Here is a 144,179-nt window from a genome sequence, read left to right on the forward strand (position 1 = left end):
AGGTAAATAATGAAAAGAACAATGAAGGAAAAAGATATAAAAGGGGTGAAAGTACTTAACCTTATCAAGGAAGAGGGAGAAAAAGAAGGAGTTAATTACTGTCTAAGTATAAAAGGGATATTGCGTAAATAATCATGAGCATGTATTCTGTATTCACAGGGTAGATACATTAGCTGGAGGGAAGATTTATCTGAGTAGTAGAATCTCTTCCTCTGGAGGCCTTTAGAGCAGAAAAGATGCTCTTTTTCTCATATAGCTTAGTTGCAACACCCAAAACTCATTGGTGCTCTCGTGCCCATCCATCACTAGGGTATAGTAAATGGATTCAGTCAGCCACCTACCTAAACACGCTTCTCACCATTCTCTGTCTGGTGTGGAGGAAAGAGAACTTCAAAATATGCAAGGCTTGGGTTTGTGTCCCAGCTCCGCTGCTTGCTCCTCATGTGCTCTTATGAGTCATGAATGACTAGTCACCATTTACTTTGTTCTCCTTAGACTTTCAAATTAATATAGTTATACATCTACAGTTGTAAGCTTTGCGGAAGTGAAAAGAAAATAGGAGTCATGGTCTGTCATTTCCAGGGCCTGAAAATCCCTTGAACTCTCTGGGCCTGAGTGTACTTATCTATAAAAGGAGGATCACACTACTGAGCTCATAGGTTTCTTCATTTTTTTCTTTTTTTTTCCTTTCTCTCTCTTTCTCCTTCCTTCCCTTCCTCTTGCCATTTCTTCTTTTCTTTTTTCTCTTTCTTCTTATTTTTCTTGGGGGAGGGGGATGATTAAGTAAGTAGATAAGATAATGTATGTAAAGCACCTAGCATAGTGTTTGGCAAGTAGTTGTTGTTGTTATTAGGTGCCATCCAGTCAGTTCTGACTCATAGCAATCCTATCTACAACAGAATGACACACTACCTGGTCCTGTGCCATCTTCAGAATTGTTGCTATGTCTGAGCCCATTGTTGGCAGCTACTGTGTGATCTCATTGAGGGTTTTCCTCTTTTTCACTCACCCTCTACTTTACCGAGCATGATGTCGTTCTCCAGGGACTAGTCCCTCCTGATAACATGTCCAAAGTACATGAGTCAAAGTCTCAGCATCCTCACTTCTGAGGAGCACTCTAGCTGTATTTCTTCCAAGACAGACTTGTTCATTCTTTTGGCAGTCTGTGGTATATTCAATATTCTTTGACAACACCATAGTTTAAATACATCAATTCTTTGATCTTCCTTATTCATTGTCCAGCTTTCACAAGCATATGAGGCAATGGAAAATATCATGACGTGGGTCAGGCACACCTTAGTCCTCAGAGTGATATCTTTGTTTTTTTAACACTTTAAAGAGATCTCATGCAGCAGATTTGGCCAAAGTGTCATTTGATTTCTTGACTGCTTCTTCCATGGGCATTGACTGTGGATCCAAGTAAAGTGAAATCCTTAACAACTCCAATCTTTTCTCCGTTTATCATGATGTTGTTTATTGGTCCAGTTGTGGGATTTTTGTTATCTTTATGTTGAGGTGCAATCTGTACTGAAGACTGTAGCCTTTGATCTCCATCAGCAAGAACTTCAAGTCATCTCCTCTTTCAATAAGCAAGGTTGTGTCATCTGCATAACGCAAGTTGCTAATGAGTCTTCCTCCAATCCTGATGCCTGTTCTTCTTCATATAGTCCAGCTTCTCAGAGTATTTGCTCAGCATTCAGATTGAATAAGTATGATGAAAGGATACAACCCTGATGCACACCTCTCCTGATCTTAAGCCATGCAGTATCCCCTGGTTCTGTTCGAAAGACTGCCTCTTGGTCTATGTACAGGTTGAGCATGAGGACAATTTAAGTGTTCTGGAGTTTCCATGCTTCCCAATGTTACCTATAATTTGTTATGATACACACAGATAAGTGCCTTTGCATAGTCAATAAAATGCAGGTAAACTTTCTAGGGTTCTCTGCTTTCAGCCAAGATCCATCTGACATTAGCAATGATATCCCTTGTTCCACGTAACTTTTTAAACCCAGTTTGAATTTCTGGCAGTTCCTAGAAATTCAAAGACTGCAGCCGCTTTTGAATGGTTTTCAGCCAGATTTTACTTGTGTGTGATATTAATGATATTGTTTGATAATTTTTGCATTCTGTTGGATCACCTTTCTTGGGATGGGCATGTATATGGCACATAATAGGCACTCAAAAATATTTGTGGCACATAGTAGGTACTCAAAAATATTCATGGAATAAATAGACGAGATAACATTTGCGTCTTAATTTCTTAAGTTTTGCTATAACAAAAATGCCACAAGTGGGTGTCTTTAATGAACAGAAATGAATTTCCCTCACAGTTTACAAAGCTAGAAGTCTAAATTCAGGGCACTGGCTCTGGAGAGAGGCTTTCTCTCTCTGTCTGCTGTGGTGGAAAGTCCTTGTCTCTTTCCAGGTTCTTTTTCTTGGTTCCTTGGCTGCCTTCATGTGGCACGTATCTTCCCCTTTACTTGCGCTTCCTTCTCTGTGCCTAATCTGCTCTTTTTATGTCTCAGAGCTGGTTAGCTTAAGGCACACCCTACACTGATATGATCTCATTAGTGTAACAAAGAAAATCTTATTCCCAAATGAGATCACATTCACAGGCATAGGGGTTTAGGATTTGCAACACATTTTGGGGTGATGCAATTCAATCCATAATGGTATGTAAAGTGTTTATATATAATTTGGCATACAGTAGGTGCTTAATAAATATTTGCCCCCTTTACCTTACTCTCTTCTAACCCTAAAATGTTCCGAGACTTTTATTACCCTTGGCCTCTCCTGCAAAGTCTTCAATTATATTCCTACAAAGTCTTCAATTATATTCCTACAAAGTCTTCAATTATATGACAATCAGAGTCTCAGTGTGAAAGTTAGTGGCTACTGGATCATGTATTAGTTGTCTATAGATGCATAACAAATTATACGAAACTTAGTCTTTAAAACAAAACTTAGTCCCTTAAAACAAAACTTAGTTTTTTATTATTTCACACTCTTGAATTCTGAAAGTGATTTAGCTGGTGGATTCTGGCTCAAGGGTCTCAAATAAGGTGGCAGTCAATGTGTTGTCAGGGCTGCATCATCTGAAGGCTTGACTAGGGCTGGAGGATCTACTTCCAAGACAGCTTACTAACTTAGCTGTAAGCTAGAGGCCTCAGTTCCTAACTGGCTGTTGGCAGGAGGCTGTAGTCCTTGCCACATGGACCTCTTCATAGAGCTGCTTGAATGTCTTTATGGTATGGCAGCTGGTTTCCCTCAGAGCAAGTGTCTAAAAAAGAGCAAGGAGGAAACTGCAAAGCCTTTTATGACATAGTTTCTTATATCACACGGGGTCACTTTTTGCCACATTTTATTTGTCCCACACTCAAAGGGAGAAGGATTAGACCCTACCTCTTTAAGGGAAGACTATCATATAATTTGTGGACATATTTTAAAGCCATGACAGATTATTATGTAATGTTGGGCAGATTACCAAAAATCTATCGTAGTGGCTTGCCTGTAACATAAAGCTGTAGTTCTTCTTTCTTTTGATATCAGGCTTGAGGAGATAGTGAGTAGGTCCTTGGTGGTGTCCTATGAGGATGTAGAGATGAGAATCAAGTTGTTGGTTTTTTCCTGTTGTCAAGATTCCTGCTTGATGCTTCATAAAAACCAGTACCAGTTGCCATCAAGTTGAGTCCAACTCATGGTGACCCTGTGTGTGTCCAAGTAGAACTGTGCTCCATAGGGTTTTCAAAGACTGATTTTTCCAAAGTAGATCACCAGGTCTTTCTTCCAAGATGCCTCTGGGTGGACTTGGACTTCCAAATTTTCCATTAGCAGCTGAGTGCAATAACTGTTTGTACCACCCAGGGACCCCTCTAATCTCATTTCATCCCTCCTTGCTATGTAGGCTTTTTGCCTAATTTCCTAACCCTGCTTGCTTATTGATGTCCACTACTTATTTAAAAATATAATAATGACATATGGTATATTTTTAAAATACTTCAAACAGTACAGAAAGGTATAAGGTAAATACTACAGGCTGGTTTCCCCAGGAAGCCAACTTTGAGACAGAGATTAGATTTCTGTCTCCATCATGAAGATGCACCATCCAGACTCTCCTTCAAAGAATGACTTGCTGCCCTACTGCTATAAGTGCTTTCCACAGAAGGCCTTCAGCAATCACCCCCTCAGAGATTGTTGCAGCTACAGAGAGCAGCTTCTCAAAAAGTCATACTTCCTGAGCAGCCTATATATAATGACTGATGGAGGCATGTATATAAACACCCAGCCTTTTCCATCCAACATAGGACAGCTTGGAAGGGCCTTTCTAACTCCAGAGCTCCCCATGGGATGGTTGAAGTTGCCAGTCTGCATCATGCTTTGAAGTTTACCTCTCTCTAATTCTGCTTCCTCCCTTCCCTTCCACAAATGTTGATTTCAAGAGCATTCAGTAATAAACATCCTACAACCTAAACTTTCTCTCAGAGTCAGCTTCGTAAAGAATCCAAACTGTGACAAGCTTGAAGGTTTATTAGGGGATTAAATACTTGTGATATCCAGTATCCAAGATAGCCCTCAATGTTTCTTCCTTCCTGGGATTCATGCTCTTGTACAGTCCCCTTCCATATTGAATATAGGGGTGAACTATGTGACCAGTAGCATACTGAAGAAGTGATAGAGTTTGTCTTCAAGGTTAGGTCATGAAAGACATTGCAGATTCCACCTCGTCTTTCTTGGATCACTTGTCCTAAGGGAAGCCAGCGTCCATGTCATGAGTCTCAAGAAGCTCTATGGAAAGGTCCATATGGCAAGGAACTGAGGCCTCCTGCCAATACCCAGCATCAACCTACCAGTCATGTGAGTGAGCCGTCTTGGAAGCAGGTTCTCCAGCCCCAGTCAAGCCTTCAGATGACTGCAGCCCCAGATGACGTCTTTACTGTAACCTCATGAGACTATAAGCCAGAACAGCCAATCTAAGTTGCTGCTAAATTCCTGACTGGCAGGATAATAATGCTAATTGATGTTTAAAGCTGCTAAGTTTTGGAGTAATTTGTTATATCATAGTGAATAACTAATACAATACCTGTGGAAGAGACGGGAAGGTTTAGGCAGATGTAAAAGTTAAGCTATGATACAGTCTCAATGAAAGCCTCAGCCAACATGATGAAAACTTTATGTATGTATTTTTTTAACCTATAACAATTTTTTTCTTACTCTTCTGGAGATTCTAACATATCAGTATTGTACTATGTGGCAGTAACTGCCAGAAATTAAAGCCAGATTCAGAAGAGGGCATGGAACCAGGGATATCATTGCTGATATCAGGTGGATCCTAGCTGAAATCAGGGAACACCAGAAAGATGTTTACTTATGTTTTATTGACTATGCAAAGGCAAGAAATCAAACAATATATTATATTGGGCAAATCTGCTGCAAAAGACCCCTTTAAAGTATCAAAAAGTGCAGATATCACTTTGAGAACTGTCTTCATTATCTAGTGCTTCTATAACAGAAATACTACAAGTGGATGGCTCTAACAAAGAAATTTATTCTCTCACAATTCAGGAGGCTAGAAGTCCAAACTCAGAGTATCAGCTCCATGGGAAGATTTTCTCTCCTCGTCAGTTTTGGAGGAAGGTCCTTGTCATCAGTTTTAGCTCTGGGGGAAGATCCTTGTCATCATTCTTCTCCTGGTCTAGGAGCTTCTCAGTGCAGGGGCCCCCGGGTCCAAAGGACACACACTGTTCCTGGCACTTCTTTCTACTATCTCTCTGCTTACTTCTCTCTCCTTTTTCTTGTAAAATAAAAGGTGATGTAGGCCATACCTCAGGGAAACTCCCCTTACATCCAATCAGGGCTGAGACTTGAGTAAGGGTGTTGCATCCCACCCTAATCCCCTTTAGCATAGCCAAATTTTGCCTCTTTAACCAAAGGCAGAGATCAGGATTTACAACACATAGGAAAATTACATCAGATCACAAAATGGTGGACAACCACATAATACTGGGAATCATGGCCTAGACAAGTTGACACATATTTTTTAAATCCATGACAAGGACTAAGGTGTGAGTGACTTAAGCCATGATATTTTCAATTGCCTCACATGCATGTGAAAGCAGGACAATGAATAAGGAAGACCAAAGACAAACTGATGCCTTTGAATTATGGCGTTGATGAAGAATATTGACTATACCATGGACTTACAGAAGAATGAACAAGTCCGTCTTGGAAAAAGTACAGCCAGAGTGATCCTTGGAAGCAAGGATGGCGAGACTTTGCCTCTCATACTTTGGACATGTTATCAGGAGGGACAAGTCCCTAGAGAAGGAGATGATGCTTGATAAGTTAGAGGGTCAGCAAAAAAGAGGAAGACCCTCAAGGAGAAGGATTGACACATTGGCTGCAACAATGTGATCAAACAGAGCAATGACTGTGAGGATGACATAGGCCCAGGCAGTGTTTTGTTCTGTTGTACATAGGGTCACTATCAGTTGGAACCGACTTGATGGCACCTAACAATAACAACAATAATGTCGAAGTAGGTATCATAATTTATTTAGATAATCCCTGTTGATGGTCATCTAGACAGTTTTGTTATTTTAAAATATCCCTCGAGGTACATATGTGTACAATCATCTTGGTGCACAAGTACATGTAAAAGCATGGAACAAATCCCTAAAATTAGAATTGCTGCAACCCAGGCTGCTGACTCATTATCTAGCTCTGATCTCTAGGAGTTGCCTAGCTGTTTATGCATTGTCCGCGTATGCCTGGCTCTCTCCTAAGTACTGGAAACTCTTTCTACTGCGAACTGCCTGAAGACCGTTATAATCATCAAACAAGGTGTGCTTTACGTAAACTGAGAAAACATATGTAAAAACTCCGTAAGTGAGTTACATACAGACATCAAAAGAAGACTGTCTCAACAAGTCCATCGCTGTGTCCTTCTCAAACAGCCACAACACCTACTGTGATAAGACACTGTGAGAGAGACAAGAGATTTGGTCTCTGTTCTTCATGAGCTAAAAGTCAAGTTTACCCAGCACTCGAGTCCCAGAAGAGCTGAATCCAGTCAGCTGGCTTATTTCCCTCACTGGCCCACCTCCAGTGACTAGGGGAGAAACTTCCCTGATGTCTCTGAGGATGTGAACACACTCTTTGGTGGTCTTCGTCTCTGTCTTTCTGTTTCTTTCTCTCTGGCTCACTGTATGTCTCTTTCTTCTTCTCACTTTTTGTGGTGAAGCAAAATTATAACATTGTGAATAGAAGGTATGGGCTGAATGACTTGGGTTTCCCTTTACTTTCACATAATTATTTAATTCTTCAACCAGAGTAGGTGTTTTCATTTGTTTTGACAATATGTATATATTTCTATATATCTAGTATATCAGTGGCATTCAAACTCTTCTTACCATGACCAGAATTAAGAAAAACATTTATATTGCAATCCATCCATCCATCCACCCACCCACCCACCCACCCATCCATCCATCCATCCATCCATCCCTAAAAAATGTACCACCAAAGTCACTTAGTCTTATTATACATAATGCTCTCTGATATTTCCTATTCTGTCCTAGTCCATCTTGTAAACATGCTGGTCTCAACCAACTTGATTTAATGATCCACCGATCGGCCATGACCTGTTGGTTGAAAAACACTGCTGCCTATGACACACTACAGGCCTATGGTAAAGCTCAGGTGTGTGCCTTATGCAGTAAAAGCCTTAAAAGCCTGTGCTGTCTGCGTGCTAAATTGTTCTTCCTTTCAAAGTTAAAAGTTATCCCTGCTAAATATACTGGAAGCAACATAAATCTGAGACTTCCTCAGAAGTCGGCATCAATGTGCTGTAATTTAGGGCTAGCGCTGGGGATATCAGTTAGTGCACCTGGCTCTGTCATGCTGCTCGATTGTCTGTCACAGTTGGAGAGGTACTTTCCCTCCAGATGCTCTTTAAGGCGGCTCACGTGAAGAGAATGCAAATGCTGGTCCAGCCCTGGCTGAGGATACCTCGCCCTGCAGCAGATTGGGTTACGTGGCAGGGAGGCATGCTTTTGTCACTCAGAAGAGCCATCTGGTGTAGGGGAAGCCTGGGAACGCAGTAAACCAAGAAGGCAAGAAACGGGGGAAAAATTCCCCCAAACTTTTTGTCCATAGGGTTGCAATGAGTTGGAATTGACTTGACACCTGTGGGTTTGCCTTTTTTTGGTGGGGATGGGGTTGTCATCACCCTAAAAGCAGTATTAATGATCTCATATTTGTGGTCAGGTCAGTGCAAGGATGGGGGGGAGGGGAGGCAGGAACTGACATGGTTTGGAAGTCATCTGTGTGCCAGGCCCTGCTCTGGGCATGTCCCCATATGGTCACTTAGTGACTATACTAAGAGCTAATATGTACCGGGTGCTTACTTTGCTATAGGCATTTACAAGCATTATCCTTGTCCTTTGAGGGACAGGAAGAACAAAACAGCAGCAAGACAACAGGAATAAACCCACATAAATGGCTGTAGCATGGAGTTTCTATTCACGAGGAAAAAGCTCCAATCCATCTTTTAATTTTTTTTTTAATCCTGACATTTCAGAATTAAGCTGAAACGTTTTAATATCCCACTCTTAATTTTCAAGATAAACAAAAAGAAAAAATATTAATGAAAGAAAAGAACAGGAAGAAGCTTATAAAAGTAAATATGAACCTCGGCACAACGGCTGAAGAGATGAAGCAATTAAAATGCTTTTAATTAAAAAAAAATCACAAGTGGATGATAAAATATGTAGAAAGTGAAAATTTACAAACAGTCAAAACCTGGAATTGCTGACTGTTCAGAAACTTCGCAGATGGATCTTGGGTGACGGTGCATGCAGAAGGGGATTATAGGTGAATCTGCATTGTCCTGGCTGCTTCCCGTGCTACCCTTCTCTGAGGAGAGCCTGATGTTGATTAGACATGGAGCCAGGCTAATGCAGCAGATCCAGCGCAGGGAACCAGCCTGTCAGTTATTCCTTTCACTAGGTTTGCAATTTTGATCGGTGCCTGAGACATCTAATGAATTTCATTGGTTTTGGAAACTTGATGACCAATCATGCAGCCAATTAAATCGTTTAGAACGGTGAGCCATGAGAAGTAGTCTGAGCAGATACATTCAAACCCCAATAGCCTTTCACTTCTGGAGAGCTGGATTCAATGCCACTGAATCCAGTGTTATCACATGTCGTTGGAAAATGACACTGTTGCATTGCCAGTTGATGAATCACAGTCAAATCTGGCTGTGGAATAGCATACTGTTCTTTCTTTTAAAAGATTTTAATCTATTTATTTTGTAACAGCTTTGTTAAGACATAATTCATACACCATACAATTCATCCATTACGGTATGCAATTCAAATTTCAGTGAGACCACAGTCAATTTTAGAACATTTTTATGATCCAAAAAAGAAAATCTGTACCCTTTAACAGGATCATACCAAACTGTTAGCCTCCGCTGATTGCTACATGCGTGCTGTATTGTTTTTGACAACACTCTATAGAAATAAATTGCTGCACACACGGCCCGACCCAAATAAAGTCAGGGTCTTCAGGCAGGACCCGGGTGTTGCCAAGCTTTGAAGCGTGCTCCAAGTCCCATTCTTCCATGCAGATCGTCTGCACTCTGGACCAGGACCTGGGGGAGGATGGAGAGGACTTGCTTTTCTTTCCTAGGTTCTTCCTATGGAGCTGGGAGAGGGTGGTGGGGGGAGGAGCAGGGCTGGTGCTGCTGCAGGGCTGCCACCACCGCCCCAGTACACAACTTCCATAGCACAAAGCTGGGAGAATTGGATTCTGCCGATGTTCACCAGCTGCCAAGCTGGCCGTATCAGGAAGCTGGAGAAGCTAGCAGCTGTCACTCAGCTGCTGAGTCTGCCAGAACAGCCCTTCCACAGCACAGAGCTGTGGGGAAACGAGGGACTGACTCATTTTTTACCAGCTGCCCCACTCAGATCCTTCCTGCTGACCAGGGGTGAGAGAACCATCTCTGCTACCCTGCTGACACCACCCACCCAGCACAGGGCTTGGGGGACAGGATCTGCTGATGTTCACTGGCTACCCAATCCACCCAGAATAGCCTTCCCATTCCAGGAAGCTAAGGGAGATAGGGGCTTCCACTTGGCTGCTCAGTCCACTGGAATAGTCTTCTGCAATATGGAGTTGGGTGGAGGGGATGAGAGCCCCTAGCTCAATTGTCACAGTCTCCCACTGTTTGTACTGGGTTTCTGTAGATTTCATTGAATAAACACTTTTTAGTATGTTGTAAACCCTTTGGTCAATCTCCAATCTCCAGAGACTTTGAACGATCGCCTTGGCTAATTTTTACCAGCCTGATAGGTGTCTCTCTGGGGGAGTTGCTTCACTGAGACACTCGCCTTATTGTTCTGGAAGTTTTCTCCTTCTCCACAGAGTTGTGATTGGCCATAGTGGAATGATGCCTATTTTTGAACAGCAGCAATTTTGTATCGGCCTCCTTGAAAGTACTCCCGGTAAGTCCATGTATCAGTCTTATATACTTCTTATAGTATCCCAAGCAGAGATAGTGGCTGAATCCAATTTTAAAAAGTTTTGGGAGATGGCATAGCGTTGGCTAAGCCCTTTGGTCAGAGAGCTAACTGTCCAAACAAAGCAAAGCATCTGAGGAGATAAACCTGAGATCAAACATCAAGTATCCCTGCACAAAGGTAAGGGGATTAACTCCGTGGAGGCATTCAGAGCTTTTGGAAATACAAACCCTTTGAAATCCACAGAATCATCTGTGTCCTCAGATAGGGGCTTAGTGTGAATTCTAAGGGAATTTGACCCTGTCAATAGTGCTTGCTTCACAGAGATGCGTCCTTACACCCTATTAATGTTTATCGAATGTCCCCTGGAAGGTTGACATTGTAATTATGTTTCTAAGGCTCTGCATAACCTGCTTTGATTTTTGCTCTTTCTTTCTATAAAGGCTTTACCATTGCTGGGGATTTCATATTTCTCTTATTTTCACTTGCTTTTTAAGAAGTGAGAAGAAGCAATTGACTTAATACTGTATGTATACAGTCTTGCAAAAGCACAGCTGAGGATTTTAAATATTATTCTGACATGGGTAACCTGCCACTATAAGTGAAGCACTTTGCTTCACAAGACCTGGTACCAGGTGGAAAGGACACTATTCCTCAACAATGACAAATGGCACAGCTATCTTCTCTGCAAGTTCAGAATGATTAATAGATTTTACCTCATCCATCCCCTCATCTGACACAAGGTTGGAAACCAGTGTCATTATTGCTATTTTCTAGAGGAAGAAGCAAAATTATTTGCCAGCAAGTTTAGAATGATGAATTGCTACACTGAAAGAAGTATCTTTGTAATCCTTTTAGATGTCTCTTAATGTATCTATCCATTTTCCATCCAAAGGCCATTTGTTTATTAAGATTCACCCACGAAAAGACTTACATTGCATATTTCACATGTCAGCTGAAAACGATTCTTCAGGTCTTATGCCAGGAACGTTCGTACTCCGCCCCACCCCCAGCCCTTCACCCCGGCACTGTGACCGAAGGCATTTCTTTCTGAGTGCCCCCACCCTCTCATCCTCCTTGTCCAAGTGCGTATTGAACAGCAAGGACTTCTGGCTGGACTCGTTGTTTGTGTCGAGTTCAGAGGGTGTACTTGTGTTTCTTTCATCATTTTATAAAGATGGGGTGGGGCCAGGGGAAGCTGGTCTTAAGAGATGAAGGGCAAATTGAGATCTTTGATTGGAAGACTGTGGCTCCATCATTTTCTCTTACATAAAAATTGTATTCATCCCACTCTTCTTAGTGCGAATCACTCCAGTACAACGCGACAATGCAGCAGAGACACAAGAACTTTTCTCACATTGCACTACAAACACAGCCACCCTCTCTGGGGAACCTAAGAGAAACTTTTTGGCTTCCACTTCCTCTCCATTTGTTTGAAGGATCAAGAGAACACAGTTCCATTTTCAACAAATATTAAAAAGGAAAATCATGAAAAGAGCCAACGTTCTCTTTTTTTTTTCTCTCTTAATATATTGTTGCATCCAAAGAAGAGGAAACAGTGAGCGCCACTGATACTGGGCCCCCAGGGACCCCATAAGGGTCACTCCCCAGCTATCAAATGGGCATGTCTTCCTTCACTTGCAGAAAGAGTTTGTAATGGGACTGGAAGTTACTCTTGGCTCAGCTCTACTGTGCAAAAAAAATGAAATACCAGAGTGCTTCGGGGAGCCAGACCGTGCTCACACCTGGGTTTTCACAGGGAAGAGAGTTTTTAGCTTCAAGGCTTTAGAGACTTGGAGAAAGAAGATTTGAAAATCATTAGCCGTGTTCCTGCCAGTATCCACAGGCCTGCTAAGAACTGTGCGTTCCTTAGGCCCAGGGACAAATTTCACACACGTTTTTGTTGTTTCTTCTTAAGATGCCATGGGACAAATGTCCTTGGGACTTAGAATATGAGAACATCTCATTTATTCTGCACTGTTGCAAAATAAGTGCAGACTGGGAAATATTTTTCAAATAACTGGACTGTTACCCTTTGAGAATTGAATGTTTTTAAATGGAAATGTATTTAGAGTGCATTTAGTTAATAAAGATGATAAAGTTGATTGACTCTTCTTTGACCATGCAAGTCCATTATCATGGACATGTATTATTTTGCCAGATGGGTCAGAGATATCCACAGGGGCTATGGAGATGGAAAAGGCTCTTTGCTGCCTCACCTTATGGCCTTGGAGTTTCAGCCTCTTTCCTTAATTTTCTGCTTTTCTAACTCTGCAGTCATTTGTCTTACTTTTGTCATTTCTTCCCAGGACCTGTGCCTGAGAAACTTTGCTTCCCTAGGTCTTGACTATTTACATCTTCACCAATTGCAACCCAGAACAACACTGTGAGAAACCAGATGGACTTAATTCTATGGATATCAATTAGTAAATATGCTCTCCTGCCAAAAGAACATGGTTTTATGATAGCTATAAAAAATCTAATTCATCCCTTTGGTCATTGAGTGAGGAAATGGACTTTATATCAAGCGATATTTTATTTTATAGATAGAAAAAAATGCATCTACCTTATTATTAAAACTTGCCTTGGGTAGAAGAAGTTGAATGGACCTCCAAAACAGATTTTAAACTACCCATTTCTAACCCCTCCACTGCTACTTTCTTTACCCAGACAATATTATGTTTCATGGACTATCACGATTACCTTGTAATGGCTTCCTAGCATCATCTTGGCTTCCTTTCAACTCATTCTCCACACTATAGCCAGAATGAGCTTTCAAAAATGCATATCTCATCATTTCTCCCCAATCCTCAATGCCTTTCCGAGTCAGCCTCACCTTGTGGTATTTCTGTTATAGCAGCACTAGATAACTAAGACAGAGATCAATCAACTACTTGATGGGAAGTTGACTACCCTAAGCCTTTTTCATCCTGGAAAGCCCAGAATTTCTTTCTCACAAGAATAGATACCTATTCTGGGCATAGTTTGCCTTTCCTGTTCATAAGACCTCAGCTAGCACCTCTATGAAATCTCACATAACATCACAGGAAATCACAAGGTTCATTTTACAGTAAATGAGGTGCAGAGATGGGCCCATGATTACACGAGCCACTGGTCATACCATATATACACCACTGAGAGATGGCTAGCTCCTGAGAGTGCTGGAATTGTCTACCGCAGATATAAATGAAGCACCAGTTTGGAGGCAGTCCTCTGCAAGAATAGGGGGCCATCATCCGATATACACATTGAATTAATAGCTTTTGTATGATGTGTCCCCAGCAGGAAGAATGCTTGTATCCAGGGACCATGGGTCTAAGTAGGAGTGGCCCCACTTTCCATCACTCCCAGTGGCGGAACTTTGTACTTCCCATCCCTGTAACAATGGGCTCTGCAGGATTAAAAGTTGTGGCCCTCAAAGTGGTCACTTTCACTGGGGGACACCGTAAGAGTTGCATTGAATTATAAGCTATGGCTACCACCTGGGAACTTTTTGTTCCTTGTTTCCAGAGACCGGCACCGAAGGAGAGGAGTCACCACCTTGGTGGAGGACATTGACTTGATCATCAGGAGAAGATAGGGCTATCATTACATTATTGGTCAGGAAGGAATACATGTAGAACCAGGTGACTCACTTGGGTTTCTTTTGGTACTCCTTTTCCCAATTGTGATGGTAAATAAATAGGTACAGCACCCCCAGCCTGAGAAAGGTATCCCATCTCCAGCTTCAGAAAGTCTCATCCTTGCTAGGGTCATTTCCTTCCCAGGGTAGGCCCTACCTGGTGACTGAGAGATCTGGGAATGTAAAGATCTGGACGTTTTGACCCAACGTGATACAAGGCATCCCCCTTAGGGATGAAGATCTGGGTCATACCACCAGGAAAGCCAGCTCTGAGTCTGGCAGAGGTGGTATCTAATGGTGATGTGTATCGGTTGTGGTTCCTAGATCAACCGCAGCAGTGGGGGATGAAGTTTGTCCCATTAATCTTCCTCTTTTATGTTTTCCCTCAGGCGGAGAGGCCAGTTGGAATCCTGAATTGGAATTTAGGATTCCATATTTGTGAAGAAGTGGGCTGGAGTGTTACAAGGGGTGATCAGTGGTAGACAGAGATGTGCTGCCCAGATCTCTCTTCTAGGAAGGACTTGTACCCAGCTGGGTGAGTGCAGTCAGCAGACTTCATCTACAGCTCCCACAGGGTCTTCCCCAGCTCCAGAGAGTCTCACTTTTGCTGGGGTGATGTCCTTCCCAGGGCAGGCCCTATCTGGTGACTGACAGATCTGGGGATGTAGAGATCTGGACATTTTGACCCAATACCGTACAACTCCAATAGACCTTTTCCCTAGAGCTTCTGAGCATGTGAACGAGGATTTGTCCAGCCTCCACTGCACTTTAGCTTCTGTCTCTTTTTTCCTGCCCTTTCTTTGCACTGGTGTTGATCTCTAATAACCACCTTGCATCCAAACTTTGTCTAAGCATCTGCTTCCGGAAAACCTAACCTTCTGCATGCTACAAGCTTTGGAGGCAAAGGAGGAGCTTGTTAACTAGGTAATTTTTTTTTTTTTTTCACTTTCCAGAGCTACCATTTCCTCATCAGTAAAACTGGGGTAGCAACAGTTGCTTCTCATGGCTGCGTGAAGCTTAAATGAGATAAAGTGTGTAAATCACTAGGCACAGTGCTTGACACACAACAGTGCTTAGTAAATGCTCCAGTTTCACTGTTGTTTTAAAGGGAATCTCCCTCAGAAATTGACAACTTCCTATGAACAGCTTTGTGAGTTCTCTAGTTTTCTGGCCACTATGTTGGCATTAATAATGGCTAATTCTTACAAAATATAAACTATGGACCAGGGACATTTTAAGTGTATTGCATATATTAATTCAACTCACACAACAATCTGATGAGGTTGGTACTGTCCCTAGCTCCATTTTACAGATGAGGAAACTGAGACACAGAGAGGTTCACTAGCTGGTCTAAGGACCCAAAGCTTGGAAGTGAGAGAGCTAGGCTATGAGCTCATGCAGCCTGGCACCAGAATCTGTGCTCTTACTCACTAGAATATACCGCCTTTTGGCAAACCTTTGTGTGGTTGAACTTTATCCTACAAGGAATTTGAGGCATAATGAGGCAATCCTTCCTCCAACCACCCACTTAATTCTTGCACGCTTCCAAAATTAATTTTTCTGAATAGGAAAAAGGAAGAGGATGACGAAGATGTCACCTGCCTGAAGATGGGCTGAGGGTCATTAATTCTGTCTGAAGCCTTGAGAGAGAGGAAGATTCCAGCAACCCTGTCTCCCTGGGGCTGAGGACCCAACCAACAGAATCATCCTGGCAGAGGGGGTGAGGGTGGGAGTAAGATGTTGACTTGCAAAATCTCAGGTCTTCGCAAATCATTAACTCAGCTTTTTAAACATGTTTTTATTTGCTTAAATTAACAAAAAATAGGCTACATGCTATTTTCAGGTAAACTGCTTTTTCACTGAAGCAGAAATCAATATTCACAACTTGGGTTGTTACACACTTGAAGTTTTAGTTTTTAAATAGCCAGCCAGAATTCTGTACAAAATCAACATTTGGTGTAATGTCCAAATACGTGAAGGACTTTAAATGTTAGCTTTGTATATACTTTGTTCCAAAAAAGCAGAAAATCATAATTCAAAACATGATGTTGGTATTTTATTAAATGCCTTTAGGGTTTAATAAATACAGTACGCACATTGAGTTTTCTCACGCACCTACTCATATACAGATATACTGGTTACCCTAGAGGGTTAATGAGAGGTCAGCCTCAGTCTCATAGCCAATGGGGAGTCAGTCATATTTTTAAAAGAGAGAATAAAAGAGGAATTGAAAGGCATCAAGAGGGGTAATCATAGACCTGAATAAAAAGGATAAAAGAAAAATACATCACTTGGCTGGTCAGTCGGTTAGTTCAAAGTGACAGTGGTCAAAAGCCTGGAAAGCATTGGGTAGTGACCCATTTTCAAATTGTCACAATATGATGTATGTCATGCTGTCCTGGCCCTTGAAGTATTGGTAACCTTTGATGGTTTCATCCTTTAATTCTCTGAAGCTGGCTCCGGTGGGCTCTTCTTCAGGTTTGTATGGGTTAATGAGCCCATCAGGCAAGTTTGGCCAACTCATCCCTAGCTCTGCATTCATGCACAGGTCACCCATAAAATTTGTCATCCAAACTGGTATACTTTCTAGGGTTAAGATGACACTGTTGGTAATTATCCTGGACAACAGGTATAAACTAAGTTTGTCTCAGGAAAACCAGGATATTGGTCAAGACTACAAGGTTGTAGTCTTGGTTCTCAGCAGGTCAGTGCAACCATCAGGTTAGATCTAATTAAGTTTCTCACACCCAGAGTCAAGAACTGAAAACAGACCTTGGGATACACTCCATAACACATTTTTATTACTTTCCCTAGACTTTTTTTCCTCCCTCCAAATTAAATTTTACTTGGAACTCTAACATAAAACAGATGAAATATGAGCTGCTCTGAGTGGAGTCAGTGTGGGGGCTGGTTTCTCCTTCTTCCCTCAGCAGCTCTGGAGGGGCCTGACAGGGACCTCTGGCTCCTCAAAACATAACTTGAAAACCACCATCATAGTCTATACTCTCTCCATCTCAACATTAACTGGTTCCTCAAATATTCTCACCTGATTTGTTTTGGTTGGGAAAGACTTGAGCCTGTTACTCTAGATTTTTTTTTTTTTATTCCAGCTAGGTGGGAAAAAGATGTGGTGGTCAGTTTCCGTAAAGATCACAGCCTTGCAAACCCTATGGCATAGTTCTACTCTGTCCTATAGGGTTTCTATGAGTCAGACTTGATTCAATGGCAGTGAGTTTGGTTTTCAGTTTTTTTCAATTCCGGCTAGGCATACCCAGAACAAACTAGAAGTCTGCAGCACTGCAGTTAGGTATGGTATCTATTAGGTCCTCAATACATGGCTGCTGAATGAATGGATGATGAGGACTAGAGGATGGGGAAACACCAGGCCTGCTGGACTGGCATCCAGCAGTCAAGCATGGACAGGTCTTTTAAAAGAATGTACTGGGAACTCAGGGAAGAAAGGGAGCAAAATAGCAAACAGTCCCGAGCACTACAAATAAGAGTTGAAACATCCAGCCAAGAGGCAGTTTTTACATAAACACAGATAGTACCAGAAGGGTCACTGCTTATGGTTGGTCATATCTGTGTAGCGCCATATCAATTCTGCTTTACTCAACATGCTGCCTAAGGAAGGCTCACCTGCTAGGCCCAAACCACCTAGTAAAGTCATCTTCATTCACTAGAATCATGGTTCAAACATTTGGAAAGAAATAGTTACTACAGGTCTACCTTGCATTTTTAAACATATTAAATGACCAGAAACATCACAGGCATCATCTTCTAGTACAAAAAAGCATGTTTCTATACAAAGTACGTGTGTGTGTTTGTGTGTGTGTGAGCTACATGTATGTCTAGTGGTTCTACAGAACCACTTAAAGAACAGGTAAGAAAGCCTAGGCCAGCAGTATGATTATGAGGTCTCCGTTCTCTGTCTTAAAGAGTCTGAAGCCAGGAACAGGAATATTTATAGAGTCCCTGGGAGAGGGTCCTGGAGTCCATAGGAGTGCGTGAGTGGTATCTTAGCCCAATCAGTCTTTCTCAACCCTGGCTGCATCTAAGAATCGCCTGGGACAATTTGGAAAATATCGATGCTGGGGATCCACACCAGACCAATTAAATCAGAACCCCTGGGTTTTTATAAGCCTCTTTTTACAAGCCTCCCCCCACCCGCCCCCCACCAAAAAAAAAAAAACCTCAGTTGCCATCTAGTCAAGTCTGACTTATGGCAGCACCATGTGTGCCAGAGTAGAACTGTGCTCTGCCAGGGTTTTCAGTGGGTAATTATTCAGAAATAGATCACCAGGCCTTTGTTTTAAAGGGCTCCCCAGGTGATTCTAATATGCAGCCAGGATTGCGAACACAGCCCAGTGTTTCACTTATTAGTAATAAGCTGGTGATTATTCTAAAATCCAAAATAAGTCAGAGTTTAGATTTCAGGGGGGACTTCCCTCCCAGCTCCAGCACTGAGGAGAAATCTGCTATTTACTTGGGGACACCTCTTCCTGATGTCATTTTACAGGATGTAAGGCCTTGGTGCAAGGCAGCAACAGTCTCCAGGACAGGGCTCTGCTGGGGCTGCCAGAAAGGAGTAAGGACGGAGGAACCAGAACCCCTGAGCACTTCCGGGTCATTCGAAAGTATGTTTCAAATGCCCCATCTGATGAAGGTAGTTGAAGCAAAACAAGACAGACACAGGCAAAAATCTAAATATTGCTGGTTTTTCCTTAGTCAAAATTGTTCATATTTTCCTGAAATTTTATCTTGTATCTATAGCAACTACTTGAGACCATCCTCCTCTGATAACTCACCCGCCTGTGTCATTTCTGGCACTTTTGATTTTTTAAAAAAGGTTATTTCTATATATACAGCTACTAATGTTTTCATCTATCTGAAAAAATAGCTTTCATGAACTCAACAACTGTCACTAAATAGTTATTTTTAAGGTAACACGTGAAGCACCATATTTTTGCAAGTAGTAAGAAATCTGCCATGTATTGCATATTAGTCAAAGGAAAAGAGAATTCCTAAAAGCACCTCAGAGTCAGCTTACAACTAGATATCTAGATGAATATGTATAGTTTATTATACTGAAGTGATAAGAGATGCATAAAATAACAAATAAAATACCAAAGAAGACCCAGCTTGTGTGTTACAAGTACTGGGGGCCCAGTGAATGACCTGAGAGGCACCTGCATTACCTTGGACTGTCCCTACTCGTTCAGTCTGAGCCATTTGTCAAGATTTACACCATCTGCCAGTCCCCAGCAAATTACAGTTCATGCAGAAAGCTATATTTGAACCGCCTAGTTCTCATTTTCCAAATGTAATTTTAAAACTGTCCACTTAGATGCTTAAAAGCACTGCTTGTTTCTCCATTTTCCTCTCCAGTAATTCTTTTAAGCTCTCATCTCTGTGCTTGAAGTATAAGTAATCAGAAAAAGAGGGGCCCCGCTGGGTGCTCTGAAAAGCCCTGAGGCTTAGGCGCTCATCTGGGAGGGCAGACTCTCTCTCCTGACCGCCCTCTGCACCAAGATTGTCTTTGCTCTTGTCCTCCAGCTCTTCTTTCTGCACTTCTTCCTTCTCCTCCTCACAGGGTTCTCTGAGAGCCCTCGTGGCCTGCTCAGGTTTTCTAGATAGATCCTGGGGCGAGCAGGGCTGCTTGTTCTGGGGGGCAAGGCCAGGGCTGTAGGGCTCCACCTCGTAGCAGTTCTCCTCCTCCTCCTCCTCCTCATGGCAGGAGCTTCCCCTGGCGCTCTCCCCATCAGAAAGAAATGCTGGCCTCTTCTCCCGGGGCTTCTGGGAAAGGTCAAAGGGCTCCTCCTGTTCCAGATTCCTCAGGACACCTGCCGTCTGAGCCAGGGCAAGTCTTCCCCTTCCAAAACCTACAAAACCAAAGGAGGAAAAACGATGAAAATAGGTCACTGGGTAGTTCGTACCCAGGGCCATTTAGTGTGTTTTGCTTTTACATTTTAAAAATAGATAACTCACAGTAAGGATGCAGAGCTGTGGGCATTGTCATAGATGGTGTCTAAATCGGCACAAACCCCATAAGGGGAATTTGGCAATGTGTGCCAAAAGTTTTTTTTTTTAATAAGCATACCTTTGGCTTAGTGATTGCACTTCTGAGAATTTACACTATGAAAATAAGCAGCTGCAAAAATTGCGTGCATAAGGTTGCTCATGGCTGTAGTGTTTATTATAGTGAAACACAGAAATCAACTGATGTACTTATTTAGATACCCAGAAAAAACCCAGTGCCCTTGAGTCGATTTTGGTTAAATAAATTATGGTACAGTCGTACAATGAACTATGTGTAGGTGATATAAATACCTACTAATGATCATAAAAAGGTAGTCTCTTCTTAAGTAAAACACCTGTACTTAAAATGCAGACTCAATTCTACCTACAAATTTTTTTATCTGTCTGTCTATCTATCTATCGATCTATCGATCTGATCTATCTATCTATCTATCTATCATCTGTCTGTCTGTCTACCTACCTACCTACCTAATCTATCTATCATCTACCTACCTATCTACCTAATTATCTCTTTAAAAAAAAACCTGGAAGGGTGTATGCCAAAATATCACAGATAATTAATCTGAGGTCATTTTTATACTTTTATTTTCACTTCTAATGTATTCCTTATTTTACATTAAAAAATATTTTACCATGAGAAAAATAAAGCAATAATAAAGATATTTTAGTCTTGAAAACAAGAGGTTAAACTTGGGGCTCAGAAGGCCACCCCGTGACCAGGGACCCCTATGTGTAGACACAGTAGACAGAGCACAAAGGCCCTGGGTCCAACCACAAGTGCCCTTGGTGTTACAAAGGGTGATACAAGAGGGTCCCACTCTTAGTTTCAGTTTGAAGGCCCTGTATTGTTGTTACCAGGTGCTGTCAAGTCAATTTTGACTCACAGCGACCCCATGTGACAGAGTAGAACTTCTCCATAGGGTTTTCTAGACTATAATCTTTACAGGAACAAATTGCCAGGTCTTTCTGCTGCAGAGTCAATGGATGGGTTCGAACCACCAAACTTTCGGTTAGCAGCTGAGCACTTACCCATAGCACCGTCAGGACTCCTTGAAGGCCCTATAGGGATGGGCTTTTTAGTGGCCAACAGATGTGTGGTAGCATTTCATCGCATCATTTGTTAAGGCCAGTGGTGAGCCAGTGGTCAGACCCTGAGGATGCGGCCCAGAACAGGAGTACTAAAGAGAAGAAATTGGAAGGAAGGGGCCCAAGGGGTGAGGCCAGACTCTGCTTCACCGCAGAAGAATCACGCTTCTAGGTTGGGGGTGAACAAAGGAAGAGTAGGGGGCCCCGATGTCCAACTCTGCCTACTTTATAATATTGTCAGGTAATGAAGCTATCTTTATCTTTAATCTTGTCGGGGCACAGGGACAATCTCTTTAATCTAGGTCACGAATTTTGAGACATTTCAAAAACTAAAGTGAAAGAACGTTAACACTCTTTGTAGATGAAAACATTAAAATTGTTGAAAGTCTGTTAAATGTTTTTTCAAAGTATCTCACTGATACATAGTGATGTTCTTGAATTTTCCAGAAGAATGACAGAGCCGTTAGGTGCCTTTTAAGGTCTGAGCATCAGAGTTGGGTAAATCATGGTGACCAGGTTAGGCTTTCAGATAGAGGTCTGTCCTCATGGCCTCGCATGTCTCCTGTCCCAGCAATTACACAAATTTGCCCTCTTCTGTAAAAATCCAGGATTAGCTTGGGAAGTGGCTCAGGCAACTCGAGACGAAATGAATAATTCAGGTGAAAAATGTTCTCAGGAAAAAAAAAAATTGCTTTTGTTTTCTAACCAGAAAATTTTCACAGCTTTTGCACAAACTCTAGGCCTTGTTTTGTGATGACCATGGTTCACTGGCACCCAGGAGTCACCATGAACTCAATGAGTCATGAAAAATCTGAAAGCTACAATCATTTTGTTTAACGGTATGTGTGCATGTGTGTATCTTATTTATGAAAATATGCCTCTATTTTACTACCTCTTTTGCGAGGTGGATGGAAGCAGCAGCGAACGAAACAAATCACCCCATGTTTTTACCTAGTGTCATGAACACTGGCTCAGATTCAGAAATGCTTGAGTTGGAATCCCAGCTGTGACTCCAGACTTGTTTTTGACCTTGAACAGTTTATATAACATCTCTGGGCCTTGGTCACCTCTTACATAAAATCCAAGTAACACCATCTATTTCATGGAATTGTAGAGAAGAGCAATAATGTCTCCGAAGGGCCTTCCGCTGTGCTTGACACAGTAGTGATCAATAAGCAGGGGCCAACTCACATTATTTTGTGACCTATATGTATAATTGTCTTCTGTCCCCCACACAGAAATATTGAAGTTGTCAAGGATTTAATCTTACTTGGATCCACAATCAGTGCCCATGGAAGCAGTGGTCAAGAAATCAAATGACACCAAGAGACAGAAAGGATCACATAAACCAGAGACTACATCAGCCTGAGACCAGAAGAACTAGATGGTGCCTGACTACAACTGATGACTGCCCTGACAGGAAACACAACAGAGAACCCCTGAGGGAGCAGGAGAGCAGCGGGATGCAGACCCCAAATTCTCATAAAAAGACCAGACTTAATGGTCTGACTGAGACTAGAAGAACCCCAGTGGTCATGATCCCCAGACCTTCTGTTAGCCCAAGAGAGGAACCATTCCCAAAGCCAACTCTTCAGACAGGGACCGGACTAGACTATGGGATAGAAAATGGTACTTGTGAAGAGTGAGCTTCTTGGATCAAGTAGACACACGAGACTATGTTGGCATCTCCTGTCTGGAAGGTAGATGAGAGGTCAGAGGGGGTCAGAGGCTGGCTGAATGGACACGAAAATATAAGGTAGAGGGAAGGAGCATACTGTTTCGTTAGGGGGAGAACAATTAGGAGTATATAGCAAGGTGTATATAAATTTTTGTATAAGAGACTGACTTGATTTGTAAACTTTCACTTAAAGTACAACAAAAATTAAAAGAAAAATCAAATGACATACTGCACTGGGCAAATCTGCTGCAAAAGACCTCTTTAAAGTGTTGAAAAGTGAAGATGTCACTTTGAGGACTAAGGTGCACCTGACCAAAGCCAGGGTATTTTCAATTACCTCATATGCATGCGAAAGGTGGAGAATGAATAAGGAAGACTGAAGAAGAACTGATATCTTTGAATTATGCTGCTGGTGACAAAGAATACTGAAAACGTCATGTCCTGCCAGGAGGACAAACATGTCTGTCTTGGAAGAAGTACAGGCAGAGTGCTCCTTGGAAGCAAGGATGGCGAGACTTTGTCTCAAATACTTTGGACACATCATCAGTAGGGACCAGTCCCTGGAGAAGGACATCATACTTGGTAAGATACAGGATCAGAGAAAAATAGGAAGACTCTCTATGAAACGGACTGACACAGTGGCTGCAATGATGGTCTCAAACATAACAATGATTGTGAGGATCTTGCAGGACTGGGCAGTGTTTCATTCTGTTGTACATAGGGTCGCTGTGAGTAGGAACTGACTCGATGGCACCCAACAACAACAACAACCCACACACGGGTTTCTCTTAGAAGACAAATATGGTTTCATTCCCTACGTAGCTCACTGCCTTGGACAGAGGTGCATTTATTGCCTGTTTATAGAAGGACTGGTTGTGACTAAGGAAAGACTCTGGTGAATTCAAATCTGCAACATCAATTCTTCACTGCTAAGGGTCCTGGGACTGAGAATGTAAAGAAGCTGAAAACTTTTCATTAGTTCAGTTAGGACTCAGTGGGGGAGACATAAGTCCCTACTTTGCATAGAGGCTGGTCAGCCCTAACCATGCAGGAAAAATTGTCCTTGGGTGTATCTAGTTGTGAACACGCAGAGGAGATCTAACCTGCTATAAACACACTTCTGCTTACAGCAGAGCTTGAAGACCTGGTTTTTAGAAAGCAAAGGAAAAATTATGTGCCCTTTAACAGCAGTGCAACAAAGCAGATACTATAAAGCCTTTAGAGTCAGAAAGGTCTGAGTTCAAATTCTGACACTCCCACTTTTCATTTGAGCAACTTTAGGCAACTTAATCTCTTGAGGCCTCAGTTTCCCCATCTGTAAAATAGGGGTAATAGAAGTTCCTATGCCCTTGACTTATGAAGATTGAAGGTGACAAGGTACCTGATGCAGTGTCTAGAACAAAGGAACCAAAAATGGTGCTGACTGTCATCATTATTATGTTCCACTTACTTTCTATATTTTATTTTTACTTACCATCTTCAGATATTGGAGCCCTGGTGGCATAGTAGTTAAGAGCTAAAGCTGCTAACCGAAAGGTCAGCAGTTCAAATCCACTAGCTGCTCCTTGGAAACCCTATGGGGCAGTTCTACTCTGTCCTATAGCGTTGCTATGAGTCGGAATTGACTCAATGGCAACGAGTATGGCTCTTTTGGCTTATCTTCAGACATTAGCATTATTTTTTTTTAAAAGTAACATGATAAGCCTACTCTCGCTTCTCGGCTTTGGTCTTAAAAATCAGTCTCCTTTCTGACAGGAAGGTATCTCCCCAAGCAACGCCTCTCCCACCCCCCCCCCCAAAAAAAAAAACTCAGCCCCCATTTGCTCTCCCACTGGGCTCTACAGCCTGGTGGCTTCTGGAAGAGTGCTCACCTTGTGAGTGAAGGCCTCGCTCCATGACGCCATGCTTGACTTTCATGTGGCGCGTCAGGTTCCCCTTCAGGGTGAATTTGCTCGGGCAATAGAGGCACTTGAAGGGCTTGCTGTCAGAGTGTAGATGCATGTGGCCCATGAGGTTGTGCATCCGGTTGAATTCCTTCCCACATAGCTGTCAGAGGCAGTGATGAGGAGAATACAGGTCATTCGAGAGTAGGGGACCCTGCCGAGGTGAACCCACATCCAGGCCTGCGTGAGGATAAATGGGCTGATTCACACTGCTTCTACTTTGTTTTGGATCTTGGTGTTTGTTATGGATTGAATTGTGTCCTCCAAAAAGTTATGTTGAAATCCTAATCCCTGTACCTGTCAATGTGACCTTGTTTGGAAATAGGATCTTTCTTTGAAGAGGTTATCACTTAAGGTAACAAGCTACACATGCTGGTGTAGACTGGGCCCTAATCTCTTCTGAGTGGTGTTTTTTAAAAGGGGAGGACAGACAGACAGATAGGGTCACACAGGAGAAAGACTTGCCTTGTAAAGATGCATCTAAAAGCCAAGGAATGCCAAGGAACACCCGGGGCTACCAGAAATTGGAAGGGACAGGGAAGGACCTTCCACTAGAGTGACAGATAGAGCATGGCCCTGCCCACGTCCTGAATTTGGACACCTAGCCTCTGGAACTGTGAGACAATAAATTTCTGTTAAGGCCACCCACTTTGCAATATTTTGTGACAGCCACCCTAGGCAATTTAGACAGTATTCTAAACTGCTTCCAAGGCAAATGTCCCCACAGAAGTCAGAGAGGAGCTGGACTCTGCTCAGTCTCAGAGGCGGAGCAGGTAGGGAGGAATACATGAGACTCATGTTCCTAGAGTACGGGGATTTTTTAAACCCAAGGTAAAAATCTTAAAGCCTTTAAAGTGTCTTCTGAATGCCACTTTTGGAAAAGGAAAAAAGATGATTTGAAAAGCAATTCCTCAAAGTGTACATCATTTTAAGTAATATTCAGTCAGCCGATATTAAGGATTTGATTACTTAATATTTGTGAAGGATTTACAATATGGAAAGCATAATACTAAGTCCATACATAGAGACTCATTTAATTCTTACTATGAGATAGATGCTGTCATCACCCCCATTTTACAGAAGGTAAACTGAAGGATTGAGTCACTTGGTCAAGGTATACAGATAGTGGGTGCTGCAGTGGGAATAAGGAACTCAGGCTATTGGACATCAGAGGTCACCTCTCCATACTGTGTCCCTCAAATATGTCTTCTGTTAGACTACATCAGGTAATGCTTCTCTCATTTCTAAATTGCTGTTTATTGGGATGAATGTCAAGGTTAAAAGGAACAAGGGGACATCTAGGGGAGGAGTGTATATTTTCTCAGGGTAGAGATTTGAAATACTGAAAATACAAAGGTATTTTCTGGTATACAAAAAAGTAAATTGCTTTATTTATTTCTTTTTCATCATTTCTCTCTATCTCCATCAAAATTCAAGTACATGATGGACCACAACGGTGGTTCTCAACTTCTTTCGGAAGATTACAACCCTTGTTTCCAAAGGCAATTTATGCAGATGATGAATGTATAAAACAGAAGCAGCTGCTCTGGGGTGTTTTTCTTCCTTTTGTTGTCTCCAAGCCTGACAACCAACCAACCCACTGCTGTCGAGTCGATTCGACTCATAGCGACCCTATAGGACAGGGTAGAACTGCCCCATAGAGTTTCCAAGGAGCACCTGGCGGATTCGAACTGCTGACCCTTTGGTTTGTAGCCATAGCACTTAACCACTACGCCACCATGGTTTCTCTCCAAGCCTTAGTAGAGTAAAATTTGGAAACCTCAGCCCCTGCTTGGTTGTGATGTAAGGAATGCAACAATGGATTTGGGTTTGTGCTTTGACCTGAGTGTTCAAGGAGGAAACAACCTCCTTCCTTTCCCTCCCTCAGAGGCCAGTGCAGTGGTGCAGTGATATATAGTGAGAGATGCCACGATGCAACAGCTCTTGGGGTATACCGTCCCCTCAGGCTCTCACCAGTTTTCCTTTTTCACTGGGACGTATTTTCAAGGCCAGTGTTGGATGTATCGGATTGAATTTTTATTAACGAAAGCAACATTTTCTTCAGGTGACTATGGTGGTGAGATTTGAGCTGGCCTTTGAAGAATGAGTAGACTTAATAAGTGAAAACCTTGGGGATTAGCCTAAAAGAGTGCTGGGTGGTAAGAGGAAGCAAGTCTGGGATTACAAATTTATCACAGATAAGCCATGTACAGAAAATGAATAGTTAGTTCTGTATTTTTTAATGATTCATATTTGGGGATTTTAAGAACTTTTTGCTTCCTTACTAAAAAAAAAATGAATTTGGTGTATAGAAATAGGATGTCCCAAGCTCAGTATTCAGAGACCTGAAATGGTTTCATTCATTTGAAAATGGTGACCCAAGAGGAGGAAAGGATAAGAAAGCTGGTCTCATTTCTACTTCCTCAGGAGAAGTCCTACGTATGGATACTTGCTTTCTTTTAGAGATCATTTATTAAGATACATCAACCTGTGGCTCAAAGTTCTGGTAGAGTTACATTTATTAGCTTAGTTTTTACCCAGTTCTCCATCAAGTCTAAGGAAAAAAGCTTTGAATTTGGGATTCTACTTAGGTATTTTCAGTTGCGGGTCATTTTAGAAAATGTATATCGTTGTTGATGGGATGGTTCCTGATGATTTGGAGTGAACTCGTTGGAATGCCTGAGTATGACCTTTGGTCAGTGTTCATTCCAGATATGCTCTCACTCAGTAGACTGTAACATCCATGAAGGCTCTTCCTGCCTTTTTTTATTTTAACATTTATTATGGTGAAATGCATATAACAAAAGATTTGCCATTTTGACCATTTTTACATGTTACTATTCAGAGACACTAAGTACATTCACCATGTTGTGCAACCTTTACCATTATCCTTTTCCAATTTTTTCATCACTCTTAACAGAAACACAGCACCCCTTTTCCCATCCCACTTGCCCTTGGTAACTACTAATAAACTTTGGTCTCTATGCATTTGCCTATTCTAGATATTTCATGTACGTGGGATCATATAATATTTGTCCTTCTGTGTCTAACTTACTTCACTCAGCCTAATGTTTTCAAGGTTCATTCATGTCATAACATGTATCAGAACTTCACTTCTCTTCATTTTGCCTGTTGTTTTATTGTATTTTCTGCCCAGTACCAACCTTGATACATGGGAGGCCCTCAGTAATTAAGTGTTGCCTTAGGGAAGGCTTGGGGCACATTCCAGCAGAAGACCTGATACAAGCAAAAGCCACAGGTGGTTAAGCATGTAGGGGGAGAGAAGCTGGAGGCTGAAAGGTCAACTAACTTATTGCACTAGTCCAGGCATTCATGGGAGTCTCACAGTCCTATAGACTAGAAAGAGAACTGAAAGAAAAGGATGGGCATCTTTTGCACTTGGCTTCCATGAGTGGAGAGGTTCCTCTTGTATAATGTTACCTGTGGCTACTGAGATATTAGAAGCTGGAGTGGTCTAAAGGGTTTAGCCTAACTTGAACAATGTGTAGTGTGCCCTTTGTTTAGATTGGACACAAGGATAAATTCTCTTCGTTAAATATTTTTAGGCAGGTCAACCAACCTCAAACTACAGGCGAGGTTAACTATCACTGCTGTAACAATCAACTGCTTGTTGCTGCCATAGCTGTGGGGACATTGGGGTCAGTGCAGATCCTTCAATTCACCTGCCCCAACCAAGCTCCTACCCCCCACTCAACACACACTGGTGTGCACACATCATAATGGCTACTGTTGGGCGTTTTTTGGAATCTTGTCAAGCACAGACAACCTACCTTTTAAGATCCTTTGCTGTAGTCTAGGGAGTATTCTTCTATTCTAAAGTTTTTCTGGTTCAATTCATTCAGTACTGGACTTTCCAGGACATTTTAGTGGTACATGGGAATATTAAGACATTAAAATATTGCCCCCTGAAGTCAGGGCGTATGGTTCCAGGGAAGGTTTACTACGGGACATGACTTGAGGGTGGCCAGCTATGATTATCTGATATGTGACTGGTAAAAGAGACTGTTATTTTTTTGTGGTGTTGGTAAAATTCAATTTTTATATGACGGAGTTATCCTTCATGGTTTATGGTAGCCTCTGAGCCAGCCAGTTGCTAGCTTTCCCAGGCTAAGTGGAGGTATGTCAACTCTAAAAGGTGTCTGAAGCAGAGAAAGGTGTCCCAGGCTGTCTCCAATATAAAGCCTACTACCTTCCCTTTCTTTGCAGCCAACCTTAGTATCCAACACAGGGCTATGCACTTGGTAACAATGAATACCTAAGTATTTGGATGGGTGAATAAATGAACAATTCAGGAAAATATCACTACCCTATGCAAAAATTCCAAAAAGTGGGCATCTCTACTTATCTTCCTTTCCCCCACTAAACCTGTGTATACTAGTCTGAAAACAAAGTCCTTAGTGGTAGAAGGTTAAAGCCAGTTAACTAAGGACCTGAGGTACTTGGGTACTATTCATATCTCCTTGATGGGTACCCCCTTACCTTCTTCCTTTTCTTAGCCTCTGAACCTTCCACAAATTCCACTGGTTCTTCTCCAGAACACCCTGTCCTCTTCATCTTTCTCAGAAGATTGTCCTCACGTGACAATATACAAATGTATGGAGGTATTTTATGATGTTGAAAATCAGAAAGAGACTGCTCAGTCACAGTTAACCAGGGTCAAAAAAAAAAAGGGGCCAGTTAGTGATGGAGTCATTTAATGATGGTGCCTTTGGGTAGGGATTGAGAAGTAGGCTCCAAATAGAATCATTATAGTAGGGGAGGTAATTAGGCTAGAAAAAAGAATAGTGGGGAAGGGACATCAAAGCACTAATTTCTTCTCCTGGGAAAAGCAGCTATCTAAATCAAACCCTCCCCTGCCAAAAAAAAAAAAAAAAAACTCACTGCCGTCCAGTGGATTCTGACTCATAGGGATCCTACACGACAGAGTAGAACTGCCCCATAGGGGTTCCAAGGCTGTAATCTTTATAGAAGCAGAGTGACACATCTTTCTGCTTTGGGGCAGCTGGTGGGCTCCAACCGCTGGCCTTTCAATTTGCAGCCAAGTGCATGCACCGCATCATCAGGGCTCCTTCATTTAAAGCAAGGCCCCCTTTATTCATGAGGTATGCACCTAAGAGTTTGCCCAAGTCAGGACCTGCCAAGGTCTGAAGAGATATTAAAAAGTTGAGGGGAGGGGGAAGGAGGGAGGAGGGCAGGAAGCTGCCTGAGAAGTTGAGGACTCTGATTTCATCTTGTGGGTGGTCATCTCAGCTGGGCCACTCCCTGGTTGAACCCTCAGTTGTCTTAATGAGCAGCATTAATCAGCCTCTGGTATTAAATCTCAGCTTCCCCACCTGTATCAGTTTTTAAGTGAACATCAAAATGCAACACAAATTTGGAACAAATGGTTGAACTGTTCTTTAAAAATGGGTTGCACAGATTGTTACTGTTTGAGGTGGCAGAGAACAGAGGTGAAGGTGAGGGCCCAGAGGGTTGCTAAGCTTCCATTTTCTGTAAAATGTCAATAATAACCCTACTTCCTAGGAAGGGTATTGTGAGGAACAAATGAGATAATTCATGTAAAGGGCTCAGCAAATTGTAAGAGCTCAATATTGGCTCTTATAACTATCATTGTCACCTACATAGTAGAATCTTCTACATTCCAGAAATAGAAAGGTCTTTGAAGATAAGATAGCAATCTTTTTAAACCAAATTATTTGGAGGGACTAATAAAGGAAGGACCAAGTGAAGAATCCTTGGAGTAAGTACCTACTAGGTGATTTGTGGAAACCCTGGTGGCGTAGTGGTTAAATGCTACAGCTGCTAACCAAAGGGTCAGCAGTTTGAATCCACCAGGTGCTCCTTGGAAACTCTACGGGGCAGTTCTACTCTGTCCTATAGGGTTGCTATGAATTGGAATCGACTCGAGGGCGCTGGGTTTGGTTTTTGTTGGTTAAGTGATTTGTGACATAATAGAAATGCAAGCAATTATGCTGGATTCAGCTCCAGGAAATGTGGCTGGGAACGGAAGATTCATTCATATTATGGGTTTTGAGGGAGCCCACTCTTTGGCTCCTCAGCCCTCATTCTCCCCGTCAAACAGCCAATAGTTGCCCTGTCCACTCTAGGCCTCCTCATTCCCTCATCTCCACAGGAACTCCAAATTCTGGTCTACGGGCACCTTTTCCCTCCCCAGTCCAGGGCCCAGAGGCACCTCAGGCAACTTCCCACAAGTCCTAGCGAGATGACATTGTCTGTTGTGTGCAGACACAAGGTGATGGCCCGTGTATAGCCTCTTGGCTGGGGCCAGAGGACAACAATGCCAAGAACAGGCATGCTACCTCGCTCAACCAGCCTGGTCTAAGCTTCAGGACAGAGATGCACCAGGAAACCTGTGTTTTCCTATTCTGAGAGGAAAGGTCAAAGGGTGTCAGCCTGCAGCCAAGGAGAAAGGCCTCTGCAAAAGGGCCCTTCCCTTACATTCTTCTCTCTCTCTCTTTTAATAAGAAGGGTGTTCCTTTCCTCAAAGGGAGAGAGAGGGAGGGAGGGAGAGAGAGACTGTAAACTTTCCAAAAGGACCGTGAGAAAACAGGAAGCTTTGAAAAGTACAAGAGAAAGCAAGATGAAATCTATTTGCAGGCGGGCCCCAGGGGACATGTGAGGCATTGTTAAGCAGGCAGTTCATGCAGCTATATCCTTCCTTCTGCTAAGGAGGGGTTTGCTGCCAAAGGGCTTCTATCTGGTCACTGCCTTAACCCCCTCTATGCCAGCTTGAAAGCCCTGACCCCTAGCAGCAGGCCTCTAAACACCCCCATCTGTTTTCTCCCCTTACGGAGCATCAAAGAGATTAAAGGAGAACTGGAGCCAGTTTGGCTGTGGCGGTAGGGGTACCCTTTGCAGGGAGACCTTCTCCCTCTTCTAACCGCTCTGCCCTTAGACCTTCAAACCTCTGCATCACACGAGGCTGCAGATGACCTGATGATTCATAATTTAGGCAGCTCCCGGCTTCACCCATCTCAAAGGAGAACTTGTCCCGGAAATTCTGGATGGCTGCTTTTCCTGGACAGGTTTCCCAAAGACAGCAGCTGGTTCTTTGCTATTATAGAGTGAGGCTGCCACAAGGATAGTAACCAAATCAACCCCTGCGTGCTTACGCAGAATCTGGGAAGCATATTTCTGAAACATGGCTTAAGTCTACAGGCACAGGCCTCTGGAAAAACTCCAGCTGGCTCCAAGAAATAAGGAGCCCAGAAATCAAGCCAATAGCAAATGGGCCTGGAGGGGCAGTAATTTTTTTACAAGAAAAAAAAAAAAAGAAGAAACAAAATTGAAACCTTTCCTCTCCTCCAATTTTCCATCCTATTGTTACTGCCTAATCCCACAGCGAGTTAACCTTTCTGCTTGCTATGGACAGCTGTTTCCACTGAGCTTGGGGCTGGAGAGAACCAATTCATATTGCAACAGGAGGAGGGGTTTTTTGTCAGGAAGAAACTGAGGTTTTTCTTAAGAAAAATTGGAGACAGTTAACTCTTTGAATGTGGCTGGAGCAAGGCCTACCTCTTTCTTCCAGCTATATTAATCATGTGAAGTCAGTAACTCTTCCCTGTTACCGCTATAAAGCTGGGGTTTCGTTGTCTGGGCTTGTTCTTCAACATCTCTCTGCTACCAGCCAGCCATTTATCTCTGATGGCTATGAACTACGTAACCCAAACCAGTGTCATCCAGTTGATTCCAACTCATGCTGACCCCATGTGTGTCAGAGTAGAACTGTGGTCTATAAGGCTTTTAATGGCTGATTTTTCAGAAGTAGATCACCAGGTCTTTCTTTTAAGACACCTCTGGGTAGACTCGAACCTCCAACCTTTTGGTTAGCAGTGGAATGCATGAACTGTTTGAACTACTCAGGGACTCCATGAATTACATGACAGTGAGCAAATGGTTCTCCCTTCCTCTTCCAACTCCCAAACTCCCCGCCATCTCCACCCAGGGCCAGATTTCCAAGAAACAACACAACATGGATGGGATGCAACATACAAGGGACCATCTTTAGATGGCCCATCCCATAGTGGGATTTGGAGATAATTTACCAACACAAACAGCCTCATGACATAACCTCTAAACTCAGTCAGGCTCTGAACGTCTGCTGAAACAAAGAAGGGTGATGGTGCAAAGAGGACAGCAAGCAGGGTGACACTTTGCAGGGAGATGGAGTTGGGAAGAACCTGGCAGTATGCTTCTGGCACTTTCCAGGAAACAGAAGGCTTTGGATTAAGGTGACTGACACCAGTTCTTATGTTTCAGAAATGTTTAAGAATGGCGATATGTCACCTAAGTTTGACAAAAATCTCTTTGAAGTCCAATTATTTTTGTTCTAATGATAGATACACTCTTCAGGCAGCTTCCTGACCTGTGATCTCCTGAGAGGTTCTGCCCACCAGGAGGAAAAGACCTGTACAGATGACCAGCCCAATTCCATGCCAGACCCACCTCCCACTGTAAAGTATAAACTGTGCCTTGTTTCAAAGATGGCATTCCAATGTCTAAACAACACTCTTACAGGATCTTATGGTGTAGATCAGACATCCAGGGCCTAATCAACCCTCAGCAAAAAGACGGATGATTAAAATTGAGTTTCTGAACTGTAAGCAGACACTCTGTGGTCTATGCATGGTGCATCGCCATTGGAGGTGGGGGAGGAGAAGACAGTCTTTCCTGAAGGGAGAGCTGAAACGTTAAGCTAGGCTGACTCACTGCATCACTGCGCCCAGGTTGTATTGTATTATGTAGCTTTCTGTACACTGGTACTAAAGAGAACCCTCTAGGTCCTCAGATACCACCTGATCCAAGAAATTCTCCAGGCCTCCCTGGGCTCTTGAGGGCAGAGAAGCAGAACTATCTCTGCGTCCTCCAAATCATATACAGCCTACCGAGTCTATTTCCTGTACTTAGCTCTGTCCCCAACATATTCTTCCATTTCAGGGAAGCTTTCTGCCTGGTTTTACCAAATGGATGAGGTGAAGGTGGGAAAGGGTTGTATTGGCCAAGCGTGGATTTTTAGGGGACTGTAAACTATGCCATGTTTCGTAAAGTACAGAGTCAGCAAAAACGAGGGAAACCCTCAGTGAGATGGAGTGACAAAATAGCCACAACAATGGACTCAAACATACTAATGATCATGAAGTTGGTGCAGGACTGGGCAACGTTTCATTCTGTTATACATATAAGGTTGCCATGGGTCGAAGCTGACTCGATGGCAGCTAACAACAACAAAACTGTTCCAATGACTCCCCCATATTTTAACAGCTTTATGTACCCCACCACCAGTTGAAAAGATAAAAAAATATAGTTCATGCTAGAAGCCTAAGAGTAAACTCAACCAAGGAATGAAGAGTGGCAAAGAGAGCCTGCTTGCACCTCCACTGTAGGAGGCAGTTAACCCCTGGCAGGAGAAAACAGCTCTGTTAAATGTAAGGGGCTCAGTGGAGCCAGAAGGAAATCAAAGAAATGCTAAAACAGAGAAAGGAGGTTGTCTGTGGAGTTCTTTGGCTCATGTACCCAGGCTGGCTTCATGGGTGTGTGGCCTGTGCAGTCACACAGGGCCAGACACTCAGAAGAGCCTCATGCTTGGTTTGATGCTCTGCTGCCGCCATCTTGAAATTCTTAATAATGTTTGGACAAACGGCCTCGCATTTTCATTTTGCACTGGGCTCTGCAAATTATGTAGCCAATCCTGCTTGCAGCTTCCTCCCACCTCAGCTTGGATGACCCAAGATGGACATAAACTGACTTTCAAACCACTGAGAACTTGAAGGAAAGGAGGGGAAACACAAGTGGGTGGCAGGAAAAGGGCTGGAGGGAGAAGCCTCCCTCCCCTACCTCCGGAGAATGCCCACACAGGTCTAGGGAAGCTCTGGTTCCTGACCCCTCTCACCCCGTCCCAGGAGGGGCCAGCACAGGAAAGTAGTCAGCTTCACAGGGGGTTCCTTTAAGTGAGGGGACAAGCTGCAGAGGGATTAAATCAGGAACAGCCCTTGAAAACAGTGAACCCCACTTTGGAAATAGGGATCAACAGAGAACATCATTTGGACCCCATCAGACACAGAATAACAGAGAAAATGAAAACTTCCATTTCAAACAGAAGGGCTCAAACACTGTCTGAACATGATAATTTCCCTCGTCTTTCCCTTCAGCCCTCTCTCTTCATGATCAGGATAACACTGGTCTGTACATTCCTTAAATTAAACTATGCAATCCTGAGCAAGATTCTAAGTTTAGAAGTGGAGAAGGGAACCAGTACTGGGGAGTCACAGACTTGGAAAGCTCGAGCATTTCTGAGAAACACATCAGTGCTTTGGGCTTTACAGGCCACCAGTTCCCACATTGCCTCAGGTGATGAAATACAAATCCATTCCACTTAATCTGACACATACATTTTAACAAAGATGCTCAATCCGTGTGGTGAGATTATTCCCTTTTATATGGCCTTTCTCGCTGTGATCTTGTAATTCCCACCAAATGACTGGGTGAGACTACGAAAATAAGGTGCTATGGCCCACCAAGGGGATTAGCTAGTTTGCTAACAACGCAAATAAGGCGCATAGAACTCTTGCTGGGGTGGAACCATGCAAGTAGGTACATGGAACCCTTATAAGGGGATTGGCCAGTTTTGCCATCCTGCTAGGCTGACAAAATGAGCCACCCGAGAGGTGGAAAGAGAGGATCTCACTACCACCGAGAAAGAAGAGATAAGAGTGGAGCACTTCCTTTGGACCCAGGGTCCCTGTGCTAAAAGGCCCCTAGCCCAGGACAGAATGAGACAGACAGCTGTAATACCAAAGACAGCAAGAGACAGCAAGAAGCAGTGGCAGAGAAATGGTGGTAGCAGAGGCAGCAGAACCAGGAGGCTGGCACGAGATCATGGTGGGCTAGAGACCATGGATCAAGGTAGCTACAGGGGGCATGCTGACCCACAGAGTGAGAGAGCCGAGTGCTTTCAGGCAGAGGTTTACTGGCAGAGTGGGGTGCCTCTGGGTACTTACTGGAGGAGCTAAAGAGCTTTGGAACACTTGCCTGGGCTAAGGGGCTGAAGGGCCGAGGAGACGAGAGAAAGAAAGAGAGAGAGAGAGAGGTCTGCCTGCGGGCATGGGTGAGAAGCTGTCCTGACCAAAGAACTGTATCCTGAGCCATTCCTGATCCTGCGCTGTAACATGTTACTTCCCTAATAAACCCCATAACTGTGAGTATGGTCTGTGAGTTCTGTGTAGCCACGGCAATGAATTATTAAACCCAGCAGAGAAGTAGAGAGTGCCATGGGCGGGACAGCTGGTGCCAGAATTGGTAAAAAGGTTGGAGGGTGGAAATATGTCTGACCTCCACCTTACAGCAATCAGCCTTGGGCTATTGATGCTGATAATGACTCTCCTCCCCCCTTGTGAAGTTAGATGATGAGGTCCAATGTCCCCACACCATTTTTTACAATCTCTGTACCGCACATTATTTAGGAGCAAATAGAAAACACTTCAAACAACTCTACTAATGGTTATTCCTTACCCTAACCAAGCATTTCTGAGATCATGTGAAGGGCTAGCCTTGAAATCCCATTTATCTTCTCTAGGAGGACTTCTCTCAGTTTACACCACTCAGCTCAAGCGCCAGGAAGGGAGGAGAGTGGGAAAGGAGAGGAGACAGTGCTAGAAGTTTTTGTGACTCCTTTCTACATTCTACTCATTGATTTGTAAAGGGGAGAAGGCTAGCCCTGATTTTTCCAGTCTAAAACAGGAGCTCTCTACATCGCCTTCTTCCTTTGGAAACCTCATTCTACAAATGAACCTTCCACCCTTCTCACCTTCTCCTACTGCCTGCCTCCACCCAGAAGCAGCCTATCCTCCTTCTCTCTCTAACATACTTGCTCTAGATATTGCTTCCACAGTTAGACAAACACAGCAGACTTCTCAGGGACCAACGAGGGCTAGCGCGAGCATAGGTGGGATGAAAAGAGGGTCAGAGCAGCAGATCGTACCCGGCATTGTTAAAGCACCTACTCTGGGCCCCTAGTGAAATGAAGCAGAAGGTTCTCTGGGGACCCTTCCTTGTGGATCATTTGCACAACCCTCTGAATCCACTTTTTCCACACTCCTTCCCAGACATGCTGCTCACCTTGCATTTAAAAGGCTTCACGTCAGAGTGGACAATCATGTGTGCCTTGAGGGTCTGTTTCTGCACGAAGCTCTTGTAGCAGAGGTGACACTGGTAGGCACGGATGTTGGTGTGGATCAGCACATGTCTCTTCATGTTGGCCAGCAGGGTGAACTCCCGTCCACAGATGCCACACTTGTGCTCCTTCACACCCTGGAGGGAGGCAAGGTTCAGGAAAACGGTGATAACAGGTAGCACGCTTTCATCGTAATTATAGTCCTCATTTCTCTCTCTGCCAGATAAATCCACAAAGAGCCTGGTGATAGATGTTGAGTTCCAAATGGTGTGGCTTCAACCTTGTTAAATTACTATGTTGTTGAAAAGGGTTGATTACATAATTTTTTTTTTTCTTCTGAAAACTATAAACCAGAGAGACCATTAGAGGAAAAGAAAGCTATTGCTTTTGGTGTTCCTGCTGCTGCCGGGGTGACTCCTACGGTAAGAGTTCTCAGGGATTAATAGGATTTTGGTAAGAACACTAGAGTGATCTGTGGAATTAGTCTATAATCCAGCTTTCATGATAATGAAAAAACAAAGCCTTCTAAACTGATGTTATCATTTCCCATAGGAAAACCAATATTCTATTGAGTTCTCATTAACGTACTTGAAAACCCCAGAAAAACAGCTTATACCCACACTTCAATAAATTACAACTCGATAATCACACTGTCGAGTTGGTCCCCTGGGTTCCCACAGGCTTCAGCCAGAGTGACCTCTGTGTGGCATAGCTATGGAGCCCCCAAGCTGGCTTCTGTCTTATAGAGAAATTTGACAGGGAACAGCTTTCTGAACTAGAAAATTATTTGTGGAGAAGTGTCTGAATATTTAAGCATCAGTGCTCTCCACTGAGAGCACTTGGGGGGTTCATGGCTAGAGCAGAGTATCAGTTACTCCTGACTAACTGCTGCTTCCCTGAAAAGGCCTTTCCTGGAAAGACTTTTGAGAAGGCAAAATTAGAGAACCATAGCATTGTAGGTTATTGTAGGACTAGGACAACTAACAAATATACCTTATAAAGTCCGTGTTACATGGTATCTGTAGTGATGTAAGGAGGAATGGGGTTCCAAGCCCAGCTCCGCCTCTCTCTACCTACATTTCTGTTTCTTTAATTTGTATCATGCCTCAGTGTTGGTGAGTCCATGGCATTACATGATGGCTTCAGGCCTCCACCTAGCCACTTACTGGCTGCATCATAACCCTGTCACGTGGCCTTTCCTAGTTGTCGCTTTCCTTATCTCAAGATGAAGTCGTGGGTCCTGAGAACCCTGTGGTTCTTTTCAGCTCGAACACTCTCCATCTAAATGACTGCTGCTGAGTATGGGTTTATGCTAATGAAAAACTCTAGAAATTGACCCCCTCTTTAGAATTAAATTTTAACACACTCTTAAGATAATTTAAAAAATTGTGTTGTATATTCAAACAGTGAGCTTACAATTATGAAAAATATTTTCTTTATGGGTTTCGAAATTTACTTCAGCATCTTTCTTCTCTCAACATTTTCTCTCAAGTTGGCTATGATCCAGTTGTCCTGGGATCTACTTAACACTGTTTTCAGAATTCTCTAAAGAGCATCGTGTGTCCCAGTAAAATGCACATGTCGGCTGGCTTGGAACTCACGTGAATGCAAGCCTGAACACAACTTTTCGGGAACAAAGGAGGCTGCTGTGTCTCCAGTGGGATCGATCAAAGCACAGGGGGGGAGGCTGTGGGGGTTTTCAAGGGCTCGGAAGGAAGCAGGGAACATGGCGAGGAATGATGGGAACGGAGCGAGAGAGGGGACAGTCTTTACAGTAGACTGTTCAAGAGCTTAAGAGCAGGAGTCAGAGAGCCCTAGGTGACCTCCCCATGCCTCAGTGTCCTCATCTGCAAATGGTTATAATAATAATTGTGGCTATCAGAGTTGTTGAAGAGGATTAAATGAGATATAAAGCACCTGGCATTAAAAAAAAAAATACAGTGTTAAATACTCGCAGTCAGTGTTGAGTCAGTTCCGCCTCATGGCCATCCCGCATGTGTTAGAATAGAACCATGCTGTATAGAATTTCCAGTAGCTGATTTTTCGGAAGTAGATCACCAGACCTTTCTCCCCAGAGGCCTCTGTGCGGACTAAGACCATCGACCTCTCAGTTAGCAACCAAGCACTTAACCACTTGTGCCAACTTTACTTCATTTTCTACTACTTTATAGAATTTTTATATATTGTAAAATGCAACTTTGAGTCCTTTTCAACATAGGCAGGCATCCCTAAAATAAGCTGCTGGTCCCCTTTGTGGCTGCATCTCAGTCTAGGTTCTTTGTTGATGGTTCCTGGATGTGGCATGGTAACTCCCCCTTGCATGGCATCTCCAGGTGCCTTTGGTAAATACAGGGCAGGAGCAGTTTGTGCAGAGCCTGTAAGGCAGCCACACATTTTGTCTCTGCTGCAGAGCCAGAAAATGCCCTGTGCTTTGTCCTGACTTAACAAATGAAACCCATTATCGCACAGCAGAAATGTTATCTCGGCTGGACAATGTCCTCCCCTGGCCTTTCAGAATTAGAGAATGTTTTAAAAACTCTGGCTTGCTAGAAGTCTCTACTGCCAAGAAAATCACTTGCGATCAAGGGTGTGAGGATAGAGGTGAGTAGGTCAAAACTCCCCTCTGGGAAGCTCAAAGCAGACCTAAGTCAGCTTAAAAAAACAAAAACAAAAACAAAACCAGTGCTGTCTAGTCGATTTCAACTCATAGTGACCCTACAGTACAGAGTAGAACTGCCCCATAGAGTTTCCAAGAAGCGCCTAGTGGATTCGAACTGCTGATCTTTTGGTTAGCAGCCATAGCACTTAATCACTGCTCTGCCAGGGTTCAGCTTAGGGAGGTAGAATTTCAGGGATACTACTAGGGCCTTGTTTCACCCTGAAAGACACCAGAGATTTGGTTCCAAACTAGTCAAATTTTAGGCCCTTGGACTTATATTTCTCCTTGAAGACCTGAGCCCAGGAAAGACAAAACCAAACCAACCAGAGAAGGATGCTTTCTTATGCCTCCTACAATACAAACCACAGGGTACTACACCCAACCAGGCTCAACTCAGGGAACCGCAGTTCCTGCTGCGCTTGGGCCAGGCTCTCCTTCCCTCAAGGCCACCTGCACATGAAGCAGGTCTCACAACTGACAGAGAAAACAAACCAAACGGTAGCCACTGCCTCAACAGCAAAAGGTGAAGAGAATTCTCTAGAAGAAGGCTCTGGCTGATGTAGCTAAGGACAGAATGGTCTTGGGTATATAGGGTCTGATGACACATTTTCCCAGCAGGGTCACCTAGATGAAGTTTCTAAAAACAGAATTATAGGGATTCTAGGAGGGGTGCTAGGAAGCAATGACACAACTACCAGCTGTTTTTCTTCATCCCTCTTCACACTCTTATACAAAATGTCTCATTATTTATCGGATGTCTGCACTATCCCCAGATCACGGGCTAACTCAGACTTTAGAAAGCTAGGTAAGGAAGCCAGTTGTCCTGGAGTAGATTCCGACTCATGGCAACCCCATGTGTGTATCAGAGTAGAACTGTGCTCCATAGGGTTTTCAGTGGCTGAGTTTTTGAAAGTAGATCCCAGGCTTCTTTCCAAAGTGCCTCTGGTTGGACTCGAAGCTCCGCCCTTTCCACTAGCAGCCCAGTGTGTTAACCTTTTGCACCACCCAGGGACTCCTTGGTAGGGAAAGGACTTAAATAATTTCTTCATTTCCCCCATTTAAGGCGAGGATGGACACTCGGCTCAGAGAAGAAGCCTCCTGCTCAGGACTACACAATCCCCCAGCGTCACAATTGGGAGAACGGTTCAGGTCGCCAGGGCTCTGCTCATTATACCCTCGGCGCAGCCAGCCCCCTCTCCTGGGTGGGGATCCCCACCTCACCTTGTGGGTGAGGGAGTGCTGCTTGAGGTGGTGGGGCTGCACGAACTCCATGCCACACTCGGAGCAGATGTAGGGCCGGATGTCTTTGTGCTTCATCATGTGGTTCTGCAGCTGGCTCGGGTACTGGAAGGTCTTGTCGCACTCAGAGCAGCTGTACTGGATGGGGCCCCGGTGCGTGGTGAGGTGCCTCTTCAGCTGGGCCAGGGTGGGGAAGTCGAGGCCGCACTCCACACAGATGTTCTCCCGCCCGCCAGCGTGCTTGGCCTCGTGCGCCTTGAGCTCGCTGGGGTAGGCGAAGCCGCGGCCGCAGACGCGGCAGTTGTGCGGCTTCACCTCGCTGTGCTGCATCATGTGACGCTTCAGGTGACTGGTCTGCGTGAAGGCCTTGTGGCACACCTGGCACTTGTGGGGCCGGGTGCCCTGGTGGGTCAGCATGTGGGTGTGCAGGTGACTGAGCTGCTTGAAGAGCTTCCCGCAGCGAGAGCACGCGTGCGGCTTGATCCCGCTGTGGCCCAGGATGTGGGTCACCAAGTTGTACTTGGAGGTGTAGGACTTCTCGCAGGTGGGGCACTGCCAGCGCTTCTGCGCCCCACCCACGTCCACGTAGTAGCTGTCGTCGATCTGCACGTTCACGTCCACCCTCTCCACCTTCTGCTTGGTTTCCTCACTCTCCTGGGGCTCAGCTTTCCGTGGCAGCAGCGGCTCCGGGGGCTGCTTGGGCAGGAAGGTGTGCCGGCTGAAGGGGAAAGGGGAGGAGGAGGGCATGAAGAAGGGGAACATGAGGCCCGGGTGGACTTTGGGGTAATAGGGGTAGGGTGTGGGCAGGAACGGAGGGGATGTTGGCTGGGCCCACACGGCACTGGGCTTAATGGGCTCCTGCTTGATGGATTTGGCCCCCAGGTGTTCCAGGGTGCGGCAGAACTGGAAGCCCATGTTGCACAGGTCGATCATCTGGGAGTCATACTTGGGGCGCGGGGGCTGCGGGAACAGCAACGGGAGGTTCGGAGGGCCCTGGTTTTTGTTCTCCTCAGAGTGGAGGGCAAGAGGGGCTTCTTCCTCAGGGTGGCTATAGGGCATCTTGATGGGCATGCTCTTCCGTTTCCGAGACCCTCCTCCTTCGAAGACGCCGGGGAATCCGTCTAGGTCTCCTGGAGGAGGTTCATACCGAAACTGGGAGAAAGGCCCCCGGAGAGCCTCTGGGAAGGGGTGTCTTTGGGGGGCTTTACCCTGGGCGGCCACCGGCTGCAGGCAGTGGGGAAAGGAGGGGGCCCTCTTCACACCCAGATTGAAATGCACATCCTCATCTTTGATCATCTTCATTTCCTTCTGCATCCTTGGCAAGTTTCCTTTAAAGAGAAAGAAACATTGTTTTAAAAGAAAAAAAATCTCATTCCCTTAAGGACTTGGGCTAGATGGGCTCAGTATGAATTTATGAAAAGTAATTGACCCTTCGTTTGCCCCAGGAATGTTCAAAATGTCACTTTGCTCTCCCCTTGGGAACCCAGTTCCTAATGTGGAAAGCACTGGCCTCCCGGAACAGGGACACCAGCTGATTCAAAGAGGCTTCCAGTGTAAATCCACAGACTCATGCTGGAGAGTGGGAGATGTGAGTGGACTTGATTGGAATGAAAGTTGGGTGCTCATCTGATCACTGTTCCCATTTAAGATGAGGGTACGAAGGTCCAGAGAGGTAAGTGACATGCTTAAGTCACAAAGCTACTCAGTGGGACACGTTCTGTTGTGACTTATCTGAGATATATTTGCATCTCTTAATAGTGATTTAAGGAGCCCGGGTGGTGCAATGGTTAAGCAATTGGCTACTGACCGAAAGGTTGGTGGTTCAAACACACCCAGCATCTATTTGGGATAAAGACGTAGCAAGCAATCTGCTTCTGTAAAGATTACAGCCTAGAAAACTCTATGGGACAGTTCTACTCTGTCACACGGGGTCACTATGAGTTGAAATAGATTCGATGGCATCCAACAACAATGAACAACAACGACGGTAATATATATGTCTTTTATGGTCCTTTCTTCTACAAAGGAACTAATTTCCACTTTTATTCCCTTACTTGGAGCTTTAGCTGCTGGAAGAGAAGGGACTTTAACGCTTAACTCAACGTAACATTTTCTGAGTATCCACCCTGACTAAGGTGTGCTGCTGAGCAGTATTGAGTGGAAGAGACTCACATGATTAAGAAAAGCATATTGGGCAAACCAATGTTGTAAAGACATCTTGGCAGTTTATACCTTCTAATCCTCAACCCAAAGCAGTGTCAGGAGACAAATGCCCAGATTCTGAATTTCTCAAACTGCACTTGGGTCTCTCCCCTCAGGCAGGTGTTAAGCATGGACTTTGGATGACTCTTGCAGTCCTCACAGTTCCTCTGCCCTTGCTGAGCCAGCTACTGTGTCCTGGTGACTGCATCAGGCCTGCCTGGGGGACAGTGTGAGGCTGGAGTCTAAACCAGGGCCATGTTGTCTCTCCCATGTCTCCTTGATGTTTTTCTATCTTTCTCACAGAGACAATGGTGGAATGAACCACGTGGCTGGCTCCACGTTTCTGTGAGAGTCTGTTTCTACCTAAGTCCTCTGAGTTTGAGTGGAATTAGCCCCCTGTGATCATGAGAAGCTCCCATGGAGCCAGTCTGTCTGGCCTGGTGTAATGCCCAGCCTAGGGCCACTGGAGACAAGGCTGGGTAGAGTTGTGGACAAACTCAGGATTCTGGCCACTAGGAGTGGCTATAAGCTGGGCAGCACAGAATGAAGGCCCCAGGGGTGAGAGGGCCAACACATTCCAGTGATTTGTTATAGCCCTTGGTCAGGTAATACAGTTTTTAAAAGTACCCAGACATTCCCAAATTGCATGTATGTCCTTATGAGAAGTTTGTAAACTGCAGCATAATTGAACAAAATTGGACTTTTTGTATTTGTAATTACCAAGTTCAAACACAAACAGTAGAATTGAGGGGAAAATATGTATACTGTGATAAAGTCCCTGGTTGGTGCAAACAGTTTATGCACTTGGCTAGTAACCAAAAGGGCGGAGGGTTGAGTCCATCTAGAGGCATCTCAAGAGAAAGACCTGTCGATCTACTTCAAAAAAAATCAGCCATCGTAAACCCTATGGAGCACAGTTCTACTCTGATACACATGAGGTCGCCATTAGTAGGAAATGCTTTATTATGTGAATATCTGGGCATTATTTAAAGCTGTTAGTGAAATTTTCAGAAAGCTAAGAAACAATGTTGGTTAATGTTTGCTTTGTGTTTATGTGAGTGGGAAGAGAGCCTTGGCTTGCTTTCCATGGATCTGGGGCTTTCTAATTAAGGGCCAGAGCCTTGGGTCTCACTCTTCTCCTACTTCCTCCTAAAATTCTTGCTGAAATGCAAGGTCTTCTACCACTGCTGCCTGAAGGACCAGGCACTTGGAGGAAAATGTCTAGCTTTACAAAACTGGGAGGAGTGTGGGATGATATGAAAGTGAGCATAGCAGTGCTGCTGCTATAAGAGAGGAAGGACCAACACATGGATGAGGACAGCTGAGGCTGTTGGACAGTTTTTCATGGTCATGATATTGGCTCTTGGCTTGCAGTTAGCAGGTCCTTATCCCTAAATTCACATAGAGTTATAGAGGGTGTGGCCCTGGTCCAAGAATTTGTTGCATATACAGGATAACTGGCTCTCAGACAAAGCTAAATGTGTCCTATTGAAATAGAGAAAGAAAATGACAGATCCTTTCTCTGGAATCTCATTTTGGCCACAGTTGGTTTTATAACCACTTTGGAGATAAGTTTCTGTTAGCAAAAGGTCTGCGTAGACTTGAGAAAAGTGTTCAGGGTTATAAGTGACTAGGCAAACTCACAGCAAACTGGTTCTCTGCTAGTTCTGATCTGAATTACAAAGGGCAGCTGCTAACACAAAGTCAGAATTTACATGATGCCTCAGTTCACTTTAGGAGCTTGATTTGAGAAGTAGTAAAAAAAAAAAAAAAAAGGGAGACATGTTACAACAGGAGCCAGAACTTATTGAATCTCTCATATATTTTATTGTTAAGAAGGTGCTTGAAAATGCATGACTAATGAGGTCTGGTATCTTTATACCATATGCTGTATCTTCTCCTGGAAAATTACCTACTTGGAAAGGAATGTTACCACTGATTTTGAAACTGAAGGTATTTTGGATTGTGCACATTATTGCTGCCTTTGTTCAAATTTTTTTTTTTAACTGTGACATAATCTAATAATTGACTCATTTTAATATATTAGGCGAGGCACTTCTAATATATAATGCTAATTTCAAAAACATATTTACTTCCAGCGTTCGCATTTTTATTTTATCACCATTGACCTAGTAAAGCAAAGAAACATTGATGAACAGAGATGACGTGTTTTTAACGTAAAAAGATTATGTCCCCCCAGTGACAAAGCTGCAGACTGTGCATGTGTACATTTTAATTTCCCCATGATTTTAATGTCATGAAATTAATTTCCCCTGCTTCTGACTTGTACATGTAATGATTCTGCCACCCCTGAAGTAGTAGCCTGACTGCTGGAGAATAACCCAGGAGGTTTAAAAACACATTGGAATCTATCTGTGGACATTTTTTCCAGACCTTTAAATCAGGAGTCTCTTCCTGCATAAAGATTTTAAAGACCATCTCCCATCCCTTTGGATGCCAAGGGGAATGAGATCTGCTTCCCCTGGTCTTCTTGAGAGATACCTCAGCCTTGGCTACTGCTAGTTATTAATATCCCTGTCTGTCTTTGAGCATGGGGTGATAAGGAGAAGCCCTAGGTGGGGTTAAAAAAAAAAAAGATATACACACACACACACACATATCGAGGATGGAGGGTGTTGAAGGGAAGAGTGAGGAATTACCCTCAGGAGATAATTTATCTTGAAATCAGTTGAGTTAAAACTCTGGGTGGCCTCAGCAAAAGTATTTATAGACTCCTTGAAAACCTCAGTGTGTGCCACCCACACGCTCCCCTCCCCCTAGTTCTAAAAATAACCCCACAGGCACCCATGACAGCTACAGGAGTTCAGTGCGGGAGCGGCTCTGCCCAGAATCCGGTTTGAAGGAGAGCTCCAAGCTCGTGGAGGTGGGGGACCCGGCCGCAGGCCGTCCCTGAGCCAGTAATCTGTGCTGCTTTCAGAGCCCCTGAAGAAGGCTGGCAGGTTGTGAGACAGTTCCCCACCAGTCTGTTTTGAAAAAAAATATGTAAAAAGAAAGAAGAACTGAAATTTTTTAAGTAGACAGCTTTGGGATAGTGGAAAGAGCCTCGGCTTGGAGTCTGAGGAAAAAAAAAAAAAAGTCTGAGGAGCTGTGTGTAAATTCTGACTTAGCGTTAGCAGCTCTGGGAGGTTGAGCAACTTAATTTTGAAATTTAATTTTCAGATCCACGGAATGGGGTTTTATCGCATAGCAGTGTTAGAGACTTAAAATGGATGTGTATGGGAAAGTGCATTAATCCTAGACAGTGTGGTGACTTTGAGGGGTAAGAAAGAGTGGTCGAAAGAGAAAGGTTCAGGTGAAGATCAACGGACTGAGGCAGGCTGATGTTTTCAAGCCGAAGCTCTTGGTCACCACTGACTGGCATCTGGCCTCTGTTTTGCAAGTCCGAGACTTTATCCTTTTACACCAAGTTGGTCTTGTCATAGCTGTGAATGTGAACCAAGCACAAAGAGGTCAATGGATAAGGCCAGGATGAGTTTATTCATTCAGCACGGAGATAAACCTCCCAGCTTAGAAATATTCTTATCCCTGCTCTATGGCTTTATTTCCTGTAGTTGAGATATCTGCCAACCAAACTGAACCTATTGCTGTTGAGTTGATTCTGACTCATAGCGACCCTATAGGACAGAGTAGAACTGAGCATAGGGTTCCAAGGAGTACCTGCTGAACTTGAACTGCTGACCTTCTGCTTAGTAGCCAAGGGCTTAACCGCTGCATAACCCTGAGATATCTGCAAGCCCACATTAATAACAGAAAGTTTTGATGTGTAGACAGTCCAAGAAAAAGGGATTGGGTGGTCTTGTGAGCCACTGTAGTAGGTCTATTGGAAGCTGAAGAACCCTAGGTGGTATAAATTGTTAACGAGCTCAGCTGCTAACCAAAAGGTTGGAGGTTCAAAACCACCCAGAAGTACCTCAGAAGAAAGGTCTGGCAGTCTACTTCTGAAAAATCAGCCATTGAAAACGCAGTAGAGCACAGTTCTACTCTAACACACGTGGGGTTACCATGAGTTGGAATCAACTTGATGGCAACTGGTTTTATGGGAAGCTGAAGAATTGTCCCTGCTCTAATATCAGAGGCTACCTTTCTAGAGACCATAGATATGATTTTCCAATTCAAAATGGCCAATACCAGTCAATTTCAGCTCATTAATGCCTAGGATATCAATGTTTATGTGTTTTACTTCATTTTTGATGATTTCCAATTTTCCTGAATTCATACTTCATACATTCCACATTCCTGTTATTAATGTGGAACCCTGGTGGTACAGTGGTTAAGAGCTCAGTTGCCATGTTTGCAGCTGTTTCTTCTCATTTCAGTCACACCACATCAGCAGATGGAGGTCCCGAAAGCTTGACTCCATCCACATCAAGGATGACTCTACTTTGAGGAGGCAGCGCTTCACCAGTCTTTTGAGTGCCTTCCAACCTGAAGTGCTCATCTTCCAGCACTGTATCAGACAATGTTCCACTGCTATTCTTAAGGTTTATCAGTAGCTAGTTTTTTTCAGAAGTAGACCACCAGGTCCTTCTTCTAGTCTGTCAGTCTGGAAGCCCCACTGAAACCTGTCCACCATGGGTGGACCTTATAGTATTTGAATACTGGTGGCCCAGCTTCCAGTATCACAGTAACACACAAGCCCCTACAGTACGACGAACTGAAAATGCATGGGACATTGGGAAAATCTGCTGCAAAAGACCTCTTTAAAGTGTTATAAAGCAAAGACGTCACTTTAAGGACTAAGGTGCACCTGCCCTAAGCCGTGGTGTTCTCAATCGCTGCATATGCGTGCGAAAGCTGAACAATGAATAAGGAAGACCAAAGAAGAATTGATGCCTTTGAATTGTGGTGTTGGCAAAGAATACTGAATATTGAACATGGACTGCCAAAGAATGAACAAATCTGCCTTGGAGGAAGTACAACCAGAAAGCTCCTTAGAAGTAAGGATGGCAAGATTACATCTCACATACTTTGGACATGTTATCAGGAGGGATTAGTCCCTAGAGAAGGACATCATGCTTGACAGAGGGTCATCGAAAGAGAGGAAGACCTTCAAGGAGATAGATTGACACAGTGGCTGCAACAACAGGCTTAAGCATAACAACAACTATGAGGATGGTGTGGAACCACCCAACGTTTTGTTCCGTTGTACATAGAGTCACTATGAGTCGGAACTAACTCAATGGCACCTAACAACAACAACAATCTTTCTAGAGGCAGAAGGACCTGACTGTGAGACCTGTCTCAGATGCTGGGACAGCGCTGGGTCGACACTGACAAGCCAGCTATTGGAATTCCTGCTAGACCATGAGAGCAGGGATTGGGTCCAGCTTTCTCACTGCTGTATCTGCAGTGCCTAGAATGGGGCCCAGCACAAAGCAGAAGCTTAGTGAACTGCTGTGAGATGAGAATAACTGAATGGTTCTTGTTTTTAAAGTCTCCATGTGGAACTTTAAATGTACAATTGTCTCTTGCATTATTTAGACTGAGGGCTTCTTGGTGACTTTGGGGTTGGTTGGTTTGGGTTGATGACTAGTGTGTTGCCATCGGATCAGCAACACGCTAACAAGTTCTCCAGTTAGTTACTGTGGGAGATCTCGATACTCACACTTTGTGTGTGCTGTTGCTTACCCTCCTCGATTTCCAAGGGCAGTATTTTCCGAACTGACTCTCAGATTCAAGGTAAACCTTAAATCCTAACTACACTAATGTTAAGGAGCCAACCTCAAAGCATCACAAAGTTCTACAACTCAGTCAGAAAACAGATCCCTAAAAAGTCAAAAGCGCTGTAGGGGTAAAAAGAACGGCCCCAGATTGAGAATGTGAAATGTAAACCAAGAATGGATGGTCACCCTGCACTCTTCTAACCTACACGAAACATTTGGGAAGCTAGCAGCTCTCTACCCTTTGTGGTAATGAAGGAGATAAGGCTTTAGAATAATCATAAATGTTCACTGCTATGGTCAGATAATATTCTAAGGTCCCTGGCTTTCTACAAAGATCACCAAACCCAATAGGCTATCAATCAGGAAGCTTTCAGGTCCCTGCCTGGGCAGTACAAATGGTTTGCACTCGACTGCTAACCTAAAGGTTGGTGGTTCGATTCATCTAGTGGCACCATTGAAGAAAGGCCTGGCAATACACTTCCATGAAGATTACAGCTAAAACAATGCTATGGAGCAGTTCTCTGTAACAAATGGGGTTCCCATGATTTCGAATCTGCTCAACAGCAACTGACGACAACAACAAGAGCTTGAGGGAGAAAAGATTGGGTTTGATCTGTGTTAAAGGAATCTGGGATTCAGGGTGTCTTCCTTGATAGGCATTACCATGAGAGTTACTTACAACGAAATGAAGCAGGAATGGATTTTAAAAACAATCCTCTTTGAACCCTAAGGGCTAATTAGAAAAGCAAGGCCTAACCAAGATGAAACACATTTAATATGGAAAAAAAATATTTCTAATAATGCCCTTTGATTGGGAATTCACCTACGGCACCAAAATATAATCATTCCCCAGATAAAATTACTGGTATTTTGTGGTTCTCATTCGAATCGAAAGTCATTCTGGTAAATGCTCTTCGAAGAGCCACAGTGAGTCAGCACGTCAGGGGCAGGTCTTCTTATCTCTACTCCATGACACTGATTTCTGTTCAAACTGAAATTCACCAAGAACAGCCACTCTCACGTGAAAAAGAGAGAACATAGTATTTATTCTTTGAAGCTTCCCAATGTTTTATTGCAAAATGTTCCATTTTACTATTGGAGACACAGGCTTTCTTTTTAATCTGAGGACAGTTTGCTTCTGTGGTCCACCATGGTGCTGTGCTCTCAGGTGAGAGCTGAGGAAAAGTGTGAGAATGGCACTCAATGGTAAGAGAAGTTGTGGGGGGCTAACAGGAAAGCAGGTACAATACTTATGGACTGATAATTACTCTCTCTGATAATACAAAGAGACCTTGTAAGACTCCTCTGAAGTGAATTTTATTGGATCACCTGGTTCTTTCTGGATTTGGGTTAACAGCTGGAAACTCTTTGAGTCTTAGAATTAAGTGTTCTAATGATTCAACACAATTGTCTTAATATATATGTAGTTGTACTGTTGAGTTATTCATCTACAGATATTTGGCAAGTAATGATTTAGTCTTGCATTCCTGAGATTGGCAGGAATAGAAGAGTCACTGTATGCATCTGGCAGACAGATCAATATCTTCTCAAAGCAATTGAGTGGTCTGCCTTGTCACTCCCTGGGTCAGTGGTACAGCCAAGAAGGGCTGACCAGATCCCTGGTGGTAGCCAGACCCCATATCCCAAGGCCCTTCCAGAGTGCACATCTGGCCCCCATCTTATTTTATAAACCCAAATTCCTCCCATTTTGTTATAAAAAGTTATCTGTCAGCCCGTCGCATGGGATGAGTCCTCTAGGTGGTCGCAAAATATTAACTAGTGACAAAAACTGTTCACATGTGAAATAGTCAAGTGAATTCACATTAATTTTTTTTTAAACTCCTAAATACTACCAGGATATAACGTAATAGAAGTCAAGTTTAGTGTTGTAGTGTTTGAATTGTTGATAATGAGCATGGGTATGTGCCATTTTTATATATACTTTTAAAAGCGCTTAAAAAAATTCAGCTGCTAACTTGTATAGGTTAAAATGAATGTAGGTTTAATTTAGGAAAGTTAACTTTTTCTCTTAAGTACTTCATATCTGGGTCTAGTTTCTGGAAAGCAGGAATGAATATAATTACTTGAGTTCTGAAACAGCTGCTAGTCTCTTGGAGTTATCTCTGCCCTCGTGACTCATCTAAAAGGAAGGAAATGAATCGTAGATATGACTTAGCAGTTCTCTTCCCCAACCTTCAGAGCTAACATATATCTCATAGATGGAGCTTCAACTGGAATGCTAGAATTTTTCTCCAGCTTCCTTTGGGGGAAATGCCCTTAGAATATACGTGGATTGTTTTATGTTCACAGATCAAGTAAACTTGACACACAGATGTCTAGCTAAGCAAACACACACATGTGTTAGAAAGCTTCATTTTACCTATGTCTGGTAATGACAGCATGTTCAGTGTGGTGGGCCTCAGAAATGGTAGATAATGCCAGAAAAGATGGCTCTCTTCTAGCAGAAGTAAGAATCAACACATAATGGATGAGGTTAGTCATCTGTGGAAGGAAACTATTTCAAAAGTGTAACTCGAGGGAGTAGCATGAAGGAATATTTTTTGAGGGTGATAAAAATACCTTCATTGTGGTGGTGGTGGTCATGCAACTTTGCATTTGTCAAACTTGAGGAACTCAAAGGGTGAATTCTACTGCGTGTAAATTGAAAATAAGTTTAAAAATATAAAAGAAATACATAAAAAATGCTACTTTGACCTCATTATAAAAAATATAACTGAGGATTTTGGGAAATATCCAACAACAGCCAAAGTGATCAGACTTCACTCTCTAAAACCGAATTGATTCATGTCTATGGAATGTGTACAATGATATGCATATGGCATATAAAAGGTCACTATCCATCTGTCAGTTTGTTGTACTTTGGTGGCTCCCATATTGCTGTGACATTTGGAAGCTAGGCCAACAGTATTTCCAATACCAGCAGGGTCATCCCTGGTGGACAGGTTTTCAGCAGAGCTTCCAGATTAAGACAGGCTAGGAGGAAAGGCCTGGTGATCTACTTCCAAAAATTAGCCAAAAAAACCCTATGGATCACAATAAAAAAAAATACCTGACCCGCTTGCTTTATCAGGATCAATTGCTGGAGGAGGACATCAGGTTTGCTGCCCTCCCAGCGAGGGCAAGGGAGAGCCTTTGGGGAGGTGGATCGCCACAATAACTGAAGCAATAGACTCAAACATGCAGGATGACGTAGGACAACATTTCATTCTGTTGTACATAAAGCCACCGTGATTCAGAGTTGACTTAACAGCTATCTGTCTGTCTATCTACCTACCTATCTATCTAAGGAGGGAAATTAGATTATAAGAATTTGATGGTATTAATTCCTGCTGTAGCCAAAGGGAAGATTTTAAATAGGCAGACACCAGCATTTTTTCCTATGTACTCTATTTAGAAGGACTGTTGTGGGGCAGGAAAGGTGCATTAAGTTATCCTTCAAGGTCTTCTAATTCTTTGTCCCTGACTGCATGTTCAGTAAACAATATTCTATAATTGTTCCAACATTCTTTGAAATGTAGTCTACCATCAGTGGACAAGAGCATTTTGGTTTTCAGAAAATACACTTCTACCCCTTGTAACCCCCACATGTCTGTCAGTTTGTCTTACTGTGGGGGCTTGTGTGTTGCTCTGATGCTGCAAGCTATGCCACCAGTATTCAGATACCAGCAGGGTCACCCATGGAAGACGGGTTTTAGCTGAGATTCCAGACTAAGACAGACTAGGAAGAAGGACCCGGCAGCCTACTTCTAGAAAGAATTAGCTAGTAAGAACCTTAAGAATAGCAGTGGAACATTATCTGATATAGTGCTGGAAGATGAGCCCCCTAGGTTAGAAGGCACTCAAAAGATAACTGGGGAAGAGCTGCCTCCTCAAAATAGAGCCGATCTTAATGATGTGGTTGGAGTCGAGCTCTCTGGACCTTCATTTGCTGATGTGGCATGATTCAAAATGAGAAAAAAACAGCTACAAACATCCAGTAATAATCGGAACCTGGAATTTATGAAGTATCAATCTAAGAAAATTGGAAATTGTTAAAAATGAAATCGAACACACAAACATCGATATCCTAGACACTGGTGAGCTGAAATGGACTAGTATTGGTCATTTTGAATAGGACAATCATATGGTCTACTATGCCGGGAATGACAACTTGAAGAGGAATGGCATTGCATTCATCATCAAAAAGAATATTTCAAGATCTATCCTGAAGTAAAACGCTGTCAGTGATAGGATAATATCCATATGCCTAACGAAAGACCACTTAATACGACTATTATTCAAATCTACACACCAATCACTACGCCCAAAGATGAAGAAATTGAAGATTTTTTACCAACTTCTATAGTCTGAAGTTAATCAAACATGCAATCAGGATGCATTGATAGTTACTGGTGATTGGAATGCAAAAGTTGGAAACAAAGAAGAAAGATTGGTAGTTGGAAAATATGGCTTTAGTAAGAGAAACAATGCTGGAGATTGCATGATAGACTTTTGCAAGACCAATGAATTCTTCATTGCAAATACCTTTTATCACCAACATAGATAGCGACTATACACGTGGACCTCACCAGATAGAAATCACAGGAATCAAATCAACTACATGTTGTGGAAAGAGACGATGGAAAAGCTCAGTATCATCAGTCAGAACAAGACCGGGGGCCAAGTGTAGAACAGACCATCAATTGCTCATATGCTACTTCAAGCTGAAACTGAAGAAAATTAGAACAAGTCCATGACAGCCAAAGTATGACCTTAAGTATATCCCACCTGAATTTAGAGAGCATCTCCAGAATAGATTTGATGCGTTGTACACTAATGACCAAAGACCAGACAAGTTGTGGAATGACATCAAGGACATCATAGGTGAAGAAAGCAGAGACCATTAAAAAGACAGGAAAGAAAGAAAAGACCAAAATGGATGTCAGAAGAGACTCTGAAACTTGCTCTTGAATGTCGAGTAGCAAAAGCAAAAGGAAGAAATGATGAAGTAAAAGAACTGAACAGAAGATTTCAAAGAGCAGCTCGGGAAGACAAAGTAAAGTATTATGATAACATGTGCAAAGAGCTGGAGATAGAAAACCAGAAGGGAAGAACATGCTCAGCTTTTCTCAAGCTGAAATAACTGAAGAAAAAATTCAAACCTTGAGCTGTGATAGTGAAAGATTATAAGTGGCAAATATTAAATGATGCAGGAAGCATCAAAAGAAGATGGAAGGAATACACAGAGTCATTATACCAAAAAGAATTGGTCAGCGTTCAACCATTTCAGGAGGTAACATATGATCAGGAACCGATGGTACTGAAGCAAGAAGTCCAAGCTGCTCTGAAGGCATTGGCGAAAAGCAAGTTTCCAGGAATTGATGAAATATCAATTGAGAAGTTTCAACAAAGGGATGCAGGGCTGGAAATGCTCATTCATCTATGCCAAGAAATCTGGAAGGCAGCTACCTGGCCAACTGACTGAAGAGATCCATATTTATGCCTATTCACAAGAAAGGTGATCCAACCGAATGTAGAAATTATCAACAATATCATTAACATCACATGCAAGTAAAATTTTGCTGAAGATCATTCAGAAGCAGCTGCAGCACTCTATCAACAGGGAACTTCCAGAAATTCAGGCCAGATTCAGAAGAGGATGTGGAACCAGGCATATCATTGCTGATGTACGATGGATCTTGGCTGAAAGCAGAGAATACCAGAAAGATGTTTACCTGCACTTTATTGACTATGCAAAGGTATTCGACTGTGTGGATCATAACAAATTATGGATATCATTGCAAAGAATGGGAATTCCAGAACACTTAATTGTGCTCATGAGGAACCTGTACATAGATCAAGAGGCAATTGTTCAGGCAGAGCGAGAGGATACTGCATGATTTAAAGTCAGGAAAGGTGTGAGTCAGGGTTGTATCCTTTCACCATACCTATTCGATCTGTATGCTGAGCAAATAATCTGAGAAGCTGGACTATAAGAAGAAGAATGGGGCATCAGGATTGGAGGAAGACTCATTAACAACCTGCATTGTGTAGATAACACAACCTTTCTTGCTGAAAGTGAAGAGGACTTGAAGCACTTACTGATGAAGAGCAAAGACCACAGTCTTCAGTATGGAGGACACCTCAACATAAAGACTACAAAAATCTTCACAACTGGACCAATAAGCAACATCATGATAAATGAAGAAAATATTGAAGTTGTCAAGGATTTCATTTCACTTGGATAAACAATCAATAACCATGGAAGCTGCAGTCAAGAAATCAAAAGATGCATTGCATTGGGAAAAGCTGCTACAAAAGACCTCTTTAAAGTGTTGAAAAGCAAAGATGTCACCTTGAAGACTAAGGTGCACCTGACCCAAGCCATGGTATTTTCAGTTGTATCATATGCATGTGAAACCTGGACAGTAAAAAAGGAAGGTGGAAGTATTGACGTCTTTGAATTGTGGTGTTTGTGAAGAATATTGAATATACCAGGGACCGCCAAAATAATGAATAAATCCATCTTGGAAGAAATACAACCAGAATGTTCCTTAGAAACAAGGATGGCGAGACTACATCTTACATAGTTTGGACATGTTGTCAGGAGAGATCAGTCCCTGGAGAAGGACACCATGCTTGGTAAGGTACAGGGTCAAAGAAAAAGAGGAAGACCCTCAACGAGATGAATTGACACAGTGGCTGCAACAATGGGCTCAAGCACAACAAAGATTGTGGGGATGGCGCGGGACTGGGCAGTGTTTCGTTCTGTTGTATGTAGGGCCACTATGAGTTGGAACCAACTCGATGGCACCTAATAACAACAACACCCCTTGTAAATCAGTACGTTGGTGCTGACATTCAGGTCCCTAGATCATTCTTATCAGTCGTTTCCCCTAAGCCCAATTAACTGAGTGCTCTTGGAAAATGGAGCTAGTTTATGGATCTCCCAACCTGCAGACCAAATCCTGAGTAGTGGTGGCCTCACCAGGCACTGTTATTATATGAGGTGTATCTGAGCAGCCAGCTGCCTTCCTTCTTCTACACCTCTCATTGGACACCTCAGCCAGACCGGTCCCAATACTCTGCAGAGTTGGGAGATGGAGAGAACTTAACCCAGTGGAGGCTTTCTGGAGACTTAGAGGGGACACCTTTCTTTCCAGAACTGGAAATGAATCCCTTACTTCTCCAAATTCTATCAGACTTGTCTGATGTTTCATTCATTGATGAGGTCTTGTGCTGCTAGTCACCTTTCTATGTAGGTGGATAATCCAATATTTCAAACTTAATCTGGTTAGAAAGTCTGAAATTTGCCTAGTGCCTTATATGTTGTCAGGATCCAATATTTGGGAATTTATTTGACAAAAATTAGGCTCTTGCTCCCTATTCCAAGCAGAATTCTGGTGTCATCTGAAAGAAGGGATAACTGGCTGACTCAACCTGCCCCCGTTCATCCCAAGCCAAGTTCACATAAATAACTGCCCCAATAACTTGCAAAGTGGGGTTCACCTTTGATTAATTGCATTAAGAAAGCCCAGATGCACACAAGTAAAAGAAACTACATTTGACTTTGGAAGTCCAGATAAAAATGAGTCTCATGTGAAGATTCACAGTAATTACAGAATTACACGCTGCAACTATGACTAATCCAGCTTCTCTACACTGCCCATCCCTGAATTTTTTCATAGCTCTTCCCTAATGCTGAGAGGGAATTCTGGGATGCTATGGATGGATAAGCCACTTGGGCTGTTGGCAAGGTCAGGGTCCCCAGGGTCCTAAGGTAGCTGAGTTGCTTAAAAGTCCCTTTTAGGCTAAAGCAAAAGTTCGGTCCTATTTATGCCCCTGTAGAACCAGAAAATGTCAAAGCACAAAGCTTGTTCCAACCCGCAGGCAGAATTAGTTCCGCCCTTCTCTCAGCTTTGACAGCCTGTGCCCACACCGTTGGTTAAGTAGCTTCCTCATGGGGGATGGCAATAATCTGCCTCTCCCACAACGTGGCCATCTTCTCAAGATCAGGAACCACTCCCCGAACCTCTCTCTGTCTTCATTGGCACTTAATACATTTTTAAGTGATGAATTTTCAAACTGCAATATTTTTTAGTTTTAAAAGGGTTTTATTCTGTTCTTTTACCGTAACTAGTAGATAAAACTACAAGAAAAGGCCTGGAATCCCTGCTCTTTCTACTCATCCTCTAACACATAGGTGGAATACTTTTTTTGTTTGTAGGATTAGTTATCAAAGGATGTGATTTGCTTTTCCGATCTGGTTCATCTTGCTTTTTTAAGCACAGATGAATTCTGGAGGCTACTCTAATGGTCCACTATCTGTTGTGTTTAGAGACTATAACTGGAAAGCGATGTTTATATTTCCAAGAACATTCGTATTAGAATTCCCAGGTTTGAAGCTAACTTGTCCCTTTTTCTATACCTCAGGTGCCTTTTTTTTTTTTTTTTTTTTTTACCTTAAATGTAATAATACTTCAGAATTTGTTATTGCCTGAACATATCTCTGACTCTGGGATTTTTTTTTCTTTTCTTATCAACATCTCCTTTCTAATAAGTTCTCTCCCATCCACCCCAAATGTTAACTTTATGCATAGAAGAAAAATAAAAGGCCAGGAAGTCAGTTTGCCAAAACTTAATATCTTGTTGGTGGTTGTCACAAAATCTTGCCCATTGTTCCTTGGAAATGACCGTTAGCTTCTTTCCTTTTTTCCATCCTATACCTGGGACCCTAGTCCAAGTGCTCATTACTTCACTCCTGGATTACTTACAATAGTTTCTATCCACCTTTCCTAACTTTTCTTCTCCTTCCTTCTAAATCCTTTGTATACCAAAGCCAAATCCATCTTCTAAAAAGTTATTACTTTTTCTAAGATAACTCCATGTTTAGGAACCTACAACCATAGAACATAGGGTATAGAAATTGCCATACATAGTGTGTAGAGATTGCTAATTGGTGCTCCCATATCCATTTCCTCTTCTCCCGTAAGAAACAGAATGCTGATTTTTCTTGGGGTGACAATGTGCCCAACAAAATCAGTAGCCTTACCTTACCAGAATTCCTTTCATTTAGGGGTAGCCTGTGACACAGTTTTGGCCAGTGAGATACAAGCAGAAGACTACTAAGGACTTCTGGGAAAGCTTTTCTATTCCTAATGCAGAAACCACCCCTTTCTTCTTTCCTTCTGGAATGTGAAGATGAGGCTGGAGGTGGTTCAGCCATATTAAAACCATGAAGCAACAAGCTTAATGACAACCCCCCCTCCCCATGGTGGAGGGGGAGATGGAAAGTATCAAAGGTTATTAGTGGTTACCAGGCTTGGAGGGGGAGAGGGGAGGAAGGTGGAGTTAATGGCAATGGAAAGATCTCATTGATTAAGGGTGGGGTTGCATAGCCAATTACTGTAATTGTTTTCAGTAAGTTGTACAGCTGTAAAAAGTTGAATTGGCAAAAGTTGTGTGATAAAAATATTTACAACAATGGCCAAAAAAAGAGTAGCTGCTGAGGCTGCTTAGGTATAACCCAAAACCTCATGGGATCTGGTTCTGGTTTGAAAGTTCAGGGTCATAGTTTTATGGGACATCCCAGTAAATTAACCTAATAATGTGTTTAGTGCTTCTGTTCTATTTCCTAATTCTTAAGTAGCGCTTGGGGTCTTAAAAGCTTGCAAGTGGCCATCCAAGGCACAACAATTGTCTCTAGAGTAACAGAGGAATAGTAGGAGGACATGGAATGTGGGGCTAATCGCTTCCATGAACAAGTGCCTCCTTTGGCATGAGACCAGAAGAACTGAATGGTACCTGCCTACCATTACTGAACATTTTGATCAAAGATTCCATGGAAGAATCCTGATCAAAAAGGGGAAAATGTAGAACAGAATTTCAAAATTCTCAGGGACTTTTTTCCAGACTTTCTGGAGCCATGAAGGCTGTAGGAACCCCTGAAACTATTGCCCTGAGATAATCTTTAAACCTTAAACCAAAAATATTCCCTAAAGTCTTTTTAAAACCAAACAATGGTTTAGCTTAACTAGTAAAAAATGTCTGCCTTGAGCATTATGCTCTTTTAAGAACTATCTATAGGAGATCAAATTGACAACAGCAACTTGAAAGACTAGATAGGAACCTTAGGGGGCAGTGAGTTTATATTAATGGGGGAGGACAACTCAGAAAAGGAGGGTGCGAATTGTTGCACAACTCCAATGTAACAATGTAACCAATGTCACTAAATTATACATGTAGAAATGGTTGAATTGGTGTATGTTTTGCTGTGTATATTCCCAACAACATCAAAATAAATAAAATTTAGAAACAAAAATTATCAATATGGACCTTCTGTACAAGCTTGGTGCTCGTCGTTTTGTTGTTTAAGAAAAAGAATCCTTTGCTGGATAAGCAAATGCATGCAGATTTCCGTGGCTTGCAGCTAAACACATTCCTACCTGAGCAAATTGAATGTGTATTCCTCTACCTATTTTCGAAGTCTTTTATAATTATGTCCAACTCTATTCCTCTTCTTTCTAAAATCCTCTCAACTCCATTCAAACCAGGTTTTTTCACTATTCTCCCTATGAGGCAAAATAACTCCAATTTCTTTTGCCTTTGTTTAGACTGGTCTACCACTCAAAAATATTCTAAGGCTCTTTCTGTTGATCCATTCCATTTGTCCAGGCTGAACTTAAGTTTAGCTTCATCCTGTAAGCTCTTCCTCTCTGCTCTCATCCCGATTATCTCTCTTTTTCACAATCCTATTGCATCACCCCACCAAGCCCTGAGATAAATGCAGAGTTCCCTTGTATTGCACTATGATTACGTCACGGTGGTTAGGTTTTTCCCAACCAGAGTATAAGCTCCTTGTGGCCTGGAATTCATATTCCTGTTGCACTTTGCATTGTGCTGATCCCTAAGATGGTACTCAAGACATAGCCATTGCTTGTTTGATTCTCTTACCATGCAGTGTTACAGCTGCTTTTAAGAACAGAGTTGTCTGTGGCTTTAAGACTACATGTGAATTTAGGTTGTATCTCCATCAGAGGAATTAATATTACCATTGGTTGCCAGTTCAGAATCAGTATGAATTAATTTGCATGTGGAGAAATTTACAACAGCGAACATTACCATTGTGGGTTATTTGTCGCTGTGAGCATTATGTTGAATTTGCACATTGTTTACAGAGCATTTGTTGGTGCTGGGGATCAAACTTCAACCCTTAAATCAGCATTTTAGGCATCAAGAGAATGTGAGATAAGGAGTCTTTTTGGCACCCATTTCTCCCTGTCTCAGAAGCAACTACCAAACCAAGCCAGTTGCTATCTAGTCACTTATGGCAACCTCATGTGTGCAGAGTAAAACTGCTCCATAGAGTTTTCAAGGCTGTGACCTTTTGGAAGCATATTGCCAGGGCTTTCTTCTTTGGTGCCTCTGGGTGAGTTTAAACTGCCTCTGGGTGAGTTCAAATCACCAACTTTTAAGTTAGTAGTTGAGTGCTTTAGCAATTGTACCACCCAGGGACTCCTCAGAAGCACCACAAATGGCAGTTAAAAGGAATGATTTGGGCAAGGGACCACAGTGAGCTCCAAGGCTCCTGTGCTGTGCTGGGGTGGAACCAGCCACAGTGAGCTCAGCCAGCCTTAAAGACACCTCAGATGGCAGTGTGCTTCCCTGAACCCAAAGGAAGAAAGGAGGAGGAAGAGTGAAAAATACCACAGTTGATTAAACCTCTGAAGGTTTAATAACTCTTCTATGAAATGAAATAATCACAGGACTTATGCCTTCAGCAGTTTGTGTCCTTCCTTAAATACTTAAGCTGTCAAAAAGGACATCAGGGCAGAGGAGGGGATGGTCAAATTCAGAAATGCAGCTTATTATATCGCCTCAATTTTATATTTAATTTTTTTCAATTAGATATTATATTCATATCCTTTTTCCCTCTCAAATATCCACTAGCTATATAAAGCTATTCTTTACCAAATTGATATATTTTGTGTGTTTGTGTGTGTTATCATTATTACAAGTCAGCAAATTGTGTTCAATAATGATGCTGACAGTAGAATATTACTTCAGAGTGGGCTGGTCAGGAAGGTTTCATTAATGGAGAAAGTGTGGGAGGATATATTTTTTTAAAAAAAGAATTATATATCAAAAAAAGAATACATCATGACCAAGTGAGATTCATACCAGGTATGCAAAGATGGTTCAACAGTAGAAAATCAACCAATATAATAATCCACCACATAAGTAAAACAAAAGAATCCCATGACCATCTCAGTTGATGCAGAAAAGGTATTTGGTAAAGTCCAACACCCATTCCTGTTTTTTTAAAAAAAAAAACTCTCAGCAAAATAGCAATAGAAAGGAAGTTCCTCTACATAATAAAGGACATTTTTATGGAACCAACAGCCAACATTATTCTCAATGAAGAGAGACTATAAGCAGTCCCTTGAGAACAGGAACCAGACAAGGATGCCCTTTATCACCACTCTTATTCAACATTGTACTGGAAGTCCTAGCTAGAGCAATAAGGCAAGAAAAGGAAATAAAGCACATTCAAATTGGTAAGGAAGAAGTAAAACTATTCCTTCTTGCAGATGATATGACCCTATACACAGAAAATCCCTAAGAATCAACAATATAGCTACTGGAACTAATAGAAGAATTCAACCAAGTAGCAGGATATAAGATCAACATACAAAAATCGGTTGGATTCCTCTACATCAACAAAGAGAACTTCGAGAAGGAAATCACAAAAACAATACCATTTATAATAGCCCCCCGAAAAATAAAATACTTAGGAATAAATCTAACCAGGGACGTAAAAGACCTATACAAAGAAAACTACAAAATGCTACTGCAAGAAACCAAAATAAACCTACATAAATGGAAAAACATACCATGCTCATGGATAGGAAGAATTAACATTGTGAAAATATCACTACTACTCAAAAGTGATATATAGATAAATGCAATACCAATCCAAATTCCAAAAACATTCTTTAATGAAATGGAAAAACTAATCTCCAGCTTTATATGGAAAGGAAAGAGGCCCTGGATAAGTATAGCATTATTGAAGAAGAACAAAATAGGCAGCCTCATACCACCTGATCTCAGAACCTAGTATACAGCCCCAGTAATCAAAACAGCCTGGTACTAGCACAATGACAGACACATAAACCAATGGAACAGAATCAAGAACCCAGATATAAATCCATCTACTCCTTGGAAACTCTACGGGGCAGTTCTACTGGGCCCTATAGGGTCGCTATGGTCGGAATCGACTCGATGGCAGTGGGTTAGTGGGTTTACCTACGTATAGCTGGCCTTTGACAAAGAGCCAAAGCCCATTACATGGGGAAGAGGTGGCCTTTTTAATAAATAGTGATGGCAAAACTGATGTCTATCTGTAGAAAAATGAAACAGGACCCATGGCTCATAACCATACACAAAACCTAACTCAAAATGGATCAAAGACCTAAATATAAAACCTAAAACTATAAAGATCATGGAAGAAAAAATAGGGACAACACTAGAGGCCCTAATATATGGCATAAATAGAATACAAAAAATAACTAAAAATCCACATGGAGCAGAAGATGAACTAGACAAATGAGACCTAAAAACTAAACACTTATGCTCATTAAAAGACTTCTCCAAGAGAGTAAAAAGAGAACCTACAGACTGGGAAAAATTTTTGGCTACAACATATCTGACAAGGGTCTAATCTCTAAAATGTATGGATATTTTCAACACCTCAACAACAAAAAGATAAACAATCTAATTAAAAAATGGGCATAGGACATGAACAGATACTTCACCTAAGAAGATATTCAGGTGGCTAACAAACACACGAAGAAATGCTCATAATCATTAGCCATTAAAAACCAAACCAAACCCATTGCTGTTGAGTTGATTCCAACTCATAACAACCCTACAGGACAAAGTGGAACTGCCTCATAGGGTGTCTTTCCAAGGAGCAGGTGGTGGATTTGAACTGTTGACCTTTTGGTTAGCAGCCAAGCTCTTAACCACTGTGCCACCAGGGCTCCTCATTAGCCATTAAACCAAAAAAAAAAAAAAAAAAACCAAACCCATTGCTGTCGAATCAATTCCGACTCATTGCAACCCTGTAGGACAGAATAGAATTGCCCCATAGAGTTTCCAAGGAGCGCCAGTTTTATTCAAACTGCTGGCTTTGGTTAGCTGCCATAGCACTTAACCACTACGCCACCAGGGTTTCCCATTAGTCATTAGTCATTAGAGGGTTGCAAATCAAAACTACCCTGAAAACAATGGCACTAATCCAAAAAAAAAAAAAACGGAAAATAACAAATGTTGGTGAGGTTGTGGGGAGATTTGAACACTTATACATTGCTGGTAGTAATGGAATATGGTACAACCATTATGGAAAATGGCATGGCACTTTCTTAAAAAGCTAGAAATAGAAATACCATGTGATCCAGCAATCCCACTGCTAGGTATATACCCTAAAAAAATAACAGCCATGACATGAATAGACATATGCACACCCATGTTCATTGCAGCATGATTCACAATAGCAAAAAGATGGAGACAACCTAAGTGCCCATCAACAGATGAATGGATAAACAAAATGTGGTACATACACACAATGCACAACTACATAATGGTAAAGAATAACGATGAATCTGAGAAACATTTCACAACAGGATGAATTTGGAGGAGATTATGCTGAGTGAGGTAAGGCAATCACAAAATGACATTTTATGAGACCACTGTTATATTTAAAAAAAAAAAAGGTTGACATACACAAAAAAAAATTATTTAAAGGTAACCAGGAATCAGAGGGGGAAGGAAGGAAAATTACTAGCTAGATTGAAGACGGGAACCCTGGTGGCATAGTGGTTAAGTGCTACAGCTGCTAACCAAAATGTTGGCAGTTTGAATCCACCTGGTGCTCCTTGGAAACTCTGCAGGGCAGCTCTACCCTGTCCTATAGGGTCGCTATGAGTCGGAATCTACTCGACAGCAGTGGGTTTTAAATTGAAGACGTGTTAACATTGATGAAGGGAAAGGCAATACACAACATGTGGGAAGTCAGCACAACAGGACCAAGGCAAAGGAAGACACTGAGCGGAATGCAAGAATAAAGGCAACTACGGTAATTACTATAACATAGACAATCCTACAACAACTGTACTAACAATAATTTATGAATGGATACATAGGTAGTAAAAAAAAAAATGTATGGTAAAAAGGTGTGGGAGGATTAAGGGTACACACCTACCTGCAGATATAGGTTTGGTTGTGGATATTTCTACATACATAATTTTAAGTGCTACATGTATATTAATATAGACAACAGGGCACGCAAGGGGGCACAGTAATGGGAACTTCTTAGACATAACCAAATACCTCGTGAAATGAAGTTCCTAGGCTTGAAGGTGAAGGACCATCTACTCGAGGGACGTCTATGTCAACTGGCACAAATAGTTCATAAAGACAATGTTCTGCATCCTACTCTCGTGAGTAGAGTCTGGAGTCTTAAAACTTGCCCAACAACAAAGATGAGAAGGCAAGAAGGGGTAGAAAATTCCAGATCAAAGGAAATGGACAACCCAGGACAGAAATGGGGAGAGTGCTTACCCACTGTGGGGAATGCAACAAAATGTCATGGGACACTTTATGTACAAACTATCAAATGGGAAACTAATTTGCTCTGTAAGCTTTCACCTAAAGCACAATAAGAAAGTTTTTTTAAAAAACGAGAATGTAAGGGGTCAGGGAAACTAGATTAACGGAAATGGAACAACCAGAATGGAAATATTGAGAATGTTCACACATTGTGAAGAATGTAACCAATGTCAATGAACAACTGAACTTGTTTAGAAATTGTTGAATGGGAACCTAAACCACTGTGTAACCTTTACTGAAAACAATAGAATATTAGTTTAAAAAAAAAAAAAAAGGATTATTCAAGATTTTCCCTCTTTGCTTAGGTAAAAGGGACAGTAGGCTGTGGCATTTTGGAATTATACCACTGAGGGTAAGACATGCCCTTTGAAGTGGCATCCTATTACAGTAGTTGATCTGGGCTGACCTGCCCAATCGATGTTTCCCATTCGCCCATTCTTCAGACTGTAGAAATCTGGACTCAAGGGACAGAGTGACACTCACTGGCCTGAACAAGGAGCAGACATCTGACCATGGCCACAGCACTAGCCCTGAGCTCTAACAGAATTCACCACAAGCAAAGGAGCAGAATATGACCCGCAATGATGCCCGAAGCTACTCTATCATTACAAATCCCTCCATCCCCAGCCCTCTCACAGTCCCACGTTTTATTAGCCATTCACTTGTTTATTATCTATCTTGCCCCACTAGACTGTAAGTTCCATGAGCGCAGGTACCTTACTTACGTTACTCACGGTTGTATCCACCTAGAAGAGTGCCCAGCTCTTGTAGTAGGCCAGCACATTAGAATCTTTTGGGAGGTTTTAAAAATCCATTGCTCCCCCCCGCAACACATGTAAAATACAATGCCTAAGCCCTTCTCCAGACCTCAATTACATCAGGATCTCTGGGGGTAGGGTGCAGCCATTGGTGTTTTTTAAGAGCTCTGCAGGTGATTCTCATGTGCATCCAAGGTTGAAAATTACTGTACGGAGATGTTGAATGTAAATGACAGTGACGGGGAGTCCCTAGGTGGTGAAAACAGTTAACGCGCTGGGTGGGAGGTTTGAATCCACCCAGAGGAGACTTGGAAGAAAGGCCTAGTGATTTACTTCCAAAAAATCAGCTATTAAAAGTTCTGGAGCACAGTTTTATTCTGTTACATATGGGGTCACCATGAGTCAGAATCAGCTCAACAGGTGAGTGGTTATATAGTGAAGGAAGCGTGAGTGGGCAAGGAGTAGTGGAGGAGGGATTCTGATGGGAGGAGCTTGTGGTTTTCAGTCACTCCTCCCTTCCGTCATTCACCCAGGCTTCTGGTGATGGGGTGTAGGGGTGAGGAAAAGATTCTTCTCTATTCCAAGGGCGATCTGATGAAGCACAGCCCACCACAAAGGCCTTTTTGGAGCTCAGGTGATCTACAAAGGGAAGCTACCTGGACAGGTCAGGCTGTACTCTGCTGGTGGGGGGTTGGTCAGCAGTCTATTGTTTATGTGCATGTGTCTTGGGCCGGAGAGCCTGTTTCACCCCTCTGCTCCTCTGGGGCCTCCCTCTTACACTAAGACCCAGCTCAACTACCTGGTAAGAAGCTGGCCTAGAGATTTGACCTCCCCATAGGGATGGCTCTTCTAACCTGCAAAGGTTGACTATGAGGAAGAGGGCGGGAAAAGGTTTTCTCCCTGCATGACTATGATACTTCTGAAAGGTTGGGCTGTGGGATTTTGTTTTTCACTTCTGTCTTGGAAATCACCTCCCTGATTGGATTGCAGGGTAAGACTTCTTCTTTATATTTAGAAGGCATCGCAGACTACTGTTTTGTCAGCTCCCTCAACGGATTTCCAGGCCATTTGTTAATAGGTGTTAAAAGGTTGGTATTCTTTTTTAAACAAATTTGCTTTGTAACAAACAATTAAATGCAAAATCTTCCCCTGTACTTTGATCGATGGTTCACACCTTTTGGAATATCTAGTCCATATTTTTAGAAAGAACCAGGTGGTACTCTTGACATTTAATTCCAACAACACGCCTCGTTCAATCCCCCCTCTGCCAGATAGGGTACACAGGCTACTGGAAAATACTCAGTTACACTGAGCTAAGTATCTATATTAAGTGTGGAGGAAAGGCAGAGTATGGTTTTAGTGTCCTGGAAGCTGAGCTAATGCTATTGAAATGGCTGCTCTTAAGCAATTATCGTTGTGGCAGCGAGAGGTGACTATTTTAGCTGTTATTGATATCCACAGGGGAGGCTTTCGAAACTGGGGTAGGACAAATAGGTTTGTGTTCTTGGGTCAGAGTGAGTGTTACCCAAAGGGCTTTGCTGTAAAACAATGATATTAGTAAAAAATAATGATATTGTTATTGTTAGGTGCCACTGAGTTGATTTTGACTAATGGTGACCCTATGTGACAGAGTAGAACTACCCCACAGGGTTTTCTAGGCCATAATCATTATAGGAGCAGATCATCAGATCTTTTCTTCCACAAAGCCGCTGGGTGGGTTTGAATAGCCAACTGTTTGGACAATGGTGCCACCAGGGCTCCTTATAATAATAGCTATTGTTTACTGAATACTCACTATATGCAAGGCTTTTGCATGGTTTATCTCATTTAATCACTACAACAATTTGTAAAGTGGGTACTATTATTACCTGTATTTTATAGATAAGGATTTTGAGGCAAATCTAGAATAAGTGACTTGTCTAAGATCACATAGCCTGGAAGTAGCAGCTGTTATCCAAGGGTTGGCACCCTTTTACTGTGAAGCATCAGAGAGTAAATACTTTCAGCTTTGTGAGGCATACACTCTCTGTTGTCACTGTAGTGGAAGCAACAATAAGCCAAAAAACCAAACCCATTGCTCTCGAGTGTATTCCAACTCAGGGTGACCCCATGTGTTACAGAGCAAAACTGCTCCATAGGGTTTTCTTGGCTGTAATCTTTACAGAGCAGATTGCCAGGTCTTTCTTCTGTGGCACCACAGGGGGGTTCAAACCACCAAACTTTAGTTTACTAGCCAAGACTAAACTGTTTGCACCACCCAGGAAGCAGCCGTAGACAACACATAAATAAATGTGAGGGGCTGTGTTCCAGTAAACTTTACTTACAAAAACATGGTGAACTGGATTTGGCCTGTGGGCTCTGCTCTTAGCCACATACTAAGCTCTCTCTTGAGGTCTGTTGCTGGAATCCTTTTATTTCCACAATCTTTTTTCAGCTCTTTTACATTTACATATGAGCTATTACAAACACGCATTGAACCCAATTATACGGCAGTCTACTGGATAAATAATTTTTTTTATTGTATTTTTAATGAGTCATATTCTCAATGCCAGCAATACCCTAAATCTTATGATGGGAAAAGGCATTTGGATGAGTGGGATTATGAAATCACACAAGGACCCTTCAGTGAAAGTTTCGAAGTGTATGTAGTTCTCAGGTGTTTGTAAGCTGGCAGAGTGGAAGAGGAGATACCATCAGGCAGACCCTGTGCAGGGGCCCCTCACACTCTTCCATCTCTTCAGCATGGGTATACATACACTCCTTCCACACAAGTTTCAAGGTGTCTCTCAAAAACAACACCCAATGCCAAGAAGATAAAAGAATGGAAGAAAATGGAGCATAATATCATTTAACTAACCCCTGCAAGACAGGTACTATTGTTCCCATTTTACAGAGGAGAAATAGAAGCTCAGAGGGGAAGTTATTTGCCTGAGGTCAGAGAGCAAGTAAGTGGCTGAGCTGGCCTTTCATCCAGGTGTCTGATGCCATTGCCCACTCACCATCTGTTACACCACGCTGCCTCTCTGTAGTGGGCTACACACCTCCCCAGAAACCAGGGGACCTGGAGTTCCAGCCTGGCTTCATAACTCAATCACTGTGTTTCAAAAGCTAGCTCTTAAATTTTATATTCTTTTTTATTTATAGTCCATAAAAATGAGAATAAAGAGCCTCGCTGTACCCTACTTACTTTACATGGTTGCCGTAAGAATTAAACAAGGCAGAGTATGTGAAAGATCTTTGCAAAGTAGGAAAACACTTTTCAAAGTTAAGTGCTGGCATTTGTCAGGGAACTGGTCATTGAGGTGGTGAGGGAGGCCCTTTCACCTCCTCACCACACTACTGGCCACCAAAAGGGTTCCCCCATGCCCAGGCGACCCTGGCCACTGAATCATTCAGATTGCCCAAGTCTGCAGAGAAATTGGCCCCCCAAAATCCCCTGAAATCAGCTCAAAGCTCAGGAACTTGGAAAAGGTTACAGAACAGTCATCCAATTTCTAGTCACATAAATGCCTCTTTTGAACACACACATAAGTTTCATCACCATCACCCCACACAGGGGCTTCCTCCCAAGAGATTTTCCTCCTAATTCTATTCCTCTAGTTTCAAAATGGGCTCTTCCCCCTCCAGGTGACTGTAAATCCAGCCTTTTCTCCCAGGTTTAAGCCCTGCTCATTTGCTTCAAAGACATGACAGAGCACATTGGACCAGTTTAGTTCACAGTCCTTGGGCCAACTCATTCAGGGAGAGGGACTTAGAATGCCTTTGCCTTAAGCCTGTGAGCTGTTAAAACCTTTTGGCTAAAAATTAGAAACTGGAAAAATTGGATAGCTTGATTACATAAGAAGAAAAATTCCTCTCTGTCAAAAATCGTGCAAAATTAAAAAATAAATGGCAAACTGGAAAAATATTTACAACATATAGCCGTGAATTAATATTACTCAGTACTTAAGAGCTTCTACAAATCAATCAGAAAAGGGACTGCTTGAAGGAGAAAACTGGACAAACGTCGTCAAAAGATAATCCACAAGAACAATACAGATGACAATTTTTTAAAAACTTGGCCAGTTTCAAGTAACACCGGACACCCAATTCTCATGGAATCATCAGGAATGGAAATGTTTAGATAACACACAGAAGATTATATGGGGCATATTTATGTTTTGTGTGTGTGTATGTGTGCACGTGGGTGTGTATAATCTTTCTATATAAACATACACCTGGCTTATGCAATTTAGATGATTGGAGGGAATGATAGTGGAGACAGGTATCAGACTGAATTTCAGATTTAACATTTATGAAAACAACATACAAATACAGCCAAGATTTAAAATATGAGAATTTGGACAAAGGGAGACAGAATAGCTCCATACAAGGGAAGAAGACGAAAGCAGCTCCACAGGCTCTCACATGGCAATGGTTTCTGGGACCAGGTATACTACACCAGGCCTGAAGCTCATCTAAAGCGAAATCTCCCGGGAGAAAAGTCCGTGTGTGAAACTAAATCATCCTCATACGGACGGCATGTCATGAGCAGAGACTAAAACCTAAGTGTGAAGGACAGTTTTCAAATCAGTATGAAATGTGCAGCAATAGCTGGCTCTCAGATTGAGTAAGAATGGTGTGACAAATTGATGGGGTGGTGAGGGAAAGCCAATTAAGATACTGAGGGGACTGTTCTGAGACCCTGAACCCTACAAGACCGAATCTAGAAGATCACGCGCTAAAGAACATTTCCCTGCAGGATTTGACAAAAGAAAGACTTTTTTGAAGTGATTTTCCATGACCTATTTTCTCTTCCTAGGAGCTGTTTGACTTTGAATGTTGGGATGACTTCATTCTAGTTGGTGCTCTCTCTCCCTCTTCCTCTCTCTACTTACCTATAGATTATCAGCCACACACTGAGTCTGTTAGATCATTAACCTCTGGCTCTCTCATAAAAAAAGGATACCTCTGATAACATCACTTAGTGGGACATCTGGGAGATGGTCACTTCAGGTTTTTATCTTCATTTGTTCTGCTTGGATGAGTGAACAATGGAGTAAATAAGAAAACATCTGGTCTCGCCTGGTAATAATAATAACAAAATATGAGCAAATTTAATCCGGAGTTTACGGTATTGCCTATCATTTCTAAAACCGTTAGATTTTCAGAGTAAATAGCTATTTTGTAACAATGAATAGGAAATTTAGCATGAACAAAGAACGCTTCTGTCTTAAAACTTCTTGGGGACAATCAAGCAAGTCACGCTTTAAGAGTGTCCCTGCATATATCTTCTTTCAGAAGAAATTAGTCCTGGGCCAACTCACATCTTGTGAACTTCTTACGAAAGAAAGAGCATGTGGAATATTCAAGGAAAGAATAAGCACCATATGTGGACATCCTAAAACCAACTGGTGACTCAGCAATCTGGGTGCTGTGTGGGCTGTTGACGGAAAAAAAAAAAAAGAAACCGTAGCCATCGAGTCAATTCCGACTCATAGCAACCCTATAGGACAGAGTAGAATTGCCCCATAGAGTTTCCAAGGAGCACCTGGCGGATTGGAACTGCTGACCCTTTGGTTAGCAGCTGCAGCACTTAGCCACTATGCTACTAGGGCTTCTGTTGACTAATGACAGGTTTAATATAAAGCCAACATAGAGTCACTGACTTTAGTAGAAAAAAAAAAACAAGAAAGTCATGAAAACAGTTGTGATAAGCTGGCTATTAATCAAAGCATATTAAAAGACAAAATGAGTTGGCACCAGAAGTAGATGAAGGTGAACAATTCCACAGGGCCTTTAAATAATGTAAATTCATTACCACTGCAAAAATTTAATACTAAAAAGTTTAAGGGAGAAAATTAAAATAATCAATAATATCACCACCAAGAGTAACTATGTTAATATTTTGGTTTATTTCCTTCAAGTTCTTTATTCTGCATAAATATGTTTTCTTTTATAACTCTTACTGTTTACTATATACCTCTATGCAATATAAATAACACTGCAGTAGACAACTCGGTCCATAAGTCTTTGTTGCATCTCTAATTATTTTCTTAGATTAGATTCTCTAGAAACAGAATAATTGAGTCAAGGGTGTGAATTTTTAGGTTTTAATACATATTACTAAACTACTAAACTGTTTTCCAGAAAGGTCAACCTAACTTATACTTAAATTACTCGCTTCTTTAAATGTTATTTTTACCTTTTACGGACCTTTTCATTTTCTACCTGAAATTAAGTAAGCTCCTGTAAAATAAGAAAAAAAAAAAAATTCCAGGTTTATTGAGAGAATTATTTCATGATTCTATGGTAACTTACTCTGAGATAACCGTCAACCTTTTCAAACACTTTTATGCCCCTTATCACATTTAGTCCTCACAACAACCCTGTGAGATGAAGAGAATTATTTGTGGAGTGTTTAGAGCATGGGAAAGGATTGCAGATATCAGTAGTTTAGGTTTTATTGATGTTCCCATCTGACAGAAGCACAGGGAGGATACCAGGGTTTTAAAGTTCTAGAGTTCAAGTGTCTGGAATCTCAGTTCTCATATGTTACTTTCCCCCCAGTTCACCTTGACTCCATACTGGTCCTTGTGAAGCTTTTGTGTCATTCTCAATTTCCTCCTCCCCCTACACTGTCTTATCAATCCATTGGGAAGATAGACCTTTAGATCTCTGTCTCTGTTATACGGTATGACACTAGCTAGGAATCTGGACACAACTGATGAACAGAGACAGAGCAATCTTAAAATGAGCATTTTATTCAGATATGGATGATGACCTACAATAGGACATGCGAAGAGTGTTAGAATGATAATGAGCCAGTGGAGTGAAGAGTCAGATCTAAACTTGGGAAGAACTCCATAAACCAAAGTGGTTAAGGGAAATTCAGTGAGGGCAAGCATAGGGCTCCAGGCTCAACATATTTCAGTACCAGGCTGCTCTGACCATTGGCATTACTGAATTCGGGAGTTTGCCGACACCAAGGGGGGATCTTTTCCTCTAGAATAATTCTCATCTGTTCCTCTCACATACATGAGTTCTGTCAACAGACAGGAGGCGTCCTCAAGGAAAAATGTTACAACTTCTTCACTCCAAAGATTTGGACGTCCTCTTGGTGTCTCAGATTATAACCTGGTTAATGCACCATGGAATTGTGATACATTGCTCAGGAGTTATAACAGCACTCCGCTGTTGTTTGACATTCAACCCGTAGTCTACTATGGCCTCCTGGGCAGCTTTGTTTTCCCTAAGGGTTGTATTTCTGTTATTTAGAAACACCCCAGTAGCATTTCCATTTATTTTTGTATAATTTTTAAATTCTGAGAAACCATTTCTTTAAATGCCTGACATTTAAGAGAATCTGGCATTGTATCGCCATCGCTGAAGCCAAGAATCACATGCGTAGAAAGTAGCACAGTTTAGCATGTCGAACGTGCCAGATTTTCCTTAAAATTAACATTTGTGCCGTATGTTGGTGCCCCAAACTCAATACTCCTTTGGCTAATGAAAAATGCAAAAGGAAAACATTCTCAGACTGAGTCCTGTTCTCTTTCTTTTTGACACTATTTTAAAAAGGTATTAACAAATAGTCTTCCTTTAGGAGTTAAAATGAGCCCTTGCTCTTTAATTCTGAGTGAGAGGTCAAGTACTCAGTGGAGTCCCAGAGATCCGAACATCTCAGACAAAGGTATCTGAAGGCATCCACCCCTGCAAGATGTTCTATGTCCTCCGTTTATATGTCTGCTCCCCATAATGCCTTAAGCAGTATTTTGGAGCTGAAGATCAACCTTATCCCCCCATCGCGACATTTGAGAGGGGAGGGTAGGTAAGAGGGGCCAGAAATCTCTCACAGAACTTCGAGAGAGTGATATGCCAGAAATGGAGACAATGTCCAAGCAACACAAGTGACAAGTGACCTGTGCTCACACTTCCCTTTGTGGGTCTCAGTGCTTCGAGGCCACATTTCCACGAGCTCCATCCTCAGCCTCTACCTATCTCCACAGGACATAGCCTCCATAATATGAGAAAGAAGTAACATGCTTTATGCCTGTGGAGCAAGCAGCTGCACCCCTGCGTATTTGCAAAGCATTTTGTTTAGTCAGTGCTACATTGCCAGACTCCCTGTATACCTGTGTGGCTCTGGGGACATCTGAGGCTCTCCTTGAATCATAGGGGTTCAGACTCTCTCTTATAAATATTGATTCAACCTTTCTTTTATAAGTATTGATTCCTAAACCAAAGGCAAGGACAAGCAGGCAAAGTCATATGATCACTAATACCCCCAGAGATATTTCAACTATGATGGGGATTTTGTGCCCAGGGCTTCATTCCACTGCAATATTAAATAAGAATTGCATGTTCCTGATGATCAAGTAGGCTTTTTCATCTTTACCATGAAGAACACACAGTATTTAAGGAGAATGTTTAAAAATCCTGCCAGCAGTAGAACCTAAGAAAGTAAAAATCTACCTTTTTTAAAAGCCCCATCTATTAAATTCGAACTATGTGAAAGTAGGGAGACTAATACAGCAAATTCCCATATACCACATGAAATTTCAAATGCATAACGTTTCATCTATACCTCACTCTCCCATCTCCCAAACAGGATGGTTTTAAAGTAGATTCACAACATCATATTATTTCATCTATAAACATTTCAGGATGCATCTTTAAACCTAAGGACTTTTTCTTAAAATATAGCCACAATACTGCATTACACCTAAAAAATCAACAATGTTTCCTCAATCATTAAATATCCAGCCAGTCCTGGTGCCACAATGGTTAAGAGCTCGGGTGCTAACCAAAAGCTTGGCAGTTTAAATCCACCAGCCGCTCCTTGGAAACCCTGAGGCAGTTCTACTCTGTCCTACATGTTCGCTTTGAGTCGGAATTGACTCGAGGCAATGAGGTTTGTTCTGTTTTGGTGTTTTATTCAGAAATCTGACTTTTTTTAACTTGGAATGAAAACCACTCGAAGTTTTGGCAGTGTTTTTTGTTGAACTAGCCGATTTTCCACCCTTCAGATGTCACAGAAGAGTTTAGAAGGTTGGAAAGATCTTTTGGGGAACTATGACAATTAAGAGAAAGAGAAGGAAAAACAATTTGAACTTCCCTAATTTTTTTTTTTTTTTTTTAACCTGTAGGTGAAGATCGTTTATACTGAAAAGGACAGTGTACATTATCTAGCCCCACCATACTCCCTCATTGGACAGGTGAGGAAACTAAGGCACACACTTGTAAACTGACTTCCTCAAATTCACACAGTTAATTAATAACAAAGTGTTAGATTTTAAAATTTAAAAGGCTCTTTTTAAGTAAGGTATTACTTATTTTCTAAATTACTATGTTGTTGTTGTTGCGTGCCGTTGAGTAGATTCCCACCCGTAGTGACACTATAGGACAGAACAGAACTGCCCCATAGGGTTTAATCTTTATGGGGGCAGATTGCCTGGTCTTTTCTCCCACAGAGCCGCTGGTGGGTTCAAACTGCCAACTTTTTGGTTAGCAATTGAGCACTTTGCCATTGCGCTACCAGAAAAAAAGATCCAAACCCTCTGCCATTGAGTCGATTCCAACTTATAGCCATCCTATAGGACGGAGTAGAACTGCCCCACAGGGTTTCCAAGGGTATAAATCTCTATGGAAGCAGACTGTCACATCTTTCTTCTGCAAAGCGCCTGGTGAGTTTGAACCGCCAACCTTTTAGTTAGCAGCCAAGTTCTTAACCGCAGCACCACCAGGGCTCTCTAAATTACTACAGAAGGACCTATATTTCCAGTGCTTTGTGTATGGATTTAAGACCTATGTGGCTGCTTCCGTGGTTTAGAACAAAACTATCCAATCCAGTAATCACATGGCTTTTGTTTGAGCACATGAAATGTGGCTAGTCTGAATTGACATGCACTGTGAGTATAAAAAATGCACACTGGATTTCAATGACAGTACAAAAATAAAGGTAAAATATCTTTGTTATGATTAAGTTGTACCCCCAAAATATGTATTAGATCTTAACCCCTATACCTGTGGATGTAATCCCATTTTGGAATTGGGTTCTTTGTTATGTTAACGAAGCCATGTCAGCGTAGGGTGTGTCTTAAACCTACTCACTGTTGAGATATAAAAAGAGCAGATTAGGTATAGAAAAGCAAGCAGAAAGGGAGGGGAAGATACAGGTCAGGTGGAGATTGCCAATAAATCAAGGAATGCCGAGTCTGCAGAAACTGAAAGACATCTTCCCCCGGAGACAAGAGAGAGCTTTCCCCTAGCCGATGCCCTGAATTCAGACTTCTAGCTTCCTCAACTGTGAGAAAATAAATTTCTGTTTTTTAAAACCACCACTTGTGGAATTTCTGTTACAGCAGCACTAAGAAACTAAAACAATCTTATTAATAATTACTCTATTGATTATATGTTGAAATAATAATATTTTTTGATGTATTGGGTTAAATAAATTATTTCAATTAATTTCACCTGCTTCTTTTTACTTTTTTATATGGCTACTAAAAACATAAAATTACATTTGTGACTTGCATTATGTTTCTATTAAGCAGCACTGGTTTAGAGATTGTATCTTAGATGCAAGATTCCATCAATTCAGTTTCCAACCAGGCTATGGGCTGGAGGGGCCTGGAGGAGACCATCTATCCCATTCCCATTCCCATACGCAGGGCTGCAGTTGTTTGCTCCACAGGCATAACCCATCATATAGTAACTGTTATTTTTCAAGATATGTAGAAAAATCAAATTTTTAATTTCCCCTGTGACTTGGTCTAATACAAGTAGGTGAACTCTACAAGTGGGAGAGTTTTACATCCAGTTGTACAATTATTTTAAACAAAGACTAGGCATTGTTCTTGAACTCTACTCTGTCATCTCTCATGGCCAATCAAAAAACAAGTTCTACTTTCTAAATACCTGTCAAATCTCTGCATTTATTCTCATCATGATCTCCACAACCAACTCTCTGCTCCAAGCAGCCACTGTCTCACCTGAGGTGCTACAATTCCCTCATAAGTGGTCTCCCACATTACGCTTACTCCACGCCTGTAATCCATTCTCCATGCAGCAACCATAGCGAGCTTCTCAACAGGCAATATGACCATGTCATTCCGCTTACAGGCCTCCAGTAGCTTCCCATTGGTCTTAGGATAAAGTTCAAAATTTATATATGGCCTGCAGGTCCTATATGGTCTGACCCCATCAATTTCTCCAGCTATATCTTGCCTGTGTTCCCCAAGCTTTCTCTCAGTTCCTCATTCTACTCTCTCCACCCTCAGAACCTTTGTACGGGGCAACTCCATTACCTGGAATACTATTCCCCACCCTCCATCTCCCTTTGCGTGGGTAATACATATTTATTCAGATCAAGCATCCCTTCCTCAGGACCTCCTGGCCTGGGCAGATTACCAATTTTGACACTCATAGCACATATCAGAGTGGTCAGTTTACACTTATTTGTGTGATTATTCACTTAACGTCTGACTCTCCCACAGACAGTTTGCTCCATATGGGTGGAGACCCTATTAGCTCATGTTCACTATTGTATTCCAGCACTGTGCCTGACACGTAATAGGCCCTCAATTAACGGGAAGGAACAAAGGAAGAAAGGGGAAATGGTTGTACCAAGAAGAATTCAGCCTGCTTTAGCTGTCTGTCTTCTTCCTTTACTACCTCTTGAGTGGAGAAGGACCAACCCTTTCACCATTCCTTCAGAGTTCACTTACGTTCTCCTGGACAGATCAACTGAGTACCCCAGCCTATGGATTAGCAAATTCTATGGACTCTATTTTCAATATATATCCAGAATCCAGCCGTTTCTCACCACCTTCACTGCCCCTACCTTGGTCCAGGCCACAACAACCTCCTTCCAGGATTGTCACAATAGCCTCCTAACTCTTATCCTTACTTCCACCCTTGCCTCCCTTTAGTCTACTCAGCAACAGTCAGGCTGACCCTATTGAAACGTAAGCCAGAACTTTTCACTTTCCTGCTCAAAATCCTCCAGTGGCTTTCCATCTCATCCAAAGTTCACACTCTGGCCTACAAGGCTCTACATGGTGTAATTCCCTGCTAGCCTCTGCCCTCGTGCCCTACCACACTCTCTCTTGCCAACTCCACTGCAGCCCTGCTGGCCTCTGGTTGATTCTTGCACACAGCATGTATGCCCCCACCTCAGGGCCTTCGCACTTGCTGCTCTTTCTGCCTAGACAACTCTTCCTCCATATGCCTATTTGGCTCTCTCCTTCACTTTTTGCCCAATATTACCTTTTTCAGTGAGACTATTCTATTTTAACACGCTAGATTATTTATTTATTTATTCACTGTCCTTTTCCCTCTACTAGAATGCAAGCTTCATGAGCATGGGGGTGTTTGTCTTTTGTTCCCTGATATGTTCCCAGTGCCTAAAACAGTGTCTGACATGAGATTGTTGACCAATATTGTTTATTTATTCAAACACAGTGTAAACATGCAGAACTGGACTGTGTTGTCAGTGGGGCAGTCTTGGCTCCACTTCAGAGCTAGTTTAGGAGACTATTGTTGTTAGTTACTGCTTACTCAGCCCCCAAATCACGTACAACTGAATGAAATGCTGCCCAGTCCTGCGTCATCCCCATAATGGGTTGCATATCGGACTGTTGCGGTCCATAGGATTGTCACTGTTTTTTTCAAATTTTCAGAAGTAGATTGCCAGGCCTTTCCTCCTAGTCTTAGTCTAGAATCTCTGTTGAAATCTGTTCAGCACCACAACAACACACAAGCCTCCAATGACTGCATGAGGTTCACTGTTCAGAAGTCAAACCCAGGTCTCCCACATGGAAAGGGAGAATTCCACCACTGAACCACCACCGACCCCCTTAGGAGACTTGGAGGGTTTTTAAGCCCAGAGAAGCTGCCCGATCCCTCAGCTCAGCTCTGATAACTGTCTGTTAAGGCACAGGAAGCAGTCCAGAGGACAATCAGTGTCATAGCATCCAAACAGCTCCTCCCGACATCCTCCCACCTCCCCCACTGCCACCCCACCACACACAAATACACCACACGGCCCTCTCCCTTTCCAAGGACACAACTCTGGCTATTTCTAAAACTGAGATTTGGATCCAAAACAGTAGCCAACACAGTGTGCATCTCCATGTGCACAGGAAAAGACAGGAGACCTCTGAGCAATTTCCGGCCCTATATTTTTCCATTCCAGTAAATGATGCCTTCTTTAGCTCAGGAATCTCTCTCTGAACCAAGACAATGCTTTAATGGTGCCTGGGCTTGTTCCTTTGTTATTTTCTTTTCCATTTTAAGTGATCAAGGGCTAGGTTCTTTTTATAATAAACTTTGACAACTAGCTCTGCTAGGTGTTGACTACTAGTTAAGGCACATATAATGCTGGTGGAGCATTCCCTTCCTAAACAGGCATTTTATGTAATAATACGGGAACTTTGGTGGAACGATGGTAAAAGCAACCAACCGCTAACTGAAGGCTCCTGGTTGGAAACCACCAGTGGCTCAGTGGGAGAAAGATGCGGCTGTCTGCTTCTGTACAGATTTACAGCCTGGGAAACCCTGTGGGGTCGCTATGAGTCGGAATCCACTCAAAGGCAGTGGGTGGGTATTTAACAACATGACATAGTGATTAAGAGCTACAGCTGCTAACCAAAAGGCTGGCAGTTCGAATCTACCAGGTGCTCCTTGGAAACTCGATGGGGCAGTTCTATTCTGTCCTATAGGGTCACTATGAGTCGGAAGCGACTTGATGGCAATGGGTTTAATACTTAAATTAAAAAAATACAAAAAAGAGTTTTGCAAACTTTATACTTCATTGGGCAAGCAGTACTTGAGTTCATGCTTTATGGCTAGAATACAAGCAAGGTTAAACCATTTACCTCAGGTTATGGCTACCTGTGCTTTAGAAAAAGTGCTTTGTCTTTTTTTAATGGATAAAGACAGAGTAACAGTAGAAAAAGTAGTTCTTCAATAACTGTGTTAATCAGTAAATTACTTCCCAAGTGTTTTGTGTGCTTGTTTTATTTTAGGCTATACTTCGTGTTCTCCCTTGGCTATACTAGCTCTTCTTTGTCTCCTGATGCCATTTTACATTCCTCTTCACCCTCCTCCCCCTCTTCCTTGCTTTTATAGGTTCTGGTTTTCTGGGAGTACTCTAGCTCGCAGGGACACCCTGGGTAGTGCAAAGGGTTAATGCACTTGGCTGCTTGCTAACCAAAAGGCTGGAGGTTCAAATCTATCCAGAGGTGCCTTGGAAGAAAAGCCTGGTGATCTACCTCTGAAAAATCAGCCAGTGAAAAGCCTATGGAACATAGTTCCACTCTGACACACACGTGGACCTTGAGTCAGGGTTGACTAGACAACAACTGGTAACGGGATATAGTAAGTGCTTAGTACATACTAGTTTTTCCTCCCCTACTAAATGTTTTGTTTCATGATCCTTCCTTACCAGACCTGAGCTATGCTCCTCCTCAGAGAGTTGTTTTCAATTGGAGAGTAAAAATAAACTTTGTTTTTTAAGAACTTTTAAAGGATCCCTTAACACCCTATAAGAAAATTGGAGAGCCCCTGAGTGGAGCAGAGATGGGAATTCCCATGGTGGGAAGAAAACTTTCTCTCTGAAATTTACAAAAGGGAAAGGAGCTAAGGGTCTTCTCAAGGGAATCAGCCAGAAAGTAAAACCAATGAACTCTGAAAATTTCCAGCTGTGATGTTCACACTGCAGCATTAGGCTGCTATCACTGAGCTGGGACCAGGGTACGAACCCCTCTGACTCTCCTATAACAGAGAATCTGTCCTGGAGGAAGCTGGAGTCCTACATCTACTCAATACCAGCTTTCCTGAAATTTCAGCCAGAATGGCAAAGATGGTCAGATCATGCTTCAACATTTTCCCGCTGGCTCCTCAAGAGGCCTTTCCCTTCCTCCACCTGTCCCAGACTATAGCTTCATGGGTCTGAGAGGGGAAGTGGACAGGGCTACTGCGGCTGCTTTGACTAAATCACTTAGCCTTAATTACATAAAAACTTAATCAGTTAGGCCATCAGCCTAATATCTACTTGGGACATTTAAATTCACTTTGGAGGGAAAATGTTCCTACCCAAAATTACCCTAGAAAGCCATGTCTCTGAGCTTTACTCTAAGCGTAAATCACTACTAATCATTTCAGAAGGCATTCTTTAGATCTGTGGGTCTCCAGTTTGTTGAAAATTCATGGATGAGGGGAGGGAAAGGAGAATGGAATATACATGAGATAGAGCTGAATAAAGCCTACATCTTTGAAATCAGTTTCAGAAATCAGAGGCTAGTAGGACCGCTCTCTTTCAGAACCTCCAGTGAGGAGGAGTCATGTGGAAAGATGGGAAAGGTGATGAAGGAGAACATTCATTCAAATCAAAAGATTTGTAGTGAGCTTAGTTGGAGGAGCTGGTACTGTGTTTGGCATGAAGAGACAATGGTAAGAAGGCTGTCACAGCCCTGGCCTTTTCAAGAGGGACAGACACTATTGTTATTTGTGAACTCATTCTTCGTTGTGCCACACTGCTGTGTGCACTGCAGAACTTTAACATCCCTATCCCCCACCCATCCACCCACCAGACACCAATAGTTACTGTGATAACTAAAAAGCATCCTTCCCATTTCCAAATGCCTCCTGGGAGGACTTGACTTTCCCCACTTGCAGTGAACTTGAGCATGACAGTTGCTTATGATGATGTGACAGGAAAGAGCTCTCAAAGAGGCATAAAGAACCCCAGTTGGGTAGGAGGAGCCAAAGAGCACCCTGCCTTGAGGCTCCCTTCCTCTCCTGGTGGTGGCACTTGCTAGCTACCTTGCTCTGACCTGTGGACTTGAAGGTCCAAAGAAGGTAGGACCAGGTCTGAGGTGCTGTGGAGTTCGCAAAAGACGCTGAATTATTTGGATGGTTTGGGGAATGAGTGGAATTATTCAAAGAAAGAAGAGAAAGCTATAAGGGGTAGGGGGTGATTAGAAAGAACCCCCAGACTTCCCTTGATAGTAAATTAACCAGCCTAGTAGATATTAATAGGGGTTCTGTAGAACAGACCCATAGCTCCACTGAAGAGGCTTAGATGGCTACCAGCCACACCATGTTGGAATTCATCTTGTATGATCACTTTGGGTGTCTGGCACATACTTCTGGCAACTCTAAGCCCTCTTCCTCATTTTTGGGTTGAATGTGATTATTTGGGGGAAGAGGAAGGATAATAAAAGAAAGGGAAACAAACATTTATTGAGCACCTATTGGTCAGGTGCAGTGGTAAAAACGAATCGACTGCTAACCAAAAGGTCGGTGGTTCAAAATCACCAGTGACTCTGCCAGAGAAAGATGTGGCAGTTTGCTTCCATAGAGATTTACAGCCTTGGAAACCCTTTGGGATTGCTATGAGTAGAAATCAACTCTACAGCAGTGGGTTATTGGCCAGGCAAAGTATTAAGGATGTTCAAGTGTGTTGTATCACAGCAAGGCTTAGCCATGTAAAAGAAGGAGCACAAACTTGGAAGCCAGGCAGTCCAGGGTTTGAATTCTAAGTCTTCCATTTACCAGCTGTGGCAGGTAAACTTAATCTCTGAGCCTTAGTTTTGTCATACAAAAAATGACATAATGACACCTACCTTGCAAAGTTACTGTGAGATTCCATAAAGCATGAAATATAAAGCACCCAGCACATACGAAAAAAGGGCATTCAATAAATAAGTAATTATTACTAGCATTTGATCTTCCTAACACTTGTACAAAGATATTATTATCATGGTTGTATGGAAGAAAGAGGAATATTTAAAACAATACTAGGGCTGGGGCTCTAGGAAAATATTAAGACAAATTAATAATTCTCATTCTCAGTCACCTGTTTTTCTACTTGTTATGGATTGAATTGTGTCTCCCAAAAATATGTGTTGTAATCCTAATCTCTGCCTGTGGTTATAATCCCATTTGTGAATGGGTTGTGTTTGTTATGTTAATGAGTCAGGATTAGGTTATGTCAATGAGGATTAGGTTATCTTTATTATATTCATAAGGCAGGATTAGAGTATATCTTGAGTCAATCTATTTTGAGATATAAAAGAGATTAAACAAGCAAGCAAGAGAAGCAGAGATGGGGTAAGAGAGATGCCAAGAATATGAAGATCGCCCTGGAGCAGAAGCTCAGAGACAAGGACCTTCCTCTGAGCTGACAGAGAGAGAAAGCCTTCCCCTAGAGCCGACACCCTGAATTCAGACTTCTAGCCTCCCTGTGCGAAAATAAATTTCTGTTCATTAAAGCCACTCACTTGTGGTATCTGTCACAGCAGCACTAGATAACTAAAATACTACTCTTGGCTCCTTCACTTGGACCTTTTGAGGGAGAATCCCAGCAGTTGCTGTGAGTCTACAGTGGGCCTCAGAGAGACCAGCTGTGACCTGTACGGGCCAAGTCCACTGAGATGTTTGGATAGTCCTGGGTCACACATTATGGATAGAGACTAACTAGAGTGTATGCAGAAGACTATAACCTGATGGTGAGGAGACATAAAACCTTATTGTCATGGCTAAAGGAATCTTGCACGTGATGTATTAGCAGCCTGGGCAATTGATGGCTTATATTTAAGCACAAGAGCTGACATTTGGAAGGACGGGGTTTGTTTCATGTGGTCCCAATGAGTAAAAACAGGGCCAGTGGATAGAGGTGACAGGGAAGCATATTTATCTCCATTCAGTATAGACTTTAATTTACTGCGACCTTCTAAAACGTTCAGACCGCGTCTTGTTCCCTATAGCATCCATAGCACCAGCACTGAGCCTACCCTACGTGGGCCAGCGAAGGAATGGTAGCTGCTGATGAGTATTAATGCCTGCTCTTGGAAAAAGCAGTCAATTCTGAAAAATTCATTATCATTACACTGGCCTATTTGCCTGAAGACCTTTGTTAAAAAAAAAAAAAAACTATGCCAGCCAGCACAGAAACTCATGCCAGCCCCATCTTTTAAAGTCTAGTAACAAGTTCTTTTCTCTTACCTTCAACCCCTCGTTTTGCAAACACTAAAGAAAAAAAAAAACTTGTCTATCAGCCCAGAAGTTGATGTAATAAAGCTAAATAACTATCCATGGGGTGATCTGGAAGTGAAATTTTAAGCCAGATAAGCATTGCGCCTGCTATGAAAGGTCATTCTAACTTCCTTTGACCCTCTTATAACTGTGGTCCTCAGCATTTTGGTTTGCGGCAAGAAAGCTTTGCTTCTCTCGTCCTATTTAGACGGTCTCATAGTCTTGTTTCCTCTTATGGTTTTTAATGAGGAATAAAGCCTCTACTTCACATCAGTTCCAAGCCCAAATGCTTTCCACTTGATCCCTTAAATGCAAATCTTGATGCATCTTACATATAGTGTTGGTAGTCTTGTAAAGTCAGCTGGATCAGATACCGAAACATCGTCTCTCCGGCTTGAACTCACCCAAAAGTAGCATTTGGATAAAAGCAGCTATCCTGTCCACCTTTGACTGTGGGTTATGACTAAGGAAATGTAGATAATAGAATTGCATATCTAGAATTTCTTTTTCTTCCCATTTCACATTTTAATTCATTTATTTATTCATTCCAAAAATGTCTATTGAGCCCCTGCTATGTGCCAAAACTGAGGCAAGTGATGCCTAATAATACCAACAATAACAATAATGTATGCTGAGTGTTTACTATGCAACAAGAATGTGTTAAAGACAGTTACATTAACTCATGTGACTGTCACAGCATCCTCTGAGGGAGGTACTACTCTTTCCCCCATTTTATCAGTGAGGAAACTAGGACACAACAAGGTTAAGCAAATTACCCAAGGTCACTCAGATAATGAAAGAACTAGGAGGTTTTTTGGAGATAGTTGTTAGATGAAGAAAGAATTTAAACAATAATGATGAATACTTCCAGACAATTTCTAGATTTCTACCAAATACATAAATTTACCATAGGTAGCAGTTTAAGAATGGAAAGGCTCACTGCCATCAGAAGTCCTAGGTTATCCAAAACAAACCCATTGTTGTTGAGTTGTTTCTGACTCATAGTGACCACATAGGACAGAGTAAAACTGCCCCATAAGGTTTCTAAGTCTGTAATCTTTACTGAAACAGGCTGCCACATCTTTCTCCCGTGGATCAGCTGGTGGGTTCAAACTGCTGACATTTAGGTTAGTAGCTTGAGCGCTTTACCACTTTACCACCAGGGCTCCTCTGATTATCCAAAACATGCCCCCAAATTTATCGCTGAACCCCAGCTTTGGTTTACTGCAGTGATTCTCAGCCTTTTCAGCCCAAGGACCCTTTTGTAACTTTTTACAATAAATTCATTTTGCAAATCCCCGATAAGTTAAAAAAATACAAAATAACCAAAAGCTATTTTGAATTCAGTAACATTCTTAAATCAATTTATATCTTATTAATTGCCAGAGGAACATAATTAGATTTGAAAAATAGAAGTACGCATACTTCTAAAACATTATTTAGTCAGTCTACAGACACTAAGCGCTTGACATCTAAATACACAGACCACTTGCAATAACTCCATGGACTTCCGAAGATTCACAGAGCTATACGATCTCAGTCAAATGCTTCATCCTCTCTGAGCCTCAGTTTCCTCATTTCTTAAGTGGGCATAATCGCTGTTTCAAAGGATTTCAGTGAGAATTAATATGAGACCAGCCAGAATATGGAGGTATCATATTTTGTACTCCTAGAGAGAACAAAAATAGTGAAAAACTCAGTCCCTGACAGATATAGTTCCAATGTAGATAGGGAGAACAGGCAAACTAGAAAGGACTAGTGAGCAGGGGAAACATGAAACTAAACTTTACCTTCTAGAATCTAGTTCTAGGACATAATCCAGTTGATTCTGACTAAGAGCAGCCCCTATACGACAAAGTAGAACTGCCCCATAGGGTCTCCAAGGAGCAGCTGGTAGATTCAAGTTGCTGACTTTTTGGTTATCAGCCGAGCTCTTAACTACAGCACCACTAGGGCTCAGATAACGTATAAGGCAGATAATACATGGAAGACAGGTTTATTATCACCTCATACACAGGCAAGGAATTCAATTCACTTAAAAGCTGTCAGAAAAAAAAAAAAATCGGAGGAGGTGGTTTGGAGGTAGGGCTGCTCTCTGTGGTTGAGGCTTGAAGTTACAGGGACCCATAGAGAATTTTATGGTTTAGCTTACATCCCTGCTGTGCTGTCCAGGCACTGAAGCTGGGAACAGGGGCATTGTGTATGTCATGGTGATGAAATATGTTTGGTTTGGTTGAGTTAGGTTGGATTCAATCGTATTTATTGAGAGACTACCTTGGAGAGGAGGTTGTACAATGGTCTTAATCATATTTAATGATATTTTGATCTAAATGTAATTTAAAGCACACTTATCATATAAATTGAAACTCACAGTTTTACTTAACTGGCTCAGCCCCCCACATAATGGCACAATCTCAGAATTTTACAGCCTAAATTCATCACATCAGATTCCAGGGGATAGAACTTAGAAAAAGGTGTTTCCTTCAGAGATACTGGCTTGGAAGCAGCAGAATTTTTCCAGCCTCTTCCTTTGGTTTGTTGGATAGAAAAACAAACCATTTCATAATACTCAGGACTCCCAGTTCATGGTGTCAATGAGTACATAGCTTCATAAATTAGAGCTCTCTTTTCCTCCCACCCCCAAGAAAGCTCCTGGTCCTATGAGCAGGCATACCAAATCCCAAACCAAACCATTGCTGTCGAGTCAATTCTGACCCATAGCAATTCCATAGGACTGAGTAGAACTGCCCCATAGAGTTTCCAAGGGGTGTCTGGTGGATTCAAACTGCCAATCTTTTGGTTAGCAGCCATGGCTCTTAACCACTATGCCACCAGGGTTTCCATGAGCAGGCAGAGTTCAAACTAATAATTAAAAGGGCTAACATTTACCGAATATCACTCTGAGGCAGGCGCTGTGCTAAGCACTTTACATGAATCATCACACTTAATCCCCACAACTAACCCTAAGAGGTTTGTGCTGTTTTATCCCTGTCAAACCTTCAGACAAAGAAACTAGAGTGGTCACACTGCTGGCAAGCAGGAGGATTAGGACTTGATTCCAACCAGCTGCCCCAAGGACATGGGTTGTAATCATACCTCTCCCTATAGTGCCTTGCCACTTTTTCTCCTGGCTTTCTGGGCACCCATCTCACCCTGGTTGACACCCACCTCACCCTGGTTGACACCCACGTTTTCACAGAGACCCAATAAATTGAGAGGTGACTGAGAAAAAACAAAGCCTTTGGTTGTTGCTTTCTAGGAGGCATGTGGTGACATGCTGGCAGGGAAAGGACAAGAGGAATGTAGATGGGTGGGAGATGATCATCCTTAACTTCTTAGAGCAGAAGCGTCCTTAGAGATCAATGAGTCTAACCCCTTCGATTACAGCTGAGGAACCATAGGTTCAGACTGGCCCACCAGCCCAGAGCTCATGTGGCTGATCTGGGATTCAAAACTAACTTTCTCCTCTTCCTCTTCTTATTTTTTGACAGGGTACAAAAGGATATAGTATGAAATAAAATTTCCTTACACCCCTGTCCTCCAGCTCCTGCTGCCCTGCCCAGAGGCAACTTCTATTAGCTGGTCCATGGTATCCTTCTAAGGAGCTCTGGTGGTGCAAGGGTTAAGAGCTCAGCTGCTAACTGAAACGTTGGCAGTTTGAACCCACCAGCTTCTCCAGAGGTGAAAAGACCTGGCTGGTGATCTGCTCCCATAAATACTACAGCGTAGGAAACACTACGGGACAGTTCTACTCTGTCACATTGGGTAACTATGAGTTGAAAATTGACTCCATGGCACCTAACAATGATAGTATTCTTATAAAGGTATTCTATGAGTATTCAATGCTATCCTTTTTTTTTTTTTTCAAAAAATGATAGCATTCTATATACAGGCAGACCCTTGTTTTTTACATAAATATACATGTTTGAGATTTTTCTAATATAAGAACATACAGAATGGCCTCATTTTCCCTCAACTTTTCAAATAGTTTTATCAAGGTATAATTCACATATTACATAAAATTTACACATTTTTAAGTGTTCAGTGTGATAAGTTTTAGAAAATTTACACAGTTGTGCAACCATCACCAAAATCTACTTTTGGAATATATTCATCACCCCCAGAAATTTCCATTATGCTCATCTGCAGTCAATCCCAGCTCACAGGCAAACACTAATCTTCTGTCTCTATAATTTTGTGTTTTCAGAAATATCATATAAATGAAATCATTCAATATGTAGTATTTTGTGTCTGGATCATTTAACTTAGCATGATGTTTTTGAGATTTATCTACGTCGTTGGGTTTTGCATGTATCAGTAGTTCCTTTGTATTGTTAAGTGCCCTCGAGTCAGTTCCGACCCATAGCAACCCCACGTGCAACAGAAAGAAACACTGCCCGGTCCTGTGACATCCTCACAATTGTTGTTATGCTTGAGCCAATTGTTGCAACCACTGTGTCAATCCATCTCATTGAGGGTCTTCCTCTTTTTCGTTCCTTTGTATTGCCGAGTAGTATTCCATTGTATGCAGCACTGATGGCACAGTGGTTAAAAGCTCAGCTGCTAACCAAAAGGTTGGCAGTTTAAATCCACCAGCTGCTCCTTGGAAACCCTATGGGGCAGTTCTACTCTATCTGATGTGGTCATTATTAGTTGGAATTGACTTGACAGCAACGGGTTTGGTTTGGGTTTTTTTTTTTTTTTTATTCCATTGTATGGATATACCACATTTTGTTTGCCCACTCACCATTTGATGGACTTTGGATTGTTTCTGGTTTGAGGCTCTAATCAGCAATGTTGCTGGAACATTTGTGTACAAGACTTCGTGTGGCTGTGTGATGGCTATATAACCTCATTTCACTGGGTGGTTACCCAGAAGTAGAATTGTTAGGCTATATGGTAAGCATATATTTATCTATTTAAGAAATTACAAAACAATTTTCCAAAATGGCAGCCCCATTTTACATTCTCACCACTAGTGTACTAGGGTTCCAGTTTCTCCATGTCCTTACCAACACTTAGTAATTTTAGTCTTTTTGGTTTTAGATATTCTAGTGGGTGTATGAGGTTCCCGGGTGACACAAATGGTTTGTGTTCTACTACTAATCAAAAGGTTGGTAGTTCAAACCCACCCAGTGGCATTACAGAAGAAAGTTCTGGAGATCTGCTTCCATAAAGATTACGCCCAAGACAACCCCCATGGAGCTCAGTTCTACTCTGTAACACACGGGGTCACCATGAGTCAGAATCGACTTTTTTTTTTTTAATATATATACTGGGTGTGTAGGGGGCCAGTGGTGGTTCAGTGGCAGAATTCTCATCTTCCATACAGAGACCAGGTTCGATTCACGGCCATTTCAACTCAAGCACAGCCACCACCACTTTTCTGTCAGTGGAGATGGATGTTGAAAACATGTACCACAACAGTCGAATTCTGTTGTACATGGGGTTCCCATGAGTGCGGGGGTGGGGGGTACTGACTCAAAGACAGCTAACAACAGTGTGTGCATGGTGGTGTGTAATCATCGCTTCAATTTGCATTTTCCAAATTGATTTACACTGCATGCCCTTTTGCATATCTCCTTATGTAAAACATTGCCATTTGTCAATCTTCTTTGGTTAAGTATCTATTCAAATCTTTTGTCTATTTTTTTAAATTGTTTCTCTTACTATTGAGTTGTAGGCATTCTTTATATATTCTTCGAAAAAATCCTTTACAGATATGTTTTGCAAATATATTCTCCTAGATTGTGACTTGTCTTTTCATTTCTATACCAATGTCTTCTTTTGAAGAAAGTATTTAATTTTGATGAAGTTCAACTTACTGACTTCTTTCATTTATTGTTTGTGCATTTGTGTCATAACTTTGCCTACATGAAGGTCACAAGGATTTTCTCCTATGCATCCTTTTAGAAATTTTATAGTTCTAGCTGTTGCATTTAGGTCTATGATCTACTCCAAATTAATCTATGTGTATGGTGTCAAGTAATAGTCTAAGTTCCTGCTTTTTTCTTCTGTATTTTGATATCCAAGTGTTCCAGTACCACTTGTTGAAAAGACTATCCTTTTTCTCACTGCAATACATTCACACCTTTGTCAAAATCAATTGAGCATATATGCAAGGGTTTTATTTCTGGTCTCAATTCTGTTCCCTTATTCTTTTTATGGCTGCATAATATTCCACTGTATGGATATAATATACTTAATTTAACCAGTCCCTTATTGATGAATATTCATGCTATTTCAATCGTTTGTTCCTGCTCCAAACAATGCTGTAGCAAACGTATTGCATTGTACCTGTGTCATTTTGCAATGTTATCAGCATGTTTGTAGGATAAATTCCAAGGTAAGTCAATTTTACATTTTGATAGACATTAACTAATTGCTTTCTATATAGAAAAAGTTTTAGTAATTCACAATTACACAAAGAATGTATTAGAGCACTGTCCCCCCCCAGGTTTCCAGAAACAACCCCCCCAAAAACCAAACCCATTGCTGCTGAGTCGATTTTGACTCCTAGTGACTTAGAGTAGAACTGCCCCATAGAGTTTCCAAGGAGCGCCTGGTGGATTAGAACTGCCGACTTTTGGTTAGCAGCCATAACTCTTAACCACTACACCACCCTGGAAACCCTATGGGGCAGTTTTACTCTGTCCTATAGGGTCACTATGAGTCAGAATCGACTTGACAGCAATGGGCCAGAAACAAAGATGCTATCGAATGTTTCATCTTTGCCAATCTGATCAGGTTAAAACAAAAAACAAATAAGGATGAGTATCTTTTATTTTTTATGTGTTTAAGAGCCAAATATAGCTCATTTTCTGTGAAGTATCTGTTCCATGTCATTTTCCCATGATTATGTTATTCATATTAAACCCTATATTACATACAGCAAATGCTTTCCCCAGGATTTTGTCTTTTGACCTTGTTTATTGAGTTTTGGCCCTGCAGAATTTTTTATTTTAATGTAATAAGATTTATAAAAATTTTAAAGCGTCTGGGTTTTTCTAAGGAGTCCTTGGGTGGCATGAACGATTAAGTGTTTGGCTGTTTATTGAAAGGCTGGTAGTTCAAGTCCACCCAGGCTATCTCTGAAGAAAAGCCTGGAGATCTACTTCCAATAAACCAACCTATGTGGCACCGTTCTACTGTAACACACATTGGGTAGCCATGAGTTGGAATTGACTCTGTGGCAACCGGTGCATGTGTATGTGGGTTTCTGTAAAACTTAGAAAGAATTTACCTACTCCAAGATTTAAAAAATAACCTCCCATCCTTTTCTAATATTTTTGTTTTCATTTTTAACATTTTAAATTGTTGATCTACCTGGGATTTATCTTAATGTAAGAAATGAAGTAAGGATACAAGTTTTTCCCCAATAGCCATCCCGTTGTCCCAACATCATTAACTGCAACAACTTTCCCTTTCTGATATGCAATGTCATTTTATTCATGTAATAAATTCTCATATGCATTTGGGTTCATTGATCTGCCAGTAACCACACCCAAACATCTTTTCTCTGACTCCAAGTCTAGTCTTCTTTTGCATTACTGATATTCTCAAAAGGACACACACAGTGAACAAGGCACTTTATAAATTGCTTGTAATAATACTCAAAGACTCTTTCAGTGTTCTCCCATCCTCACAGTCTCTAGCTAACAAAATTCAAACTCATTTTAACAGTGCTAAGAAAAATGTAATTAGTAAATCTGCTTGGAGGTACAGGGGACTGAGAACCAAATGCTACAGTCTCGAGCTAATAAACAATTTGATGCTAATCTGTGATTTCCTTCCATAAGAACCAATGATTTTGAGTAGGCTGTGTTGTGTGTGGTCAGATACTGCTGTGTGAGGCACATGTAAAGTATATACGCAACAGTCAGGACTTTATCAAATCAACCAACTAACCCTCCACCCTCAAATACCTGTATTCTTTGAAGGGCAAAGAAATTTGGTACTTTATGCCCTAATCCTTCTGCGACGGGATTTGCTCACCATTAAAAGTTCTTCCAAATGGTATGTATTAAGTATGTGATGCCAAAATCCCTCTCCTGCTAGCCTGTGAAGGAACACAAAGGAGCCAGTGTAAGCCAGGTTACAGTGGGATGTCTGAGCACGAAGAGGCCTTGAAGACACAGCAAATGGGATCACCTGCTTCAAAATTATGTATTGCTGGGCTGCATCTTCTTTCCCAAAAGCTAGGCTCTTCACTCCTTCTCCAACATCCTCGATCAGACCTGGGGCCCAGGCTGCAGCCAGGAGATAAAAATTATCACCTGGGGCCTGATGTTCTTGGAGCTGTAGGAGCTGAGAGACAGGTGATTGTGCTACGACATCACGGGGGATGCCCGGGGAGGGGGCGGGGGGGTGAACTCGGGCACTGCTGGAGGAGGTGCCGACTTGTTCGTTGCATTACTGGATGGCTCCTGAGGGCCAATAAAGCCAATGCTCGGAATATTCCCATCTTGCTCAGCTCTTTAAAACACAGGTAGGAGGCAGGGTCCTGGATATGCCTAATGGTAACCTGGTAGAACTTCTTGTCTGTTCCTCTTGCCACCTAAGAACTCAAGTCCTAGTAGCTCAGAAACCCCATCTTGATAGATTTAATGTAATCCTCCTTGGCACCTTCAAAGTGCCCAATACATACTTTCTTCTTTTTGGTGTGGGGGGGGGCATAATTCTGGAAGACCACTCTTTGTCTTTTATTCCTTCCCTCCCCCCTCCACCCAGCCCCAGAAAAGCACTCTGGAGAAGGACCTGGGGAATAGTAGAGGACCCACTCTGCTGTAGGGAGGAAAACTGCCTCAACTATGAAAAACAGCCAGCAAGAAATAGTAGTGGTGTATTTAGTAGGTGTTCCATCAAATAGCATTGAAAAAAGTGAAGTTCTTCCATCCCCTACAATTCCCATGGAAGACAGCCAGAGCGCGTGGATTAAGGGGGAGAGCCCACCGTCTCCACGCAGGCAGAGGCCCCGTTTTGTCCAGGCTGAAGCAAACCAGAGGCTATTCCGGTCCTCCCCTAGCTCTCTTCCGCCCTGTTTCCTTTCCGCACCCCTCCAACAATAGTCCCCTCTTGATTTCTGTTCCAAGAGAGAACGGTGAGTCCCCAATGCAAAGGAAACTCTAAGGATTCTTTCTGTAGAGTTTTCTAACTGGGAAGAGTGAGAAACGTGTACTGGCAACTCCTCCTGAGCTGTGATACTGCAAGCTGGGGGCTCCATTCCTCTCCCCTGGGAAGCCACAAGGAAGGTGACAGGGTTTCCTGTCCCCGTTATGAAACATTCAAAAGGAAGACCCTACTGGAAGGTCTCTGTGGTGCTCTCTTTCTCTCGTTTTTAGATAGCATTTGAATTTGCTAGAAAATCCGGACACTTTGGGCGGTGACGTCCCCAAAATACTAGTCCTTGCCCTCCCTGGGAGACTTCCTTACCCTCAGCCAGTAGCTTGTGAAATAGGCACAGCCTTGGGCCTCATCCCAGATTCATAAATTCTAGGGAAGGGGCTAGAATCCACCCCAGGTGATTCTTATGATTGCTGCTCAGAATACTCTTGAAAAACAATACTTGAGACTTTTCCTCTTTGAGATTGTTGGGATCCCTTGGTATTGAGTTAACTCGCTGGATGAGACCACAAAAAAGCATGCTTAATGGTTCTCTGGGGGCCCTGGTAGTGCAGTGGTTAAGAGCTTGCCTGCTAACCAAAAGTCGGCAGTTTGAATCCGTCAGCCGCTCCTTGGAAACCCTGTGGGGCAGTTCTACTCTGTCCTGTAGGGTCGCTGTGAGTTTGAATCTACTCAACAGCAACGGGTTTGGTTATTTTTTTCTTTTGGTTTATGTTGTCTTGGACAAGGTCAAAGTTAAAAAATGGCTTTGTAACTCCTCAGAACAGGAACTTATCTTCAGAGATCCGTGTGTGTACAATAGGTCAGAACCCTGAGGCAGTGCTGCTCACACTTGAGTGTGCACCTGAATCGCCTGGGCATGTTGTTAAAATGCTAATTATTATTGAGTGTCTGGGGTGAAGCCTGAGATTCAACATTTCTAACAAGCTTCCAGGTGATGTCGATACTGCTGGTCCTGCAACCACATTTTAGGGAATACTGCCTTATGGGAATAATTAATTACATACATACGCACGTACTATGAGTCAAAATTGACTTGATGGCAACGGGTGTATATATATATGTGTATATACACAACACACACATACATATATGTATATATGTGTACATATATACATACACACACACATACCTATTAGCTATATATGGCACTTTCTCTTTAATAAGAAACCTAAAAACAAACAACATATATAGTGACCTTAAACAAATCACTTACTCTCTCTGATTTATGTGTTAAACAAGGTGATTGCCTTTCTTTATCTCTAAAATGGGGAGGAATAAAACATCTACTTCTTAGAATGGGAGGATTAAGTGAAATACCAAAAAAAAAACAAAACAAAAAACCACTACCGTGGTTTTTCGATTCTGACTCATAGCGACCCTATAGGACAGAGTAGAACTGCCCCATAGAGTTTCCAGGGAGTGCCTGGTGGATTTGAACTGCCGACTTTTGTTTAGTAGATGTAGCTCTTAACCACTATGCCACCAGGGTTTCTAAGTGAAATAATATATGTAAAGTTCTAACTAAGCCTCACACCTGGTAATGACTCCTTAAAGGTGGTTGTTGGTGGTAGTGGTACATTGTTGTAGCATTCTCTCACAGTATAAGTAGCCATCATAGAATGAGGTCAAAGTAGGGCCCTAATATATGGAAAGAAAATAGGACAACGGGTCAAAATTGCCTTTGCATGTCACTGGTGCCTGACATCAAGGAGAGAGCTTTTTCAGTTTCTGCTACAAGTAACTGAAATCATGGACCCCACTGTCATTAAATGTAATGAACAACATCCAAAATCCCAACTTGTTATTAAGCATTTATATTTACCACTACAAACTTGCCTGATAAATGCAAAACTGTCTCAATCTAGTATTTATTCATTTTGGCTCTCTGCTTTGCCTAATTAAATAAAGGAAAGGGCATTGTGCTCAACAAGGATATCATTTCCCTCCCTGAATTCGCCCCATGTGTTTGTGTAAACTCAGCCCAAGTGGCATCCCTTTACCTTGGATTTACTGCCCTGCCTATAAAAAACCAGAATGCGCTGAGCATTTCCTATGAGGCTGAAGCCTGGCTCACAGCTCCTTTAGTCAAGGAAAAACAAATGACGATTCTCTCTCTCTCGCCAAAAACAATTTGCTAACCCATCATCTGCCCAGAAAACAAATGGAAAATAAAATGCAAGCAACAGTTTTTTCTGTGTGTCTGATATATGCTTATTCTCCATAAGCAAGTAGGTGGGGGTCCCTGCGGAAACCATGGTGGCATAGTGGTTAAGTGCTATGGCTGCTAACCAAGAGGTTGGCAGTTCGAATCAGCCAGGCGCTCCTTGGAAACTCTATCGGGCAGTTCTACTCTGTCCTATAGGGTCGCTATGAGTGGGGATCGACTCGATGGCAGTGGGTTTGGTTTTTTTGGTTGGGGGTCCTTGCCAAGATGGCCCTTTAATATACATATAGCAGACCCATGCACATAGTGGTGGAACAAGCCTATCATTTCAGCCAGCTCAGATGGAGGACACGTCAAACTGGCAGTTTGGCATTGTACAGTCCCAAAAAATGTGACTAACTTTTTTTTTTTTAACTTCTTAATTGCTTTATTTGGCATCAAATAAGGATAACATATTTTACTCTCTAGCCCACTTATTCATGAATTCATCTATTCAACAAATATTTATTATATACCTATTATCATGTTGGAGTCCCTGGGTGATGCAAACAGTTGATGCCCTCAGCTGCTAACTGAAAGGTTTGAGGTTCAAGTCCACCCAGAGGCACCTCAGAAGAAAGGCCTGGTAATCTACTTCCTTAAATCAAGCCATTAAAAACACTATGGAGCGCGGTTCTATTCTGATAGACATAGGGTCACTATGAGTCAGAATCGACTTGAAGGCAACTGGTTTTTATTATTATAAAATGCTAGGTCCTGGGCATACGGCAGTGAACAACAAAGTCCCTGTCCTCATGGTGCTTTCAGTCTAGTGAGCTTGTGTATTACATGTAACTTCTGCTGGAGAAATGTTCTTATTCTTTTACCTAAATTTTTTTTTTTTTAAATATCCTTATTTTATCCCAATGTATTTGATACTTGGACCGTCAAAAGAAAAAAAAAAAACAAAAAACAGCCTTCATTAGGCTAGCTGGTTCTGTGACTGCACATCAAAACGTTTATCTCTGTGTTCCTGCTAGATGAAGACCTGTGTCCGTTACTGCTCAGATTCATAGCCATGTAATCATATCAGAAAAAAAAAAAAAAATCAAGTGATTTAGGTATAAAGTCAATCAAGGAAGCCAGAACACTTTTCCTATAGGCTTTGCATTTTTCTTATAATTAAAGCAGATTTAACATGACTTGAGGGTGCTGGTTTTTCAAACCCTGTTATCAGATTTTGCCTTTCCATGTCACACAAACTTAAGGACAAGGATCTAACTTCTAACAGGTTCAGCACAGTACATATTCTAAAAACAAAATAAAAAAAAACCTTCTGAGATCAAATCTACCAATATTTAAAATAATAGAAAAATTTTAACAGCTATTTCTCTTGAAAGAATGCATGCTCATTATATTATACAAATAATATAGAAATGTATAAATCAAGATATGCTATTTATACAGAATTACAGTGTTTATAGAAAAAAAAGTAATTGATCTCTTTATGGTTTATATATGGGTTATATGGGAGAAAGATGTGGCAGTCTGCTTCTGTAAAGTGTACAGCCTGGGAAACCCTATGGAGAAGTTCTACTCTGTCCTACAGGGTCACTAAGAGTTGCAATTGACTTGATGGCAGCGGGTTTTGGTTTGGTGGTATATGGGTTATAAATATTGATCAGTCTTGTCGGATTGCTTGACTGGCTAGCATATTTTTTAAATCCATAACATTTACAGCTCCTAGAATAACAATCCATATATTCAAAACCAATTTTGAAAGAGAACATCCAATGCTGAATAGTAATTCCATTTAAAACTATGGTTTTTAGAATGTGTATTTATATTTCATGTCAGTACAATCTTGAAGAAGACAGAAGAAGATGCTGCATCCAAACAAGTCTCCGTATTATACCAGAACCTGTCACGGTTCTACCCTGACACGCATGGAGTCGCCATGAGGCGGAACTGACTCGATGGCAACTGTTGGGTGTTTTTTTTTTTTTTTTATTCTAACAAAAAAACCTCAAATGCTTTGGTTGTTGGTGGTGTGGTGGTGTTGTGTTATTGTGTGTTTTGTTTTTGGAAAGTGGAAGGCAGTTTAACTAAGACAAGACCTAAGTTAAAGTATCTTTATAACTTGTGAAACTAACCAGCATGTAGGTTTTAAAGTTTAGAGTGAGAGAAAAATAGAAGTTGGACCAACCACGCACCCTATACACATATACAACACACATGCAGTCACACATACAATGTGGTGATGATGGAATTCTATTATCGGTGTGAAGTTGAGTGGCTCACTGTAAACTGCTGGAGGAAAAAGGTTTCTCCCAGTGTGATCAGCCTTGAGAGAGGTGGGGGACATGTTGCTTCAAGCCCTTTTCTCTCTGGCTGAGTCCTGGAACAGCCACAATAGACTATAGCCATTGGTGGCCAGGAAAAGGTCACCAAAGACAGAGTTCGAGAGCTTGGGGAAGTGGGTGAAAGGGAGAAGAAAACGTCTAAAACATAATTGCAGCGTCTTCACGCATTCATCTGAACTGAAAATTTTTATCACGAGGCAACCTTTCCCCTGCATTGAGCTCTGTTTAACACAGCTGGCATTTTAATGAGGCTAAATCTCGCATTTATGCCATTCGCAGAAGTGAACGTCAATACATCAAACTCTACTTTTCTTTATCTTGCAAGAATTTGGGGTTCAGAACATCTTCATTTAATGTATGTTCAACTCTAAAGCTATGTTGTTGTTGTTATGTACTGTCAAGTTGATTACAACTCACAGTGACCCTGTATGACAAAGTGAAGCCATGAGGAATAATTTTTGTTCCGACAGAGATTTGGTGTTCAGTATTAAGAATAGTGGCACACACACACACACACACACACACACAAAGAATAGTGGCACAAATCACAGGCAATGTATTCTACTCTTTACCTCAAAAAAACACAGTACCCCTACAAGGGAAAGATTAGTTCAAAGGACTACTGAACCACATCTACCATGGCCTCTACCAGACTGAGTCCAGTACAACTAGATGGTACCTGGCTATCACCACTGAGACTGCTCTGACAAGGATCACAATACAGGGTCCCAGACAGAGCTGGAGAAAAACACAGAACAAAATTCTAACTCAAAAAGAAAGACCAGACTTGCTGGCCTTATAGAGACTGGAGAAACCCTGAGAGTATGGCCCCTGGGCACCCTTTCAGCTCAGTAATAAAGCCACTCCTGAGGTTCACCCATCAGCCGAAGATTGGACAGGCCCATAAAGCAAAACAAGACTAAAGGGGCACACCAGCCTAGTGGCAAGGATTAGAAGGCAGGAGGGGATAGGAAAGCTGGTAATAGGGAACCCGAGGTTGAGAAGGGAGAGTGTTGACATGTCGTGGGATTTATAGCCAATGTCAAAAAGCAATATGTGTATTGTTTAATGAGAAACTAGTTTGTTCTGTAAACCTTCATCTAAAGTGCAATAAAAATTTTTTAAAAAATACAGTACCCTTAAGTGTGTTAGTATGTGACTCTGTTGAGAAATTACAACTGACATTTATTGACTCCTACTACTTGCCAAGCATGTGCTAATTGCTTTACATAAACAATCTTATTTAATCCTCGCAGCAATTCTATTATATTGATGCAATTTTACATTTGGGGAAACTGAGCTAGAGAGCCAAGTTAGTGGCCTAAAGCCTGCAGCGAGTAAATGACAAAGCTGAAATTTAAACATACGTTTGTCTAACAACAAAGTCTGTGCTTTTGATGTTCTACTTGCTGTAATTTCATTCACATCCCAGCACACGAATCTACCAGACAAATATCCTAACATGATTTAAAATCCATATGACTAATTTGTAATTTAGTGATATATAGAGCTTGGGCAGAAATTTTTCTCAAATTCTGGACCATTCCAAGCTGGAGTTCCCCTAATGATATCATGAGAGAACATCTGATGACCCCAATCATGCTGGAAGTTTCCACGAATGTCAACTTACTCTTTGGAGTTCAGTAAAGATAAATGAGTGGTAGCGACTAGACTAAACTAGTCGATGGCTTTTTTTCTTAAGGTAGCTGAAATATCCAACAAATATTCTCATGGCAATGACTTAACACCGTAACTGGAAATATTGAATAATGTATTTTTCCTTTTTAAGAAAATACATAATATACCCCCCAGCTCCTTAATCTTGGCCACAATGAAGACACATGCCAGGAGTGGGGCTGTTTTCTGAGCCATTGATGTTCCCATCTTTTTTGCCTTGCATTGCTCATCTTTAGTCAGCACAACTCTGCTGCCCTTTTTTTCATATTGTGTTGGACCTGATGCTTTTATTCAGTAATCAAAACTAGAGAGCATTCTTTGATATTGCTTTAATTTGGCATAAAATTAAACACATCATCAAAGACAGAAATGAAACTGAAAGAAGCAAGTCAAGATTGCAGCCCTGAATTTTCTACCGGGGTCACAATTGCTGATTAAGATGCAAAATACCCAAGTTGATCAGCCCCAGCTACCTTTTGACCTAAAGATCTATGAAGAGGGGTGGCTAGGGTGTATGGTAAGGGGCTGGAAACCATTTCGAACTGTTACTAGAATAATTTCACATCGTCATCCTTAAGTCAGCAAACGCGAATCAAGTCTTTTTTATGTTGCTCATTTTAAGGAAAGTTTCTTGAAAAAGGAGAAGAAAAAAGGCGTATGACTAATGAGACAAAACCCACATAAACGTCCAGTTCTATCCTATTTTCTCATCCCATTAAGATGATGGCTCAGTTTCAAATAAAGATTAATTGCTTGAGTGTGGTTAATGCCTAGTCTGGCCGAATTATTTTATAAATGAGAGACCAGCTATTTTTGTCACACCCTTCACATCCCAGGTGACTTTAGTAAATTTCATAGAAATGAATATATTTTTTAAAATGCATGGACTTTGCTTTTCACCCAGTCAATACCTCCTTGAGTTAAGTTCTTAATAAATATACACAGCCTTTCAAAATGACCTTGCTGATCTATTTTTGATAATGTGAACTTTGCTGCCTTGTGGTTTGCCATGATGAGTTCTTGGTAACATTATACTTTCTGATGAATTTAATTGAAACAAGTTAGACATTTTCAAACTAGTTGTGTATAAGCTTGCCTAGATTGCTGTGCTCTATTTGGCGCTTAGAAAACCAGGCACTGGGGGAATGTTTTTCAGTTGCATCTGTAGCTTAGTTTTTCACCCTTACTGACATAAGCGATCAACTTTAATCCTCCTTTATAAGCCACATGCTGCTTTCCAAAACTAAAGTTACATGCTTCAAAATCTTCCTCTTCTTTTGTGTGACAGATGACATCTTACATTGACAGTGGACAATAAATTTACACTCAACCCACTCATGAACCTAAACACACAAGCCCCCCAGGCGCAGTACAATTCAAAGTGACATCCCCGTTTTTTCCCTCCTACTTCAGTGATGCAGAATAACAGTCTCTAATTAACATAGGGGTATTGAATGGAAAGAAAAGAACACAAGAATGGCACCTCAATCCAGAAAACGTGTAGCAAAAACCCCAGAGCTGACCACAGTTCTTAGCAGACAGCATGATAAGGTCCCCAAGATACAGCCCAGAGGAAGAGTGAATCCTCCAGTGAAACACAGCACAAACCCCAGTGCCTCCTGGTTAACCCAGCCATGGTATCAGAGCTAGAATTCAGATTAACTCAGTGTCCTCCTTAGCCCCATTGCAAGGTCTATTTCTAGTTCTTCCAGTCTCAGCTCTGCAAAGCATCAGTATTCTCTTCCAAAAAAAAAAAGGTATAAGCTTACATTCTGGGGCATCCATCAGTCCTACCCTTTGATTAAGGACTACGCCCAGCAAGGTTATTTTCTAGTGAAGATGCCCACGGCTGTCTCCATCCCCGGGATATGGAAATGGAAGTAGAAGCGATTGCATGGGTAACTTACCAGCTCCTGAGTTCTGAATGGCTGCAGCAGCCCCAATGCTTTACCTGATCCCTTGCTCTCTCTGTCTCTCTCCCTCTCTCTCTCTCCCTCTTTCTCTTGTGTACAGATTGAAGGGAACTTAAAGAACTCGCAGGGACAGTGTTTCAGATGACTTAAGAAAGAGAACAGGAACAATACTTCGTTCTCTTTTTCTCAGATGAGTACCTTCGGGAAGAAGGAAGGAAGGGAGGGGAGAGGGAGGAAGTCAACAACCCTTTGCTTTCCTGAAAAAAAAATAAGGAAACAGAAGATAGACATCTCATTTTCTCTTAAACAAAATGTTGGAAGGGGCAAAAAAAAAAAAAAAACTTTGAAAAAAGGAATTCCTCAAAGTTTGTCTTCTGTCCTGGGAGCGTTAAAGAGGTGAAAATGCCTTAGTGGCCTGGCCTTGCCAAACAAATGGCGTTCCAGAAGGGCAGACTCTCCCGAGCGTGCAGTCGCTGGTATCTGGTTTGCAGAACTAATACAGCCAAATGGGAACAAATCATGTCATGTTGACTTTGAGCAAGGGAAAGTTTGGGCTGCTGGGCTAACTGAGGCAAACCTGCAGCTGGGAGACTGGGAGGCATGGCCAGCCGGCCAGGGCTTTTGGCTTTCCCTGGGCCCTTTGAAACCAGAATTGAGCATTGCTACAATTCCTTAGCTCAACTCTAGATCCTTAGAATTCTTCCAGGATCAAACTGCAGATTTATGCGCTGGTCACTGAGCTTTATACAATGGACCAAATTCAGCTTTTATCTTTGCCGGTGGATAAGAAAGAAAAAAAAGCAACTTACCACTCACCACTGTCTGCAGTCGGACAAGGCTATTGCAGAACTGCTGTTTATATTGTCCTATCCTTTACCCTAAGGCTTCTTGGATTTAGTCACCTCTGGAAAACTGGCAGGTGACTTCTAATTTGTTTTCAAAAAACTGTGAAGAGCCATAGATCTTCGATAAACTAGCCACAGGTTTTGAAAAGGGATAAGGAGACTGAGCAGAAGGAGCAGAGAAAATGATGGAGAATACCCTTAACCAAGGTCAGGCTCTTGGGAGCTCCGTATGCAGGTGGGAGCTCTGTTTAGGGTTAGCTGCTCTTAGGAATAAGCTTGGGTTCAGCTCTCTGATTTGTTTGGTGTGTCTTGTCCCCTTAATTCATCTGGTTAAGACCATTTTCACCACAAACAGGAACCAGCAGTTATAGGGACCTTTGTGGCAGCAAAAGAAAAACTAGCCTTAAGCTACTTCCTTTATTTCACTGTATTTTGAAAAAAATGGGGTAGAGGGCTACACCTGATCACAAAAAGCTATTAAAGTGAGTTCAGGGAGAGAACAATTCTGATTCAGTCTCTGTGTAAGGGTTATTCGGTCCCTGGGTAGTACAAATGGTTAAGTGCTTGACTACTAGCCAAAAGGTTGGTGGTTCCAACCCATGCAGAGGCACCTTGGAAGACAGTCCTGGCCATCTGTTTCCAAAAGGTCACAGCCTTGAAAACCCTATGGAGCAGCTCTACTCTGCATGCACAGGGTCGCCATTTGTCAGAATCAATTCAGCGGCAACTAACAGCAACAACACTATGGTCTATAAGATTATTCCTTGGCTTTAATAGTTTTCTTTCTCCATTTATCTATCTATCTTCTCGGTGTATGTGTGTGTGTATCTATCAGAGAGGACATAAAGATAGTGTTGTTCAGTAGGATTGCAAGATCCAAGGTACAGTCCTTTGCATTCACTATGGCACCAAGACCGGTACAAAGCGTGGCACTGGATTTATGACATGGCTGACCTACGCCCAAGTACAGAGTCAATAGAACCTCTAGGGTTTGCCAGGTCACACACATCAGTGGCAGGAACCACAATATCCATCTGCCTCCTGATTCCAGCTCTAGTGCTCTTTGCCCTCTGCTGGCCTTCCTCTGTATCCTGCCTTTGTAGAAATGGGAAGGAAAATTACAATTAAAACCTAAGAAAGCAAGGGAAGAGCATGAGAGAACAGGGAAGGAATACAAAGGGACTGACCCTTTTATGGGGATCGTTATATTGCGGACAAACCTGAGTGGCTGTGAGGTGAAGAAGCACTCTAACGAAATGTCCAATGAAAAAGTGGATGTAAGTATGGTAAGATCAGAGTTAGTGGGGAGAAATGGGGAAGGGGGGCTACGTGTCTGTGGCATCGGGCTGTAAAATTTCCAGGAATGAAAAGACCACTGGTCACCTGAAGAATCAATCACAGCCACATGCAGCCTTGTCCACATTTTTATTCCTCTTTGCAGCTTCAGGGCAAGGCCAGGCCTGAGCCCCAGGAGTCCAGTCAGAATCCAAAGGATTTCCCTTTTAAGTCTGCAGAATGTGGGGCCTGTCACGTTGAGGCTGTGTTGTTTTCTCCCAATTGCCCAAAGACAGCCTTGATGGCAACAAGTCCCAGCTGAGTCTGCGCAGCTTTGATTTAATGACACAGCATCCAGGCAGGACCTGGAGACAACCCTGCCTGTGCCGAGCTATCTCATTCACATACCTCCTTACAGCCCTTCCTTAGAAAAGGGTTTTCCCCTCATTCTTTGTGCTGCCCACCATAGGAAAAGTGATCCTCTAATACTTAGAAAATCAGCGACTGGTTGTCTAGATGCTGGAATTCCTAAGTCCCTCCCATTAGGTTTCACAGGAGAGATTTCAAATCAGGTCTCTCAACGTGGCAAAGCTTTCTGTCTAGCTCTCTCATGGGTTATTCAGACCCTGACTGAAAGTGAAGGATATTTGCACTGCACATAACTGAGGAAAAGTGTGTGTAGAAACAGGTCATGGCCTTTCCACTCACCCCTCTGGTAGCCCTAAATTGTGTGGCATATACAGATCACCTGAGTAGAGAAAGAAGTCTGCAAGCACCTGCCACTGGGTTGGGGGGCAAGGAGAAAAACCAAAGTACCAAACCTGATGAGGCTGAAGCAGTAATGCCCCTTCCACCCCATCAGCCCCCTACTTCCACACACACAAGGGCTGCCATAACAGAAATACCACAAGTGGATGGCTTTAACAAAGAGATATTCTTCTCACGGCCTAGGAGGCTACAAGTCTGAATTCAGGGTGCCAGCTCCAGGGGAGGGCTTTCTCTGTCAGCTCTAGGAGAAGGTCCTTGTCATCAGTCTTCCCCTGCTCTAGGAGTTTCTCCGTGCAGGAACCTCAGATACAAAGGATGCACTCTGCTCCCGGCACTGCTTTCTTGGTGGTATGAAGTTCCCATTTCTCTCTGCTCACTTCTCTCTTTTATATCTCTGAAAAGATTGACGAATCTTGTAGATTGAGTCCTGCCTCATTAACATAACTGCCTCTAGTCCTGCCTCATTAACATCATAGAGACAGGATTTACAAAACATAGGAAAACCATATCAGATGACAAAAGGTGGGAATATATACTGGGAATCATAGCCTAGCCAAGTTGACACACAGTTTTGGGTGACACAATTCAACCCATAATAGATGGGCATTACCTATTTTTGAGCAAACATAAGAAATAGCATTAGTTTGTACTTTTCTGATTCTGATTTCTTTGCCCCAATATTATATTTGCAAGATTCATCCCTATTGCTGAGCGTAGCTGTGGTTCATGCATTCTCATTGCTAAATAGTATTTCAATCTGTGACTATAACACAATCTATGTACCTGTTCTACTGAAGATGAATATTTGGGTTGTTTTTAGCTTGAGTCCATCATGCACAGGCTGCTGGCAACATTCCTGTCCAAACCACATGTCTTTCTAAAAGCCTGGTACAGGACTGACTCCCTTTCCAGGAATACGGTCCACTCCAGTGATTCTCAACTTTTTGTTTGATTTCTTTTGGCACACACTTCCTCCTACACCACATGAGATTCATGGTATAGTTTTTTTTTTTTTTTTTTAATGAATTTGGTTTGAGGACATGGCGATGACCTTGGAAATACGGGCAGAGTTCCTCAGGAGCTTCAAAAAGGGTTGAGAACCACTGTTCTCACTTCCTGCAGAATCCTTCAGAAGCTGGTTCCTGCTGCTCTGAGTCACGCTTCCTCAGCTCTCTATCTCCTCTACAGACTCTGTGAAAAGTGTGTCTCTTCTCCCTCCTCTGGGCTTCTCACGAACATATGAAGTTCTGTTTTATTAATGTGCAGAAGGGATGGCCAACTCTTGGGCCTGAAAGTGCTTTGAAACTTACTTTATTTCTTTGATTTATTCCCTTCATCTCGCCAAGCCCCAATATCCTCCAAGTCCCAACTGTCAAAAATATGAGAACATTCCTTTCATTCTTCCTATTTAGGTTTTTTGGTATGCAAAGATAATATGAAGGATTCCTTTAAACAAGTTATTAAAAGTCTGCTTTACCCATCCAGTTTCCTAGTTTGGTAGAGATAATAACACCCATCTTGTATTACATCTGGAGTAAATAAGAAGAATAGCTAACATTTTTTACATAATTACAGTGTGCCAATTATGTAAAAAGTGAAATCCTGTAACACTTGGAAATTTATCCACAGGGGTGTTTGGAAGCTGGAATTCTACCTAAACTCTTTACATGTTATAATTTATTTAATCCTTACAACAGCCCTGTGAAGTAGGTGCTACTATTCTCACCCACCCTACCATTTTTATAGATGAGGAAACAGAAGCATGGAGAGATTATACCACTTCTTCGACATCACGTGACTAGTAAGTATTCAAAATCAGGGAATTCTGGTTCCAATCCCTAATTTTCAACCTCTAAGCTAACCCTGCCCTCTAAACAAACACTCCCTGTCACATAGTAAAAACTCAGCTATGGACAGCTAAAATTGAAGGGTAATAGTTAAAAAAAAAAAAAATATATATATATATATATTTTTTTTAGATTTGTAATATTAAAGACAAAATGTATGGAACAGAAGTTCATTGGGCAACCATTTAATGAGCTTGTCTTATGGACCAGGAGACCCCATGCTAGGTGTGGAGGCCATGCTAAATTTTACTGCCTGGAGGAAGAGACACATTAAGCAAATTGTACCTGAGTGACTACACAATTACAATTGCAGTTCATGCTTTGAGGAGGAAGCCTAGAAGTAAGGAGAGCGTGTAGCAGGGTATTATGTCTGGGCAGGAAGGTCAGGAAAAGTCTTCCTGAGAAAATGGTATTGAAGCTGAGACCTGAAGAATGAGCAGACATGAGTCATGCAAAGATGGGGAAGGCTTGGTAGGTCTGAGTTCAGATTCTGAACTTAATTCTAAGATGGATGAGAAATCATTAAAGGATTGTACACAGGGAGTAACATGATCATATCTGCAATCTAGAAAGACTATTTTGGTCACTGTTCACAGAATAGATTGGGGCCGGGGGCAAGAGTAGAAGCAGAGAATCTAGTCTAAATTGGATTGTGCCAGTTAGGACTATCAGAAGATGTATGCGACATGTTAGTGCCTAGAAAGGTCATGGGATGACAAAGCATGAGAGCTACACTGACATGCTGTATGGCAATAGTCTGTTGAAGAATGAATGTAGGCAGTACTGGGCATAAAAATAGCTGGCTTATAAAAGACCCATACTTTTGAACAGCTGCATCTTCTACCGTGGCTGTACCTCCAGGCCCAATTTCCAGAACCTCCACCAGCCGAGTACCTACCTTTACTCCAACCCCACTGCCTGATGTGCTTGTCCTCCTGTCACTGTGTCAAGGTGTATCCCCATCCCTAAATGTCTCAACACCCACTTAACAGAGTTCCCTTTCCTCTAGCACATATCCAGTGCTGTGACCAAAAAGCTAGTGGCATCCTCGAAGCTGGCCCGGGAGAGCTGAGTTTAAGAGATGGAATAGAACTCAGTGTTTTAACTGCTAGGCTTGAGGAAATTTTACACTAGGCATTCCATGTTGATACTTAGGCAGACATTTTCTAGGGAAACTGTTACCTGTGGTAGAGTGGTAGTATCATAATTTAGTTATAGCACTTTGTGGGTCTTAAAGACTGGTATGTGAACTTAATCACCAAGAAGCATGTAGTCTCTATGGGAAAATGCAAACTAAGCTCCAAATATCTGATATAAGCAAGCAAGATTTTTTAAGTTGGGCAATGGAAGTAGTTATGTTAAAAAACACCCATGAGTTTATTACCAAGCCAGAGGTAAGCGGACATTCTCCTCCAGTATTCACATCCGTGATTCAGTAGAGCTCAACTTCTCACAGTGTTCCTTCCTCAAGAGTGGTTATAAAGGCTTTTTCTTCGCTTTACAAACTCTTGCCAAGCGTCCTAGGATTTTATGTGTCTGTGGCACATGGGGAACAAGAAAGTATTTTTATGCACTAAATTATATATGAATATGTCCCCCACTTGATAAAGTTGGCTAACGATTCTATATAATTATTTCTCATGAATCTCACACTCTTCCTTGGGTTACCAGAACCTAACATTCACATAGTCCTAGGAAAATAGGAAGGGCCCCTGGTGGTGTAGTGGTTAATGCTCTGCTAACTGAACGGTTGGCGGTTCAACCCCACCATGCACTCCGTGGGAGAAAAGACATAGCGATCTGCTCCTGTAAAGATTACAGCCTAGGAAACCCTATGGGGCAGTTCTACTCTGTCATACGGGTTGCTATGAGTTGGAATCAACTTGACAGCACACAACAACAGGAAAATAGGACTGATCCTCAGTCCATGGTGTTTGATTCATGGTCCCTTCAAAGGTGTCTGGTTCTTCTCATGGCTCTACTTCCCTCAGTGTCAAGTTCTGCCATAAAAACATCCACCGGATCTTCTAAGAGCTCAGTGATTAATGCCCAAATCCCCACAGTTAGTTACCCATGTCATTTTTACAGCCCTGCACAGGTGAGGTCCAAGGTGGCTGCTACTCTAACAAATCCTATAACCTGTCCAATGTCAGGGTTCTCCCTTCGTCAATCCCATTGCCACATCTTCCAGCCTCACTGGGCCTAGTCTAGTGGTAAACTCAAATACTTAAATGATAGAAGCAGGTAACACAAATGTGTTAAATTAGGCACCCATGTGTTACCCAGTAGGTCCCTGGGTAGTACAAACAGTTTGCTTTCTTCTACTAACCTAAAGGTTGGCAGTTTGAGCCCACCCAGCCGTGCCACAGAAGAAAAGCCTGGCAATCTGCTTCCATAAAGATTTCAGCCAAGAAAGCCCCCTGGAGCAGTTCTACCCTGTAACACATGGGGTCACCATGAGTCAGAATTGACTCACTGCCAACAGATTTTTTTGTTTGTTCTTTGCTGTCCAACAGGTAGGGGTGAGGAGCATGGTGAAGAGCCCGTGTCTCATATAAAGTGGTCTGTAACCATGTGAGAACCTAGGCCTCGGTGACCATATCATCTTATTTTTTTTTTCCAATAAGAGAAATCTGAATTTCTATATGGAATCTCCTAATTTTAAAATTTTAGAATTGAAAGCAGACTGAAGATATTAAAGAATTATTATGTTGTGTTGGATGTGGTAATGACATGGTGGCTTTAAAAAATATACAGTGAAGTAATTAAGATGAAATAATATTATGTCTGATTTATTTTAAAATTTTCCAGGAAAAACATGAATTATATATGTGAAGGGAACCTTAGTGTGATGTTTTTAAAATGTATTCACAAATTCTTCGATATTCCTCTCTTTGAGAGATGGAGCCTAATCCTCATCCCGAGTGTGGGATGGACTTAGTGATTTGTTGTTAACAAATATAATAATGCAAAAGTGATGGCGAATGACTTAGGAGACTAGGTCATAAAGCACTAGGACATTCACACTCTTGGATTGCTTGTTCTAGGGGAATTAGCCGCCATGTCATGAGGAAACTCAGGTTGCTTATGGAGAGGGATACGTGCTGAGAAATTGAGGCCATCTGCTAACTGCTCTGTGAGTGAGCCATCTAGGAAATGGATCATCCAGCCCAATCAAGCCTTCAAACGATTACAGCCCTGCCAGCATTCTGACTGCAACCTCCTGAGAAATCCTGATCCAAACCACCCAGCTAAGCTGTTCCCTAATTCCTGACCCACGGAAACTTAGAGATAAAAAAAAAAAATTTTTTTAAGCCATTATGTTTTTAGGTAATTTGTTGTGCAGCAAAAACCAATCAGTATGCTAGCAACTGGGAGGCTGCTAGTTTGCAACTTTTGGCCTTAACTTTTCAAACCAAAATTCCAGGTGGAGATATTTACTGGTAGCTTTCAGAGTTTCACTGGGAAACCCAAACAGACTGTTAACTTGCTGTGCCCACCTCCCTCCCACCTCCCCGCCATCCAAGGGCATTTAAAGTGTTCTTTTTTTGTATGTGTGTCATCATTTTGTCATATATGGAATACCAGAGGGGTGAATTTAATAGTGACGCCTGAGGTGAATATAACATACTGTGGGAATTTGTTTATTTTTTTCTCACATTTGTTGGTGAGTGGTGGTGATGCTGTCTGGGGCCATTTCCCTTTTTAGGTGTCTTTTCTTGAGAGATTATAAATCACTGAGGGATCAACAGCTAACTTGCTTTATGCAGTGGCAAAGTCTACACTTAAAGTTGCAGGTGCTTAAAAAGTACCAGTTAATGATTTGAAAATTATATGTTGGAACTATGTTATTTTCTTTAAAAAACCAATTGAGCCCTTTCATTAAAAAAAAAAAAAAAAAACTTACCTAAAAACTGATATGGACAACAGAATGCAAGTTTCATGAGAACCTGGGCTTTGCTGGTTCCTTATTGTATCTTCAGCATCTAGAAGAGTCACCTGGCTCATGGAAGTTGCTCAATAAATATTTTTGAGTGAGTGAATAAGCAAATGGGTGAATGAATAAGACCAAAGGGGAAAGGCTCCTTTCAGAGGAAGAAGGTGTAGCTCCATCCACTGGGCATTCTCATTGCCCCTCCCCTCCCCCACCCCACTCTCATGTCATCGTTGTTGAGGTACCTGTGAGGCAGCCTAAGACTCCTTGAGAAATACGTTTTGGGAAGAATACTTTCAGACTAGACATGACCAGATTTGACTTCTACCCCTGGTCCTCCCATTTATTGGCCACAAGGCCCTGGAAGTTGGCCAATGAGTGGCTTTATCACTCTTCTCTTGTCTTGACTTCTTAAGATGAGATGAAAGCTTCCTGCCTTAAGGTCAGAGTTTTTACCAGCCTTTTCCAGGCTTCCCCTTCTCTTAACACTCACCCTAAAGGAGGCAAGTCACCACTTGTGAGGCGCTTTGAAGCTGACAAATCAGAGACCTCAGAGGGATGTGGCTAGAGGCACACAGCTTGGCAGATGACCCAATATGACTGATGTTCAAAGCAGCTGTCAGTGAATAGAAGGCAGCCTGTACAAAGGACCCAGGTCCCAGCCAAAAATAATGAGTGAGGAGAAAAGAAATAAAAAAAGAAGAAAGAAACACAGCAGGACAGGGCTCTGGGGTCACTTGTGTTTCCTCTCTTCAATCCTCCTCCCTCTCCTCCACCCAGTCCTCAAACAACCCCCTCCCCTCTCCTCCAAAAGAAAACTTAAAAGCTTTCTTTTGGGAAAAGAGTAGTTTGCTTAGACTGCTGCTGTTTACCTTTGATAGGACAACCATTGGTGGTGAACTCAAACACAGGAAAAGGCCTCTGGTTACAGGAAGAGCTGCAGACAGGCCTGGAAGACTGGCCATGATGCTGCTTGAGTTGTAGTTTTCCCTGTTGGTGCTCTTCCCTGGGATGTGACACCCGGCCCTTTGCCTCAACATCAGACAACCAGCCTTCAGCCATTTCTTGGAGTACATGCCTGTCCCTTCCCTTGGAGATACTACCCCTAAAGCATAAAGATGCTGAGAGTTGGGTGGGCAGGGAAGGGGGAAAAAAAGGAGGTTTACATTACAAACTAATGCACCATAATTTTATTTGTAGTCTAGTATGAAAAATACAATGAGAACAAACAACAAGTTTTGGTTTTACATTGGGGCTTTTGTTAATTTATTTGTTTTCAGTCATTAAAATCATCCTCCATGAACTAAGGACACATTTGCCAAAACAGGGCCCCAACACTTCCCAGCAAAGCTGATTTCTTTGCAGCTCCCTTCAGTACCCTGGTGATATATTTGTGAAAGAGAAGGGACATAATCTGCCTTCTTACTTTTCAAAACACTTACTCATGAAACTTATCCACCCTAAAAAATGTTATACTGGATTGTGAGAGAAATGAGGTAAATCATCCTGAGAAAACAAATGCTGTTAAATAATCAAAATCTCCTGGGTCTTTCCCACTTTCCCCAAATTTCTTTCCTCTAATTCCATTTCAAAAATTCCCCTGACTCCAAGAAACACTAGACTTTCTGGTCAAGTCATTCTCAAGTTTACCATGAGTACCTGACTCCTCTATTTCCCTGATTTTAGAGATATTTGTGTCAAAAACCTTCTGTCCTCCAGAGAACTCCCAGCATCCTTTCTTCTCCTTGAAGCCTCACCCAACAAATGGAAATGAAGGGCTGCTACTCTCCCCTCCAACCTCACTCCCATCTTACCTGACACTTAGTGTGGATGAGCTTCTCAAATACAGGATTTGCCTATGTAGTGAAATATAGCAATTTCTCCTCCACCAAAATTTTTTTCCCCAAATATTCCAAGAACAATTCACTAAACTCTGGATGCAGCATTCTCCTTGGTGTGGAATGAGCCCGTAACGAGATTCTTTGAGTTCTTTCAAGAATTTTCCCCATAACTTTGATTTTCAGCTGTGCCTGAGCATGTGTGTGTGTAAATTAATTCTGCTTGGGGTTTATTCTCCTTCCAAAATCTGTAAATTTAGGTCTTTCTCCAAATTTGGGAAATTTTCACCTACTTTTTAAAAGTATTTTTCTATCTCATTTTTCTCTCTTTTACTTTAGTGACACCAGTTACACATGTTAGACCTTTTGATACCGTCCCACAGATCTCTGAGTCTCTGCTCACTTTTAAAAACCTCTCTTCTCTCTTTTTTAATAGTAGATAATTTCTATTGAACTATTTTCAAGTTCACTGATTTTCTTATCTCCATTTTACTGTTAAGCCCATCTGGAGAATTTTTATTTTAAATATTATAATTTGCAGTTCTAGAATTTCTATTTGATTCCTATTTTTATAGTTTCTATTTTTTACTTAGTTTCCTATATTTTCATTTATTAAGAACATATTTTCCTTTACGTACTTAAACATACTTATAGTGGCCACTTTAAAACCTTGCAGCTAATTCTATCATCTGGGTCATATCCAATTTGGTCTCCAATGACTGTCTTTTATCTTGAGTATTGGTCAGAATTTTCTGTCTCTTCATATGTTGAATAATTTTGAATTGTATCCTAGCAATTATAAGGATATATTGTAGAGACCCTGTATTCTGTTGTTTTTCTGAATAATTTTTTTTCTGGATAAGCAGTTAATTTGGCTGAATTCAAACTGAAAACTGTCTACATTGAGTTAGGCAGCAGTTCAAATCCAAGATCAGTTTTTTTAGCCTTAGCTGGGGTATGTGATGTCTGCCCTGCACGTAAAAGACTCAGGGTTCAGCCAGAGATTTAGCCAGAGTCTACAGGCAGGGTTTGGGATCCCACACTCTGATTCTCTCCTCTAAGTAAATACTCCTTCACTTACAAGAAGTTGTGGTTGTCCTGAACTCTGACCTCTGGTTCTTCAAATCAGAAAGATTATGGGTTTCTTTAAGAGCTTTCTTCACCCTATGTGACACTGACTGCAGCCATAAAAAGCCATTAAAAAAAAAAAACTTACCTCATGCCAGTCCCTTCTTCAAGTAGACTCCTCTTTGGTACATGCCTGGTTTCATTCATTGTTGTTTGTGTTATTTTGTTCAAAGATTTTAGTTATCATCTGAAGAAGAGTTAGTCTGATATGAGCTAAATTAAGCTGTGATAAGAACTGAACACCCATCCTTTTGGTTCTTGAATAATTAACTATTCAAATGTTTTCTAAGACATGGTCAATTCTTCTTTTCGGCAGATAGTTTTTGTCTCGTTTTTTTTATTTCACCCCAAGACTATGTGGCTTACAACAATAACTGTTTTAATTGCTCAGGGTTCTGTAGGTCAGCAATTTGGGCCATGTTTATCTGGGAAGTTCTTCTGCTGGTATTCCTGAAGTTATACATGTAGTTGCAGTCATCTGGTGGCTCAAAATGAGGCTATATGATCTGTGTTCTCACTCACTGGTGGTTGGTGCAGGCAGTTGGTTGACCGCTCTTTCTACATGGTCTCTCGTCTTCAAGAGGCTAACCCAGACTTCTTTGCATGGATATCTCAGGGTTCCAAGAGGGTGAGAGTCGATGCTGCAAGGCCTCTTGAGGCCTATGCTTGAAACATATACAGTGTCACTCCACTCATTCTATTGATTAAAACAGCCAACCCAGTCCAGATTTAAGGGGATGAAGAATAGAATCCACCGCTTGATGAGAGGAGAGGTAAAATTACATGGCAAATGTATGTGCATACAGGTATAGGAGGAATTGTGGCCATTTCTTCAATCTATCACATTAATATGAAAGATTATAGTGCGATAATAATGGTAACAATCTTATTAAAATGGAACATACTGTCAGATAAAATATCACACTCATGTGGGGACACTGAGGAATTGAGAGGCAGTAATAGAGCCTAAGAGTCGGAAACGACTCGATGGCACTAGTTTTTTTTTTTTTTTTTTAATAGAGCCTAAAATACATACATGTATATACATACATATATACATATTATATACATGAAACCCGGGTGGCGTAGTGGTTAAGTGCTACAGCTGCTAACCAAGAGGCCGGCAGTTCAAATCCGCCAGGCGCTCCTTGGAAACTCTATGGGGCAGTTCTACTCTGTCCTATAGGGTCCCTATGAGTCAGAATCAACTCAACTGCAGTGGGTTTTTGGGGTTTTTTGGGTTATGGGTATATATATGCACATATGTGTGTGTGTGTGTGTGTGTATATATATATATATACATTTTGGTATTTTCTTTCCTGCCTTTTCAATGACCTTTTGCTTCTTCAGGTATGATGTCCTTGATGTCATTCCACAACTCATCTGGTCTTCAGTCATTAGCGTTCAATGTGTTAAACGTATTCTTGAAATGGTCTCTAAATTCAGGTAGGATATGCTTTCCTTCTTATGGACTTGTTTTAATTCTCTTCAATTTCAACTTGGAAATTGCATATGAGCAATTGATGGTCTGTTCCACAGTCGGCCCCTGGCCTTGTTCTGAATGATGATATTGAGCCTCTCCATTGTCTCTTTTCACAGATATAGTCGGTTTGATTCTTGTATATTCCACCTGGCCAGGTCCACGTGTATAGTCGCTGCTGATGTTGTTGAAAAAGGGTATTTGCAATGAATAAGTCGTTGGTCTTGTAAAATTCTATCAGGTGATCTCTGACACCTATCACCAAGGGCATATTTTCCAACTACCAGTGATATTGTTTCCAACTTTCTCATTCCAATCACCAGTAATTATCAATGCATCCTGATTGCATGTTTGATCAATTTCAGACTGCAGAAGTTGGTAAAAATCTTCAATTTCCTCATCTTTGGCATTAGTGAATGGTGCATAATTTGAATAATAGTCATATTAACTGGCCTTTCTTGTAGGCATATGGATAGTATCCTATCACATTGTACTTCAGGATATATCTTGAAATGGTCTTTTTGATGGTGAATGCAACGCTATTCCTCTTCAAAATGTCATTCCCAGCAGAGTAGACCATACAGATTGTCTGATTCAAAATGGCCAATACCAGTCCTTTTCACCTCACTAATGCCTAGGATATCGATCTTCATGCATCCCATTTCATTTTTGATGACTTCTAATTTTCCTAAATTCATACTTCATACGTTTCATGTTCTGATTATTAATGGATGTTTGCAGCTGTTTCTTCTCATTTTGAGTAGTGCCACATCAGCAAATGAAGGTCCCGAAAGCTTAACTGCATCCACATCATTAAGGCAAACTCTACTTTGAGGAGGCAGCTCTCCCCCAGTTGTATTTTAAGTGCCTTCGAACCTGAGGGGCTCATCTTCTGGCACTGTATCAGACAATGTTTCACTGTTGTTCATAAGGTTTTCACTGGCCAGTTCTTCCAGAAGTACACTGCCAGGTCCTTTTTGCTAGTCTGTTTTAGTCTAGAAACTCAGCTGAAACCTGTCCACCATGGGTGAGCCTGCTGATATTTGAAATATCAGCGTCACAGCAACAGGCAAGCCACCACAGTACGACAAACTGACAGAGGAGTAAAAGGGATGTCAGAAAAAACTTTGAAACTTGCTTTTGAATGTAGAGTAGCTAAAGTGAAAGGAAGAAATGATGAAGTAAAAGAGGCAAACAGATTTTGAAGGGTGGTTTGAGAAGACAACGTAAAGTATTATAATGAAATGTGCAAAGGCCTGGAGATAGAGAATCAAAAGGAAAAGAACATGCTTGGCATTTTTCAGCCTAAAGAACTAAAAAAAATTCAAGCCTTGAGTTGCAATACTGAAGGATTCTATGGGCAAAATATTGAATAATGAAAAAAAAAGGAAGCATCAAAAGAAGACGGAAGGAATAACAAGTGTCACTGTACCAAAAACTGGTTGACTTTCAACCATTTCAGGAGGTAGCATATGATCAACAGCTGATGGTATTGAAGGAAGAAGTCCAAGATGCACTGAAGGCACTGGTGAAAAAGAAGGCTCTGGGAATCGATGGAATATCAGTTGAGATATTTCAGTAAACAGATGCAATGTTGGAAGTACTCACTTGTCTGTGCCAGGCAATTTGGAAGACAGCTACCTGTCCAACTGACTGGAAGAGATCCATAATTATGTCCATTCCAAAGAATGGTGATCCAACAGAACGCACAGATTATTAAACAATATCGTTAATATCACATACAAGTAAAATTTTGCTGAAGATAATTCAAAAGTGGTTGCAGCAATACATGGACAGGGAAATGCCAGAAATTCAAGCTGGATTCAGATGGGGATGTGGAACAAGGGATATCATTGCTGATGTCAGGTGGATCTTGGCTGAAAGCAGAGAATACCAGAAATATATTTACCTGTGTTTTATTGACTAAGCAAAGGCATTCAACTATGTGGATCATAACAAATTATGGATAACACTGTGAACAATAAGAATTCCAGAACACTTACTTGTACTTATGAGGAACCTGTACACAGACCAAGAGGCAGTCATTTGAACAGAACAAGGGGATGCTGCATGGTTTAAAAACCAGGAAAGCTGTGTTGTCAGTGTTGTGTCCTTTCACGATACTTATTCAGTCTGTATGCTGAGCAAATAATCCAAGAATCTGGGCCATCTGAAGAAGAACCTGGCATCAGGATTGAAGGAAGACTCATTAACAACCTGTGATATGCAGGTCAGACAACCTTGCTTGTTGAAAGTGAAAAGGACATGAAGCACTCACTGATGAAGATCAAAGACTACAGCTTTCAGTGTGGATTACTCTTCAATATAAAAAAAGCAAAAATCCTCACAACTGGACTAATAAGCAACATCATGATAAATGGAGAAAGTATTGAATTTGTCGAGGATTCCATTTTACTTGAATCCACACTCAACGCCCATGGAAGCAGCAGTCAAGACACAAAACGATGTATTTCATTTGGCAAATCTGCTGCAAAAGACCTCTTTAAAGTGTTAAAAAGCAAAAATGTCACTTTGAGGACTAAGATGTACCTCACCCAAGTCATGGGATTTTCCATCAACTCATATGCATGCGAAAGTTGGATAATGAATAAGGAAGACCAAGGAAGAATTGATACATTAAAATTATGGTATTGGCAAAGAATATTGAATATACCATGGACTGCCAGAAGAATGAACAAGTCTGTCTTGGAAGAAGTACAGCCAGAACACTCCTGGATGGTGAGGCATGGATGCAAGGATGGTGAGATTTCATCTCCTATACTTTGGATATGTTATCAGGAGGGACCAGCCCCTGGAAAAGGATATCATGTTTGGTAAAGTAGAGAGTCCGTGAAAAAGAGGAAAGCCCTCAATGAGATAGACTGAAACAGTGGCTACAACAATGCGCTGATACATGGCAATGATTGTGAGAATGGCACAGAACCAGGCAGTATTTCATTCTGGTGTACACAGGGGCACTGTAAGTCAGAAGTAACTCAACAGCACCTAACAACAACAACTATACCCATTGCCGTCGAGTCGATTCCGACTCATAGCGACCCTATAGGACAGAGTAGAACTGCCCCATAGAGTTTCCAAGGAGTGCCTGGCAGATTTGAACTGCTGACTTCTGGGTTAGCAGCCATAGCACTTAACCACTACGCCGCCAGGGTTTCCAACAACTATATATACGTGTGTATATATATATATCTATATAGATATATATATATACACACACATATATGATATAAAGTAAAGTATGCAAGATGATGGAGGATCATGGAGAAAAGAAAAGCATGGAAGACTAGGAAGCATGGGGGTGAGGGAGAGTTTGCCATTTTAGATACAATGATTAGGGAAGGCATCACTAAATAAGTCAAAATAGAGAAAAGAGGCAAGAGAAGGGGCAGAGGCTCTCAGTCAAAGAGAAAAGTGCCCTTTGTAGTATGTGATATTATTCGTGTGTGTTATATATGGATCACTGGATCTTCAGTTATACATTTTATGTCTTTATGGGACACACATTTATCTTACTGAATCCCAAAGGCCACAAGCACTATGACTTAAAGTTGTCTTATAAACTATTTCATAGCAGATTGAATTCTTTGAAAAGGCTTGATGAGTACTATATAATAACTTTGGTTCTTTAGCATATATTACTTTCTTGGCATATAAAAAGTGCCTAACAGTGATTAACACATTCATAAAACATGATGAAGTAGAAAGAGAAAAACTCTTAAACATCTTCTTTTCCTCTGATGAATTATATAAACTGTAACTTCTCCTTCCAGTAATGGATGACTAGGAAATTTGTACCAAACTTCCCACCAAGAAAACCTAAAAAACTGGATGAAATATAAAAAAATCTTAAAAGCATCAAAGTACTTAACAAGGTAGTGAGGAGCTGCAAAGCCAAAATCTAGCAGAAGAGAATTGAGAGAATAAGATAAACACTCATATCTGATTTTGCCTTGAGTGCATTTTCCAACCCTAAAGAAACAGCTGAAAAACTAAGCTGTACTTTTGGCAAACTTCTTGGATCAGGGGGCAAAGGCAAGGCCCACAACCCCCAGTGGTGGGGATTCTAATGAACCACCCCCACTTCAAAATGACATTCAAGAAGTTGAAGTTTTAGGTAAGGCAAACCTTGAGTGAACTAGTGAACTGTTACCTAGATTTATGTTATCTGGGTGGTAGGGAACATCAAGCCTTGACCTTGGTTTGAGATAGGCTCAGACCAACACCTCAGGTGTCTGGCAGAGGCAAATAAAAATCTTCTTTGAAAGAGGATGGTATCATCTAAGCCTCAAATATTCTTACAAAGAATTTTTTAAATGTAATGTCCAATACAGTGTCAAAAATCACCAGGCATGTATGGAAAAAACACACATTAAGCAAGAACCAGCATAAAAACAGACAACAAAAACAGGCTCGTAAATACTGAAGATAATGTCTTTTGGAATTATTAGTCACAAACTATAAAACAACTTTGCTATGTTTGAAGGAGAAGAGGATGAGTTAAAAGCTATGTTTTAAGATATAATAGCTGAGAATGTTCAGAACTAATGAAAGATATCAATCTACAGATGCAAGAAGCCAATAGATCCTACACAACATAGATGTAAAGACCAGCACTCCCAGACACATCATAGTGAAGCCAAAGATGTTACACACACACACACACACATCCATATATATATCAGCCACAAGGAAAAGGACATATTACCTTCAAAGAAGTGAAGTTATATTGATAGCTAACTTCTAAATATCAATAATTCAAGTCAAAAGAGTGAAATATGTCGACCTTGAAAGAAAATAACTGCCCACTTAGAATTTTATTCCCATCAAAAATATGTATCAAATATAAAAAATGAATAAAGGCAGTTTAAAAAACAAAACAAAAAAATGAGAGAGTACGGAAATTTTAAGAGACGTACTTTATGAAGAAGTAAAATAATCCATATGCAGGAAGAAATGAAGAAAAAATTAATAAAAGTATCTTGTGGTATTTAAAATTATATAGAATTTTAAACTGTGACAACAATAGCAAGTAAGTTGGGATGTGAATAAATGTAGGTACAGTGTTCTAATGTTTCTAAATTACACTAGACAAGGATGAAGATTGGGATTTACATTATATTTTGATAAGCTGGAAGCCCTGGTGGCATATGGTTAAGTGCTACAGCTGCTAACCAAAAGGTCTGCAGTTCAAATCTACCAGGTTCTCCTTGGAAACTCTATGGGGCAGTTCTACTTTGTCTCATAGGGTGGCTATGAGTTGGAATCGACTCGATGGCAACGGGTTTGATTTGGTTTTGATAAGTTAGTGATACAAAATATAATTTTTAGGTTAACTGCTAAAAAAAAATAGATAATTAGTGTAAATCTTCCAAGATAGTAAGGGAGGGAGATAATGATAAAAAAAAAAAAAAAGCTTAGTCAATTCGAAAGAATTCAGAAAACAAGAAAAAAAAATCATAGAAGAAGTAAAAAAAAAAAAAAGAATCATGACATAAGATGATAGGTTAAAACCTAAATATATCCGTAATTACATTAAATGTAAATGGACTAATCTTACCCTTGCTTAATAAATGCACATTAGATGGCTATAGGGAATATTAGAGAGGGCACTGGACTGAGGGTTCAACTCCTGAGTTCTAGTCTTGATTTAGTCACCAACTAGCCTTGGTATTCTAAGCAATTGTCTGGAATTCAATTCACCTGGGAAATGAGCATATTAGATTAAATGATGTCTAAGCTTCATTCAGCCATTATAGACTTAGAGACTGCTCTCAAGACTTCTTTTCCTAGGACCTGGGTCTTAAAATAGCCTCTTATTGTAAGTATTGTTCACAGTCCTAGAAGGAAGGGATGCCCTCTGCTGATGTAAAGTTGAATTTGCTTAAGCCTTGTCATATTGTTGTTGTTAGGTGCCCTGGAGTTGATTCTGACTCATAGGGACGCTCTGTACAACATAACAAAATACTTCCCAGTCCTGCACCATCCACAAATCATTGGTATGTTTCAGCCCATTATTGCAGCCACTGTGTTAATCCATTTCATTGAGGGTCTTCCTTTTTTTCACTGACTCTGTATCTTACCAAGCATGATGTCCTTCTCCAGGGACTGGTCCCTTCTGATAACATGTCCAAAATACATGAGACTAAGTCTTGCCATTCTTGCTTCCAAGGAGCACTCTGACTGTACTTCTTCCAAGACAGACTTGTTTGTTCTTCTTGCAGTCCATGGTATATGCAATATTCTTCGCCAACTTCACAATTCAAAGGCATCGATTCTTCTTCAGTCTTCCTTATCCAGCTTTCAAACACATATAAGGCAATGGAAAATCCCATGGCTTAGGTGAGGAACACCTTAGTCCTCAAAGTGACACCTTTGCTCCTCAACACCTTATAAAAGTCTTTTCTAGCAGATTTGCCTAATGCAATGTTTTTTTTCATTTCTCAACTGCTGCTTCCATGGGTTTTGATTATGGATCCAAGTAGTATGAAATACTTGACAACTTCAATATTTTGTCCATTTGTCATGATGTTGCTTATTGGTCCAGTTGTAAGGACTTCTGTTTTCTTTATGTTGAGGTGTAATCCACACTGAAGGCTATAGTCTTTGATCTTCATCAGTAAGTGCTTCAAGTCCTGTTCTCTTTCATTCAGCAAGCAAGGTTGTGTCATCTGCATATCATAGGTCGTTAATGAGTCTTCCTCCAATCCTGATGCTGTGTACTTTATACAGTCCAGCTTCTTGGATTATTGGCTCAACATACAGATCGAATAAGTATGGTGAAAGGATACAACCCTGACACACACCTTTCCTGATTTTAAGCTATGTAGTATCCCCTTGTTCTGTCCGAAGGCCTGCCTCTTTGTCTATGTACAGGTTCTGCATGACCACAATTAAGTGTTTTGGAATTCCCATTGTTCACAATGTTATCCATAACTTGTTATGACCCACACAGTCGAATGCCTTCACATAGTCAGTAACGTACAGGTAAACATTTTTTCTGGTATTTTCTATGTCTTGTTTATCTAGTGCTGCTATAAAAGAAATACCATAGGTGGATGGCTTTAACAAAGAGAAAGTTATTTTCTCACAATCTAGTAAGTAAAAAGTCCAAATTCAGGGTGTCAGCTGCAGGGGAAGGCTTTCTCTCTGTCAGCTCTGGAGGAAGGTCCTTCTCATCAATCTTTCCCTAGACTAGGAGCTTCTCTGCACAGGAACCCCAGGTCCAAAGGACATGCTCTGCTCCCAGCGCACTACCTTCTTGGTGGTATGAGGTTCCCCTGTCTCTCTGCTGGCTTCTCTCTTTTGTATCTCAAAAGAGATTGGCTCAAGACACAAACCAATCTTGTAGATTGAGTCCTGGGTCATTAACGTAACTGCCGCCTACCCCACCTCATTAACATCATAGAGGTAGGATTTACAGTGCATAGAAAAATCACATCAGATGACAAAATGCTGGACAATCACACAATACTGGGAGTCATGGCCTAGCCAAATTGATACACATATTTTTGGGGGACACAATTCAATCCATGACACTCTGCTTTCAGCCAAGATCCATCTGACATTAGCAATGATATCCCTTGTTCCACATCCTTTTCTGAATCCAGCTTGAATTTCTGGGAGTTCCCTGTCAATCTAATGCTGCAGCCACTTTTGAATTATCTTCATCAAAATTTTGTGTGTGATATTAATGACATTGTTCAATAATTTCCACATTTTGTTAGATCACCTTTCTTTTGAATGGGCACAATTATGAATCTTTTCCAGTTAGTTGGACAGGAAGATATCTTCCAAATTCCTCAGTAGAGATGAATGAGCACCTCCAGTGCTACATCCATTTGTTGAAACATCTCATTTGGCATTCTGTCAATTCCTGGAGCCTTTTTTTTGTCAATACCTTCGGTGCCATTTGGACTTCTTCTTTCAGTATCATTGGTTTTTGATCATATGCTACCTCCTGAAATGGCTGGACACTGTCTTAGGCTGGGTTCTCTAGAGAAGCAAAACAAGTAAAGTGTATAAACATCTATATAGAGAGATTTATATCAAGAAAATGGCTCACGCAGCTGTAGACGCTGGAATGTCCCAAATCTGTGGGTCAGGCTGGAGGCTTCTCCTGATTCACACACACAAAAAAAAAAGCCACAAGGGCTGGCAAATCCAAGAAATCTTGGGCAGGTCAGAGAGCAGGGCTCTTGCTCACAGGCTGCAAAGACTGAAGAATCCTAAGACTGGCAAGCAAGACCATAGGTGAACTGCTAGCTCAAGTCCCGAGAACTGGAGGTCAGATGAACAGGTGCCAGTTGCAGGACCCAGCACAAGCAAAAGCCCACAGGCCTTGCCAGAATGTCCACTTATATTCGATGCAGGCCACATGCCCAAAGAAACTCCCTTTCAACTGAGTGGCTACTTGCAGCAGATCCCATCGTGGAGGTGATCACATATATAAAATATCATGATGGAAGTGATCATATCATCATAGGACTCCCAAACTACATCATAACTGCCAAACCACTGAGAATCATGCCCCAGCCAAGTTAACACACAACCCTAATGATCACAAATGTCAAATAATTCATTCTGGTACAGTGACTCTTCCTTCCATCTTCTTTTGATGCTTCCTGCATCATTCAATATTTTGCCCATAGAATCTTTCAATATTGCAACTCAAGGCTTGAATTTTTTCTTTAGTTCTTTCAGCTTGAGAAATGCTGAATGTGTTTTTCCCTTTTGGTTTACTATCTCCAGGTCTTTGCACATTTCATTACAGTCCTTTATTTTATCTTCTTGAGTTGCCCTTTGAAATCTTGTTTAGTTTCGTTCTTTTTTTCTGTCAGATATTGGGAAAGATATCAGAGGTAGTATATAGAAATTATATACATTAGAGGTGGAAGTAAGTGGAGGGTTAAAGATAGCATAAATATCCCTTTAAGTGACTGTTTTTAAATGATGCCAGAATCCCAAACTTTGATTTACTTGGGTTAACAAGCAAAAAATCAATAGTCCAACTCACTGATCTCTAAAGAAGGGTGGACAGAACTTCTACAGTTATTTATATTCATCCTTCTAAAAGAGAAATTTAGATTTACCAATATTTAATGTACCAAATGACACTGGTATCCTCCCTGGGTCCATACATAAGACGATCACATGTCACAAACAGAATTTGAGTTATCCAGAGGGAAAAGAATTCCACACTGTGGAGTGGTTGACTATTATACCGTCATTCCTTCATTGACTTTCAGTATTGTGACATAATATAGTTTAAACCAAAAACCAAACCAAACCCACTGCCATTGAGTCGATTCTGACTCATAGCAACCCTATAGGACAGAGGAGAACTGCCACACAGAGTTTCCAAGGAGTGCCTGGGGGATTCGAACTGCCAACCCTTTGGTTAGCAGCCATAGCACTTAACCACTACACCACCACGGTTTCCTAATACAGCTTATACACTGCCAATTAACAATCTAGACAGCTGACTTGAAAAGATTCCTTCCATTAAAAGTTACAAATTGAAGAGAATATTGACAGTGCAAGCTCAAGTAAACACAAAGAAAATGGCAGAGCTGATATTTCTCCTACTCCTTCGACAATATTACAAAGTAAAAATGGTGATAATCTAATCAGCTCTGTAGAGAAGTTTGCCAAAAATACTGAACATTATGAAGAAGGCTATTTGAAATATACACCCTCTGTCATTATTAAAAACTTCAACTGATATCAGCTGATATAAGCTAATGATAGAGTGGAGCTATGGTAATTAGCAGGACACTTTAAAATATGGTTTATTACGTCTTTTTTCCCATCTTTTTAAAATTTCTTTTTTTTATGTTTTATAACAAACTGATATGATAGCTTGTATATTTAACTAGTAAGTAAACAGATACACATATTTTGGGATGTATTCTCAAATATTTTCATTGATGGGGTACACAAAGAAATCTGGAGACCCCAGTCCTAGGGCTGACTTTCGAGAGTGACATGAATCTTAGGAGGCATTGGACAGGGAAGGTTGGAGCACTGTGATATAGTGACTCTGAAGCCATAGCAAAGAATCCAGTTCTAGTTCATGCTCTATCATTTACTGCAGGGCCTTGGGCAGATGGTATATCCTCTCTGTGTTTCTCAAAATGTGGTCTTTGGGCCACCTGCATCAGAATTGGGGCACTTGATAAAACTCCAGATTCTTAGTCTGCCCTCTTCCTCCTACCTGGACCAGGAAAGGGGACTTAACAGTATTGAGCATCTTCTTTGTGTCTGGCACTTTCTCATATTGTTATTTTGCTTGAGTCTCACAGCAACCTTGTGAGATATTATTCTCATTTTACAGACTAGGGCAGTAAGTGAGGTAGGCAGATCCTAGGGTAATTCCCAGTAATTCCTCCTTCCTGGTGTGTTCATACCTTGTATAATCCACTCCCCTTGAGTGTGGATTGGACCGTGTTTTTCTTCTAACCAACAAAATATGACAGAGGTGATGGGATGTCCTTCACTTGGTTAGTTTATGTCAAAGGTAATGGGATATCACTCCCATGAATATGTTACATACAAACCTGTTTTAGCAGCCTGGAGTGAGAGACTCTCCTGCTAAACTTGAAGGAGCAAGCTGCTATCATGTGGACTGCCTATGGAGAGGGCTCCATGCCAGGGAATTGTGGGCAGCCTCTAGGAGCTGAGAGCCTCAGCCCTACAACCACAATGAACTGAATTCTGCCAGCAACCACAAGAACCTGGAAGAGGACCCTGAGCTCCAGAAAGGAATGTGGCTTGGCTAACACCTTGATGGTAATCTTGTAAGATCCTGAGCAGAAGACCCAGCTGAGCCATGTCTAGACTCCAGATCCACAGGAACTGTGAGATAACGAATGTGTATTGTTTTAAGCTGCTAAATTTGTAACAATTAGTTAAGAGCAATAAAAACTAATACAATAAGCAATGTCCACATTTACTGTGTATCAGAATCACTTTGTTTGAGGGTGGGTAGTATTCTCCAATCCAGATTTATGAGTAATAAAACTAATATTTTTATCTCCATTTGTCTGCCTTTTATAGCTGCTTCCAAACTCAGGAGTAGGGAGAAAGGTGAGTGATTATCAACTTTAACTCAACAGAGCATTGTAATCATGCTCTTCTTCCCAGGGCACCTTCACACTCATTGCTCATTTGAGCCTCACAATAATTCTATAAAATCAGTGCATATTTTTTAATTTTTTGACATCCATTTTAACTTCAGAGCACTTCATCTAAATGGAGATTTTCTTTTATTTTTGTCTTCCTCATCAATCATGAAGGTTTTTCAGTCTGAGGGTTTATATTTCAATTTTTTAAAAAAATTCAGCCATTATATTTCCAAATACTTCTTCTGCTTAATTCTCACTATCCTTTCCCTTGAGATTCTCCATCTATTTTTCTTTCCTCTTAACTCCTCTTTTATTTTTCCATATCCTTCTCTTTCTGAGCTATGTTCTAGATAATTCCTCAGTTCAATTTTCCAATTCTCTAATTCTGTCTTCAGCTGTGCCTAGTCACCCATTTATTCCAAGTATTGATTTTATTTTTCTTAATTCAGCAAATAAAATTAAATTTCCAAAATTTCCAACCAGTTTGTTTTCATATCTGTTTGTTCTTGTTATATAACCTCCATTTTAATACGAAGAGGATGCTATTCCTCCTTAATCTCTTTAAGAATTCTAAGCATATTAGAGGTGGAGCCAAGATGGCGGAATAGACAGACGCTTCCGATGAGCCCTCTTTACAACAAAGACCAGAAAAAACAAGTGAAATGAGTATATTTGTGACAAGCTGGGAGCCCTGAGCATCAAAGGCAAGCTTAGACAATGAACTGAGGGACAGGGAAGGAAGAGGCCGTTCAAAAGTGGAGAAGAGTTGCCGGACCTGAATCACGGGGAGCCCTCAGGCACCATTCCCGAAGCAGTGGCGGTGGCGGTGGCGGTGGCGGTGGCGGTGGGCTGGTCCTAGCGTTCGGCCACAGTTTCCTCAGGGAGCAGCAGCCAGCCACACAGCCCACTCACGCCTCCGGAACCTGAGGAGAACGGAGCGCTCTTGGCAAAAGCTAAGTACTTGCGTATATTTTACTGCGCCCCCCGCCCCCCACCTCCAAGCTGGCTTCAGCAGCTGAATCCCTAGGCCTGAGATACACCCTGGTGAGCACCTAGAGCCATTCTCCTGGCCTTGGGGAAGGAAAAAATTTGCAACTGGGGGGAAAAGATTATTTGCTAGCTCCATTAACCAGGGGAGCTCAGGACAGAAGCAGCTCCTGTCCAGGCATAAACCGTCCGTGGACCTTGAACACCTTTCCCTTCTGCATGGACCTGTGTGGGCCTATTTCGGGAGAATAGGCCCTTGTTGGCAAACTCCAACCATTTCAGCTGTGTGGTGGAGAGGTGGCTGTTTGACGTTTGACACTGCTTTGCCTGTTAAACAAGGTCCTCACCTACCCACATCAGGGACCCAAGGACTGATAGCTCCACTCAGGTCACCCAGCCACCCGCAACAGGGGCCCAAAGATAACTGGTACCTCCCAATCCTTACAACCCAAAACTTTGGGTGCCCATGGTCCCTCTGCAGAACCCACCCACCAGCACACTCTAGGGAACAGAGGCGCATTTTCCTCAGAGATACATGGGGGTCGGTTCTCAGCCCCCTGCCTTGTTCAGAGCTTGACCCCCTGCTGCAATCAGAAACCGGTATATATGCCAATCACCCCTGCCCCTCTAAGACTGTAGGACAGAGCCTGTACTACACACTTGAAATCAGCTACCAAATGGACTCCTAGGCTGATATACCTGATAACAGCTCTAGCCAGCTGGGGACAGGACATCAGAGCTCCAAAGGTGAAAATAATCAAGCTAGCTCACTCAAGCAACCCATAGGGGTATACCAAACAAAACAAAGCAAGCAGCTACGACACAGTAAGCAAGCATTAACAATAACTTATAGATGGCTCGGAGACAACAGTCAATACCAAGTCACATAAAGAAACAGGCCACGATCACCTCAACAGGCTCTCATAACAAAGAATCCAGGGATCTTCTAGATGAAAGTGCATTCCTGGAATCACCAGATGCAGAATACAAAAGTTTAATATACAGACCCCTTCAAGACATCAGGAAGGAAATGAGGCAATACGCAGAACACCCTGAGGAACACACAGATAAAGCGACTGAAGAAATTAGAAAGATTATTCAGGAACATAATGAAAAGTTTAATAAGCTGGAAAAATCCATAGACAGTCAGCAATCAGAAATTCAGAAGATTAACAATAAAAGTACAGAATTAGACAACTCAGTAGAAAGTCAGAGGAGCAGAATTGAGCAAGTAGAAGCTAGAATTTCTGAACTCAAAGATAAATCACTTGGCTCTAATATATTTGAAGAAAAATCAGATAAAAGAATTAAAACAAAATGAAGAAACCTTAAGAATCATGTGGGAATCTATCAAGAGAAATAACCTACGAGTGACTGGAGTACCAGAACAGGGAGGGATAACAGAAAATACAGAGAACATTGTTGAGGATTTGTTGGCAGAAAACTTCCCTGATATTGTGAAAGATGAGAAGATATCTATCCAAGATGCTCATTGAACTCCACATAAGGTAGATCTTAAAAGAAAGTCACCAAGACATTATAATCAAGCTTGCCAAAACGAAAGATAAACAGACAATTATAAGAGCAGCGAGGGATAAAAGAAAAGTCACCTACAAGGGAGAGCCAATAAGAATAAGCTCGGACTACTTGGCAGAAATCATGCAGGCAAGAAGGCAATGGGATGACATATTTAAAAAATTGAAGGAAAAAAATTGCCTGCCAAGAATCATATATCCATCAAAACTGTCTCTTAAATATGAAGGTGAAATTAAGACATTTCCAGGTAAACACAAGTTGAGGGAATTCGTAAAAACCAAACCAAAACTACAAGAAATACTAAAGGGAGTTCTTTGGTTAGAAAGTCAATAACATCGGGTATCAACCCAAGACTAGAACACTGGGCAGAGGAACCAGAAGTCAACCCACACAGGGAAATTCAAAAAAAGAAAGCAAGATTAAAAAAAAAAAAAAGCCCAACACAGGGTAAAGGCGATGTTAATTATATAGAAGAAGACAACATTAAAATAATAACGAGGGACTAAGAAATGTAATCATACACCTTCCATTTGGAGAGGAAGATACGGCGATGCAAAGAAATAAAAATTAGTTTTAAATTTAGAAAAATATGGGTAAATAATAAGATAACCACAAAGGAGACAAACTATCCTACTCATCAAAATAAAATACAAGGGAAAAATACAGACTCAAAAGAAACAAAATCAACAACAATAAATATGAGGAAAGGACAATATATACAGAAAATCTACTCAGCACATAAAATCAAGTGGGAAAAAGAAACTGTCAACACACAAAAAAAGACATCAGAATGATTGCATTAAATTCATACCTATCCATAATTACCCTGAATGTAAATGGACTAAATGCACCAATAAAGAGACAGACAGTGGCAGAATGGATTAAAAAACAAGATCCGTCTATATGCTGCCTGCAAGAGACACACTTTAGACTTAGAGACACAAACAAACTAAAACTCAAAGGATGGAAAAAAAATATATCAAGCAAACAACAATCAAAGAGCAGGAGTGGCAATATTAATTTCTGACAAAATAGACTTTTAAGTTCAATCCATCATAAAGGATAAGGAAGGACACTATATAATGATTAAAGGGACAATACACCAAGAAGATATAACCTTATTAAATATTTATGCACCCAATGACAGGGCTTCAAGATACATAAAACAAACTCTATCAGCACTGAAAAGTGAGATAGACAGCTCCATAATAATAGTAGGAGACTTCAACACACCACTTTTGGTGAAGGACAAGACATCCAGAAAGAAGCTCAATAAAGACACGGAAGATCTAAATGCCACAATCAACCAACTTGACCTCGTAGACATATACAGAACACTCCACCCAACAGCAGCCAAGTATACTTTCTTTCCTAATGCACATGGAACAGTCTCTAGAATAGACCACATATGAGGTCATAAAGCAAGCCTTAGGAGAATCCAAAACATTGAAATATTACAAAGCATCTTCTCTGATCATAAGGCCATAAAAGTGGAATCAATAACAGTAAAAGCAGAGGAAAGAAATCAAACACTTGGAAAGTGAACTGCTCAAAAAAGACTGGATTATAGAAGACATTAAGGATGGAATAAAGAAATGCAGAGAATCCAATGAGAATGAAAACGTTTCCTATTAGAACCTTTGGGACACGGCAAAAGCGGTGCTCAGAGGTCAATTTATATCAATCAATGCACATATCCAAAAAGAAAAAAGGGCCAAAATCAAAGAATTATCCCTACAACTTGAACAAGTAGAAAGAGAGCAATAAAAGAAACCCACAGGCACCAGAAGAAAACAAATAATAAAAATTAGAGCTGAACTAAATGAAATAGAAAACAGAAAAACAATTGAAAGAATTAACAAGACCAAAAGCTGTTTTTTTTTAAAAACTCAACAAAATTGATAAACCACTGGCCAAACTGACAAAAGAAAAACAGGAGAGGAAGCAAATAACCTGAATAAGAAATGAGATGGGCGATATTACAACAGACCCAACTGAAATTAAAAGAATCATATCAGATTACTATAAAAAACTATAAGCAAACAAATTTGAAAACATAGAAAAAAATGGATGAATTCCTAGAAACACACTACCTACCTAAACTAACACAAACAGAGGTACACCAACTAAACAGACCCATAACAAAAGAAGAGATTGAAGAGGTAATCAAAAAATTCCCAACAAAAAAAAGCCCTGGTCCGGATGGCTTCACTGCAGAGTTCTACCAAACTTTCAGAGAAGAGCTAACACCACTACTACTAAAGGTATTTCACAGCATAGAAAAGGATGGAATACTACCCAAATTCATTCTATGAAGCCACCATATCCCTGATACCAAAACCAGGTAAAGACACCACAAGAAAATTATAGACCTATATCCCTCATGAATGTAAATGCAAAAATCCTCAACAAAATTCTAGCCAATAGAATTCAACAACATATCAAAAAAATAATTCACCATGACCAATTGCGATTCATACCAGGCATGCAGGGATGGTTCAACATTAGAAAAACAATTAATATAATCTACCACATAAATAAAAGACAAGAATCACATGATTTTATCAATTGATGCAGAAAAGGCATTTCACAAAGCTCAACACTCATTCATGACAAAAACTCTCAGCAAAATAGGAATTGAAGGAAAATTTCTCAGCATAATAAAGGGCATTTATACAAAGCCAATAGCCAACATCACCCTAAATGGAGAGAGCCTGAAAACATTCCCGTTGAGACTGGGAACCAGACAAGGATGCCCTTTATCACCACTCTTATTCGACATTGTGCTGGAAGTCCTAGCCAGAGCAATTAGGCTAGATAAAGAAATAAAGGGCATCCAGACTGGCAAGGAAGAAGTCAAAGTATCTCTATTTGCAGATGACATGATCTTATACACAGAAAACCCTATGGAATCCTCCAGAAAACTACTGAAACTAGTAGAAGAGTTCAGCAGAGTATCGGGATACAAGACAAACATACAAAAATCAGTTGGATTCCTCTACATCAACAAAAAGAACATTGAAGAGGAAATCACCAAATCAATGCCATTTACAGTAGCCCCCAAGAAGATAAAATACTTAGGAATAAATCTTATCAGAGATGTAAAATACTTATACAAAGAAAACTACAGTACGCTTCTGCAAGAAACCAAAAGAGACTTCCATAAGTGGAAGAACATACCTTGCTCATGGATAGGAAGACTTAACATTTTAAAAATGTCTATTCTACCAAAAGCGATCTATACATTTAATGCAATTCCGATCCAAATCCCAACGACATTCTTTAATGAGATGGAGAAACAAATCGCCAACTTCATATGGAAGGGAAAGAAGCCCCGGATAAATAAGGCATTACTGAAAAAGAAGAACAAAGTGGGAGGCCTTACTTTACCTGATTTTAGAACCTATTATACTGCCACAGTAGTCAAAACAGCCTGGTAATGGTACAACAACGGATACATGGACCAATGGAACAAAGTTGAATATCCAGACATAAATCCATCCATATATGAGCAGTTGATGTTTGACAAAGGCCCCAAAACAGTTAAATGGGGAAACGACAGTCTTTTTAACAAATGGTGCTGGCATAACTGGATATCCATCTGCAAAAAAATGAAACAAGACCCATACCTCACTCCATGCACAAAAACTAACTCAAAATGGATCAAAGACCAAACTATAAAATCTAAAACGATAAAGATCATGGAAGAAAAAATAGGGACGATGTTAGGAGCCCTAATACATGTCATAAACAGTATAGAAAACATTATAAAGAATGTAGAAGAAAAACTAGATAACTGGGAGCTCCTAAAAATCAGACACCTATGCTCATCCAAAGACTTCACCAAAAGAGTAAAAGACTACCTACAGACTGGGAAAAAGTTTTTAGCTATGACATTTCTGATCAGCGCCTGATCTCTAAAATCTATATAATACTGCAAAAACTCAACTACAAAAAGACAAATAACCCAATTAAAAAATGGGCAAAAGATATGAATAGACACTTCACTAAAGAAGACATTCAGGTAGCTAACAGATTTATGAGGAAATGTTCACGATCATTAGGCATTAGAGAAATGCAGATCAAAACTACAATGAGATTTCATCTCACTCCAACAAGACTAGCATTAATCCAAAAAACACAAAATAACAAATGTTGGAGAGGCTGTGGAGAGATTGGAACACTTCTACACTGCTGGTGGGAATGTCAAATGGTACAACCACCTTGGAAATCGATTTGGTGCTTCCTTAAAAAGCTAGAAATAGAACTACCATATGATCCACCAATCCCACTCCTTGGAATATATCCTACAGAAATAAGAGCCTTTACACAAACAGATATATGTACACCCATGTTTATTGTAGCACTGTTTACAATAGCAAAAAGATGGAAGCAACCAAGGTGCCCATCAACAGACGAATGGATAAATAAATTATGGTATATTCACACAATGGAATACTATGCATCAATAAAGAACAGTGAGGAATCTATGAAACATTTCATACCATGGAGGAACCTGGAAGGCATTATGCTGAGTGAAATTAGTCAGTTGCAAAAGGACAAATATTGTATAAGACCACTATTTTAAGAACTTGAGAAATAGTTTAAACTGAGAAGAAAACATTCTTTTGTGGTTACAAGAGGGGGGAGGGAGGGAGGGTAGGAGAGGAGCATTCACTAATTAGATAGTAGATAAGAGCTACTTTAGGTGAAGGGAAAGACAGCACACAACACAGGGGAGGTCAGCACAATTGGACTAAACCAAAAGCAAAGAAGTTTCCTGAATAAACTGAATGCTTCGAAGGCCAGGGTAGCAGGGGCAGGGGTCTGGGGACCATGGTTTCAGGGGACATCTAAGTCAACTGGCATAATAAAATCTGTTAAGAAAACATTCTGCATCCCACTTTGAAGAGTGGTGTCTGGGGTCTTAAATGCTAGCAAGCAGCCATCTAAGATGCATCAATTGGTCTCAACCCACCTGGATCAAAGGAGAATGAAGAACACTAAGGACACAAGGTGATTACGAGCCCAAGAGACAGAAACGGCCACATGAACCAGAGACTGCCTCATCCTGAGACCAGAAGAACTAGATGGTGCCCAGCTACAACCGATGACTGCCCTGACAGGGAACACAACAGAGAACCCCTGAGGGAGCAGGAGAGCAGTGGGATGCAGACCCCAAATTCTCATAAGACCAGACTTAATGGCCTGGCTGAGACTAGAAGTACCCCGGTGGTCATGGCCCCCAGACCTTCTGGTGGCCCAGGACAGGAACAATTCCCAAAGCCAACTCTTCAGACATGGATTGGACTGGACAATGGGTTGGAGAGGGATGCTGGTGAGGAGTGAGCTTCTTGAATCAGGTGGACACTTGAGACTATGCTGGCATCTCCTGCCTGGAGGGGAGATGAGAGGGTGGAGGGGGTTAGAAGCTGGTGAAATGGACATGAAAAGAGAGACTGGAGGGAGAGAGTGGGCTGTCTCCTTAGGGGGAAGAGTAATTGGGAGTGCGTAGCAAGGTGTATATGGGTTTTTGTATGATAGACTGACTTGATTTGTAAACTTTTACTTAAAGCACAATAAAAATTATTAAAAAAAAAAGAATTCTAAGCATATTAAACTTACAATTCTTTGAAGATTTCTATGTTGTTTCAATTTCTTCAGGTATAAAAAAAATTATAGATCCTCATTTTTGAGTCTGCTAACAAATTCTTGTAATAATGGAATTCTTTTTTTTTTTTTTATGTCCTTTGTAAATATAAGATTTCATCCTATGTGAAAGTTTTTTTTTTTTTCCCCCAGAAGCCTGCTCCTTCCTATGATTGCCACAGCCTGGCCTTCTGAGCTCTACTGTTTCAGAATTGTCTTACATTAGAGTTTCAGGATGTCCATTTCATCTGGGTAGCACAGTATACCTATGCTTGATGCAGGCCTGGTTCCTTTACTATGTGGGTACCTCTCTTTCTACTTTAGGTCATAGGCAAGTGGACCTCATCTAGCCACAGCCCAAGTGGTCAGACAGAGCTATTTCAGCCCCAGATTCCTGGTCGGAGGTGCTGTCCCAGCCCCCTGTTTAACTCAGAGCGGCTGGTCTCCCATGATGCATAGAGTTCACTTGGCCCCATTTCACAGGAACTTTGATACCTACTTTCCATATGCCCCATGACTTGAACTTTCTAAACATTTGCCATTTTTTACTCCACAGAGATTTTACTTTTGTTTCCAAGTATTATGTATATATTTTTTATATTTTGTATTTCATTTATATCTCCATCCCTGTGTGCTTGTATGAGTATGGAGAATTATTTGTGTGATTATTTTGCCATCTCGACTCAAAATTTTTGAACATTCATTTTAAAGATTAGCCAGCTGATGCCCAAAGGGGTTCACTGAGCTTCACAGATGCCATAAAAACCAAACCAAACCCACTACCATCAAGCCGATCCCAGTGCATAGTGACCCTGTACAGTAGAAACCCATAGGGTTTCTAAGGTTATAGTCTTTACAGGGACAGACTGCTACATCTTTCTCTCGCAGAGCAGCTGGTGGGTTCAAATTGCCAACCTTTTTCAGTCAGCAGCCAAGCACTTAACCACTGCACCACCAGAGCTCCTTACAGATGCCATAGCAGGTTAGAAATCAAGATGTTATTAAAGCCAGATCTCTTAACTCTTTGTAATACAGTGCTTCTCCATTTCACCACACTGAGCTATGGGATTCCATTAGTTTTGTTTGTCTACTTATGTGAAGTTATTTATTAAGCTTCAGTAGCCTAGGGATACAAATAGTATAACATCTCTTTTGCATTTCAGATTAAATCATCTCTGTCCCCTTGTGCTCTCTCCTGAAACGTCCAAGAACATCAAGGGTTATTTGGCCCAAAATGTCCAGTCCATAGTCATGGTTCTTTTCTCCCCAACAGATACCTTACTCTGGACTACTCCAAGACATTCAGTGTCAATTGTTTTGCCAGTGCCTGGCTTGGAAAGGACTAGGCAACCTAATTCTGGCCATAGACATAAGAGGAAGGTAGGAAGGGCTTCTGAGAAATATTTCCTTGTTCCTAATAAAAGAGAGGAGTCCCTTGGTGGTGCAAACAGTTAACACGTTTGGCTGCTAACCAAAAGGTAGAGTCTTGAATCCATCCAGAAGCACCTCAGAAGAAAGGCCTGGCATCATTCTACTCTGGCACACATGTAGTTATCCTAAGTTGGAATCAACTTAACAGCAACTGGTTTAATAAGAGAGACAAGAAAAAGCAACTCCCCTCCTTTTTCCTGTGGACATTAAAATGTCTGGATGTGATGTTTGGAACTCCCACAAAGATATTTTGGCGCTGAGCTGAGCCAGTCCAAATACACAGCCTACACGGAGGACAGCAGGGTGGAAATGTGAGAAGTATCCGGGTTCTAAGGATGTCATTGAGCCACTGTATTAACAATCCTGGTGTTGCCTGCCTCTGATTGCTAGCTCTGTGAAATAATACTTTACAATTTGTTTCTTTATTATTTACACCACTTTGTGTTGTGGTTTCTGTTACTTGAACCCTGAAGCATCCTCACTGATATTACTGGCTTCCAAATTCCTACAACAATGAGAACGGGATAATCTAGACCAGCAATGTCCAACAGAAACACAATGTGAGTCACAGATGTGAACCAAATATGTAATTTTAAGGTTTTTAGTAGCCACATTAAAAAAAAATGAAATTAACTTTAATATTTTATTTAGCCCAATATGTGCAAAATATTATCATTTCAACATGTAATCAACACGAAAATTATTAATGAGATATTTTACAATGTTTTTTTTTTATGTTAAATCTTCAAAAACTACTGTGCGTTTTACACTTACAGCACGTATCTCCAGTTGGACTAGCTACATCTCAAGTGCTCCAAAGCCACATGTGGCTAGTGGCTACCGTTGGGACAGCGGAGATCTAAGCAATTCACCACTGGTAGGTTGTGCTATTGCTATTCCTCTCACCGCTGCATTCATGGCTGAAAATGGACACAGTGAGGCTCCCTGCTGCTAGGCTCCCAAGATAAGCCTTTTTGTTCCCACTCACTTGGTCAGCCATCATGCCTTAGAATTGGGGATGTGTTCTGGCTTTAGCCACACGCTGAGCCGGACCAGGTCTCCTCACAGTGACATCCAGACTTGGTACTGAGCCCAGGTCACTGACCAGATCCTGCTGTCACTGTGGGTTATCCTGAGAGGGCCCGGGGTGGCCTTCGCTGCTGGTGTACCTTAGTCAGGACCATACCGAACTGCAAAATAGAAGAGAGCTTATCTCTTTCCAGAAGCTCCTTTGACCTTCTTATCTACAAATTTTTTAATCTCTTTCCTCCCAGTGCAGGATATCTCTGTATTGGGAGGAGCAGAAAATTTTTTTAGGCCAGAAAATGTTGTTTTACCTTCCAGGATATTAGGTGCCCACTCAAAGCCTGTTTGCATAATTGAGAGAGGACATTCAAATCCCAAGCAGGCAGAGAAATTAGTAGAAGGGACTTTCTGCTTAAAAAAAAAACCTTTCTGGCTCAAGTTTCATCTAACCAGCTAACAAAACATTTTTTTTTTCCTTTGAGTTAGCAGTTTGGAAAAATGAGTAAATACACATAGTGAGTGCCTGGTGAAGTGTAACTTTATTCTTTGCATAATAGCCGAAGAGCTATTGTGGCTGCTCCCAGCAAACGCATTGCTGTAGCAGCAGACACCACTTGCACCTGTCTTAAATAAGCACCGTCATGTGGCAGTTAACAGGAGAAATGACAGGAAAAGGTGGAGGGTCTGCTGGAGGAGGGAACACACTCTACGTTACTCTCTCCGTCGGGGGTTTAGAATCAGGACTGGACCTGTGGACTGAGTAAGCCCCAGGGATTTTCTTGGACAATTCCAAGGTCAGAATGAAAGCAGCCTAGAGAGCTCTGTCCCCTTGTGCTCTCTCCCAAAGCAGGTGAGGGTAGGTGAAAAGCTCAAATGGTTATTCTGAACACTAAAATGGAGGTTTCACCGTGTTTGTACACATGGCAGACCATACCAGTCATAACAGATTTAAAAAAAAAAATCGATTATTGACAGTCTGGACGTTGTTACTAAAGCATCAGTAGTGTTTAACTGCAACTACATTTCTAGTTCTCTTTTCTATATGGAATGCATAAAATAAAGATGGATAATGACAATGGTGTGTAAACTTTGCTACGTATTAGAATCATCTGGGGAGCTTATAAAAATCCCAATGCCTAGGCTGCACCTGGGGCAATCAAATCAGAATCTCTAGAGATGGGATCTAGTCATCAATAGTTTCTAAAGCTTCCCAGCTGGGTCTGAGAACCAGTGGATTATGATATTCACGAGTGTCTAGTGTTAACAAATACTTTAAACACATTAATATCCAAACAGGTTTAATGAAGAATATCCAATTGTAGTTGATACTTCTTGACTATCCACCCAACAATTCTTTCCTCTTCCTCTTTCCTGACAGAGACCCACTTCACTCAACCTCCTCTGAGAGGTCATGTACTTCAAGGGGGTTGGATCCCACCCCAAAAAGTAAATAGTAATTGGCCTTTCATTTGTGGTAAGGGTGGAAAAATTGGGAATAACAAGTTAAAAATGACAGTGACATCCCTCAGCGTATTTTCTGAGGGCTGACCTATTGGAAAAACCAAGTAACATTCCTGTAGCATAGTAGACTATATGATTGTCTGATTCAAAATGGTCCCTACCAGTCCATTTCAGCTCACTAATCCCTAGGATATCAATGTTCATGTGTTCCATTTCATTTTTGGCGATTTCCAATTTTCCTAGATTCATACTTCATACATTCCAAGTTCCAATTATTAATGGATGTTTGCAGCTGTTTCTTCTCATTTGGAGCCATGCCAAATCAGCAAATGAAGGTCCTGAAGCTTTACTCCATCCATGTCCTTAAGGTCGACTGTACTTTCAGGAGGCAGCTCTTCCCCAGTTGTCTTCAGAGTGCCTTCCAACCTGGGGGGCTCATCTTCTAGCACTATATCAGACAATGTTCTGCTACTATTCATAAGGTTTCACTGGCTAATGCTTTTCAGAAGTAGACTGCCGGGTCCTTCTTCCTAGTCTGTCTTAGTCTGGAAGCCCAGCTGAAACCTGTCCTCCATGGGTGGCCCCACTGTTATCTGAATACCAGTGGCATAGCTTCCAGCATCACAGCAACACACAAACGCCCACAATACAACAAACTGATAGACACAATCGTATAGTCTACTATGCTGGAAATTACAACTTGAAGAGGAATGGTGTTGAATTCATTGTCAAAAAGAACATTTCAAGATCTATTCTGAAGTACAATGCTGTCAGTGATAGGATAATATCCATATGCCTACAAGGAAGAACAGCTAATACGACTATTATTCAAATTTATGCACCAACTACTAAGGCCAAAGATGAAGAAATAGAAGATCTTTATCAGCTGCTGCAGTCAGAAATTGATCAAACATGTAATCAAGATGCATTGATAATGACTGGTGATTGGAATGTGAAAGTTGGAAACACAGAAGAAGGATCATTAGCTGGAAAATATGGCCTCGGTGATAGAAACAATGCTGGAGATCAAATGATAGAATTTTGCAAGACCAATGACTTCTTCACAGCAAATACCTTCTTTCACCAACATAAACGGTGATTATACATGTGGACCTCAACAGATGGGACACACAGAAATCAAATTGACTACATCTGTGGAAAGAGATGATGGAAAAGCTCAGTATCATCAGTCAGAACAAGGCCAGGGGCTGACTGTGGAACAGACCATCAATTGCTCATATGCAAGTTCAAGCTGAAACTGAAGAAAATCAGAGCAAGTCCATGAGAGCCAAAACATGACCTTGAGTATATCCAACTTGAATTTAGAGACCATCTCAAGAATAGATTTGATGCATTGAACACTAGTGACCAACGACCAGACGAGTTGTGGAATGACACCAAGGACATCATATATGAAGAAAGCAAGAGGTCATTGAAAAGACAGGAAAGAAAGAAAAGACCAAGATGAATGTCAGAGGAAACTCTGAAACTTGCTCACGAACTTCGAGCAGCTAAAGCAAAAGGAAGAAATGATGAAGTAAAAGACCTGAACAGATTTCAAAGGGTGGCTTGAGAAAACAAAATAAGGTATTATAATGACATGTGCAAAGAGCTGGAGATGGAAAACCAACAGGAAAGAATATGCCTGGCATTTCTCAAGCTGAAAGACCTGAGGAAAAAATTCAAGCCTCGAGGTGCAATAGTGAAGGATTCTATGGGGAAAATATTAAACGACGCAGGAAGCATCAAAATAAGATGGAAGGAATACACAGAGTCGTTATACAAAAAAGAATTCGTCTATGTTCAACCATTTCAAGAGGTAGCATATGATCAGGAACCAATGGTACTGAAGGAAGAAGTCCAAGCTGCACTGAAGGCATTGGCAAAAAACAAGGCTCCAGGAATTCACAGAATATCAATTGAGATGTTTCAACAAACAGATGCAATGCTAGAGGTGCTCACTCGTCTATGCCAAGAAATATGGAAGACAGCTTCCTGGCCAACTGACTGGAAGAGATCCATATTTATGCCTATTCCCAAGAAAGGCGATCCAACCAAATGTGGAAATTATAGAACAATATCACACACAAGTAAAATTTGGCTGAAGATTATTCAAAAACGGCTGCAGCAATATGTTGACAGGGAACTGGCAGAAATTCAGGGTGGATTCAGAAGAGGATGTGGAACCAGGGATATCATTGCTGATGTCAGATGGATCCTGGCTGAAAGCAGAGAATACCAGAAGGATGTTTACCTGTGTTTTATTGACTATTCAAAGGCATTCAACTGTGTGGATCATAACAAATTATGGATATCATTGCAAAGAATGGAAATTCCAGAACACTTTATTGTGCTCATGAGGAACCTTTACATAGATCAAGAGGCAGTTGTTCAGACAGAACAAGGGGATACTGAGTGGTTTAAAGTCAGGAAAGGTGTGTGTCAGGGTTTTATCCTTTACCTATTCAATCTGTATGCTGAGCACATCATCTGAGAAGCTGGACTATATGAAGAAGAACAAGGCATTAGGATTGGAGGAAGACTCATTAACAACCTGCAATATGCAAATGACACAACCTTGCTTGCTGAAAGTGAAGAGGACTTGAAGCACTTACTAATGAAGATCAGAGACCACAGCCTTCAGTATGCATTACACCTCAACGTAAAGAATACAAAATTCTCACAGCTGGACCAGTAAGCCACATCATGATAAATGGAGAAAAGATTGAAGTTGTCAAGGATTTCATTTTACTTGGATCCACAATCAAAAGCCATGGAAGCAGCAGTCAACATATCAAACGACGCATTGCATTGGGTAAATTTGCTGCAAAAGACCTCTTTAAAGTGTGGAAAAGCAAAGATGTCACCTTGAAGACTAAGGTGCACCTAACCCAAGCCATGGTATTTTCAATCACATCATATGCATGTGAAAGTTGGACAACGAATAAGGAAGACCAAAGAAGAACTGACGCCTTTGAATTGTGGTGTTGGTGAAGAATATTGAATATACTATGGACTGCCAAAAGAACAGACAAATCTGTCTTGGAACAAGTGCAACCCAAAAGCTCTTTAGAAGCAAGGATGGCGGGACTGCGTCTTACATACTTCGGACATGTTGTCAGGAGGGATCAGTCCCTGGAGAAGGACATCATGCTTCATAAAGTACAGGGTCAGCAGAAAAGAGGAAGACCCTCAACGAGGTGGATTGACACAGTGGCTGCAACAATAAGCTCAAGCATAACAATGATTATAAGGATGGCGCAGGGCCAGGCAGTGTTTCGTTCTGTTGTGCAGAGGGTCGCTATGAGTCGGAACCGACTCAAGAGCACCTAACAACAACAACAACATTCCTGTAGCAGAAACAGATGGAGAAGGTTGGGAGAAACAGGTATTACATTGTTCCATGTGAGTAGAACTATGCCAGCAGGGAAGACTGAGTCTTTTCCTCTTTGATATTGGACATAAGAACTAGTTGCAAAGCTGTATGCAGGGTTCTGAAAAGAAAATGTACCCCCAGACAATGACTCTATTAGCTTTCCCCTTTGTTTCCTTTTCCAATGTCCTGTCTGAGATGCCTGGTGACATTCCTTGATCTAGGGAGCGACTTTGAATTCCTGCCCCTTGGAGCATGTTTGGATGCCTCTGTCAAATGGTTGAAGCAATGACATGGCAGCAAAAATGTACCAAGAGAGGCAGGCTTCCTGGCGAGCTAGGCAGTCAGTGGAGAATCCAGCCCAACACACAGGAGAAGCAGTTTCTGGGCCTTCTTTAGTGCCTGGGGACAGACTTCTAAAGGACTGCTGTTCTAGAAGGAGCCTTGGTTGTGCAGTGGTTAGGTGCTCTGCTGCTAACCAAAAGATTGGCGGCATGAACCCACCAGTTGCTGTTCTAGAAGCCTGGCTTTGCTCAGCCCTGATTATAGGAATATTCTGCAGGCATTCTTATACAAGTAGGCAAGAAGCCTTGACAAAAGGCCTCTGAGAGGAAATTAACCTTTTCAAATTTAAGGTAGTCTGAGTCAGGATCAACTCAACAGCAACAAGTTTTGGTTAAAAACTAATAGGGAGAACCATTCTAGAAACACACCATATTTTTACACAAATAACACGTGCCTTCTATGTTTGTTTGCCAACTGCGCCCTCCTCCCATGAGGAATTTTTGTAAGTATTTATGGTAATTTTTTTTAAGTAACATGAAAAAAAAATTCGCATAGCAGTGCTTACGAAAATACCTCACAGGGGAGGTTGCAATTGGCAAACAAACGTAGAAGGTGCATGTCATTTCCATAAAAATACTGTATACGTGAGTTATCACAATTTATCATACAATGTGTAAGAAAGCCTAAAATTAGAAATGGACAAAATCAAAACATTAGCAACACAACTTGAGCAAATAGAAAGCGAACATCAAAAGAAGCCCACAGCCAGGAGAAGGAAGGAAATAATAAAGATCAGAGCAGAAATAAATGAAATAGAGAACAGAAGAGCAATAGAAAGAATCAACAAAACCAAAAGCTGGTTCTTTGGAAAGATCAACAAAATCGACAAAACACTGGGCAAATCGACAAAAGAAAAACAAGAGAGGATGCAAATAATCCAAATAAGAAATGAAATAGGGGATATTACAACAGGCCCGACTGAAATAAAAAGGATTATAACAGAGTACTATTAAAAACCATACCTCAAGGGAGGCGGGGCCAAGATGGCGGACTAGGTGGACGCTACCGCGGATCCCTCTTGCAACAAAGACTCGGAAAAACAAGTGAATCGATCACATACATAACAATCTACGAACTCTGAACAACAAACACAGATTTAGAGACGGAGAACGAACAAATACGGGGAGACAGCTATTGTTTTCAGAGCCTGGAGCCAGCGTACCAGTCAGGTGACCTTCGGAGCCCGATTTGGGGCAGAGCCCAGGGGGGCAGACGGCACAGACAAGGGGCCCAGCCCTAGCCCCCGAACTCATTCCCGGAGGGGGCCCAGCCAGTTCGCAAAGGCGGCGTGGCGGTGCAGCCAGTGGGAGAAGTCCCCGGGAGGCAGTGACTGGTCTTGGAGCGGGGAGAGCAGCGTCCCAGCCGGGGAGTCGTCCCGCCGGGATTTTGGCAGGCATGGCGTGAGTGCGGGGAGCAGCTCCATCCCCCTGAATTGACCCGGGGGGGGCCCAGCCGGTTTGCGCGGGCGACGCGGCGGCGCAGCTGGTGGGAGAAGTCCCCGGGAGGCAGTGACTGGTCTTGGAGCGGGGAGAGCAGCGTCCCAGCCGGGGAGCCGTCCCGCCGGGATTTTCGCGGGGAGCGGGCGTGGTGCGAGCGCAGGGAGCAGCTACATCCCCATGAATTGACCCCGGGGGGAGGCCCAGCCATTCGCGTGGGCGGCGCCCAGCTGGTTCGCACGGGCGGCGCGGCAGCACAGCCGGTGGGAGAAGTCCCCGGAAGGCAGTGACTGGTCTTGGAGCCGGGAGAGCAGCGTCCCAGCCGGGGAGCCGTCCCGCCGGGATTTTGGCAGGCGCGGGCGTGGCGTGCGCGCGGTGTGCAGCTCCATCCCCCTGAATTGACCCCGGGGGGGTCCCAGCCAGTTTGCGCGGGCTGTGCTGCGAGCCGGTGGGAGAAGTCCCCGGGAGGCAGTGGCTGGTCTTGGAGCGGGGAGAGCGGCGTCCCAGCCGGGACGCGCAGTCGTGGCGCAAGCGCGGGGAGCTGTTCCGCTCTCCTGAGCTGACCCCGGGGGGGGGGCCCAGCCGGTTCGCGGGGGCGGGGCGCGACGCGGCTGGCAGGACGGGGAGTCCCCGGGAGGCAGCGACCGATTTTGGAGTCGGGAGTGCACCGTCCCAGTAGGCGAGCCTTAACTTTGGGGGTGGGGCTGACAGCGGAGGATCTGACCGTGATGTCAGCAGGCCAGACCCCCCGGGGGCAATCTCCACACAGCCAGCACACATAGACAACGTGCCCCGCGGAAATCTCAGATATAATAGTCATCCCAAGCAAGACAAGCAACTCTGGCTATATTCTGAGGTGCTACTCTCCTAGCTCTCTGATCCCTCCCCCACCCTCCCCAGGCGGCTCCATTAACATCCGAATAGCCTGAGCCAGAGGGAGAACTCTGATAGGGATCTGACTGCATTTTTTTTTTAGAGGATTTACTGGAAAAACTAGTTTCCCAGTGATGGCTCGGAGACAGCAGTCCATATCAAACCACATAAAGAAGCAGACCATGACAGCTTCTCCAACCCCCCAAACAAAAGAATCAAAATCTTTCCCAAATGAAGATACAATCCTGGAATTATCAGATACAGAATATAAGAAACTAATTTACGGAATGCTTCAAGACATCACAAATGAAATAAGGCAAACTGCAGAAAAAGCCAAGGAACACACTGATAAAACTGTTGAAGAACTCACAGAGATTATTCAAGAACATAGTAGAAAAATTAATAAGTTGCAAGGATCTATAGAGAGACAGCATGTAGAAATCCCAAAGATTAACAATAAAATTACAGAATTAGACAACGCAATAGAAAGTCAGAGGAGCAGACTCGAGCAATTAGAATGCAGACTGGGACATCTGGAGGACCAGGGAATCAACACCAACATAGCTGAAAAAAAATCAGATAAAAGAATTAAAGAAAATGAAGAAACCCTAAGAATCATGTGGGACTCTATCAAGAAGGATAACTTGCGAGTGATTGGAGTCCCAGAACAGGGAGGGGGGACAGAAAACACAGAGAAAATAGCTGAAGAACTCCTGACACAAAACTTCCCTGACATCATGAAAGACGAAAGGATATCTATCCAGGATGCTCATCGAACCCCATTTAAGATTGATCCAAAAAGAAAAACACCAAGACATGTTGTCATCAAACTTGCCAAAACCAAAGACAAACAGAAAATTTTAAAAGCAGCCAGGGAGAAAAGAAAGGTTTCCTTCAAGGGAGAATCAATAAGAATAAGTTCAGACTACTCAGCAGAAACCATGCAGGCAAGAAGGGAATGGGACGACATATACAGAGCACTGAAGGAGAAACACTGCCAGCCAAGGATCATATATCCAGCAAAACTCTCTCTGAAATATGAAGGCGAAATTAAGATATTTACAGATAAACACAAGTTTAGAGAATTTGCAAACCCTAACCAAAGCTACAAGAAATGCTAAAGGAGATTGTTTGGTCAGATAACCAATAATATCAGGTACCAGCACAATACAAGGTCACAAAACAGAACGTCCTGATATCAACTCAAATAGGGAAAGCACAAAAACAAACAAATTAAGATTAATTTA

The 144,179-nt window shown here is 41.7% G+C and overlaps 1 protein-coding gene across 3 annotated transcripts; it reads right to left on the bottom strand.

The window, feature by feature from the left end:
* Nucleotides 1-18,324: 18,324 nt before the first annotated feature.
* On the bottom strand, nucleotides 18,325-101,409 carry ZNF366 (zinc finger protein 366). 3 transcript variants are annotated; one of them, XM_049865360.1, is made up of 7 exons: nucleotides 101,366-101,409; nucleotides 91,486-91,583; nucleotides 91,330-91,393; nucleotides 40,983-42,328; nucleotides 37,048-37,239; nucleotides 24,820-24,994; nucleotides 18,325-20,027 (listed from the first exon to the last, which is right to left on the bottom strand). In XM_049865360.1, exons 4-7 carry the CDS (start codon nucleotides 42,312-42,314, stop codon nucleotides 19,489-19,491), a joined length of 2,238 nt encoding a protein of 745 aa, XP_049721317.1. In that variant the 5' UTR covers nucleotides 42,315-42,328; nucleotides 91,330-91,393; nucleotides 91,486-91,583; nucleotides 101,366-101,409; the 3' UTR covers nucleotides 18,325-19,488. The 3 variants fall into 3 exon arrangements, with proteins under 3 accessions (XP_049721317.1, XP_049721327.1, XP_049721307.1); XM_049865370.1 differs by lacking the exons at nucleotides 91,486-91,583; nucleotides 101,366-101,409 and adding an exon at nucleotides 100,551-100,723; XM_049865350.1 differs by lacking the exons at nucleotides 91,330-91,393; nucleotides 91,486-91,583; nucleotides 101,366-101,409 and adding an exon at nucleotides 100,551-100,723.
* Nucleotides 101,410-144,179: the final 42,770 nt, after the last annotated feature.

This window comes from Elephas maximus, chromosome 2 (genome assembly GCF_024166365.1).
Source record: "Elephas maximus indicus isolate mEleMax1 chromosome 2, mEleMax1 primary haplotype, whole genome shotgun sequence".
NCBI lineage: Eukaryota > Metazoa > Chordata > Mammalia > Proboscidea > Elephantidae > Elephas > Elephas maximus.

Excerpts from the sequence above, each read along its gene's own strand:
- ZNF366 (XM_049865360.1), bottom strand. The coding sequence starts at position 42,314 with ATGCAGAAGGAAATGAAGATGATCAAAGATGAGGATGTGCATTTCAAT. Across the intron at positions 37,240-40,982 it reads AGCACTCCCTCACCCACAAG|GGTGTGAAGGAGCACAAGTG; the intron begins GTGAGGTGGGGA and ends GCCTCCCTCCAG. Across the intron at positions 24,995-37,047 it reads TGAAGCCTTTTAAATGCAAG|CTATGTGGGAAGGAATTCAA; the intron begins GTGAGCAGCATG and ends TGCCTCTGACAG.